The 131,742-nt window shown below is 49.2% G+C and overlaps 1 protein-coding gene across 1 annotated transcript; it reads left to right on the top strand.

The window, feature by feature from the left end:
* Positions 1-17,248: 17,248 nt before the first annotated feature.
* LOC147122784 (axonemal central pair apparatus protein HYDIN-like) lies at positions 17,249-101,146 on the top strand. Its single transcript, XM_085963947.1, has 7 exons — positions 17,249-17,387; positions 30,087-30,285; positions 31,833-31,991; positions 33,523-33,803; positions 37,244-37,463; positions 76,855-77,067; positions 100,979-101,146. Exons 1-7 carry the CDS (start codon positions 17,332-17,334, stop codon positions 101,144-101,146), a joined length of 1,296 nt encoding a protein of 431 aa, XP_085820073.1. The 5' UTR covers positions 17,249-17,331.
* Positions 101,147-131,742: the final 30,596 nt, after the last annotated feature.

A 131,742-nucleotide genomic window follows, 5' to 3' on the forward strand; every position in this document is an offset into this window, starting at 1 on the left:
GTGTGAGGGAGGGGGGGAGTGTGTGTGTGAGGGAGGGGGGAGTGTGTGTGTGAGGGAGGGGGGAGTGTGTGTGTGAGGGAGGGAGGGAGTGTGTGTGTGAGGGAGGGAGGGAGTGTGTGTGTGAGGGAGGGGGGGAGTGTGTGTGTGAGGGAGGGGGGAGTGTGTGTGTGAGGGAGGGGGGAGTGTGTGTGTGAGGGAGGGAGGGGGGGAGTGTGTGTGTGAGGGAGGGGGAGTGTGTGTGAGGGAGGGAGGGGGCGAGTGTGTGTGTGAGGGAGGGAGGGGGGGAGTGTGTGTGTGAGGGAGGGGGGAGTGTGTGAGGGAGGGAGGGGGGGAGTGTGTGTGTGAGGGAGGGAGGGGGGGAGTGTGTGTGTGAGGGAGGGAGGGGGGGAGTGTGTGTGTGTGTGAGGGAGGGGGGGAGTGTGTGTGTGAGGGAGGGGGGAGTGTGTGTGTGAGGGAGGGAGGGGGGGAGTGTGTGTGTGAGGGAGGGGGAGTGTGTGTGTGAGGGAGGGGGGAGTGTGTGTGTGAGGGAGGGGGGAGTGTGTGTGTGAGGGAGGGGGGGAGTGTGTGTGTGAGGGAGGGGGGGAGTGTGTGTGTGAGGGAGGGGGGAGTGTGTGTGCGAGGGACGGAGTGGGGGGAGTGTGTGTGTGAGGGAGGGAGGGGGGAGTGTGTGTGTGAGGGAGGGGGGAGTGTGTGTGAGAGGGAGGGGGGGAGTGTGTGTGTGAGGGAGGGAGGGGGGAGTGTGTGTGTGAGGGACGGAGTGGGGGGAGTGTGTGTGTGAGGGAGGGAGGGGGGAGTGTGTGTGTGAGGGAGGGAGGGGTGAGTGTGTGTGTTGGGGGTGGAGTGTGTGTGAGGGGGGGAGTGTGTGTGAGGGAGGGGGTTTGAGTGTGTGTGTGAGGGAGGGGGGGGTTGAGTGTGTGTGTGAGGGGGGGAGTGTGTGAGGGAGGCGGTGGGGAGTGTGTGAGGGAGGGGTTGGGGACCCAGAATAAATTTCACACTAGGAACAACTAAAATCGAACAAACCACTAACTACACATACTTGGGCATAAAAATCAGCTCTACGGGAAATTTTCATCTGGCTGTGAATGAACTGAAAGAGAAAGCTAGAAGGGCTTTCTATGCCATTAAAAGATCAATCCAAATAGAAATCCCAATTAGCATTTGGCTCAAAATTTTTAAATCAGTAATTGAACCAATTGCACTTTATGGCAGTGAGGTGTGGGGACCGCTAACACAACAAGAATTTGCAAAATGGGACAAACACCCAATTGAGATCCTACATGCAGAATTTGTAAAAGTATCCTCCGGACTCAAAGGAAAACCGTAAACAATGCATGCAGGGCAGAACTAGGCCAATATCCACTAATAATTACTATCCAAAAAAGAGCCACCAAATTTTGGAAAACACCTAAAAATAAGCAACCCCCACTGCTATCATTACGAAGCCTTGAAATGCCAAGAGAGGACCATAAAGAAGAATACCCTCAGTCAACTAGTCCTGGGACTCAGTGAAGCAACCACTAGCACTACTAACAATAACCAGCCCCAGGACAGTGACATTGTAGCACAGAGAATTCGACCCAACACAATTGTCAGTAAGCAAAAGGAAAAATACCTGTCATATTGGGCAGAAACAACAAAAACCCAAAACAAACTCGATTGCTACTTGGCCCAAAACAGACAATACAACATGGCTGAATACCTGACCATGGTAAAGGATAGCAAACTGAGAAAAACCTTGACAAGGTACAGACTTAGTGAACATAGCCTGGCGATTGAAAAAAGCAGACACAGACAGACCCGGCTGCCAAGAGAGGACAGGATATGCTCTCACTGCAGTCAGGGAGTGGTGGAGACAGAGATGCACTTCCTCACAGCTTGTGGAAAATATCAGGGCATCAGGGAGAATTTCTACCAAAATTCTCACAAATATGCCCTGAATTCAGAAATTTGAATGACGACCAAAAACTCCCATTCCTACTGGGGGAACAGAGAAACTGTGTAACCTTAGCGGCACACTATGTTACAGCTTGCCATAAACAGAGGGACAACCAGTAAACATAAGAAAAGAGTATATACAAATTATACGAATGTAGATTTATACACTCAGGGATATATCTGTTTATACACTGTATGAATAGATCTGCGTTTATGTGTTCGACCATAAATGTTTTTCGATGCTTTGGCAACATAAGATGTACCTTATCATGCCAATAAAGCGATTTGAATTGAATTGAATTGAATTGTGTGAGGGAGGGGGGGGGAGTGCGTGGGGGGGGGGAGTGCGTGAGGGGGGGAGTGCGTGAGGGAGGGGGGGAGTGCGTGGGGGAGGGGGGGAGTGCGTGGGGGGGGAGTGCGTGAGGGAGGGGGGAGTGTGTGAGGGAGGGAGGGAGTGTGTGACGGAGGGGGGGAGTGAGTGCGTGAGGGGGGGAAGTGCGTGAGGGAGGCGGGGAGTGCGTGAGGGGGGGGGAGTGCGTGGGGGGGAGTGCGTGAGGAGGGGGGGAGTGCGTGGGGGGGGAGTGCGTGAGGGAGGGAGGGGGCGGTGCGTGAGGGGGGGAGTGCGTGAGGGAGGGGGGAGTGTGTGAGGGAGGGGGGGAGTGTGTGAGGGAGGGGGTGGGAGTGAGTGTGTGAGGGGGGAGTGTGTGAGGGAGGGGGTGGAGTGTGTGTGACGGAGGGGGGGAGTGTGTGTGTGAGGGAGGGGGGAAGTGTGTGTGTGAGGGAGGGGGGAAGTGTGTGTGTGAGGGAGGGGGGGAGTGTGTGTGTGAGGGAGGGGGGGAGAGTGTGTGTGAGGGAGGGGGGAAGTGTGTGTGTGAGGGAGGGGGGGTGAGGGAGGGGGGAGAGTGTGTGTGTGAGGGAGGGGGGAGTGTGTGTGAGGGAGGGGGGGAGTGTGTGTGTAGGGGGGAGTGCGTGGGGGGGGGAGTGCGTGAGGGGGGGAGTGCGTGAGGGAGGCGGGGAGTGCGTGAGGGAGGGGGGGGAGTGTGTGTGGGGGGGGAGTGCGTGAGGGAGGGAGGGGGCGGTGCGTGAGGGGGGGAGTGCGTGAGGGAGGGGGGAGTGTGTGAGGGAGGGGGGGAGTGTGTGTGGGGGGAGTGCGTGAGGGAGGCGGGGAGTGCGTGAGGGAGGCGGGGAGTGCGTGAGGGAGGGGGGGAGTGTGTGTGGGGGGGGAGTGCGTGAGGGAGGGGGGAGTGTGTGAGGGAGGGGGGAGTGTGTGAGGGAGGGGGTGGGAGTGAGTGTGTGAGGGGGGGAGTGTGTGAGGAGGGGGGTGGAGTGTGTGTGACGGAGGGGGGGGAGTGTGTGTGTGAGGGAGGGGGGAAGTGTGTGTGTGAGGGAGGGGGGGGTGAGGGAGCGGGGAGAGTGTGTGTGTGAGGGAGGGGGGAGTGTGTGTGTGAGGGAGGGGGGAGTGTGTGTGTGAGGGAGGGGGGGAGTGTGTGTGTGAGGGAGCGGGGAGAGTGTGTGTGTGAGGGAGGGGGGAGTGTGTGTGTGAGGGAGGGGGGGGAGTGTGTGTGTAGGGGGGAGTGTGTGTGGGGGGGGAGTGTGTGTGTGGGGGGGGGGAGTGAGTGTGTGAGGGGGGAGTGAGTGTGTGGGGGGGGAGTGTGTGTGAGGGAGGGGGGGTGTGAGGGGAGGGGGGAAGTGTGTGTGTGGGGGGGGGAGTGGTTATAGGCATGTTTAGTTTTTAAAATGTTGAAAAAAACTGACTAAATAACCTCATTAGCCTCTCTTCCCCCTCCAGTCGCTCTCTCTCTTCCCCCAGTCGCTCTCTCTTCCCCACCAGTCGCTCTCTCTCTTCCCCCCCAGTCGCTCTCTCTCTTCCCCCCAGTCGCTCTCTCTCGTCCCCCCCAGTCGCTCTCTCTCTTCCCCCCAGTCGCTCTCTCTCTTCCCCCCCAGTCGCTCTCTCTCTTCCCCCCCAGTCGCTCTCTCTCTTCCCCCCCAGTCGCTCTCTCTCTTCCCCCCAGTCGCTCTCTCTCTTCCCCCCCAGTCGCTCTCTCTCTGCCTCCCCAGTCGCTCTCTCTCTGCCTCCCCAGTCGCTCTCTCTCTTCCCCCCCAGTCGCTCTCTCTCTTCCCCCCAGTCGCTCTCTCTCTTCCCCCCCAGTCGCTCTCTCTCTTCCCCCCCAGTCGCTCTCTCTCTTCCCCCCCAGTCGCTCTCTCTCTTCACCCCAGTCGCTCTCTCTCTTCCCCCCCAGTCGCTCTCTCTCTTCACCCCCAGTCGCTCTCTCTCTTCCCCCCCAGTCGCTCTCTCTCTTCCCCCCCAGTCGCTCTCTCTCTTCACCCCCCAGTCGCTCTCTCTCTTCCCCCCCCAGTCGCTCTCTCTCTTCCCCCCCAGTCGCTCTCTCTCTTCCCCCCCAGTCGCTCTCTCTCTTCCCCCCCAGTCGCTCTCTCTCTTCCCCCCCAGTCGCTCTCTCTCTTCCCCCCCAGTCGCTCTCTCTCTTCCCCCGTCGCTCTCTCTCTTCCCCCCCAGTCGCTCTCTCTCTTCCCCCCCAGCCACTCTCTCCCTTCCCCGCAGTCACTCTCTCTCTTCCCCCCAGTCGCTCTTCCCCCCAGTCGCTCTCTCTCTTCCCCCCCAGTCGCTCTCTCTCTTCCCCCCAATCGCTCTCTCTCTTCTCCCCAGTCGCTCTCTCCCCCCCCCAGTCGCTCTCTCTCTCTCTCTTCCAACAACAACATGCCCTCAAAAAAGCCTCGGCACCGCCGGGCACTTCAGCTAGTAAAATAATAAAGCAGCGGAGACTGAGAGTAACTTCAAGTGATCTTTACTGGTTAACTGGAACTTCGGCACTGACTATACAAATCGATACGCGTCTGTTATATACGCTCGCAACTAAGGATGTACATCCGTAAAACAAAGTAATCCCTTCAATGTTGTATACATTACACTTCCTCCCCCTTTAGTTTAATACTATATTAATGCAAAATTTCTATAATGAACATACAGAGCCTGTCTTTACAGTAACCTTTTTGTTTTCTTAAAGTAACAAAATTCAAATTCCAACATAACATTTTATATTGTCAACAGCCCTTTTACAAGTCAAGTCTCTGGGGAGGCCTCCTCTGCCTCTCTGGGTAACATCTCTCCAGACTGTTTTGCTTTGGGGAATGAGACTGTACAGGTACAGGTGCATCAGGTGAGCTATCAGCACAGGTAGAGCTCTCAGCTGTGGATGAGGCTGGTGCTGATGCTGATGAAATCAGGAGTGTCTGTTTCCATGTCAGGTGAGTCTGGGTGAGGTATAGGGGTGTTTTCCACCTGAACATCCAGAATTTGGTCCACATGACGTCTCAAAATGTTCTCTCCCACATCCACAGTATACATCAGTGGTCCCTCTCTTGTGGATATTATCCCTGGTTGCCACTTTTCCGTCCGGAAATCACGAGCAAGAACTGACTGTCCCACACTGAAGCTTCTTGTTGGCTTAGCATTCAAATGTTTGAACTGTTTGTTCTCTACATCACGACGTACATTCGGTTTAAGAAGGTCCATGCGAGATCTCAGGTTCCTGTTTAGAAACATCATCGCTGGAGTCTGATTAGTGGCTGCGTGTATTGCGTTCCGATAAGCAAAGAGGAAATTGTCTATCTTGTGTTGCAGTGGTAGATTCTCGCTGTACATTGCTTTGATGGCCTTCTTGAAAGTCTGTACGAATCTTTCTGCCAAGCCATTTGTAGCTGGATGGTACGGGGCAGATGTGTAGTGCTTGATTCCATTTTTCCTCATGAAACCTTGGAATTCGTCAGAGACAAATTGTCGTCCATTGTCTGTGCAGATTTGTTCTGGTAGGCCATTTCTAGTGAACATGGTCCTCAGAACTGAAATGGTCTTTTCAGATGTGGTTAATTTCATTTTAATGACCTCGGGCCATTTGGAAAGTGCATCGACTGCAATCAAGAACATGGAGTCCATGAACGGTCCAGCAAAGTTGATGTGCACACGTTGCCATGGTGATGAGGGCCATTCCCATGGATGGAGAGGGGCTTGTGGTGGTGCATTCTGGACCTTTTGACATCCTGAGCAGCTCTTTGTCAGGTCCTCGATCTGTTTGTCAATTCCCGGCCACCACACGTATCCACGGGCAAGGCTTTTCATCTTTACCGTACCTAAGTGGCCTTCATGGAGAATGCTGGAAACAATGAGTCACCATGCGCTGGCCATCCCTTCACAGTGATGTCATAAACTTTTGACAATGTAGGGTCATTGCGTGTTTCTCTTTCAATGAGGGAGTTTGTCACTGGTAGCTGCTCAACTATTGTTGTGTGAAATACCTCTGCTGAGTCAACTGTTGTAGTTCTCTCTGAGGTCGGCAGTGGTAAACGTGACAAACCATTGGCGTTGCCATGTTGCTTGGTCCCCTTGTATTCAATGTCATACAGGTGAGCCCCTAGGAAGAGTGACCATCGCTGCAGCCGTTGTGCCGTCATCACTGGAACGCCCTTCCTTGGGTTGAAGATTGAAACGAGAGGCTGGTGGTCAGTTAACAGTGTAAACTGTTGACCATACAAGTAGTGGTTGAATTTCTTGACTCCCCACACAAGGCTGAGGGCCTCTCGGTCAATCTGTGCATAATTGCGTTCAGCTGTAGTCAATGATCTTGAGGCAAAGGCTATTGGTCTTTCTGAGCCGTCTGGGAACTTATGTGACAACACGGCACCAATGCCATGGGGTGAAGCATCACATGCCAGTCAAATAGGTAAGGATGTGTCAAAGTGAGCTAGCACCTCTTCTGAAGTAATGAGTCTTTTACTCTCTTGAAAAGCTTGTTCACAGCTGTCACTCCACTTCCATTGTGACCCTGTCTGTAGCAGTGCATTTAGTGCATGTAACACTGTGGATAGGTTGGGCAAGAACTTGTGATAGTAGTTCACCAGTCCAAGATATGATCTCAACTGAGACACATTTTCAGGTGTTGGTGCATTAATCACAGCTTCAATCTTGTCTGGAGACTTGTGTAAACCGTCCTTGTCAATCACACGTCCACAGTATGAGATTTCCTTTTTGAAAAACTCACACTTGTCTCGGTTCGCTCGGAGCCCATACTCCCGTAACCTGATGAGCACCTGTTCGAGGTTGGAAAGGTGGTCATTGTCATTCTTGCGAGTAATGATGATGTCATCAAGATAACACTGCGTACCTGGGATCCCCTGCAGGACTTGGTCCATTGCCCTTTGCCAGATTGCAGGAGCTGATGCTATTCCGAATACCAGCCAATTGTACTGGTAAAGGCCTTTGTGCGCATTTATTGTCAGGTACTTCTTTGATGCATCATCAATTTCCATTTGGAGATAGGCCTGGGCCAAGTCAATCTTTGTGAAGCGTTCCCCTCTTGACAGGGAAGCAAAGATGTCCTCAATGCGAGGCAATGGGTACTGTACTGTGTGGAGGACTGGGTTAACAGTCACTTTAAAGTGTCCGCAGATGCGCACTTTTCTTGGCTTTCCTGGTTTTGTGCTGGAGGTTTTCTTCATTACTGGAACTATAGGTGTGGCCCATTCACTCCAATCCACCTTGGACAGGACCCCTAACTGCTCCAAGTTCTTCAGCTCTACTTCTACTGAAGGGCGAATTGCATAAGGCACTGGTCTGGCCTTGTGGAACTTTGGATTTGCGTTCTCCTCAATCTTAATTTTTGCTTTCATGCCCTTAAGTGTTCTTATTCCCTTCTTGAACACTTCCTGAGAGTCAGAGAGTATTTGTGACAGTCTCTCAGGAGTGGCGTTGCTGTCCTCCTTTGCTGACGCAAACAGTGCTTGGATGGTGTGCCAATCCAACTGTATTTTCCTGAGCCATTCGCGTCCCAGCAATGGTGGTCCTCCATTTTTCAGTACATAGAGGTTCAATTGCGGTATTTTTTTTACTTTGTATGTCACTGTCACTTTTATTTTACCTTTGGGGCACACTCTTTGTCCTGTGTATGTCTTTAACAGTACTTTAGTTGGCCTTAGCGGTATGTGTGAAAACAGTCGTTTGTAGTCATGTACAGAGATCACTGTTAAAGCTGAGCCTGTGTCCAACTCCATCTTCAGCCTAACTCCTGCCACTTCTGGAGTAATCCATATTATTCTGTGATCCTCTGTCACTTTCACACTGTGTAGTTTCAGACAAGCCAAATCCTCTTCCTGTGAGTCTGTGTCACTTTTTTATCTGAACTGTTTCAAGTCACGTGGTGTACCACCTTGTATCTTTCTTTGAAAGGTTTCTTGTTTTCAGTCACTTGATGTACCTTCTTGTTACTCTGTATTGTATCAGTTTTCTGCTTCTTATTTGCTTTGCAGACTCTTTCAATGTGCCCTTGTCTGCCACATTGTCTGCAGTCTTTGGCCTGGAAATTCAGTTGCGTGCGCCAGCCGTTAGCGCCTTAAGAGGAGTAGACTTCGAGCGCTAGGCACTTAGCGGCCGGGCGCAGCGCGATCTGCGCCTACGCCCAACTTCAGTAGACATTTAGCGTCGGCGCAAAGTGTTTGCGCGCGCTCAGCTGCGCGCGCAGCTTATGACGTCATTTCTTCGTGCAACGCCCTTTGTGCGCCCCAAACCGGAACTTCAGTCGCGCCCGCCCAATGTGGGCGTGGCGGTGCTAAGAACTGTGAAGTGGAACGCAGCAGAGGCCCTGCGGGCCTCGGGGAGCGCTAATTAAAGGGCACTTACACTGAACTATAAAGGCCAGCCATTTTGCTGCAATGACTTTTGTGCAACGGATTTCTGGACAGAGACCAAGGAAGAGACCTTACTGATTTGGCCCAACATAGGAGAGGTATTTTTGGCTTCTGGCCAGAGCTTGGAAATTTGCCTCATTGTGATTTCATTGTTTGCCAGTATATTATGGGGGCTGCATGGGGTGCCAACCCTCAGTTCCAGCATTATGTGCGAAGGGCTCGCAGACGCTGTGTGAGAGGGGCAGCCATGCCTAGACGCAGAGGGGGCATCAGGCGTCGGCAACGTAGGCCTTACCCACTCAGGGAATACCGCCAGCAGGCGTCCTATCTCACCATGACTGCCGCGCAGTGTGTTAAGAGGCTGCGCTTCAGAAGGGAGGTGGTTGCAGAGATCTGCCAGCTGCTTCACAGAGATCTGCATCCACAGCTGATGTGCAGGACGTCTCTGTCGGTGGAAGTGAAGGTCACGGTGGCTCTGAACTTTTATGCAAGTGGCTCCTTCCAAGCCGCTGCTGGGGACATAGCTAACATATCCCTGTTCGCCATGCATCGCTGCATCCGGCAGGTCACCGATGCCCTTTTCACAAGGAGACACCAATTCATCTCCTTCCCCATGACCCTGGAGAGGCAGGAGCAGCGTGCAGTCGGATTTGCGAGGATCGCGGACTTCCCCATGGTGCAGGGCGCCATTGACTGCACGCATGTGGCTTTGCGGGCACCTATCGACAACGCCGAGGATTACCGCAACCGGAAGGGCTACCATTCCCTCAATGTACAGCTGGTGTGTGACAACAGGCAGCGCATCCTAGCTGTCAATGCCCGCTTTCCAGGCAGCAGCCACGATGCATTTATCCTGCGCTAGACTACTGTGGCTGACATGTTCCAGGCACAGCCTCCCCCAAGAGGATGGCTTATCGGGGACAAAGGCTATCCTTTGTGTACATGGCTCGTGACACCGCTCCGCGCGCCCAGGACCCCTGCTGAGGAGGCATACAACGAAAGCCATCAAGCCACAAGGAACATCATAGAGCAAACGATTGGCGTCCTCAAGCAACGGTTCCGCTGCCTGGATCGCTCCGGCGGATCTCTACAGTATTCGCCGGATAGAGTCTCCCAGTTCGTCGTCGTTTGCTGCATGCTGCACAACCTGGCTATCCGCAGGACTCAGGCACTGCCACCTCACGTTGGACCACCACCTCAGGAGGAGGAGCAGGAGGACCATGAGGAGGAGGAGGGGGAGGAGGAGGAGGAGTACCAGCCCAGGAGGGAGCCACAAGGTCCAAGGGCCGTCCGTCGGCGGCTTATTGAACGACACTTCTAGGCCCCCTGTCAGGGAATGGCTTGTGGCAATGAAGGGACATGAATGCAGCCGCTCCGCAAGCCCTCAGCCGGTTAACGCAACAACCACTTCAAACATCAAACATGGACAAGCTGAATAAAGAAAAAGCTTTATTGAACAAACTCAGGGCCCTTCCCACATGAAACCCAAAAACAGACAACACCCCCAAAAAACAGTCAAACACATGACTCACTCCCACAACCTGGGGAGGAATAACAAAACTTTTCCATCCAAATGGCCTTCATCCTCGGCCTTACCAAAACAACCCCCCCCATAGACAACACAACCACCCCCATATAATAAAACATTTGGCAACACCCTCTACTTTGTGTGCCGAGAGGGCGAGTCCTTGTCCAGCCTTTTCCGGCCCCTGGCCGACCTGCTGCTCCGCCTCAACCTGAGCCCTGTGCGTGCTGCAAGGCTGGGGGAAGGCTCCTGAGGGGCACATGGCGTGACGGCAGATGCCCTTGGGGGTCGGCCTAGACGAGCTCTAGCCCTCGAGGGGCCGGCTGCTGACTGCTGCAGCTGCGGCTGGGCAGCATCAGTCTCTCCAGCAGCTCGTGGCAGCTTCACTGGGGGAGTGGCAGTGGCGGCTGCAGCAATGGGGGCAAGCTGGCTGATGCCAGGCGCTCGCTGCTCGCCTGAGACACTGGCACTCGGCCGGGCTGGCACTGCAGCAAGCGCAGCAATCTGCTGAAGGCCAGACCGCTGTGCTGCTGCAGCGCGGCGGGTGCCCTGGCGATGCCTGGCTGACACAGCGAGTGTGGCAGCAGTGAGTGCCCGTACTGCCCTGGTCTGTGCCCGCATCAGACCAGCCAGTGACTGCACGGCACCACTGATCAACTGGCCACTCGCTGCCTGTGCTGCCCTGAAGTCGTCCCGACTCGCGTCCTGTGCTGCCCTGAATTCGGCCCGACTCGCGTCCTATGCTGCCCCGAATTGTTCGAAACCCCTGGCCTGTGCTGCCCCGAGTTGCTCGAAACCCCTGGCCTGTGAGGCCCTGAAATCGGACACACTATGAGCCAGGGACTCGATGGCCTCAGGCAACCGTGCCACAACCCCCATGAACTCGGTGTGCCGGCGATCCGAGTCCGCGGACATTTGATCGAGGAGGCGCACCTCCTGGGCGAGGACCGTCTCCGGACTGGAGGCCGGACTCTCCCTCTGGGGAGAAGGCCGCCGAGCTGCCCGACCCTTCCCGCGTGGCTGGACGCCACTGGGCCCAGCAACTACACTCCCCTGCAACACTTCCCCCCTCTGGGGAGAAGGCCGCCGAGCTGCCCGACCCTTCCCGCGTGGCTGGACGCCACTGGGCACAGGAGCTACACTCCCCTGCAACACTTCCCCCCTCTGGGGAGAAGGCCGCCGAGCTGCCCGACCCTTCCCGCGTGGCTGGACACCACTGGGCACAGGAGCTACACTCCCCTGCAACACTTCCCCCCTCTGGGGAGAAGGCCGCCGAGCTGCCCGACCCTTCCCGCGTGGCTGGACGCCACTGGGCACAGGAGCTACACCCCCCTGCAACACTTCCCCCTGGCTCTCCTCCAGGGAAGACGTGTCCCCTCCATTGCCATCCCCTGGCGCGGATGAGGGTTCCCCCGATGGGCCGCCTCCCTCTTGCTCCTCCTCGTCCTCCTCTTCCGAGGGACTGTCACTGGCAGCTTCAGGGACCTCCTCCTCACCAGCTGAAAGCAGGAAGGCACAAGAGTAGCTTTAGAGTGAGGACAGGGCATCAGCGAGGGAGGCATGAGTGGTGGCATTCAGCGCATTGGTCGGACAGTGGCAAAGGATGTAGATCTGAAGCGCAAGGGGAACGAGAGAGGTCCAAAAGGTCATGTCCTTACCATTGGGGCCCAGCACAGGGTCGGCATCTCCGCATGCAACGGGGCCAATCAGCCGGCCACCCATGAGTCGACCCACGCGCTCCTCCAGGTCACTGAGCTGCTGGAACTGGGGACGGCCTCCCTCCGTGTCAGTCTGGCTCCTCAGATTCTGGGCCAGCTTGGCCTGCAAGAGAAAGGACGGCCTCTAAGTACAGTGTGGTGCCCTGTTGTTGTGTGCACTGCCTCTCATGGTCGAATAGCTTGGCCAGTGTGGTGCCCTGTTGTTGTATGCACTGCCTCCCATGGTCGAATAGCTTGGCCAGTGTGGTGCCCTGTTGCTGTATGCACTGCCTCCCATGGTCGAATAGCTTGGCCAGTGTGTAAAGTGCAGAAAGTGCAATTGATGTTCATGCCAGTGCCATAGCTGCTGGATGAGGGCTGGCCATTAGGGCCCTTTGCCCATAATGTGAGGTGCACATGCAAGGATGAGGAGGACACTGGAAAGGGTACTCACCCTAACAATCCGAGTGAGGTCGTTAAACTTTTTCCGGCATTGGACACCAGTCCTGGGGACATCGCAGGTGGCTGTGACCCTCTGGGCGATATCCCTCCAGGCTCTCCTGTACACCCTGGTGGCAGGCTTCTTGCCACTGTCCGGGAACAAGATATGGCGTCTCCTCTCCAAAGCCCTAACCAGCACCTTTAAATCATGGGCAGAGAAGCACTGCGCTCGCTCACGGGCCCTCTGCATCCTTCCTGGCGCTATTTCTCTCCAGCAGCAGTGTTTAGGCCTAGCTGGAGGGCTGCAGTATCCAGGGCGTGGCAGCAGACCAAGTCGACCCTTCCCCCTTTAAGAGCTGGCCGGCGCCAGGGTGTCTGCTGTCAATCAAGAAATGACCGCACCTGCGCTGCGCCCGGCCTCGGCGGTATCACTCTGCACCGCCGGCTTAGCGCCTAAAGATAGCCGTGCATCGCCAGTTTTAGCGCTCGAGCAAACTCCTTGGCCAAAGCTATTGAATATCGGCGAAGTGGCCTCCACTTTGCGCCGGGCGCAAACTTTAGCGGCCGCCCGACTTTACCGCCCCAAAAGTGGCTATACTGAATTTCTAGGCCTTTGTCTTTAAACCAAGAGTCATTGTGGTCATGTGACATTTTGCCACAGCGATAACACTTCTTTTCTTGTTTCAGTGACATTTTATTAGTTGAATATTCCAGGGATTTTTGTTGAATTTCTAAAGCGAAATGGTCTTGGAGTGTGTCCACTATTTGTTTGAATGTTTTGTTTGCTGGCTTTTCTGGGGTTAATAAACTACGTATCAGCCCATATGTCTTTGCACCCATAACAGTCAGCAAAACAGTGGCTTTCTTTTCTACCTCCACTCCGTTAGCCTCACAGTACAACTCCACTCTTTCAATGTAAGTTGCCCAGTCTTCAATGCTGCTATCAAATGCTGCAATAGTGCCAATCGTCGCTATTTTTTTTTTCCAAACCCATTTTTCTTTCTTTACTAGTTAGCTAGCGTCATGCAAGTCACTGTGCACTTTTCACTTGACTTACGTATCCCCTGCCTAGCTTAGCAAGCGTACTCCGTTTTCTCTGCCTTCTCGCTCTTTTCTTCCAAGTTTCGGTGTCCTCTGGATGCGATGCCAGAATAGGAAGACGTAGGTTCATAATTCTCATTGCCAATTTGTTGTGTTTGTACCGCTATACACAACTACATAAAATAATAAAGCAGCAGAGACTGAGAGTAACTTCAAGTGATCTTTACTGGTTAACTGGAACTTCGGCACTGACTATACAAATCGATACGCGTCTGTTATATACGCTCGCAACTAAGGATGTACATCCGTAAAACAAAGTAGTCCCTTCAATGTTGTATACATTACAGGCTCCAAGCAGCCTTTGTTTCATTTTCAGCTATACGCTTGTGATTGCTTCTGTTCATAATAGTTTTTGGAGCGAGTGGAATGTCGACTTCAAGGCCCAAGGTCTCGCCACGCTTTAATGATGACTCACTCCATGCTCTGGTGGAGGGAGCCAGAGCACGAAAGGAGGTGCTGTTTCCATTCTGTGGGAGGAATAAACTTCCCCAGCAGACCAAAGCTTCCCCGCAGGAGGAGCAGACTGTTGGCGAGCCCTCAGGCTCGCAACCCCAGAGGACGCCCGCCCAAGGTGTTGAAGCAGGAGCAGCATGAGAGTGAGCACAGGGCCTCCACATCTGCTGAAGCCACAAGGGAAGCACCACGTAGGAGCACATGTAAAAGGAAGATAAAGCACAAGTAGTCACAAGGGTAGTCACTTGGGTGTTCTGTTGTGTTTAATTGTTAAATGCCATCCTTTAGTCGATGTATTGAAATGAAGTGATGGCAAACTGTTCAAGTTCTGGACTCTGTCATTTCGGAAATGGAAGTTCCACATTGAGGGCTCAGGGCAAATTGTATTTGCCTATGGTGTGGCAAGAAGGTGCCAGGCACATGTGTTTGAATGGGCAACTTAAGCAAATCTGGCCAAGATGAGTGTATCCCTTGCATCCCGGGCAGCAATGTGCTCGCGCGCTATTGCATCTGGGTGATGCGCATCCGCAAGGTCTTCGTTCTCGTTCTCCTCCTCCTCCTCCTCCTCCTCCTCATCTGAGGAGGCTATACGCTGAGCCACTTGTTCCTCAGGCAGCTGCAAGCCACGATGCTGTGCAATGTTGTGCACTGCACAACAGACCATGACGATTCTGGAGACCCTGTCTGCTGAGTACTGCAGGGCTCCACCAGACCTGTCAAGGCACCTAAATCGCATCTTCAGTAAGATGGTATGCTCGATGATGGCTCTGGTGGAAATGTGACTGGCATTGTAGCGCTCCTCAGCTTCGTTGGATGGCCTCCTGAACGGTGTCATTAGCCATGTCTTCAGAGGATAGTCCTTGTCTCTAAGTAACCATCCCAAAAGTTGGTTTGGCGGATTGAAGAGCGGAGGCACACTTGACTGCCGCAGGATGAACGAGTCCTGGCAACTGCCAAGGTAACTTGGCACAAACATGCAAAATGTCCTTCTTGTGGTTGCACACCAGCTGCACTTTGAGGGAGTGGAAGACCTTGCAGTTGACAAAAAGAGCTGGGTTGTGATGGAGTGCTTTAAGGGCCACGTGTGCAGTCTACAATGCCCTGCACCCTTTGCAAGCCTGCCATATTTGCAAAGCCAACCACACACGCGGTTATACTTGCTTGATCCGTGGAGAAGTGTATGTAATTGTGCGCCTTTGCAAAGAGGGCATCGATAACCTGCATGATGCAAGTGTGTGCGGCCGACTGGGAGATGCCGCTGATGATCCCTGGAAGGAGCCTGAAGCAAAAAAGTTGAGTGCGGTGGTGACTTTGACAGCCACTGGTAAGGGGTGTCCATCCACTCCTCTGGGCTCCAGGTGTTGGTGCAGCATTGTGCAGATGTCACCGACTACTTCTCACGAAAGTCTCAGGGGGAGAAATTCGGTGGGCTGCGCCACCAGTTAGCGCCTAAAGAGGGCACTCAGTGGCTTTAGCGCCACTGGCCACGCCTCCCGCGATATTTAGCTGGGGCGCTAATGGCGGCGTTAGCCTGTTGCGCTGCGCCGCCACCGATGACGTCATTGGTGTGCGCAGCGCCCCGCTACTGCCCCGATCGCGATATTTGGCAACAACCGCCTCTGTAGCGCCGCTCTCTAATTGCGTCCGGTTCACAGGGCCTACCTGCGGCGGCAGTGGTGCAAATTAAGGTGGAGGTGCGGGGCGGATGTTTTTTTCGGCAGACGCCTGCCAGCACCTCCGTCCCTGGCCTCCTGTTCTCCCCCCGCGGCATCGCCGGCTGTTTTCCGAGAGCCCGGCACTTCTCCTCGGTGCCGGGCTCTTTTGCCGGCACTCGCGATCGCTCATCGCGCTGGTGCAGGCCCCTCCCTCTTAAGAATGGGAGGAAGGCCTGCAGTACCGCAGCGCGCCGTGCCGCAGCGTGTGGCGCTGCGGCACGTTGCACTGCAATATTCAGTTTCAGCGCCCTAAGAGGGACGCGGAGCGCCTCGAGCCTCGCCCCGTGTCCCTCTTGGGGTGCTCAAGCTGAATTTCCGGCGATCGCTGCTGCTCCGATCGCAGCGCAAAATCTGGCGCCCAGGCGAGCTTGGCGCCCCGTTTGCGGCTCCACCCAATTTCTCCCCCTCAGTCTCCTTTGGCACTGCTGCTCAGTCATGTTGAGGAAGCTCATCCTCAGCCTGTAAACCCTTTTTTGGGGGGTATCTCCTGCGGCGACATGCTTCCCTGCGCTGGTGCCTTCTGCCCTGTGCAGCTTCAGGTGGGTGAGCAGCAGGTTGGCGTTCCTGTCATTGCTGCTGTTGTTCCTGGTTTTGTTGCTGCCGCGGCTGCTCTTCGTCTGAATCTGAAAGGAAATAAATGGTTCCCATGCTGCTGGTAGATAACTCAGTTGAGGAGGCGCTCAGTCAATGTGGGGAGCGGGCTTTCCCAGGAGGTCACAGTGGAGATGGATCTCTGCTTCACCACATCCAAAATCAGTGGACCTACAAAAAGTTCTCCAAGACCTGAAAAAACAAAGTTCTGCCACCTGCAACTGATCCTTGTTGAGAGCTCCGTTTTTATGGTGGAGCTGCAGCTGTTTGGAAGCCAGCCACTTGTCAACCCGACAGGATTAGTTGGCGCGTTTCAGGAGAGACATGCAGCATGTTGGAAATGTGGCAAAATTTGAAAGGCCTCTCAAAATGGGATTATCGAGGTACTTAAGTGGTAGTTAAGGGCCTTAAGGGCCTATTCCACCGCCTGGAGGCGCAACCGAAACGGACTTTGCAAGCCCGCCTCTGGCAAAGTTGCGCAGAGGCAGTTTGATGGCGGGATCGGAACCCGCCGTCATTTTTTCAAATTTTCCCACCAGTCCCGCCTCCAAACCCGCCTCCTCAGGGCTGATAAAATCCAGCCCTTTGTTACCCAATTGGATTAATCTTGACTGTTAGTGAAACAATCTTTTTTCCCCATCTCCAATATTTTTATAATAACTAATTAATTAAAGTGTTCAAAGAAAATTAAAAAAAAAAAATTTTGTTTAATGCCTCTATGATTTTTCTCCTGGATTGCTCGCAGCAGTGTCCTGGAGATTAATCTTCAATTCCTGGAGACTCCAGGATCGGCTTCTGTACAAAGCTTAGAGGAGCGAGTGAAACATGCAGATACGGGCGTTATAGGAGATCCATCGCAGATCCTTGTAGAGTTCCGTGCCTCTGTATACAGGTTCACAACTGCTTACAGGGCCTGGGTCAACTGTTAATGACCAGGGTGAACTATATAGCATAAAATGGCCAACGGATTGAGCAGCCAACCTGCTACATGTCCAAGTTATTCTTCATGTTAATGTAAAGCTGCTGTGTACACTTCAGTCATGAACCCTGTTGTTGTCCACAGATCCAGAACGGTCCTCTTTTTGCCTGTGTCCTCACTGGGTACACAGTGACTCCAAGCATCCATTTGTCTTTTACAAGCTTTGACTTTGGGCCGTGTTTCATCTATAACGCTGGCATGACACCTTGCAAAACGTCTCTGCTCATCACTAATAAAGAGGACCAAGCAATCAGGTAAGACAGTCCTGGCTCTGAGCCCTGTTAAAGTCTCATTGCCACTCGTGTTTCACCTCATTTGTTTCTCAGTGTTTGATCTGCTCTGGGTTATTTTCTCCACTTTGTCCCCAGCTAGTTGCCCCCATGCCGTGCCCAGCAGAATGTTCTTTTTGTGGAGCATTGTCGGAGCATGGAATACTTTTTCACAAGGAGTAAATTGGTTAATATTTGAAGCAGAGGAAGAGACGACTATACGGAGAGCGGGATTAGGTTTGGGTTGCTCTAGCAATGAGCCAGCTAAATGGTCTCGGGTCTGTGCTGTAAACCTTTAAGGTTTCTGTTTGTGCTGCTCTGATGTTGTGAGGTTGTTTTAGAGGCGACTGTCCCTCAGTGTAAGGAAAGACCTGGACTGAGACTGGGCGAGCAACATTGTGCTAACTGTGATCTGATCTGTACACTGACACAGCTCGCTGATATTAAAATCAAACCAACTGAAAGTTAGAGGTTGTCAACTCCAACAGCATCTACCCCAGCCGCTAGTTTTTGAAAGAGTCCTCGGGGCCGACCAAGCACTTTGTGTATTAAGGAATAGGACAATCGGAGGGATGTGGCTGGTGCAGTAGTCAAACTTTCCCCACTGGGACCTGGGTTCAAATAAAACCCAGGCTGTTGGGATGAAAGTCTTCCCTCTCTGACTGGATGTGAGAGTTTGACCCAGACTGAGTCTGGGTGGTCACAATCCTTCTGCTCGTGAGTATGGACCCACAGCACAAAATTCTCCCTAATTGGCAGTTTCACTCAGAGACCAAAGCTGGCTAGTGTGGAGACTCTGACGTTGGTGTAGTAGGTGCTGTATTTCTGACGTTGGGATGAAGTTCATCGTTAGAACAGTGTCGAGGAAGCTTTACCCTAACTGTACTGTATCAGGGAGGCCCCGCTTTTAACCTAACCAGCGGGTTCAGGTCGGGCGTCTGATTTTATGAGCCGAAGCCACTCCATTCTGTAGTGGTGAGCAGTGCCCCTTGTTTCTTCACCTTCGAGCACCCAGTGTGGCAGCAAAAGGCACGGGTACAGCCCGAGCTTCAGTACTTACAGTGAATCTTGGTGCACAATGCGGTGAGGGAGGGTGTTGGTGCAAGAGAGTGGAGCATTTCCCACTTTAACAGAGGGTTCCATTGTCAGCAGCAAGAACTCCCAGCTCAGGTATGGCTGGCTGGTTTTGCCATATTATTTCAGCACAAGTTAGAAAGATGGAGACAAGATGAATAACTGCAACTCTGGCTTTGAGGTGAAAAATAAAGCAGCTGTCCAGCTTGTGAGTAACATAGAATCTAGAATTGTACAGCACAGAAAGAGGCCATTCAGACCATCGAGTCTACGCCGGCTCTATCGAAGAGCAATCCAGTTAGTCTCACTCCCCCGCTCTTTCCCCATATCCCTGTAATTTGTTTTCCTTCAAGTATTTATCCAATTCCCTTTTGAAGGCTACTATTGAATTTGTATCCACCACCCTCTCAGACAGTGTATTTCAAATCCTAACCACTTGTGTGAAAAAGTTTTTCCTCGTGTTGCCTCTGGTTCTTTTGCCAATCACCTTAAATCTGTGCCCTGTGGTTATCGACCCTTCAGTCACTGGAAACAGTTTCTCTTTATTTACTCTAAACCCTTCATGATTTTAAACACCTCTATCAAATCTCCTCTTAGCTTTCTCTGCTCCAAGGAGAACAACCCCAGCTTCTCCAGTCTATCCACGTAACTGTATTCCCTCATACCTGGAACCATTCTAGTAAATCTCTTCTGTAGCCTCTCCAAAGTCTTCACATCTTTCCTAAAGTGTGGTGCTCAGAATTGGACACAATACTCCAGGTGGTGCCAAACTAATGTTTTATATCGGTTTAGCATAACTTCCTGGCTTTTGTACTCTATGGCCCCGATTTTCTGGCCGCCGTTGGGCGGCTTTTCATGCGGCCGGGGGCCGAAAATCGGCGAGAAAGCAGGTCGGGACCCCCCCGCCTGATTCCCCGCCCCGTCTGACTTTCAGACCGCCGTTTCCCCGCTCCCTGCTTCAGTCCCGGCCGCCGCTGGGGGGACTGGTCGTCGGCACACTAATTACCAATAATTAGCTCGTTGAGGTAGATTTTCCGGGGCCGTTGCGACTTTGGGGCTTTCCCCACATGAAACCCGCCTGCGGAGAACCCCGCTGCTGAGAGCTAGCGTGAAGCTTGCTGGCTTGCTGGCTTGCTAGCTGTCAGCTGCAGGTCAATGGAGAAGCTGCGATTTAAAGGGACAGCACTTGTATGTTGAAGGACCTTGTTGCTGAAGGCTTGGGGCTACTTCTTCAAGGCTTAGGCACAGCTGTGGAAGGTTGGAGCCTCACACACTTCTCCAATGTGATCTCCTGGGAAGCCCCTCTCGCCACCCTCACTCAGCGCTTCCTCAGCGGAGGCATCTACGAGAAGCATGGGACGCCTTTTTTTCCTTCCCTTCTTGCCATTAGAGGATCTCCAGCGGCAGAGGCGGCAGCAGCAGAACCAGGAACAGCATGATGAGCACCAGGCTGCTGCTCACTCACCTGAAGCTGCACAGGCCAGAAGGGGCCAGCGCTTGGAAGTGGCTTGAGAGCACCTTGCTGCGCTTAAGGGGGCCATGGGGACCCATTTCTGTACTGGCAGTCCTACTCAGAAGGACTTCCATGAAGATCTGGTTTCTCTGTTCAACTGATGGCCAACGCTCCTCAAGAGATGTCATTCTCTTATGAGCACTCACCATGTTTTCCGTACCCTGGCGAGTTATCTCCTCCATGGAGGTTGCCAACCTTTACATGGTGATGCGTTCATGCGCCAATGACTCCACAAAGGCTCTGCTCATGGTCGCTATGGACTCCTCCATTCGCTCCATACTCGCAGCGACCCTGGAGACAAAACCTGCCAGAGACTCCTGCATCTGTGCATGGAGATCCATCACCTCTTCTCTTGCGGATGGACCCAGAGGCAGAGGGTCGACATGCAGCACAGCTGAGCTGAGCTGGCAGAGTCCTGCGCCCTCCGATGAGGACTCTCCACTGCTGTCCCTGTCTCCAGAATCTGCTGAGGCTCACTTGTGAGCTATGAAACACCAGGTGGCAACACTACTCTATGTCCCGAAGGTCCCCCCGAGGTGTGAGTGTCTGCACTGGTGCTGGGTGCGCTTACTTCTGCTGACGCTGCGCCCTCAGAGGTTGGATCTTCCTCTGAGGAGTCTGGCTGCACAGCCTCTTCCTCCTCCACAGTGAAGACGGGGGCTCTGGATGGTACTGTAGGGGAGTTAAGGAATGAGTTAGAGATGTAATGCCAAGGCTCTTCTGGTGACTCCCAGCGAGTTGGCATCTGCCGACACCTGCATCCATGCAGCATTGGTCTGAGTGGGAGGCCTCTTCCTCCCTGACCTAGGGAAGAGGACCTCCCTGTGGGTCCTAACCCCATCCAATAATGCCTGCAGTGAAGCCTCGTCGAATTTGGAGGCAGCTCGGGGTCTGGCACTGCCCACAGCTGCTGCAGGCTCCTCTGCCATCCTGTATGGTTCGTTTGGAAGCCTTCAGAGGATGCAGTGCTTGCTATGGACCTTGAAAGCACCACGAATGATGACATCATACTGTGGGGATTTCTGACTCGAATTGGACAATTAGCAAGGCTTCCCACATGCCGGGAATTAATTGGCCACTTGAGGGAAAATTGCGTGGAGCTGGCTGATACTTTTTTATGTGTGTCAGAAACCCCACATTCGGGGAAATCCGACCATTCCCCACATAAGCTGAAAATCGGGGCCTATGACTCTATAAAGCCCAGGATCCCATATGCTTTATTAACTGCTTTGTTAACCTGTGCTGCCACCTTCAAAGATTTGTGCACAAACACCCCAGGTCACTCTGTTCTTGCACAACCTTTAAAATTGTACCATTTAGTGTATATGGTCTCTCCTCATTTTTCCTGCCAAAATGTATCACCTCACACGTCCCTGCGTAGAATTTCATCTACCATGTGTCCGCCCATTCCACATGCCTGTCTATGTCCTTTTGAAGTCTATTACTATCTTCCTCACTGTTTACCACACTTCCAAGTTTCATGTCATCTGCAAATTTCAAAATTCTGCCCTGTACCACCCAGTCCAAGTCATGATTGTATGCAGGGTGCTGAGTGGCAGCTTGGCGCTGTTGCTCCCTGCACCCACTTCTACTGTGAGCAACAAGCAAAGCCGATCCAGTGATTGCAGGTAGGACTCCCCTCTGTGCACCCCCCCCCACCTCCACAGAATCCCACTCTGTCCCGTATGTAGATCCCCAGCCTGACATCAGCCAGCACAGCCCCTCCACATGGCCCAGCGTTTGCAGGGAGAAGTCAATGAAACAATGATCTGCCACCAGGGACCAAGCAGCAGGTTGGTCAGCTTTAGAGAGCGAGAGAAACCTGAGCTAATGGATAGCCCTGAAAATCCACAACAGTTCTCGTCATCTCGCACGGCAACTTCAGCGGGAGACTGGCAGAACCTTCAGGGGAGCAACCACTTACTATACATTTATGCTGTTTCCCTGGTGGATCTGCCAGTCTCCTGTCAGGAGGAGTCCTATGGAATTTCAGGGTCGATGTTTCCAGTGGGACTGACTTCACTGACTGTGACTGTGGGATAAGGAATGTTCTGTCTTAGTAGAACAGGACTGAATGTGAGAAAAAGGGGAAGATTGTAGAATTGTTACAAAACCCCTAAGAAGGGATACAGGAAGGACTCAATGTGCAGGCTGATCAAACCACAAATTGCTTACCTTCTCCATAATCAGCAGGCCACTGTCTCTTGGTTAGGTGTTTGCTTGTGAAACTTTAGTGTGCTTTATTTCCCTTCTCACATTCACTTTTGATTTTCAAGCATTAAGGCACCTTTGGCTGGGATCTTACCTTTCGGGGACACTTTGGGGGCGGGACAGCTGCCTTCCGGGTTCTAGTCCCGCCCCAGCGACGTCTGACGCACAGACGCGATTTTGCGTTAATTGGCCTTGTTAAGCCCGCCTTGGATCTTTCACACCACTTCTGCAACTGCCATCAATACACAAACATTACAGTAGACCCACAGCACACCACACTTACCCTGTTGGGGTTTCCCAACGTCAGGAAGCCCGCAGTAGAACTGTCAAAATTGGAAAAAGCCTCTTAATTGCCTGTTAACTACCTGTTAACAAGCAGTTAAGTGGCTATAATCCTTTTCCTGCCACTAGGAGTTGGGTCCCTGTGCAAATCGGGGACCTGACTCCCGGGAAGATTGATTGGTGGCGGGTTGGCAGCGGGTTCGGGACCCACTGTAGTGTATGTAACGTTCCACCTTTAAGAGAACTATTTTAAGGGTTGCACTACTTTATCTTGGCTACTGTATACTGTAATACCGGTGGTGACCACACCGGTATATAAGTGCTGTGTAAGGATTTATTGGGCAGATTCGCCCTGACCTTCGAATAGTAAAGTCCTGTTAAAGTTACTCTTGTAGTCTGTGTATTAATTCACCATATAACCCACAGACTTTACAGTGGCGACGAGTTCGATCTTACCCTGCGGCAGCAATACATCCGAAGCAGTTAACGAGCGTCGAGAGGAGGCACCCGCCCTCGTCATTCTGCTGAGAGAAGACTCGAGTCTGCAGAGCAAGGAAGAAGGAAGAATTCAGACATGAAGCCTTCCATCAGCAACAGGCAGTGATCGTCCCTTCTGCCACGGTGATGAGTGAGCCGATCAGCCACGAGAAGCAAGTCGGCCACGTTGACTGCGAGTAGGGGGAAAATTTTAAAAAAAGAACGGAGGAAGGGCGGTGAACTCGACCACGGTCGGGGGGGAAAGGAGCCGGACAGAAGTCGGGCCCAGAGGCGCTGAGACTGGGGCAGCGTGGGGCACGGAAGCCGCGGTGCAAGCGGGAACGCAGCCGGGGTGAGAGACCAGGCTACCAGCGGGAACGCAGCCGGTGTGAGAGACCGGGCTACAAGCGGGCTGGGAGACGCAACAGCGTCGTGAGACAGCTCGACCGCGACCGGCGAAAGGCCGGGCAGCTACCGAGGCTGCGAGGCGCTGCGACCGGGATCGTAAGGCGCGGGAAGAAATAAAAATAAGAAACCGCGGAGAACTCAGCCGCAGCCGGGGGAGGAAAGGACCGGACTGCGAGAGGGCTGGGAGGCGCGATTGGAAGCCGCTGAGGGAGAGACAGAGCCCGAGCGAGCGGGAGAGACAGAGCCGAGCGAGGGAGACCGAGGAGATTCAGCCAGCGGCTGGAACTGTTCGCCGTCAACGGGTTGTCCCCAGCGCCGGTTGCCCTGCCAAGAAAAGGGAACAAAGAACGCACTGAAGCCGGCGCGTAGGCTGCGAACCCCGAAAGCCAGCGGTCGTCGCCCGAGGGAAAAGCTTACCCCTCCCGCCAGTAGGCGGAGAAGAAGACAGGAGCGGGAAACCGCCATTTTGAAAGTGGGCGGGGAAGAAGACAAGCGCGGGAAACCGCCATTTTTGGAAAAAAAAAGTTAAAGAAAAATTTCGTTGTTGTTTCTCAGGAAGATTGTGAAGATGCCTAAGTGTGGCAACATCAACGAATTCGATTCTGATGTGGAAGATTGGACCACGTATGTAGAACGCATCGAGATATATTGTAAGGTCAATAAGATAGCAAATTATGATAAAGCTCTAACCTTACTAAACTCAATGGGTGCGAAGACATACGGGTTATTGAAGCATCTTCTATCACCAGCTAAACCGGCGGATCAGTCTTTCGCTAATATTGTTGCTGTCCTGAAGGATCATGTGAACCCCACACCGCTGATGTTAGCGGAACGAGCTAAATTTTACGGGAGAACGCAACTAAAGGAGGAAAGCAACGCGGAGTACCTGGTTGAGCTGCGTAGGCTAGCAAAATACTGTCAGTTTGGGGTAAATCTAACAGAGGCACTGAGAGACAAGTTCGTGTGCGGGATGTCGAAGGAAGGAACACAAAAGCGACTGCTCGAAGAGAACGATCTTACACTTGATAAGGCTGTCCTTATTGCAGCATCGCACGAAGCCGCAGCGAGAGGCACGGCAGAAATGCAGCTGAAGACAGCGGTACTCAGTGTGGATCAAATGACTTCGGGTGCAACGAAATGTTACCGTTGTGGGAAGACAACACACGACCAGAACCAATGCTGGTTTAAAAACCAGGAATGTAGAAAATGTGGCAAACTTGGTCACATAGCTAATGTATGCCGGTCAGGAAAGAAGACCAGCAACAATAAGTCACCGCAGAAGAAGTACAGAAAGGTACATAACGTGACTGTGAAGAGTCCAGATGAACTGAATTCGGATTCAGACCCCAACAGCAAGGAACTGGGTAGTCTGAGGATTCACAATGTGAGCAAAGAAGCTGACCGACAAACTATCTGGGTCACACTGCAGATTGCAAAAGTCCAAGTGAAGATGGAAGTGGACACTGGATCGGCGTTGACGGTCATGAATAAACAAGATTACAAAAAGTTATTCAAACATATTCCCCTACGGGATACGGAGATAGTATTGCAGACATACACGGGGCATAAAGTATACCCCATCGGAAAGATGATAGTCAAGGTGAGACACAAGGGCAAAGATCACCAAGGAATGGACTTATATGTACTACCCAAGGGAGGTCCACCACTTCTGGGACGGGAGTGGATCAGGAAAATAAAGATAGACTGGCACTCACTAAACACAATGACGGTAGATTTCGGAAAGAAAGATGTCAAACCTGAACGGTTGTCCAGAATATTGGACGAGGCTAAAGAGGTATTCCAGCAGGGACTGGGAACACTGAGAGGAATTAAGGCAAAAATCAAGATTGCAGAACATGCAAGCCCAAAATTTTTCAAAGCCAGATCGGTACCTTACGCGATACGACCTGCTGTGGAGGCAGAACTGGAAGAGCTTGAACGTGCAGGGGTACTGTCGAAGGTGGACTGGAGTGAGTGGGCCACGCCCATTGTTCCCGTCATGAAGTCTTCATCAAGTAACAAGCCAGGGGGACCGGGGAAGGTCCGCATCTGTGGAGACTTCAAGATCACAGTTAATCCGGTGCTTCACACGGTACAATACCCGCTTCCGCGGATTGAGGATATCTTTGCTTCATTGTCTGGCGGGAAACACTTCACCAAGATAGACCTGGCACAAGCATATTTACAGATGGAGGTCGAGGAAGAGTCACGCCAGTATCTCACAATCAACACGCACAGAGGCTTGTATCGATATAATAGACTGGTTTTTGGAGTAGCTTCGGCTCCAGCAATTTGGCAGAGGGCCATGGAGCAGGTCTTACAGGGTATTCCAAGCACTCAGTGTTACTTGGACGATATCCTGATTATGGGAGAAGACGAGGAGGAACACCTCACAAATTTGAAACTGGTGCTCACCAGGTTGAAGGAATATGGCCTTCGAGTTAATTGCCAGAAATGTGAGTTCTTCCAGAAACGGATCTCGTACTGCGGTCATGTCATTGACCAAGAGGGGCTGCACAAGTCACCTGACAAGATCGAAGCGGTCGTGAAGGCCCCCGCTCCGGAAAATGTATCACAGTTGAGGTCGTTTCTGGGGTTGATTAATTATTACCATAAGTTTCTGCCAAATCTATCCACGGTGCTGCATCCGCTGAATGCTCTGTTGCGGAAAGAAGTACCATGGAAGTGGAGCGAGGACTGTAAGAAGGCTTTTCGCAGAAGCAAGGCGTTGATTACCTCTGAGGAAGTGTTGGCTCACTTCAACCCAACGCTACCTCTTCGTCTAGCTTGTGATGCTTCCCCTTATGGTATTGGAGCTGTACTCTCACACAAGTTACCAAATGGCTCGGAAAGGCCAGTCGCATTTGCGTCCCGATCATTGACCTCCGCTGAGCGAAATTATGCTCAGATAGATAGGGAGGCTCTCAGCCTTGTGTGGGGAGTAAAGAAATTCAATCATTACCTGCAGGGCAAGAAGTTTACATTGCTGACAGACCACCAGCCGTTGGTGTCCATATTCAACCCTAACAAGGCCGTTTCCACTATGACAGCACAAAGGCTACAGAGGTGGTCCATTCTACTAGGGGCACACCAATATGACATCGAATACAAAAGGTCCAAACAGCATGGAAATGCTGATGGGTTATCGCGCCTACCGTTGCCAGTGGAAGAAGAGGCAACTACAGTGGACCCAGTGGAGATGTTCCACTCAACCATAATGGAATGTCTACCAGTAACAAATTCCATGATCGAAAAGGAAACAAGAAATGACCCGACTCTCTCACGAGTCTACGATTTAACGGTGGAGGGATGGCCAGTACATGGCGAATCAATGCTGCCAGCATTTTCGCACAGAAGAGAACAGCTGTCAGTGTGCCGAGGAACCTTGATGTGTGGATCTAGAGTGGTGATTCCACCCAAACTCCAGCAGAAAGTACTAAAGGAGCTTCACGAGGGGCATCTGGGTGGAGTGAAAATGAAGAACCTAGCCAGAGCGTTTGTGTGGTGGCCAGGTATTGATGGAGACATCGAAGAAATAACCAAGAGCTGTCTAGGATGCCAGAAGGTCCAAAACGCGCCACCACAAGCTCCTCTGCATCCATGGGAGTGGCCCTCATCGGGTACATATCGACTTTGCTGGTCCATTTATGGACTCAATGTTTTTAATCGCGGTGGCTGCACACTCCAAGTGGCCGGAGGTAATAAAAATGTCCTCCACCACCACGGAAAAAACCATCACAGTATTAAGGACCATATTTGCCAGGAATGGGCTGCCGGAACAGATCTGTTCTGATAATGGACCGCAATTTGTGTCCGAAGAATTCAGGAAGTTCTTAAAAAGCAATGGGATCAAGCACTATACGTCCGCCCCATACCATCCCGCCACCAATGGATTAGCTGAAAGGTTTGTCCAGACCTTCAAGAAGGCCATAAAGGCCATGGGTAATGAAGACATAAATCTACAACATAAGGTAGATAATTTCTTGTTGGCGTACAGGAATGCAACACATGCGGTCACAAACCAAACTCCCGCCATGATGTTTTTCAATAGAAGAATAAGATGCCGGCTGGATTTGATTAAGCCAAACGTCAGAAGGGACGTAGAGAACCGGCAATTTCAAGGCATGAATGAAAGGCCAACTAGATCCTTTCAGATAGGTCAACAAGTTTTGGCCTGGGACTACCGTACCGAGAAATGGCAGCCGGGAACTATTGGAAAAAGGCTAGGACCGTTGATGTATACCGTGGACATTGGTGAAAGCATAATAAGGCGCCATGTTGACCAGATCATAGAATCATCCACAAAGGCCCAACCTACTCCACAACTCTATACGTCTAATGTTGAAGCAGAGATACCCAGAGCATCTACCTCCGATCCGGTAATACTGGAATCCGATGAACCTGAAACGGTCCTTCAAGCCGAATCGACCTTGCCAGAAGAACCTACTACACCACCGAAAACGACTACACCACCGAGGCGTTATCCGGACAGAGTCCGGAAGCCTCCAGAGAGACTGAATCTGTGAACTGTTTCACATAAAGTTGTATATATGTTAAGATGTTATATTAATGGGAATATGTATATATATTGTTAACCTAAAAAGGGAGGATTGTAGTGTATGTAACGTTCCACCTTTAAGAGAACTATTTTAAGGGTTGCACTACTTTATCTTGGCTACTGTATACTGTAATACCGGTGGTGACCACACCGGTATATAAGTGCTGTGTAAGGATTTATTGGGCAGATTCGCCCTGACCTTCGAATAGTAAAGTCCTGTTAAAGTTACTCTTGTAGTCTGTGTATTAATTCACCATATAACCCACAGACTTTACACCCACTGCCAATCTTTTTGATTTTGCCAGCAGTGCCGCCTCCAAACCCGACCCCTGAGCGCCAGCAAAATCCAGCCCAAATTGTATTTAAAATTGCAGCCAGTGCCAAACACTCTTCTCTCTTGTCATAGTTTGAATTAAGAGCCCCAAAATTCCTCCCTTCTGGTATTTGAGTCCTCGCCCCTATTTTGTGCCTCACAAACTCTTGTGGATTTCGTGTCAGATGCATAATCCACACGCACACATGTATTACGACACCATGCAAATGAGGGAAGTGCATCATCCAGTGTATTTCTCTCCATTTGCGCCCCAATAATACTGGGTGCCTTTGTGTCTCTGGCATCCAACATTGCTGAGGGCCCGTGTAGGGGGAAAGGGTTAAATTTTAAAGTGTTATTTCCTGAAAGCAATTGATTGTAGAGCGATCAATTGTTTTTAACCTCCAGCGAAAGCAATACCATAATTCAATTTCAGCATCTTCTGAGGTCAGCAGTGCAGTTACCAGGCTGCGTTGCTAAACCCCTCACCCTCCTCCCACCCCATGCCCAGCAGAGGCTCAGTGAAAAGCCAGAAGGCCCACCACCGGCTTCTAAGGGCAACTAGGGATGGGCAACAAATGGCCAAATGGTCTTGCCAGTTACATCCACATCCTGAGAATGAATGAATAAATAAAGAGTAGCCGAGGGTGACTTGTCTCCACACAGTTCCACAGTTGAGTTTGAAGCCTCATCATACGCGGAAACTCAATTCCAGACCCTGCCTGTGCTGCAGTGATCGAGCTTGGTTGTTGAGATATATACTGTGTAGAGCATACACAGAAAAGGTTATTTCAGACTGTTTTACCAACAAGATAGGAACAGGAGGAGACCATTCAGCCCCTCGAGCCTGTTCTGCCATTCAGTTAGATTGTGGCTGATCTGTATCTTGACTCCATTTACCCACCTTGGTTCCGTAATCCTTAATACCCTTACCTAACAAAAGTCTATCAATCTCAGTTTTGAAATGTTCCAATTGACCCCCAGCCTCAACAGCTTTTTGGGGGAGAGGGTTACAGATTTCCACTGCCCTTTGTGTGAAGAAGTGCTTCCTGACATCACCCCTGAATGGCCTGGCTCTAATTTTAAGGTTCTGCCCCCTTTGTTCTGGACTCTCCTGCCAAAGGAAATCGTTTCTCACTATCTACCCTATCAAATCCTATAATCATGTTAAACAACTCAATTATATCATCCCTTAATCTTCTACACTGGAGGGAAGTACAAGCCTAGTCTATGCAACCTGTCCTCATAATTTATCTCTCTGAGCCCCTGTGTCACTCTGGTAAATCGGCGCTGCTCCCCTCCAAGGCCAATATGTCCTCCCTGAGGTGCAGTGCCACAAATGGAACACAGTGCTCCAGGTGCAGTCTAACCAGAGCTCTGTACAACTGTAGCAATAACTTTGTATTCCAGCTCCCTTGAAATAAAGGCTAACATCCCATTAGCCTTTTTGATTAGTTTTTGTACCTGTCCACTAGTTTTTAGTGAATTCTGTACTTGAACCTGAGCAGAACCTTCACAAAGGGAGAAAATTGAAGGGAAAACCCTATGCAATACCATCAGATCAATTAATTCAGTGGCCGGGATTCAGGTAGAATCATAGAATGATACAGCACAGAAAGAGTCTATTCTGCCCATCGTGCCTGTGAATAGGCTCTTTGAAAGAGCTCTCCAATTAGTCCCATTCCCCTGCCCTTTCTCCATAGCCCTGCAAAGATCAGCAAAGAAATTGGTTAGACAGAATTTCCTGTAATTAGGTAGAGCAGTAATGCCTGAAAATATGATATTGTTTAACTTGTCACCTTGTGAATATCCTGTGTGTAACCTTTGATTTTTGTTTCTTACTGCAAGCCTGGATTGCTTGTTCCCCAAGACCTCTTATCTAGATGTAAAATTCCAACCTTGCACCCTGATGCCGAAGAAAACAGTGGAAGCCATCATTGTATTCTACCCGAGGGAACCAATCAAATACCAAGAAGAGATCACCTTTGCGATCAATGGACACATCCGACAGAGCGCCACGATCTTTGGCCAAGGCACGGAGATGAAGGTAGCGTTGCATCCAAATAATTGGTGGGGACTTCCTGGGGGCAGCCTAGGTCTCGTGTTGCAGATATTTCCAATCCAGGCTTCATGATCAGAGAAGTTTCAACTTCCATACTGTCAGTCACTCAGCTGTTATTAAGTGGAGAAATACAGTGTCGTTTTTGTAGGACGGCCACTTTGTACCAAGTCTAGAGTCACGGGAGAGAAAGATGAGGTGAGGTGAGGTGGGGCTGGGATTGTGACTTGGATTTCATGGGTTCCTTTGCTGATAATGAAAATTGACAGATAACCTCAATATGTAATGTCTCCACATCATGAGGCACAGTAATAAGTAGCAACATTGGGTTTTGTTTTAAAAAAAACTTCTGGTGCCCAGTTTGATGTCCAGAACTTTCCAGATAGCCCTCTCAAAAAACAGACTGCTTGGTCTAAACTGGAATTGGAGGCGACCCTGAGTTCTAACAATCTAGTGCAGGGCTACTCTATGGAAGAGAGGCCCTGCCCCGCCTCCTCAGCCATAGCTCTCATATCAAACATCGTTACACTCTAGTGTCAAGGGAAATGGAGCAGCTGGTACTGATAGTGGAGTGGAATTCTGCAGCAAGGTCCATCCTAACTCACGGTTCATCTCCCTTTTGGGCTGTAAAAGAGTTATGTGAATCAAGGAGGTGCAAGCATGGGAATGGGGTTGTTGACAATGGGGATGTAAAATCAGAGCGGTGATTGCTCAGGAATGACTGGATGGAGCAGTGGGATAAAGCAACTTTAGGATCCATGTTTGATTCTAGCCCAGACTGCTGGGATGAAATTATTTTCTCTGAGTTTGCTGTAAGGTCCAATGTGACAGCAGTTGGGGAAGGTTCAACCAATTCTCTGTACATGGGAGTCCTCAGCACAGAAATGGCCCACAATGCTGTCCCAGTTATCACTAAATGACAGTACCTCTCAATGTGAAGCCATGGATGTGAGGCACTGGGGGACTGAGGACCAGTGTTGGTCAGTGAGGACAGGGATAAGAGGCAAGCAGGACTTGGTGAGAGATACGATTCAGGCAGCAGAGTATAGGGCAAGCTGAAGTTTATGGATTATGTAGGGTAATAAAGGGATATGGGAACAGAGTGGATATAGAATCATAGAATGATACAGCACTGATGGAGGCCATTTGGCCCATCATGTCTGTGCTGGCTGTTTGGTAGAGCTATCTAATTAATCCCACTCCCCTGCTCTTTCTGCATAGCCCTGGAAATGTTTTTCCTTTCTGAAGTGTAGCCACTGTTGTAATGTAGGGAAACGCAGCAGGCAATTTGCGCACAGCAAGGTTTCACAAACAGCAATGAGATAATGACCAGATAATCTGTTTTAGTGATGTTGGTTGAGGGATAAATATTGGCCAGGTCACTGGGGAGGGCTGCTCTGTAACTTTGAGTAGAGCAGTGTAGGTATCTGCTAATGTCTCTGTGTAATTTTCTATTCATTTATCTGCATTTGTTTTAACATGATTAGTTATAGTGACTGGTTAATTACAGTGCTTTCTCCTTTCTCCCCTTTCAGATTGAAGTTGTCAATCCCAAGAACAAGGTGGTTAATTTCCAAGCTCTCAGGGTTGGACAGACTGTAAAGAAAGTGGTGCCGATAGTCAACAGAAGCTGCGCACCCCTGACATTCATTCTCGCTACAACTCCCAACCAACAACTTCTTCAGCAGACAGAGGTAAAAACCACTAATACCCGCCTACTCTTACAGTGCAATCTACCCTGAACAGCTGCTGCGATAAGATCTTTTATCAGCAACAACAGATCTGCAGCAAAATTCAGCAGTTACCAAGGTGACAGATTTCCTCTGATCACAGTGTGTTAGCCTGGGCCAATCAGGGAATAGTCAGCCTAGGCCAATTAGGGTCAGTCAGCCTGGGCCAATTAGGGTCAGTCAGCCTGGGCCAATCAGGGACAGTCAGCCTGGGCCAATTAGGGTCAGTCAGCCTGGGCCAATCAGGGGACAGTCAGCCTGGGCCAATCAGGGGACAGTCAGCCTGGGCCAATCGGGGGACAGTGCGCCTGGGCCAATCGGGGGACAGTGCGCCTGGGCCAATCGGGGGACAGTGCGCCTGGGCCAATCGGGGGACAGTGCGCCTGGGCCAATCGGGGGACAGTGCGCCTGGGCCAATCGGGGGACAGTGCGCCTGGGCCAATCGGGGGACAGTGCGCCTGGGCCAATCGGGGGACAGTGCGCCTGGGCCAATCGGGGGACAGTGCGCCTGGGCCAATCGGGGGACAGTGCGCCTGGGCCAATCGGGGGACAGTGCGCCTGGGCCAATCGGGGGACAGTCAGCCTGGGCCAATCGGGGGTCAGTCAGCCTGGGCCAATCGGGGGTCAGTCAGCCTGGGCCAATCGCGGGCAGTCAGTACGTTGGTCACTCAGCACCATAATCACTGCACTGACGTGCTCCGTAACAGAACAGCACTTATGCTGCAAATGAAAACGGCGGTGCCAAGGCTGCCACCATATCCTCACTGAAGGAGGAATGGGATTGAAATAACAACAGAAAATGCTGGAAATACTCAGCAGGCCAGGCAGCATCCGTGGAGAGAGAAACAGAGTTAACGTTTCAGGTCTGGGACCCTTCATCAGAACTGGAAAAAGCTGGAGATGTAACAGATATTAAGCAGGTGCAGAGACGGGGGGTGGGGTTTAGGAGGGGAGGAAGGAATTGAAAGAACATCCTGTACTTTTGTAAGAGGCAGAAAAGATAAAATGTTGCAAATGGGCGTGGCAAAAATCATACTGCATGCCCCCATTTTTCATGCTGTATGATTTTTGCCACTCCCATTTGCAACATTTTATATTTCCTGCCTCTTACAAAAGTACAGGATGTTCTTTCAATTCCTTCCTCCCCTCATAACGCCCCCCCCCGCCCCCCCCCGTTTCTGCACCTGCTTAATATCTGTTACATCTCCAGCTTTTTCCAGTTCTGATGAAGGGTCCCAGACCTGAAACGTTAACTCTGTTTCTCTCTCCACAGATGCTGCCTGGCCTGCTGAGTATTTCCAGCATTTTCTGTTGTTATTTCAGATTTCCAGCATCCGCAGTATTTTGTTATCGAGGAATGGGATTGGTTAGGTGGCAGTAACTGGAAGAGTGAAACAGTGAAACTGTTTCTAAACTGTTTGAACTCACATTTAGCATTTCGGGGGTACTTTTAACTTGCACTCGCTATCCGCTAGCTTCGATTTATCTTTTTCAGGTTCTAAGTCTCTTGCCGAGCAGTAAGATCACGCTGGATGCGCGGGGAGGCACTTGCGATGTGGTGGTGACTTTCTCCCCAATTTGCCGGATTCCCCAGTTTGCAGAGGAAGTGAGGATAGAGTGCAAGGGCGTGTCTAAAGCTCTCTTTGTGATACGAGGATGCTGCCAGGGAATCGTGATCACGCTGGACCAGGACTGCATCGCCTTTGGAGCGGTCGTTCACCGCAGCCTGGCCACTCGGCTGGTCATGATGCAGAATGTTGGAGACATTGGTGCAGGGTACTTAGTTCATTATTAGCGTGTACGATTCTGCCTAAACAGTGGGCTGTACCCATCTGGGAATCTCACAGTCTGGCTGCACCCGTGCAGTCAGTACACTGCACACATGTTCACGGTCACTCTCTCTTTAGGTGTCAGCTGTGGCTCAGTGGGTCGCACTCTCGCTTCTGAGTCAGAAGGACTTGGGTTCAAGTCCCACTCCAGAAACTTCAGCATAAAATTCAGGCTGACACTGCAGTGCTAAGCGAGTGCTGCACCGTCGGGGGTGCCGTCTTTCGGATAAATGTTAAACCGATGTCCGCCCTCTCAGGTGGATGTAAAAGATTCCACGGCACTATTCTGAAGAAGAGTAGAGGATTTCTTCATGGTGTCCTGACCAATACTTATCCCTCAACCAACATCACAAAAAAAACCCAGATGATCTGGACATTATCTCATTGCTGTTTGTGGGAGCTTGCTGTGCGCAAACTGGCTGCTGTGTTTCCTACATTACAGCAGTGATTACACTTTAAAAGTACTTCATTGGCTGTAAAACGCTATATTAATGGGAGTTGGTTCTTCTCTTTTCCCTCCTCAACTCCACCTATGCTGACACACAGGTTTCCCCTCCTCCCCGCATCCTCACCATGTTGGAGTCAAGACTCATCCCATTGTTTTCATGCCACAACTCCTTCATTCCAAGCATCACAACACTGGCACCCCTGACCTCCTGCAGTCTACACCTACCTTTCCCAACCCAAGTGGTACCCTGTCTTTCTCTTCTAATGCTGACTGGCCGGCACCGGTTTGCTGTTGTTATTTCAGATTACTATCTCTGAGGCTTTCCGAAACTCAGGAGGGCCGTTTTTTTTCCCAGTGTGCAGCAAGGGCACCAACCCCTGGCCTTGAATCCAGCCGCTGCAAAGATAAGGTTCAAACCCAGGCGATCAATCCATTCGCCTATCAATGGCGTTGGAAAAGAAGTGTTCGTCAATCCCCCTTAAGTACATAGATGACTGTATTCAGCACCCTGCCTGTGCCAGTCTAAGTCAGCTGGCATGTTGTGTATGACCCCAGACACAGCGTGGTGCCTCCTTCGGTTCTCCCTCCTTTACAGTGGCAGGTACACACCTCTGCTCTGCTTTTGTGCATTCCGATGATGACCTAGGAAGATCGGAAAATCAGCGTGTGTAGGCACCCTGCATTAAATCGATTTGGCCAGCCTTCATCCAGTTTCCAATGAGCTGGAGCAAGAATCATAGAATTATATAGCACAGAAGGAGGCCATTTGGCACATTGTGCCTGTGCCAGCCCTTTGGTAGAGCTGTCCAATTAGTCCCACTCCCCTGCTCTTTTCCCATAGCCCTGCAATTTTCTCCTTTTCAAGTATTTATCTAATTCCCTTTCGAAAGTTATTATTGAATCTGCTTCCACCACCCTTTCAGGCAGTGCATTCCAGATCATAACATACTGAGTAAATATCTCTCCTCATCTCTCCCCTGGATTTTTTGCCAATCTGTGTCCTTTGGTTACTGACCCTCCTGCAAGTGGAAACAGTTTCACTCTATCTACTCTGTCAAAACCCCTTGTGATTTTGAACACCGCGATTAAATCGCTCAACTTTTTCTGCTCTATGGAGAAAACCTCAGCTTCTCCAGTCTCTCCACATAACTGAAGTCCCTCATCCCTGGTAGCATTCTAGTAAATCTCCTCTGTGACCTCCCCAAGACCTTGACATCCTTCCTAAAGTGTGGTGCCCAGAATTTAACACAATACTCCAGCTGGGGCCTAACCAGTGATTTAGAAAGGTTTAGCATAACTTCCTTGCTTTTGTACTCTACGCCTCTGATTGTAAAGCCAAGGATCCAATTTTTTTTAAAAATAGCTGAGGCATGTTGTTGGGGCAGAGTTGAGGAAGCTTTGCTCTGCGTCTCATCATGCTACAACTGGCTGGGTAGTGTTTGATACTGATACGGACTGCCTGAATTGGGAAATGTTCCATTTCCCAGCATTAACACTCCTCACTGTTGCTGAGAATCGAAAATGTATGGAGGGTAGGTCTTCTGCGTCTTGCATGCGGCAAAGCATCTTCCATACTGGCATGTTCATGTTGGAGATTTGCTTTACTGGGTGTGAGGACCCTCACTGTGCCCAGGGGGATGGCGCTTGCGGGGCACAAAGGGCTTATCGCCGGGGGGAGGGAAAAACGCCCCCCGAGAAATTCGGCGGGGCGTTGCTGAGGCACTACCCAATAGCACTGGGCCACTGCGCCGCCAGGGATGACATCATTGCCATGCGCCTTAGCGACCCGCTGCGGCCCCTTACCACCTTGCAGCAGAAATTCAGCTGCGCCCCGCGAGGCTACAATGGGTGATGTCAGCGCCAGCCTCGTGGGTCGTGAACCGTGCCGACCTCCGCTCGCGGGGCGGTATTTAAAGGGGAGGTGCGGCCACGACCCGCGCCACCATTTTCTTTTTTTGGCCGACCACCAGGCCGGCCCTTCATTGTGGGCCGTGACCACCATCACGCAGCCCGGTACCACATCTTGGTGCCGGGCTGCGGCTGCGGCACCACGCTGCCCTGGTGGCCTAGTGTGAGCCATCGGAGGCTCTGCAGAGTGCACAGCGGCCCTCCCTTTTAACTGAAGGGGAGGGGTGTTGAAACGTGGCGGCGCTCTGCCGAGCCTCCGCCGGGCACTGCCGATCACACCCCGACATCACCTCGGTTACCGCCCCACCAGGAAGTGTAGCGCCCGAGATTGCGCTCCACTTCCTGTATGGGGCGATAAGCCGAATTTAGCGGCCGGGGCGGTACTACCGCATGGGGAGCTAAATGTCCGGCCTTAACTTGGTTACCGCCCCCAAATGGGGCATAACCGAATTTCGCACCCCCTAATTTTGGTTTAACAAAGCGGCTCACTGTGTTAAGAAACAAAAAGACCGACCTGCGAAAGGATGTGAATTACAAACTCTATTATAAACAGTTAAGTGAAGTAAAACTGGAAAGGTTTATGTTCTGACACAGCACTACAGGAACCAAACTCGTGAGCCATCACTGTTGCTGAACTAAATTGTGTTCACTACTTCCTCCAGCCCTACAACACTCCGAGATCTCTCCACTCATTCAATTCTAGCCTCTTGCACATCCCCGATTTCCTTTAGTCCAACATTGACAGCCGTGTCTTCAACTATCTGGGCACTAAGCTCTGGAATTCGCTCCTTAAACCTCTCCGCCTCGCTACCTCTCTCTCTTCCTTTAAGACGCGCCTTAAAACCTACCTGTTTGACCAAGCTTTTGGTCACCTGTCCTAATATCTCTTTATGTGGCCCAGTGTCAAATTCTGTGCCTTGGGAAGTTTTACACGTTAAAGGTGCTATATAAATACAAGTTGTTGTGGTTGTTGTTGTTGCATTGCACCTTCCAGAAATTAAACTTTCTCCTCCACCACTTTCATGTTGCAGCTTTAGGTGGGACATTGAGAAGTTTAAGCTGAACTTTTCGATCACCCCTGTGGAGGGCTATATCTCCCCAGGAATGGAAATGTCCTTGGAGGTGGCATTCCATCCTGCTGCAATTAACGCAGACATTTGTCTGGAAAATCTGAACTGCTTCATTGAGGGAGCCAAACCTCTCCAGATCTACCTGACCGGATCGTGTGTGGCAGCAACAGCCATGAAAGAGGTACTGCATTACAACAGTGACTACACTTCAGAAGTACTTCATTGGCTGTAAAAGGACATTAAAGGTGCTATATAAATGCAAGTTCTTTCTTTCTTACTTTCTCCCTTTCTCTTTTTCTCCCTTTCTTCCTTTCTCCCTCTCTCCCTCTTTTTTCTTTTTATCTCTTTCTTTCTCTCTTTCGTTCTCTCTCCTTTCTCTCCTTTCACTGTTTTTCTCCTTTCTCTGTTTCTTTCTTTATTTCTCTCTTTTTCTCTCTCTCTTTTTTTCTCTCTCCTTGTTTCTTTCTTTCTCTTTCTTTCTTTCTCGCTTTCTTTCTTCAGGCAGGGTGTGAATTCAGCATTGTACCCAATCCCATCAGTTTCCCAACTGGGTTAAAATTGCCCTCTTGGAAACTGGTTTACATCTTAGAAATTCCTTATCAGTCTGAAGCTGCACCGATGGTAATCTATTGGCAATAAAGGTATCATGGGCACGAACATGAACGTTACCGCTCCAGAGGGGTCCAACACACTTGGCTGAAGATCCCAAAATATCTGCGAGGTCACAGGTGAGCCCAGAGTGTGTCTGGGCCAGGTGGAGCAGTGACGCAAGGTACCGCTCGCTTTCTACAGTCGAGTGAGTTAAGATAGTGTGTGGCTGGGCCCACATACTGGATAGATCTCCAGACTGCTCAAAGTCAGCTGGTCTCATTCAGGACAGCAGCAGGGCATGGGGCTCCACAATCCCCCTGGGCCTCAGTCTGCCAGGCTCGGGTAGGGGAAATCCTGCCCGGTAACCTCTGCTGAAAAGCAAGCATGTGTGGATCAAACGGCACTTCAGTACAACTTGCCTCACTGGCGGAGTATAAACTGAGAGTGAAGCTTTGCTCGCAAGCATTAAATCGCACCAGAAGGATGTGAGCTGCAACTTTATTTTGTGCATCTTTTCGATTGTGGTGAAGCTGCTTTATACCCATCTCTGACCTATAGTTCATGTACATTGCAAACACCGCATTTAACATTCACAGAGCTCAAACATGACCATTGTAATTCTCCCAAGTTATAGAGCCCAGAAGAACTTTATTTCACATGTGTAGCCCTGGGGTGAATTCCCCTCGAGGGTGCCACTTCCTGGGGTCTATCTTGGTGCTGTGCATAGATCGGGTGGTCGATAGATGGGGCAGCAGCTGCCCAGAGGGGTCAGCAGGATCCCCAATCCACGGGATCGGGGTCCTCATGATAATGCAGTCGGCAAGCTGCCAGTGTGGAATGCGCTCACTCACAGGCATCTGGCCGATGTGCAGGTGGGAATCTGGGTGGGATGGTGGAACCTGAAGCTTCACCTTAAATGGGAGGGTGGAATCATCAGGAGTGACAGTGGGCAGCACTTCAGAGCGGCAGGTGACAGTTTTGCAAATGCATTAAATGTGAGAGCGTTCATAGCTCAAAACTCAAACCCGCAGAGACACAAGAATCACCCCTTGTTCCCCCCTCCATTTCTAAGGTATCTTCTCCCCCTTTTACTGGTCCCTCTGTGCTTTGCACCATCCCAGTCAAGAAGGTCAGCAGGTGCTCTGTCCCTAGTCTTCTGCAGCTTGCTGCTTGGAAATGTGTGTGGGGGAGAGGTTGTAGTCCAGTGGGATATTCCATCTCTCTCAGTGGAAAGACTCCCTACACCACAGGGCTGAGATCAGGGTTTTTTTCTAAATTGCAGTAAGTGGTTAAAGAAGGTCGGATCAACAGAGTTAAAAGTGACCCTTTTAACCCAGAAGTTATCCCACACTGAGCAGGTCCTTGCTAAAATATGACTGGTACTTTGTGAGGACAGGAAAAATAAGTGGAAGAATGGGCTCCATGTTTTTTCTCTTTCTCTAAATCGTTCTTCTTTCCTGCCCCTTCCCCAAGGCCTAGGCCTTTCCGGGATCAGGGAGGGTGGAAGAAGGACCCGGGTCCGGCGGGGTGGGGGGGTTGGGAGGCAGGACCCAGTTCTCCGTTCTAGTTTTGGAATTCTGCTGGGGCGGGTTGGTGCAAGGGGTGCCTGCCCTCTTATGTCCTGATCTCACCAAAAGAGGTGGGACTGGCAGGGTAATGAATCCATCCCACCCGCCCCCCCCAACAGAAATCCCGCTAGTTCCACCTTTACTGCCGTCAACTTAAAGCATGCGTGGCGGTGACGGGCCTATTGCTGTTAGGAAAGCAGCTGCTGAAGAGTGGATTGCATCCTCATGGAATACCGGCCTCTCGCCCCAAGGTGCCGCTCCAAGTTTCCTGGTCCCTGACAGGGCGAGCGCCAGGGGGTGCCGTAATTGGTACCGCATAAGAGATTAGCGTGTAAAGTTAAGGCATATGGGATTGGGGGCAAGGTATTGACTTGGATGGAGAACTGGTTGGCGGACAGAAAGCAGAGAGTAGGAATTAACGGGTCTTTTTCCGAGTGGCAGGCAGTGACTAGTGGGGTACCGCAGGGATCGGTCCTTGGACCCCAGCTATTCACAATATACATTAATGATCTAGATAAGGGAACTAGATGTAATATCTCCAAGTTTGCAGACAACACAAAGCTGGGTGGGCGTGTGTGCTGCGAGGAGGATACCGAGAAACTCCAGGATGATTTGGACAGGTTGGGTGATTGGGCAGAAGCGTGGCAGATGCAATATAACGTGGATAAATGCGAGGTTATCCACTTTGGTGTCAAAAACAGAAAGGCAGACTATTATCTGAATGGCAATAGATTGGGAGAAGGGGAAGTGCAACGAGACCTGGGTGTCCTTGTGCACCAGTCGCTGAAGGTAAGCATGCAGGTGCAGCAGGTGGTGAAGAAGGCAAATGGTATGTTGGCCTTCATAGCAAAAGGGTTTGAGTACAGGAGCAAGGATGTCCTGCTGCAGTTGTACAGGGCCTTGGTGTGACCACACCTTGAGTACTGTGTGCAGTTTTGATCACCTTAACTGAGGAAGGATGTTCTTGCCATGGAAGGAGTTCAGCGAAGATTCACAAGGCTGATCCCTGGGATGGCAGGAATGACGTATGAGGAGAGATTGGGTCGATTGGGCTTATACTCGCTGGAGTTTAGAAGAATGAGAGGGGATCTCATCGAAACTTATAAAATTCTGACAGGTCTGGACAAACTAGATGCAGGTAGAATGTTCCCGATGGTTGGAGAGTCCAGAACCAGGGGTCATAGTCTAAGGATAAGTGGTAAGCCATTTAGGACAGAGATGAGGAAGAATTTCTTCACCCAGGGAGTGGTGAACCTGTGGAATTCTCTACCACAGAAGGCGGTTGAGGCCAAGTCTTTAAATATATTCAAGAAGGAGTTAGATATATTTCTTAGAGCTAAAGGTATCAAGGGATATGGGGAGAAGGCAGGTACGGGGTACTGAGTTTGGATGATCAACCATGATCTCATCGAAAGGCGGAGCAGGCTCGAGGGGCCGAATGGCCTATCTTCTATGTTTCTATGTTTCTATGAGTGCCCAGCACCTTTGTGCGAGTGAGCCTGTTTCCCGGATTCGGAATGGGGTGAAGGCCAGAGTGCAAGCCGGAGGGCCTGCGCCCCCCCTGACCCCCCAATAATTCTGGGAGCAAAGTGGGGCACGGGTACAGATCCACAGATATCAGTCACCCCTGGTACCTAGCCCAAGTGACCATTCTTCATGTGGGAGCCTAAACACTGGGGCTATTTGACCAACAGTCACACACACTCACCTGACAATTTCCTGGCTGATTTCCTTCCTCCATGGGCCAGGGCACTTAGACCTATTATACCAGCTCTACTACTGCTTGGCTGTAATTAGCCAGCTCAGCTCAGACCAGGGATCACATCTTGGACCTTCTGGTCTGTGCAGCTTGACTACTTGTTGCTTTTGTCAGTGAACGATTAATGAGCTGACACTTTACTTCCAACACTGTGTAACAGATAGGCCATGAGGGAGATCCGTTGCTGCGCATTATCCGAGCTCATTGCTCCATTACAATGTTTACACACAGCATTCCCTTGTGGAGCCCTGAAATGAACAAGTTTGTTAAACATGAAAAAAATGAAGAAAACAGCAGATTGTTGAATGCTCATCACAACACTAAAGTGTACCTTCAACCAACATGAAATGAGATCTGCCCAATACACTACTCACAGTATCCCTCAGAACATGCACCACTTGTAAAGTGAACTACAAGGGACCCCAGAGCAGATTAGTTGACCCAGGCTCTCAGTTGGGCAGCAATTGCTGGTTGTTACTAACTTACAAGATGGAGAGAAATGTGTGTCCAGTTGTGCGTCAAAACGAAAGATCATCTGACGTGGAACGGAGCAAAGTAAAACTGCACACTACTCTCTACATAAATTCATCAACCTCAGGGAATAGGGAGTCACCACAAAAAACAAAGGGAGGCTCGGATACCCTCCTGAAACAGTTAAAGACCTTGGGCTAGAAATTGGGTACCTTAGCGCCTCCGGGGGCAGGGGTGGGGGGCGCGCTAACAACTTTTCACCCGGGAGCGGCGCCGCTAATGATTCCTGCTAAATTCAGTGGGAGTTTAGCGGCGGCAGTAACCGGTAGCATCCCGCTGTACAGCGTAGGCCATGACGACGTCATCACCGTGCGCAGCGCCCCGTTTTCGCCCCGCCTGCAAAATTGGCCCGCGCCCCCTGAATCTGCGCCGGGCGGTGACAGCGACTGATTCAGGGGGTGGGAATGGAGCGGCAGGAGGCTCGCGGGGCAATAAGTAAACGGGAAGCGGCGGGCGAGGAATCGGCCAACTTGTCGCGGCTCGTTGCGTCTTTGAACACGGGGTTCGTGACTCCTCTTGTATGCCGGGCTGCTGGCACAGCACTCCGCTCCCCGGTGGTCCAGGTAGGGCCCCGCAGAGTTGTGGGCTTGGGCCCTCCCCTTTAATGAGGGGAAGAGCCCTTCCATGCGGCAGTGCTACATGGCCCAGTGCATAACGCTGCAGAACGCATCACCCTGATATTCGGGGTTAGCATGCTAAGAAGGAAGTGGAGCACTTGAATTAGCACTCCACCTCCCTCTTGGGGAGCTAAAACTGAATTTTGCAGTCGCCAGCGCTAATTAGCGTCGGGCGCTAAAGTTAGCACCCTGGCGATGTTAGCGACCCAAAATGGTCGATACTGAATTTTCCCCCCTTGAGTTTGTGGGACTGGGTCCAGAGAGCTCAGTATAAGGGGAGGGGAGTGTCCCAGCCCAGCCCAGCCCACGTGGAAACCGTGAGGTACCACTTCAAAAATATACTGCTTCCCTGATAAAGAATACTTGCAACATGGAGAGAAAAGCACTGAAAAGTAATTTGTCAAATCTACATTGCTACCAGCAAACTATAAACCCGGTTGAAGTAATGAATTCCTTCTTCAAATTATAACATAGATCAGATTTGCCTTAAATCTTTGCCAGATGTAAACATCCCTCCCCTAGTTTGTACAGGTGATGTCATAGGCTGATCCCCGGCCCGAATGGAGGGGGGACTTCCCTGTCCTTTAGGTTCTCTGATCATCCTTACCTATTGGACCAATTCTGCATTTTGGCTGCTACCACACCGTGTCTTTCATTCAACTAGAGATGTGAGTTGGATGGATAGGATATGGTGCTCTGCAGTACTGCTTATGACTTGCTTAGCGTAATACACCAGGATTTCTTGGACTTCTGACTGTGTGCCAGTGAGAGATAGCAGCCTCTTGCTTGTTGTCCAAACGTTTATATTGTCAGACCTTGTGCATGATATTTCTTTTGAGATATGTTCAGAGGTGCCAACTACTGCTTTGTTGAGTGCTTGCAGGAGATGAGGAATCAGTTTATGCTGAGTAGAGGAGATCTAGTTTGAGAGCAAAGCAGCTGGTGAGACCATTAATTATTGTGAGGTACAGTGCAACACAGTCGTTAGTGGTAAATAATCAGGGGTAATCCAGGACCAGGCCATTCTGACAATGACATTTGACGGATGTATGAAAATGGAGCTTCTTGGGAACTGTGAGCAGTAAATTATAGTTCAGGATCTGGTTCTCCTTCGGAAGGACTTGAAAAACACATGGCTCCAAACACAACCTCAGGAGTTTGCTAACCAGTGCTTGGAACTTAGAGGGACTCCAGCATTGACCCCTGGAGGAGATTTTCAGCCACACTGTCACCATTATAACATATACACATAAAGACGACCATTATTTTCTTTATAGGTGTATTGACCTCTCCCCTTCCCCCACCTCTTGGATCCCTCGTTATTATTCAAAGTAGTTCCTGGATAGAGTAACCCACACTTCTAATTAAAGGGGAGTTGATGATCCAATTACAATCCTCAAATTTCTTTTGATAAACGCGCCACATAATTTAATGTGTATTTCATCATGGGGGACCAAGACCATAACAACATCCTTTTTTACACAGGTGTCACCATGCGAATAATGGGTTGACTATTTTAAGTCCGTTTCTGTACAAATGTCAATATTTTGTGATGCAACTAATAGCTGGCATGTTGCCATAGAGAAAAGGCAACACCCACCCATCTCTCCATGTGATGACAGTTTTCATTTTGACTATGGAGTTTGATCCTGTCCACACACCAACTTTGGAATTGGAAATCCTGGCCGATCTCCCTGCACTCACCACTTCTAACCGTTCTCTCATGATATTATTCAAGTTGGTTAGTGGATCAAATTACCCATAATTCTAGTTAAAGCTAGTGGGCAAGGGGAGTTGTTGTGCCAGTTACATTTTTAGGAAAATGTTTTACATAGGATTACATAGGATATACAGCACAGAAACAAGCCATTCAGCCCAACCAGTCCATGCCGGCGTTTATGCTCCACCTGAGCCTCCTCCCATCTTTCCTCATCTAAATCTATCAGCAAAACCCTCTATTCCCTTCTCCCTCATATGTTTGTCCAGCCTCCCCTTAAATGCATCCATACTATTTGCTTCAACCACTCCCTGTGGTAGCGAGTTCCACATTCTCACTACTCTTTGGGTAAAGAAGTTTCTTCTGAATTCCCTATTGGATTTCTTGGTGACTGCCTTATGTTGATGGCCTCTAGTTATGCTCTTCCCCACAAGTGGAAACATTCTCTCTGTATCCACTCTATCAAAACCTTCCATAATTTTAAAGTCCTATATTAGGTCACCCCTCAGCCTTTTTTCAAGAGAAAAGAGACCCAGCCTGTTCATCCTTTCCTGATATGTACACCCCCGCATTTCTGGTGACTTTCTTATCGCATTTCTTGTTTCTTCTAATTGACAGTGTGGTTGATAATCACCCTTGGGATGATGGTTTTGTTATGGAGTTCTTCCAAAAACTCCTTTAACCGTCCAACAGGATGACACAGCTTCCTGATGTTTTCTCCTTCTCCTCTGTTATTGTTTCCTTCCTTCCTGGAAGCTCCTACACCTCCACCATTGGAATTGTGCTAGAATAATCTTCTCCAATTTTCTCTCCCTCCTTGGTAGAGAACTCATCATTTCCCCACTTTGTACCTCCTTTTGCTGTCCCATGCTGACTTTGGGAGCTCACAAGAGGACACTTGGGTCTTGCCACCTGCTCACCTCTTGAATTGTTCTCAGCCAGCACCATAGTCAATTTATAGCCCCTCCCACCACCACCTGCGATTCGGTGCCAATCTGCACTTTGTCTCTTTTTATAAACTGTTAAGAAAAATACTGCCACCATTTGAAAGGCACGTTGAACCCAAGACGTGTATGGGATTAATAATTAGCCCTTTGATTACTAAATGTCCTGTCCTCCTGTCATTTCCTGCATCTTTTCTGTCACACATCTTCTGCCAAAGCAACCTTCTGTAAATTCTGACAGGCTGGATGTTTTAAATTAGAACAACATAAACATGCTGAACCACACAACATGTTTTCATTTCCATTTGAGAACTTGTTATGTTTTTACTTTGGATGGAAAAAGATGTCCCCAGTGGGCTAAGATCATTTCCAGGCAGATGTGTGCTCCTGCAACCAGGTGCTCGGGTGAATACACTAATCATGCCCACCAGGGCAGCTTACACAAGCACTTTTATCCTCCAGAGGCTCGTTGGCTAAGCTGATGGAGTTTTGCACAATCTACAATGCTGTCCTTGGGATGGGGAACTGGTGCAGGGCCGCATGCCAGTTTGTAGAATGGGAATTATGACTCTTAAGTACATAACTGCTGACTGTAGCTGAAGCTTAGAAATTCTGGTACAAATTAGTACACCAATATTTATCCCTCAGCCAACATTATTCAAACAGATGATCTGGTCATTAGCACATTGCTGTTTGTGGGATCATGCTGTGTGCAAATTGGCTACTGCATTTCCTGCATTTAAACTTCAAAAATGTACTTCATTAGCTGTATAGCACTTTGGGATGTTTTGATGTTGTGAAAGGCACCATGTTACATAGAATTACAGAGAATACACAGCACAGAAAAAGGCCATTCAGCCCAACCAGTCCATGCCGGCGTTTATGCTCCACTTGAATCTTCGTCAATCCTTCCTCATCTAACATTCAACGGCATTACCACCGCCGAATCCCCCACTATCAACATCCTGGGGGTCACCATTAACCAGAAACTTAACTGGACCAGCCACATAAATACTGTGGCAACAAGAGCAGGTCAGAGGCTGGGTATTCTGCGGCGAGTGTCCCATCTCCTGACTCCCCAAAGCCTTTCTACCATCTTCAAGGCACAAGTAAGGAGTGTGGTGGAATAGTCTCCACTTGCCTGGATGAGTGCAGCTCCAACAACACTCAAGAAGCTTGACACCATCCAGGACAAAGTAGCCTGCTTGATTGGCACCCCATCCACCACCTTAAACATTCACTCCCTCCACCACCGGCGCACTGTGGCTGCAGTGTGTACCATCTACAAGATGCACTGCAGCAACTCGCCAAGGCTTCTTTGGTAGCATCTCCCAAACTCACAATCTCTTCTGTAATGTATATACCTTTAAGAGGGGAATTATCTTTTACAGCTCATGTACACTGCAGTACCGGCAGTGACCACACCTGTATATAGCACTGAGTAGTAATCTGTACAGATCAGTTCCACTGTGAGCCACTTGAGTAAACACCTGTTATACCGTTCTCCTGCAGTCTGTGTCTTATTATACCCAGACACAACATTGGCGACAAGGCAAGTTCGAACCTACCTGCAACTCTGCATCACCTCCCGGGGATTCGTTCCTGGAGAGCAGTGGATTGGAGGTCAAGGCCAGAGACTCGGGCGTCGACCACGGGCAACCGCCCAGTCATCCAGCAGAGACTCGAGAATTGCGGGGGAGGCTGTCGAGAGCCAGGCTTGGCTTTCCAGTCGAGGTGGTCCAGCGAAATGGGCTGGCAACAGGTAGTGCGCAGACCCCTCCCGGACAGCGGCGGGCTAGAGCCCGACCGAGCGGCACAGTAAAGGGCCGAGCATCGTCAACGGGGGAGAGAGAGAGAGTGCAGAGCGCACAGGGCGCAGCCGGTGTTCAGGGGCCGAGCAGCGTCGAAGAGAGGGAGAGAGAGACGCGCAGAAACCCGCGAGGCGCCGCCATTGCCACGAGGACCGCCGAGAGCGGCGTTGGCAGCAGTGCAGGAGAAGCGATCGAAACCTACAGGGTGCCGCCATTGCCACGAGAACCGCCGGGAGCGGCATTGGCAGCAGCGCAGGAGAAGTGCGCAAAACCTACAGGGCGCTGCCATTGCCACGAGATCCGCTGGGAGCGGTGTTGGCAGCAGCGTGGGAGGAAGGAAAGCGCGGGAGACGCCATTTTAAGACATTGGGAGACGCCATTTTAAACCACACCCAAAATGCCGAAGAGTGGCAGTATCACCGCATTTGACAATGAAGTCGAAGATTGGACTACATATGTCGAACGAATAGAGGTGTACTGCAAGGCAAATGAGGTGTCAGATGACAAGAAAGCGTCGGTATTGTTAAATTTAATGGGTGCAAAGACGTATGGTTTATTACGAAATCTAGTAACCCCAACGAAGCCAATGGAAAAGAGTTTTGAAGACATAGTAACAATACTACAGGAACATTTAAACCCCACACCGCTGCTGATAGCAGAAAGATTCAAGTTTCACAAACGGAACCAGCATAAGGATGAAAGCAATGCTGATTATTTAACAGAACTGCACAAACTATCGAAACACTGCCAGTTTGGAGCGGGACTGGCAGATACCTTAAGGGACAAGTTTGTGTGTGGGCTTCAAAGTGAAGGAACCCAGAAACGGCTTTTATCTGAAAAGGACCTTGCGCTGGAAAAGGCTTTCAGCACTGCGGTATCATATGAAGCAGCAGCACGGGGCGCTGCAGAGATACAACAGAGACCGCAAGAATATGGCACAAACGAAATGTCATATGGAACAGAGAAGTGCTATCGCTGCGGCAGAACAACACACGACCAGAATGATTGCTGGTTCAAAGACAAAGTGTGCAGACAGTGTGGAAAAGTAGGACACATAGCACGAGTCTGCAGGTTGGGAAAGAAAACCAGCAATAAGAAACCTACCAAAGGAATGTACAAGAAGGTACATAAGATGATGGAGAATAGTTCAGACGAAGAAAAGAGTGATAACGACTCCGAAAGCAGGGAACTGAGTTGTCTGAAACTACATAATGTGATCACAACGGAGGATCACCGAACCATTTGGGTCACTCTCAAGATAGCAGGAGTCCAGGTAAAGATGGAATTGGACACAGGATCAGCCCTAACAGTCATAAACCGACGGGACTACGAGCGGCTATTCTCACACATACCCTTGAGAGACACAAAAATTATTTTGACGACATACACGGGGCAAAAAGTCTACCCCAAAGGAAAAATAAGGGTGACCGTCATATATAACGGTAAGGAAACACCAAAACTAGACCTGTATGTATTGCAAGATGGAGAACCACCGTTACTGGGACGTGAATGGATCCGGAAAATACAACTGGATTGGCATTCCATACAGGCACTGACTCTGGCTGACAAAAAGGATGATGACGTCACACCTGGGCGACTGTCAAATATCCTAACTGACGCGAAAGAAGTGTTCCAGCAAGGACTCGGAACACTAAAAGGCATTACAGCGACGATTAAAATTGAAGAAAACGCAAGCCCAAAATTTTTTAAGGCCAGACCGGTACCTTATGCGATCCGCCCAGCCGTCGAAGCAGAGCTGGAGAGTCTGGAACGTTCAGGTGTACTGTTCAAGGTAGACTGGAGCGAGTGGGCTACACCCATCGTCCCTGTGATGAAAAAGTCGTTGAGCAGCACGCCTGGGGAACCAAGGAAGGTTCGCATCTGTGGGGACTTTAAGGTAACAGCGAACCCGGTCCTTCACACCGTACAATATCCACTTCCGCGGATTGAAGATATTTTCGCCTCGCTATCTGGAGGGAAACGCTTCACTAAGATTGATCTGGCCCAGGCGTATCTGCAAATGCAGGTGGAAGAAGCATCAAAATAATACCTCACAATCAACACCCATAAAGGTCTCTACCAATACAACCGGCTGGTATTCGGGGTAGCATTAGCTCCAGCTATTTGGCAGAGGGCAATGGAACAAGTCCTGCAAGGGATCCCAGGGACCCAGTGTTATTTGGACGACATCCTGGTCACGGGCAAAAATGACAGTGATCACCTTGCCAACCTGGAGCAGGTGCTCACTAGATTGCAGGAATATGGGCTCCAAGCTAACCGCCCCAAATGCGAGTTTTTTAGAAAACAGATCTCGTATTGTGGCCATGTTATCGATAAAGAGGGGTTACATAAGTCCCCAGAGAAGATTGAGGCAGTAGTCAAGGCTCCAGCACCGGAAAATGTGTCACAACTGAGGTCGTTCCTCAGGCTGGTAAACTACCACCATAAGTTCTTGCCAAATTTGTCTACAATACTACACCCACTGAACACCCTACTGCAAACTGGGGTGCCATGGAAATGGAGTGACGAATGTAGACGAGCTTTCCAGAAGAGCAAAACACTAATCACATCGAAAGAGGTATTGGCCCATTACAACCCAGCATTACCAATTCGGTTGGCATGTGATGCGTCACCCTACGGCATTGGAGCGGTGCTGTCGCACAAATTCTCGGACGGCTCAGAGAGGCCAATAGCCTTTGCGTCACAATCACTAACCTCAGCCGAGCGTAACTAGGCCCAGATTGACAGGGAGGCCCTCAGCCTAGTGTGGGGAGTGAAAAAGTTCAATCACTATCTGCACGGGCAGAAATTCACCTTGCTGACTGACCACCAACCTCTTGTCTCCATTTTTAATCCGAAGAAGGGCGTTCCGGTGATGACTGCGCAACGACTACAAAGATGGTCTTTTTTTCTAGGGGCGCACCACTATGAGATTGAATATAAGGGCACGAAACAGCATGGAAATGCTGATGGGCTATCACGCCTGCCACTGCCTACTGCGGAGGAAGCACCAGCAGTGGATCCTGTCGAAATATTCCATTCGACTATAGTTGAATACCTACCGGTAACTAACGCTTGTATCGAAAAGGAAACCCGAAATGACCCGACACTGTCTCGGGTATATGATTTGACGGTGAAGGGATGGCCAGCACATGGCGACTCACTGTTGCCAGCATTCTCGACAAGGAGAGAACAGCTGTCAGTGTGCCGGGGGACCTTGATGTATGGATCCCGAGTGGTAATTCCACCCAAGTTAAGGGATAGAGTGCTCAATGAGCTTCATGAGGGTCATCTGGGAGGGGTAAAAATGAAAAGCCTAGCCAGGGCTTATGTGTGGTGGCCGGGAATCGATAAACAAATCGAGGACCTGACCAACAGCTGCTCAGGATGCCAGAAAGTCCAAAATGCACCACCACAGGCCCCTCTACACCCATGGGAGTGGCCCTCATCTCCATGGCAACGGGTGCATATTGATTTTGCTGGTCCATTCATGCACTCAATGTTTTTAATAGCCGTGGATGCGCACTGGAAATGGCCTGAGGTCATCAAGATGTCCTCCACCACCACGGAGAAAACTATTGCAGTCCTACGGACCATTTTTGCCAGGAATGGCTTGCCAGAACAGATTTGCTCCGACAACGGACCACAGTTTATGTCCGAAGAGTTCTGGAGGTTCTTGAAAAAGAATGGGGTAAGGCATTACACATCCGTCCCGTATCATCCAGCCACAAATGGATTGGCTGAGAGGTTCGTACAAACCTTTAAGAAGGCAATAAAGGCTATGTACAATGACAACATTCCGCTGCAGCACAAGGTGGACAATTTCCTGTTCGCCTACCGGATTGCGACACATGCAGTCACCAACCAGGTCCCAGCCATGATGTTCTTTAACCAAAGGTTAAGATCTTGCCTGGATTTGCTCAGACCAAACGTACGAAGAGATGTTGAGAGTAAGCAATTCCAGCACATCCATGAGAAGCCAACAAGGAGCTTCAATGCAGGGCAACCAGTCTTGGCCCGCGACTACCGAACAGAAAAATGGCAGCCAGGAATGATATGCACATGGCAGGGCCCACTAATGTACACAGTGGATGTTGGGGAGAGCATCGTGAGACGCCATACTGACCAGAACCTAGAGTCACAGGAACAAGTCAACCCCATGCCTCGCCCATACGTACCTGGTGATGAACCTGACGTACAGGTCGCATCTACCCCAGAAACAGTAGCATCGGAAGCTGATGAACCAACCGACGACAGGGGGCCAGAATCGCCTCCGCACCAAGAGCAAGACACTCGGGAAAGGCGCGATCCAGAAAGGATCAGGAAGCCTCCCCAAAGACTGAATATATAAATAGACTATTTTCAGCTAATGTTGCATGTTAAAAGTGTTAATTGTAATTAGTTTGATATTTAATTGTTAAATGAGTGTTATGGTACTGTTAATCTAAAAGGGGAGGAATTGTAATGTATATACCTTAAAGAGGGGAACTATCTTTTACAGCTCATGTATGCTGCAGTACCGGCAGTGACCACACCTGTATATCGCACTGAGTAGTAAACTGTACAGATCAGTTCCACTGTGAGCCACTTGAGTAAACACCTGTTATACCGTTCTCCTGCAGTCTGTGTCTTATTATACCCAGACACAACATCTTCCACCTAGAAGGACAAGGGCAGCAGGCGCATGGGAACACCACCACCTCCAAGTTCCCCTCCAAGTCACTCACCATCCTGACTTAGAAGTATATCACCGATCCTTCATCGTCGCTGGGTCAAAATCCTGGAACTCCATACCTAACAGCACTGTGGGAGTACCTTCACGACACGGACTGCAGTGGTTCAAGAAGGCGGCTCACCACCACCTTCTCAAGGGCAACTAAGGATGAGCAATAAATGCTGGCATTGCCAGCGACGCCCTGATCCCATAAACGAATTAAAAAAAAAAATCTATCAGCATAACCTTCTATTCCTTTCTCCCTCATATGCTTATCTAGCCTACCCCTAAATGCATCTGTACTACTCACCTCATTCACTCCCTGTGGAAACGAGTTCCACATTCTCACCATTCTCTGGGTAAAGAAGTTTCTTCTGAATTACCTGTTGGATTTCTTGGTGACTATCATATATTGATGGCTTCTAGTTTTCCTCTTCCCCACAAGTGGAAACACTCTCTCTGTCTACTCTATCAAAACCTTCCATAATTTTAAAGACCTCTATCAGGTCACCCCTTAGCCATCTCTTTTTAAGAGAAAAGAAACTCGCTGTTCATCCTTTCCTGATAGGTGTAACCTTGCAGTTCTGGGATCATTCTAGTAAATCTTTTTTGCACCCTCTCCAGTGCCTCGATATCCTTTATATAATATAGCAACCAGAACTGCACACAGTACTCCAAGTGAGGTCTAACCAAGGTTCGATACAAGCTTAGCATAACTTCTCTACTATTCAATTCTATCCCTCCAGAAATAAACCCTAGTGCTTGGTTTGTATTTGTTATGGTTTTATTGACCTGCCTCGCAACTTTCAGTGATTTGTACTCCCAAATCCCTTTGCTCCTGTACCCCATTTAGATTCTTAATTGCCAAGTAATTTGAATGCAAGTCTTTCTTTTTTCTATTTTACCAGCCCTTAATGGGTTTGTATTAATAAGTTTGTAAACCATATTAGCAGAAACATTGACCCATGTTGACCTAATGTGTTAATGTCTCAATAAAACCATCACAGTAGGAAGGCATTAAGTGTTGTTACACTAATAGCTTAATTTCAAGGCTGTAGAGTATTAACTCAGGTCAAATATATACCTAAAAGGTGAGTTGTGTTATTCCAGTTTTATTGACCCTAGCCGTGCTGAATAACAAAAGGTTTTAAACCCCGAAAAAAGAACAATTTGCATTTATATAGTGCCTTTCATGTCTTCAGGACATCTCAAAGTGCTTCTCAGTCAATTAAGTCCAACAAATAATGTAACCAATGCTGTAACCCACATTGTACTTAATAGAAAGGAATTCATACAACTTACATGACCCACTGCTGTGACAGACACTTTAACCTTCCCTGGATAGGATGGCAACATATAAAGACATATTTACTGATGATATCTGAAATCCACGGACAATACTGAAGGTGCAATCAAAATTTCACAACCCGATTAGCTGAATCAAAGTCAGGAACAAGCTATTTAAAAAGTTCCTTCAAAAGCTTGACCCTGAAAAGGCTATGCCCCGAATTGTTAGGGTGCTCAGTTTGTCAAAGTATACGTGCCAACCTAGACAGACAGAAAAGCTGACCAACAGCTTCAAAAAGAACTGACCAACTGGAGGACTGTCCTGATTATAAGCCCTTCCACTGTAAATCACCACCCCACCACCCCCACCCCCACCCCCATTCACTCATCGCAGGCTGATGAGCACAGAACGGAAACACTGGCCGTGAAAGCAAGTGGTTCCAGGGCTTTGTAAGTTCAGCTGTAGGTATACACAACATTCCTTGCCTAGTATTAGAGGAATAGGCATGTCAGCGGATGAAGAGACCAATACAAATGTTGAAGGCACAAAATCACATTCTGGTTCATTTTAAGCACTTTTATACTTCATTCGAGTTAATAGATTTTTAATCTATACAAGAAAGATGCCAGAACTGAGAGGTTATACTATCGGGAAAGATTGAACAGGCTGGGGCTCTCTCTAGATAATAGAAGACTGAGGGGTGACCTGATAGAGGTCTTTAATATTATGAAAGGGTTCGATAGGATAAATGTAAGAAGTCACACAACACCAGGTTATAGTCCAACAGTTTTATTTGAAATCACAAGCTTTCGGAGCGCTGCTCCTTCGTCAGGTGAAGTGGAGAGATGCATAAAGACACAGCTTATATAGTCAGAGAATAATGCCAGATGATTGCAGGTAATCTTTCTAACTGCCATTTATCACACCTCGGCAGAGAGATAATCACAGCAATCAAAGGTGTGAATGGTGTCCAAACAGATCAAATGTTGCAGATACTGGGGTCTGTATGAAAAACAAAAAACAGACAAACAAACAATTTTTTGCTGGAAATCACAGCAGGTCCAGCCGCATCAGTGTAGAGAGAACAAGCCAACGACGACTCGAGTCTGGATGACCCTACGTCAGGTGGGGTTACATGTAGCGTGACATGAACCCAAGATCCCGGTTGAGGCCGTCCTCATTAGTGCGGAACTTGGCTATCAGTTTCTGCTCTACGATTTGCTCTGCAACATTTGACCCCTTGTGACCCCACCTCATTGTTCTTTGATGTCATGTTTTCCTGGCTGACCTGTTTGGACACCATTCACACCTTTGATTGCTGTGATTATCTCTCTGCCACGGTGTGATAAATGGCAGTTAGAAAGATTACCTGTAATCATCTGGCATTATTCTCTGACTATATAAGCTGTGTCTTTATGCATCTCTCCACTTCACCTGACGAAGGAGCAGCGCTCCGAAAGCTTGTGATTTCAAATAAAACAGTTGGACTATAACCTGGTGTTGTGTGACTTCTTACATTTGTCCACCCCAGTCCAACACCGGCATCTCCACACCATCGATAGGATAGAGATAGAGAAGATGTTTCCACTCATGGGGGAGACCAAAACTAGGGGCCATAAATATAAGATAATCACTAATAAATCCAATGAGGAATTCAGGAGAAACTTCTTTACTCAGAGAGTGGTGAGAATGTGGAACTCGCTACCACAAGGATTAGTTGAGGCGAATAGCATAGATGCATTTGAGGGGAAGCTAGATAAGCACATTTTAGGGAAATAAATAGGATATGCAGATAGGTTTAGATCAGTGGTTGTCAAACCTTTTTTGGTTGAAGGACCCCTTTTCAAATCAATTCATGAACATGGACTCCCTGATATACCTATCAATTCGTCTAATAAAAAGCGACGAGTTAGGAACGTAACTAAAGGTTTTTATTGACTAAATAACAGAGCCCACCCTCGTGGGTAATCGGGTCCAACAAGGAGGAATACCAGCCAGTCGACTACCTTTATACCTGGGCAGGTAGGTGGAGCCATGGGCGGAGTCGGAGGTGGTCAGCCCAGGTATAACAGCGCGACAAGAGGCGACCTCGTATAGTGATACAACAGTGATAACGGTGATAACAATACAACAGTGATAACTATAGTGTAACGATAGTGAACGATAAAAGTGGTTTACCACATTCACCCCTTGTTTAGATTTGAGTCCGGCGGGGTGAAGTGTACTACCAGTTCTGGTATGTCAGTCTGTCCGGAGGCCTCGTAAGCCTCTCCGATCGTCGCAGCGGCGGTGCTGCATTATCCGGTGTTAGTGCTGGTGTCTGCGTGGTCGGCGAAGGCTCGTGGGGTTCCGGCATGCCGTCTACCTGGGCTGGAATTGGGGGGGTGGTGGGGGGGGGTAAAGGTGGTGTCTCCGGAGTGCCCGAGGGTGCGAGGTCTCGTAAGGAGACAGTGTCCTCCCGCCCGTCTGGGTAAGCCACGTAGGCGTACTGGGGGTTGGCGTGCAGGAGGTTCACCCTCTCGACCAGGGGGTCTGTTTTATGGGCCCTCACGTGCTTTCGCAGCAAGACGGGCCCCAGAGAGGTCAGCCAGGTTGGTAGAGTGGTTCCCGTAGTCGACTTCCTGGGGAAAACAAACATTCGTTCATGGGGGGTGGCGTTAACGGCAGGGAAAAGTAGTGACCGGATGGAGTGCAGCGCTGTCGGGAGGACTTCCTGCCAGCGGGAGGTTGGGAGGCCCTTAGACTTTAAGGCTAAGAGGACGGCCTTCCATACCGTCGCGTTCTCTCTTTCCACCTGGCCGTTCCCTCGGGGGTTGTAGCTGGTGGTCCTACTTGCTGCAATACCTCTCGCTAGTAGGAACTGACGGAGTTCCTCACTCATGAAGGAGGAGCCCCGGTCACTATGTATATAGTTCGGGAACCCGAACAAGGCGAAGAGGTCGTTCAGGCACTTGATGACCGTGGTACTGGTCATGTCTGGGCAGGGGAAGGCAAAAGGGAAACGGGAGTACTCATCAACGATGTTGAGGAAGTACACATTGCGGTCAGATGACGGTAGAGGCCCCTTAAAGTCGATGCTCAGGCGCTCGAAGGGGCGGGTGGCCTTGATCAGGCTTGCTCTGTCTGGCCTATAGAAGTGCGGTTTGCACTCGGCGCAGGTCTGGCAGTCCCTGGTCATGGTCCTGACCTCCTCGATGGAGTAGGTCAGGTTGCGGGCCTTAATGAAATGGTAAAGTCTGGTGACCCCTGGGTGGCAGAGGTCGTTGTGGAGGGTCTGAAGTCTATCAATATGCACGCTGGCGCATGTAATTCGTGAAAGAGCATCAGGGGGTTCGTTCAGCTTACCTGGCCGGTACAAGATATCATAATCGTAGGTGGATAGCTCAATTCTCCACCTCAAGATCTTGTCATTCTTGATTTTGCCCCTCAGCTTGTTATTAAACATGAAAGCAACCGAACGTTGGTCGGTGAGGAGGGTAAATCGTTTGCCTGCCAGGTAATGCCTCCAGCGCCGTACCGCCTCCACAATTGCCTGGGCTTCCTTCTCGACCGACGAGTGTCGGATCTCGGGGCCCTGTAGGGTCCTCGAGAAGAAGGCCACCGGCCTCCCCTCCTGGTTAAGGGTAGCGGCTAGGGCGAAGTCGGATGCATCGCTCTCCACTTGGAAGGGGATGGACTCATCCACGGCGTGCATTGTGGCCTTGGCTATGTCTCCCTTGATGAGGGAGAAGGCCGCGCACGCTTCCTCCGTGAGGGGGAAGGATGTGGACTTCATGAGGGGTCTGGCTTTGTCCACATAATTGGGCACCCATTGGGCATAGTAGGCGAAGAGCCCCAGGGTTCTCTTAAGTGCCTTAGGGCAGTGGGGGAGGGGTAGCTCCATGAGGGGACGCATTCTTTCGGGGTCGGGGCCGATGAGTCCGTTCTCTACTACACAGCCAAGGATGGCAAGGCGCGAGGTGTTAAACACACATTTCTCCTTATTGTAGGTGAGGTTCAGCCGTTGGGCTGTACGGAGGAATTTCTCCAGATTCACGTCGTGGTCCTGCCGGTCGCGGCCACAGATGGTGACGTTATCTAGATAGGGGAATGTGGCCTGCAGTCCGTTCTGGTCAACCATCCGGTCCATTTCCCTTTGGAAGACCGAGACCCCGTTGGTGACACCGAAGGGGACCCTAAGGAAGTGGTATAGGCGCCCATTCGCCTCGAAGGCGGTGTACTGGCGGTCCTCGGGGTGGATAGGGAGCTGGTGGTAGGCCGACTTAAGGTCGATGGTCGAGAATACGCGGTATTGTGCAATCTGATTGACCATGTCAGATATGCGGGGAAGGGGGTATGCGTCCAGCTGGGTGTATCTGTTTATGGTCTGGCTGTAGTCGATGACCAGGCGATTTTTATCGCCGGTCTTAACGACCACGACCTGGGCACGCCAGGGGCTGTTGCTCCCCTCGATGATGCCCTCCTTCAGGAGACGCTGCACCTCAGAGCTAATGAAAGCTCTGTCCCCAGCGCTGTACCGCCTGCTCTTGGTAGCGACGGGTTTGCAGTCGGGGGTGAGGTTAGCGAACAGGGAAGGTGGCGGCACCTTGAGGGTGGATAGGCTGCAGGTGTTACGCGGTGGGCGGTTTAACATTCGCTGGTTGTCGACTGTGAGAGGGGGGAGGGGTCCACCGTATGCTAGGGTTACACTTTGGAGGTGGGATTGGAAGTCCAGCCCTAGTAGGACGGCAGCGCAGAGCTGGGGGAGGACGAGGAGTTTAAAATTTTTATACTCTGTGCCCTTAACCGACAAGGTCACAGCACAGTAGCCGCTAATGTCCGTGGCGTGGGACCTCGATGCCATCGAGATTCGGTTGCGCGTTGGCAGGACAGGGAGGGAGTAGTGGCTCACCGTGTCTGGGTGGATGAAGCTCTCCGTGCTTCCGCTGTCGAACAGGCAGGTCGTGGCGTGGCCGTTTACTTTGATGTCCATCATCGACTTGGACAGGTGGTGTGGGCGGACTTGATCCAGAGTGACGGAGGCTAGTGTGTAGGTAAGCGAGTCGTTGTCGTCTGCGGGCGAGGCGGTCGTCAGGTCCGGGGGCTCGGTGGCAGTCGGGCGTGGTGGGTAAAATGGCGTCTCCCACGAGGTAGGACAAAATGGCGGAGAAGATGGCTGCCCCCATAACTCACATGAGGCACTGTTGGGGTTGGTTGCCTTGATCAAAGATGGCCACCCCCATGACTCACGTGTGGGGATGCTGGCCTCAGTTGCCGTGAAAGAAGATGGCCACCCCCACAGTTCGCATGAGGCACTGCTGGCCTCTGAAGATCCGCTCCTGCAGGCCTTAGAGAAGTGGCCTTTCTTCCTGCAGGTTGAGCAGGTAGAGTTCCTGGCTGGGCAGCGCGACCTCGGGTGCTTCTCCTGGCCGCAAAAGAAGCAGCCGGCGGCCCGATCGCGGGTGCCCGATGTCGGGGCCGGTACCGGGGGTGGCGGGCCCGGTCGGGTCCGGGACGCCGACGCTGAGGTAGGTACCGGGGGCGGCGCTGCGAAGGGTATTGCGGTAGGGGTCGGGCCCGAGTCCCAGGGTCGCGAGCAGTACCTGGAAAACGCCTCCTGGTCCTGATGGGCCACCTCTAGGGAGAGAGCGAGGGCTTCAGCTTTGTCCAGGTCGAGGTCTTTAGCTTGAAGCAGTCTTTGCCGTGAGTAGTCGGACCGTAGGCCTTTCACAAAGGCATCGCGGATATTATCTTCCATATTTTCAACAGCCGTCACCGCTTTAAAGTCACAGTTCCTGCCGAGTGCTCTTAGCGCCCGTAAAAATTCAGCTACAGACTCTCCTGGCTGTTGCGGGCGGGATCTTAGGAGGTGCCTGGTGTACGTGTAATTTATCGGGCTCCGGTACTGCTGTTTCAGTAGGTTGATAGCGGCCTCGTATGTAGTCATGTCCTGGATGAGTGCGTATACTCTCGGGCTCGCTTGGGCGTTCAGAAGTCTTAGTTTGGATCTCTGCGGGACGCCGGATTCTTCCAGGTAGGATTCGAAGCAGTCCAGCCAGTGTTTGAAGTTGAGGGCTGAGTTTGCTGCCTGTGGGTTTAGATCCAGGTACGGTGGTTTGAGGGCTTGCAGCCAAGCCGGCTGGCGTGGCTGGTGTAGCCCGGTGTCTGAAGGCTGCTGTGGCTGTGCTTCTGGGAGGGCTTCTGGCTGGTCAGTAGCAAACATCTTTAAAATTTAGTCAATAAAATTGATATACCTATCAATTCGTCCAATAAAAAGCGACGAGTTAGGAACGTAACTAAAGGTTTTTATTGACTCAATAACAGAGCCCACCCTCGTGGGTGATCGGGTCCAACAAGGAGGAATACCAGCCAGTCGACTACCTTTATACCTGGGCAGGTAGGTGGAGCCATGGGCGGAGTCGGAGGTGGTCAGCCCAGGTATAACAGCGCGACAAGAGGCGACCTCGTATAGTGATACAACAGTGAGAACGGTGATAACAATACAACAGTGATAACTATAGTGTAACGATAGTGAACGATAAAAGTGGTTTACCACACTCCCCATCTAAATTCTAATACACATAATATGAAAGTGCTGCATGTAAAGAGTGTTTTAATAATGTTTTTAAGAAAACAGGTATTTACTTATGTTGTGTCTGTGTATAATAAGACACAGACTGCAGGAGAAACAGTACAACAGGTGTTTACTGAATGAGGGTTACTGTAGAACTAACTGTACAGATCACTACTCAGGGTTTATATACAGGTGTGGTCACTGCCGGTACTACAGTATAAAGGAGCTGTAAAAAGTAGTTCTCTCCCTTAAAGGTACATACATTACAATTCCTCCCCTTTTAGATTAACAGTACCATAATACTCATTTAACAATTAAATATCAAACTAATTACAATTAACACTTTTAACATGCAACATTAGCTGAAAATAGTCTATTTATAAATTCAGTCTTTGGGGAGGCTTCCTGATTCTTTCTGGATAACGCCTTTCCCGAGTGTCTCGCTCTTGGTGCGGAGGCGATTCTAGCAACCTGTCATCAGTTGATTCATCAGCTTCCAATGCTATTGTTTCTGAGGTAGATGCGACCTGTACGTCCGGTTCCTCACCAGGTACGTATATCCGAGGCATGGGGTTGACTCGTTCCTGTGACTCTAGGATCTGGTCAGCATGGCGTCTCACAATGTTCTCCCCAACATCCACTGTGTACATTAGTGGCCCCTGCCGTGTGCATATTGTTCCTGGTTGCCATTTCTCTGTTCGGTAGTCGCGGGCCAAGACTGGCTGCCCTACATTGAAGCTCCTTGTCGGCTTCTCATTCATGTGCTGGAATTGCTTACTCTCAACATCTCTTCGTACATTTCGCCTGAGCAAATCCAGACGAGATCTCAACCTTCGGTTAAAGAACATCATGGCCGGGGCCTGGTTGGCGACTGCATGTGTCGCATTTCTGTAGGCTAACAGGAAATTGTCCACCTTATGCTGCAGTGGAAAGTCGTCATCGCACATGGCCTTTACTGCTTTTTTAAAGGTTTGTACGAACCTCTCAGCCAATCCATTTGTGGCTGGATGATACGGGGCGGATGTGTAATGCCTTACCCCATTCCTTTTCACAAATCTTCGAAACTCTTCAGACACAAACTGTGGTCCGTTATCAGAGCAAATCTGCTCTGGCAAGCCGTTCCTGGCAAAAATGGTCCGTAGGACTGCAATAGTTTTTATCCGTGGTGGTGGAGGACATTTTGATGACCTCAGGCCATTTCCAGTGCGCATCCACAGCTATTAAAAACATTGAGTTTATGAATGGACCAGCAAAATCAATATGCACCCGTTGCCATGGAGATGAGGGCCAGTCCCATGGGTGTAGAGGGGCATGTGGTGGTGCATTTTGGACCTTCTGGCATCCTGAGCAGCTCTTTGTCAGGTCCTCGATTTGCTGATTGATCCCCAGCCACCACACATAAGCCCTAGCAAGGCTTTTCATTTTCACCCCTCCCAGATGACCTTCGTGAAGCTCATTGAGCATTCTCTCCCTTAACTTGGGTGGAATTACCACTCGGGATCCACACATCAAGGTCCCCTGGCATACTGACAGCTGTTCTCTTCTGGATGAGAATGCTGGCAACAGTGAGTCGCCATGTGCTGGCCATCCCTTCACCGTCAAATCATATACCCGAGACAGTGTCGGGTCATTTCGGGTCTCCTTCTCTATACCAGTGTTAGTTACTGGCAAGCATTCAATTATAGTCAAATGAAATATTTCGACAGGATCCACTGCTGGTGCTTCCTCCGCAGTAGGCAGTGGCAGGCGTGATAGCCCATCAGCGTTTCCATGCTGTTTCATGCCGTTATACTCGATTTCATATTGGTGCGCCCCTAGAAAAAGGGACCATCTTTGTAGCCGTTGCGCAGTCATCACCGGAACGCCCTTCTTTGGATTAAAGATGGAGACAAGTGGTTGGTGGTCAGTCAGCAAGGTGAACTTCTGCCCGTGCAGATAGTGATTGAACTTTTTCACTCCCCACACTAGGCTGAGGGCCTCCCTGTCAATCTGGGCGTAGTTACGCTCGGCTGAGGTTAGTGACCGAGACGCAAAGGCTACTGGCCTCTCCGAGCCGTCCGGGAATTTGTGCGACAGCACCGCTCCAATGCCATAGGGTGATGCATCATACGCCAACCAAATTGGTAGTGCTGGGTTGAAATGAGCCAACACCTCTTTTGATGTGATCAATGCTTTGCTCTTCTGGAAAGCTCGTTTACATTCGTCACTCCACTTCCATGGTACCCCCGTTTGCAGTAGGGTGTTCAGTGGGTGTAGTACGGTAGACAAATTCGGCAAGAACTTATGGTAGTAGTTCACCAGCCCGAGGAACGACCTCAGTTGTGACACATTTTCCGGTGCTGGAGCCTTGACTACTGCCTCAATCTTCTCTGGGGACTTATGTAACCCCTCTTTATCAATAACATGGCCACAATACGAGATCTGCTTCTGGAAAAACTCGCATTTGTGGCGATTAGCTCGGAGCCCATATTCCTTCAATCTAGTGAGCACCTGCTCCAGGTTGGCGAGGTGATCACTGTCATTTTCGCCCGTGACCAGGATGTCGTCCAAATAACACTGGGTCCCTGGAATCCCTTGCAGGACTTGTTCCATTGCCCTTTGCCAAATAGCCGGAGCTGATGCTACCCCAAACACCAGCCGGTTGTATTGGTAGAGACCTTTATGAGTGTTGATCGTGAGGTACTGTTTCGAGGCTTCTTCTACCTCCATTTGCAGGTACGCCTGTGCCAGATCAATCTTAGTGAAGCGTTTCCCTCCAGATAGCGAGGCGAAAATATCTTCAATCCGCGGAAGCGGATATTGTACAGTGTGAAGGACTGTGTTCACTGTCACCTTAAAGTCCCCACAGATGCGAACCTTCTTTGGTTCCCCAGGCGTATTACTCAACGACCTCTTCATTACAGGAATGATGGGTGTAGCCCACTCGCTCCAGTCCACTTTGGACCATACTCCTGAACGTTCCAAACATTCCAGCTCTGCTTCGACGGCTGGGCGGATCGCATAAGGTACCGGTCTGGCCTTAAAAAACTCTGGGCTTGCATTTTCCTCTATTTTGATCATCGCTGTTATGCCTTTTAGTGTTCCGAGTCCCTGCTGGAACACTTCTTGTGCGTCAGTTAGCATTTTTGACAGTCGTCCAGGTGTGACGTTGTCATCCTTTTTGGCATCTACAGTCAGTGCTTGTATGGAATGCCAATCTAGCTGTATCTTCCGGATCCATTCACGTCCTAGTAGTGGTGTTCCTCCATGTGGCAATACATATAGGTCCATTTTTGGTGTTTCCTTGCCGTTATATATAACGTTCACCCTTCTTTTTCCTTTGGGGTAGACTTTTTGCCCCGTGTACGTCTTCAAGACAATCTTTGTATCTCTCAAGGGTATATGTGAGAATAGCCGCTTGTAGTCCCTTCGGTTTATGACTGTTAGGGCTGATCCTGTGTCCAATTCCATTTTCACTTGGACTCCTGCTATCTTGAGCGTGACCCAGATAGTTTGGTGATCCTCCATTTTGATCACATTATGTAGTTTCAGACAACCCAGCTCCTTGCTTCCGGAGCCTGTATCACTTTTCTGTTCGTCTGAACTACTCTCTGTCACCTTATGTACCTTCTTATACTTCTCCTGTGGAGATTTCTTGCTGCTGGTTTTACTTTCCTGACCTGCAGACTCTCGCTATGTGTCCTACTTTTCCACACTGTCTGCACACTTTGTCCTTGAACCAGCAATCATTATGGTTGTGTGTTGTTCTGCCGCAGCGATAGCACTTCACTGTTCCGTATGACATTTCATTTGTGCCATATTCTTGCGGTCTCCATTGTATCTCTGCAGCGCCCCGTGCTGCTGCTTCATGTGATACTGCAATGCTGAAAGCCTTGTCCAGCGTAAGATCCTTTTCTGATAGAAGCCGTTTCTGGGTTCCTTCACTTTGAAGCCCACACACAAACTTGTCCCTTAAAGTATCTGCTAGTCCCGTTCCAAACTGGCAGTGTTTCGATAGTTTGCGCAGTTCCGTTAAATACTCAGCATTACTTTCATCTTTATGCTGGTTCCTTTTGTGAAACTTAAATCTTTCTGCTATCAGCAGCGGTGTGGGGTTTAGGTGGTCCTGTAGGATTGACACTATGTTTTCAAAATCCTTTTCTACTGGCTTCTCTGGGGTTACTAGGTTTCATAGTAAGCCAAACATTTTTGCACCCGTTGAATTCAACAATACCAGCGCTTTCTTGTCATCTGGCACTTCATTCGCCTTGCAGTATACTTCTATGCGTTCGACATATGTCGTCCAATCTTCGACTTCATTGTCGAACACTGTGATACTGCCACTCTTCGGCATTTTTGGGTGTGGTTAGACTGGCTTAAAATGGCGTCTCCCGCGCTGCTGCCAACACCGCTCTCGGCGGTCCTTGTGGCAAATGGCGATGCCCTGTGGGTTTCGTGCGCTGCTCCTGTGCTGCTGCCAATGCCGCTCTCTGCGGTCCTCGTGGCAATGGCAGCACCTCGCGTTTTCCTGCGCGCCTCTCTCCCCCGTTGACGCTGCTCGGCCCTTGAACACCGGCTGCGCTCTGCTCTCTCTCATCTCTCTCCCCATTGACGCCGCTCAGTCCTGAACACCGGCTGTGCCCTGTGCGCTCTGACCTCTCTCTCTGCCCCGTCGACGCTGCTCGTACTTTTTCTGTGCCGCTCGGTCGGCTCTAGCCACCGCTGTCCGGGAAGGGTCCGCGCAGTACCTGTTGCCAGCCCGTTTCGCTGGACCACCGTGACTGGAAAGCCAAGCCTGGCTCTCGGCAGCTTCCCCTGCGATGCTCAAATCTCCACTGGATGACTGGGCGGTTGCCCATGGTCAACGCCCGTGCTTCGGGACTCGACCTCCTTCCACTGTTCTCCAGGAGTGAATCCCTGGGAGGTGATGCAGAGTTGCAGGTAGGTTCGAATCTGCTCATCGCCAATGTTGTGTCTGTGTATAATAAGACACAGACTGCAGGAGAAACGGTACAACAGGTGTTTACTGAATGAGGGTTACTCTAGAACTAATTGTACAGATCACTACTCAGGATTTATATACAGGTGTGATCACTGCCGGTACTACAGTATACAGGAGCTGTAAAAAGTAGTTCTCTCCCTTAAAGGTACATACATTACAACTTACAGATATCAGTGAGATGGGTGTGCCTGCTTCTCAAGTCTGCCTATCCTTGGTACAGTATGACGTTTGACAATTTATTTCTACGCCTCCAATTACTTCATGGTTAAATACACTCAAGTGTGACACTCTTCACAGACCAGGAAGGTCTCAGGTTAGATCCCTGGTCTCCAGTGACTTGGCTGGTGTCAAAGAGTGCAGAGGATCATTACAATTGGTGTCAGCACCCTACCATAAGAAGAGAAAACTAAAAGGGGCCAAATTTCCCAATCCTGATTGGTACCCAAAGATTCCTGCTGGAAGTGTACTTGTGTGGACACTGGTGAGGACAAGATCAGCTCAGCTATCATAGCATGCCAATACTTAGTATCCAGGTTCACACGAGGAATGGACATAGGAACAAGGTGCCACAGGGTAGCTAGCACCTATACCAAGACTTGATAGCTTCAGATCAGGAAGGGAGAAATTTAGGTGAAAAACGAAATCCACCCAGTTATTCCTTCATTTCAGTAGGCCCCCATTTACGACTCCATGTCTAGTTGGAAAGATATGTTCATTTATGTCCCCTATCCCTATGATCATTCCTTTTGGTTCAATTTAGCTTGGTCCCCTCTAAATGTTTGGATTCGTCCCCCCCCCAAAATGTAGTTCAATTTTTGAAAAAAGTCATTCCAGCAAATCGAAAATATCAATTCACATACATAAAATTTCATTCTACGGTTTGTCTATTTCTGCTTGCTCAACTTGAAATGGAAATAACTGATTCACCAATCTGAGCAGGCTGCTCCTCAATTAATTGTGTCAATTTCATCCAGGACTCAGTGAGGCGGGTTGGTTCAGAATCAGGTCTGGATGCTCGGGGTGATCCAAATTTTATTTAATGCGACCTGAAGGCTGATCCATGCTGCATTTACCAGCCAAGTTTAAGCTCACACGTTACACAGTGTGTGTGTGTGTATAAGATCTACGCTTTCGTGCCAAGTTACTTCCCCTCAACCTACCTTCACACGGGGGAAGTCCCGCTGATTGGATGACTGTTAGTCACGTTCCAAACAAACCACTGACAATGACGCTGATTGGATAACAGAACCATCAATCAGCCCCCGACATCAGGGAATTTCTGTTTATAAAGTTTAGTTGGTGTCAATAGTAAATGCCTCAATTGGTAAGTGAGGTACGAGTAGGGGCAAAAATACTGAAACCCAACCACTGAGCAGAGTGTTTGCTTTCAGAAGCCAAACTGGTATGCAATCTGTAAGCAAACCACTTTGCATTAACCATTAAAAGTGGGGAGGGAGATAGAAGGACAATTGGTCAATATTTCACAGACCCCTGGAACGCCTGACCCCAGTTTGAGAACCACTGGTTTAGATAATGAGGGGTGGGAGGAGGCTCATGTGGAGCATAAACACCAGTGTAGACTACTTGGGCCAAATGGCCTGTTTCTGTGCTGTAAATTCTGTGTAATTCTATGTAATCAAAAAGCGGGTAATTTTCAGACTTTACACTTCTCATGTGGAACTTTGCCCAGTGGGAGCGTTTATCAAAAGTTCAGGTGCACAGTGCCTATGATTTTCCAATTGTTTAAACAGTTAGAAAATGTGTGCATTGTGTGCACACATTTGATATGCACATTCGGCAGGAGAAGTCCCTCACTGGTGGAAAAAACATAGGAACATAAGAAATAGGAGCAGGAGTCGGCCATTCATCCCCTCGAGCCTGCTCCGCCATTGAATAAGATCATGTCTGATCTTCTACCTCAACTCCACTTTCCCGTACTATCCCCATATCCCGTGGTTCCCTTAGTATCCAAAAAATCTATCGATCTCTCTCTTGAATGTACTCAACGACTGAGCCTCCACAGCCCTCTAGGGTAGAGAATTCCAAAGATTCACCAGCCTCTGAGTGAAGACATTTCTCCTCTTCTCAATCCTAACGTCCAAAAGTTACCCTCATGTGGATTTTCAGTAGAACAATCAGACCCCCAAAAGTCACTCTCCCCCACTCCATTTTACACAGCCACTCACTCTATCCTCCACTACCCTGCCCCCACACTCCTGCCATTGGTCACCCGACACGTCCAGCCACAGGGTGCGCCGTCTTCCTATGCCAATTGGGAATCACAAAGACTTTAACAGCACAAAAGTAGGCCATTTGGCCCGTTGCCCCTATGCTGGTTCACTGAAAGAATTATCCAATTAGTCCCATTCTGCCTGCTCTTTCACCATTGCTTTAAATTTTCTTTTTCAAATATTTATCTACTTCCCTTTTAAAAGCTGTTACGGATTCTGCTTCCCGCACTGTTTCTGATCAGGAATTCCATGTCCTAACAACCCTAAAAAATTGGATGATTCTTGACTGTTAGTCAAACAGGCCTTTTTTTCCATCGCCAATATGTTGTAACTAATAAAGGAAAGTGTTCAGCGAAAATGAAAAATATACCTTTTTTTTAATGCCCCTATGATTTTTCTCCCTGGTTATTGGAATCTATAATTAAGGACAGAATGACTGAGCAATTAGAGAAATTTGAGCTGATTAGATAGAGCCAACATGAATTTGTAAAGGGTAGGTCATGTCTAATCTAATCTAATTGAATTTTTTGAGGAAATAACTAAAGCAGTAGACAGGGGAATGTCTATGGACTTCCTGAAGGCATTCGATAAGGTTCCATATAAGAGACTGTTAGCTAAAATTAAAGCTCATTGAATTGAAGGAAAATTATTGACCTGGTTACGTGATTGGTTAGGCGGTAGAAGACAGAGAGTAGGGATAATGGGTATGTACTCGAATTGGAAGGAAATGACTAGTGGAGTCCCACAAGGATCTGTGCTGGGGCCTTGACTATTCACTATATTTATTAATTACATAGATAACACAATAGAGAGCCATATATCCAAGTTTGCCGATGACAAAGCTTGGTAGCATCGTAGATGGCAGCATAAAATTACAAAGAGACATTGATAGATTAAGTGAGTGGACAAAACTGTGGCAGATGGATTTCAACGTAGGTAAGTGTGAGGTCATTCATTTTGGACCAAAAAAGGATAGATCCAAGTAGTATTTAAATGATGAAAAGCTAGGAACGGTGGAGGTTCAAAGAGATTTAGGGGTCCATGTACACTGATCACTAAAATGTAGTAGTCAGGTTAGTGCGATGTGCCGGCTGGGATCAGGTGAGCACTGTACAACCAATCAGGGGAGGGGAATGTTCATTCATGAGTTTGAGAGTAATAGCTGTCAAACTCATGAAAACTACAGGGGCCCAAAACACTATTTAAACTTTAAATAAAAATTTAAAAAACATCCCAATCATTAAATTAAGTGTAAATAAGTTAAAAAAAATAATTTAAACAATAATTTTTTTGAAAAACATAAATTTTTAATAAAAAGGGTCTAAAACTAAACTTACCTTATTGTAGATTCTTTAAAATAATAAACCTGTGGAAATAAAATTTCTAAATTGCACTAAAACACCACTTACCTGTAAAAATAAATACTTACGTGTGCTTTTTACAAGCGTAAAGACTGGAGGCCTTTACACATGCGCAAATCCCCCAAAACAGAGGAAATCCAAGACGCACGCGCTGCCCCCTACAGCGCACGCGCTAGCTTCTTCACCTCTTGGGTTAGAGGAGAGGAAATGCCGGTTTTCAGCGCATGCGCTGTGCATGCTGAAAACCGGCATTTCCTCTGGCCAGACGCGTGAGTACCCCTTCCGTACTCATGCGTTTGGGGAGGAATTACTGCCCCATTGGCCTTGGAAGGAGTGCAGTGCAGAGTCACCTGAATGTTACCAGGGCTCCAAGGGTTAGATTATGAGGAGAGATTACATAAACTAGGCTTGTATGCCCTGGAATATAGAAGATTAAAGGTGATTTGATTGCGATTTTTAGGATTTTGAAAGGAATTGTTGGGTAGATAGCGAGAAACTTGTTTCTGCTGGTGAGGGAATCTAGGACAAATGGACATAACCTTAAAATCAGGGCCAGGCCATTCAGGAGATAAGTTAGGAAACACTTCTGCACACAAAGGGTGGTAGAACTGTGGAACACTCTCTCACAAAAAGCAGTAGATGGAATTCAGATACTGATCAGTCATGATCTCATTCAATGGCGGAACAGGCTTGAGGGGCTGAATGGCCTACTCCTGTTTCTATGTTCCCATGTTGCTTGGAGAAGTGTTCTGCAGATTAATCTTTAATTCCTGGAGGGCTAGCAATCATTTGCAACCCCTGCCTGAGAATAGTACATCAATGCACATTTCCTGGGGAGTACATATGATGCTTCTATTCTGAAGCAATCAATTGTGAAACAGCTCTTTGAAAGAAGAGAGATGTAAAGCTAACTCCTCAGAGATATGGACGAACAGCTGATGACACCTCTGTACTAGCCCCAGACTGTTCGAGGAGGGCTTCTTATTTATAATTTATTCCTCAAATCAAATCAATATGGTTCTAAACATTGAAAATCAGATGTCACAGATTCATTAAGTATGTACATGTAACAGTACTTAACCATACACTTAAAAAGCAGTACTTACAACAAAACCCGATAATTTGGTTGGGTAATCAAGCGTGATACAGTGATGAACTCAGTATCTTAGGCCTTTACGAATACAAACAGCCAATTTTTATACATTCTTCTTATTTCCTCCGCATGACAATCCACACAATTCTGCATAAAATAGTAAAGCGGCTGTCCAGCTTGTGAGTAACATAGAATCGAGTCGGTGCTAGCTCTTCCGAAGAGCAATCCAGTTAGTTCCACTCCCTGCTCTTTTCCCATATCCCTGCAATTTTTTCTCTATGCATTTATCCAGTTCCCTTTTGAAGGCTACTATTGAATCTGCATCCACCACCCTATCAGGCAGTGCATTCCAAATCCTGACCACTCATTGCATAAAATTGTTTTTTCTCCTGTCGCCTCCGGTTCTTTTGCCAATCACCTTAAATCTGTGCCCACTCGTTATCGACCCTTCAGCCATTGGAAACAGTTTCTCTATTTATTCTATCTAAACCCTTCATGATTTTAAAGCATACGATAGGGTAGTGGTTATGTTACTGGACTAGAGGCCCCGACTAATGATCCAATAGAAGCGAGTTCAAATCCCACCAGGGCAGTTGGGGAATTTAAATTCAATTAATTAGATAAATCTGGAATAAAAAGCTAGTATTAATCAGTAATGGTGACCATGAAACTACCGGATTGTTATAAAAACTCATCTGGTTCACTAATGTCCTTTAGGGAAGGAAATCTGCCGTCCTGACCTGGTCTGGCCTATATGTGACTCCAGACCTACAGCACTGTGGTTGACTCTGAAATGGCCTCAGTTGTATTCAAGAATTTTAAAGGATGATGTATATCCAGATGTTTTCCTTTGCAGAACAAACTGTTTTCCGCACTGTTAGCAAATTATTCAATGGTAGTCTTTAATTAAGCCTCATTACTTCATCCTGGAACTGACCATTGCTGCACGGTCAGCTCTGGCTCAATATCCCAGCCTTACTTTAAATTGACTTAAACTCCCCTGTTTAACAGGCAAAGGCTAAATGTTCTCTACAATATAAAGATAAATTAGTGATATTATAACATTAGTAGATTTCAGGACAGTCTGATTAACCTTTTCCTTACAATAACTCAGGAGAGATCAGGTACAAGAATTCAAACATGAACCAGGGCCCTCATTTGGGGTGCTAAGCCAAAGCTTTAGTTGCTTGAACTGGCCAGAGGCGGGAGGTGGAATATGCCCCTAGAAAGCGGGGAAAATTGTAAGCGAATGCAACATGTCATGGGAAGAGGCCTCACCATAAACAGGGTTAAAGAGCAGCAGGAAGCTGTGGCACGTAGGAGGATGCAGTTGTGTCTGAACTACCAAAGGCAGATATGCCACTGCAGCCAGGAAGGTAAGTATGGGAGCGGTCATTGGCCAGAGCTCCCAATGAGCTCTGACATTAACCACTATAACTTCCTATCGGATATAATTACAACCAAGGAAACCACTGGCTCCTTTACCCATTTAGATTTGGCCAAGAACTGCATAAAGGATTTTAGAAATCTGTCATTCATCTGCTGTGAAATGTTTTCAAAACGGCAAAGCAACCAAAATGAACATGCTTCAGTAACTGGAGCATGAAGACCATGATTAACAGCTGGCGGGTTTATCACAGACGGGTAACTTAAGGGGGGCGCGGGGCAAGCATTTTGCGAACAAAGGCTTAACAGTATGCCAACTGCTGCAGTATTACTTATTTTAATCGAGGCCTTAACCAGATTGACCTAACTTCAAAATAGCAGACACAAACATTTAAAGGGGGTGAATTTCCTTGGGGTTCTGCCATAACTTTGGCGAAAACCCTGTTTACACTGAACTTCAGCCAAAATTATGGTAGCAGCATGGAAGAAACCCTAAGGAAATTTACCTCCACGTGTTGCTACGTTAAAATCGGCAACAGCAACTGCCAGCCTTAGCCCTCCAATTATTTTTTGCACTGTTTACTACTTGTGATTTGTATTTTGCTGGTGCCTGCATCCTATTTCTAAGCGCTCCCCTAATTGAGGGAGCAGCCGTGGTGGGTCGCGGAGCAAACTGGCGAGCTGCTTGTGATTTGGAGGGAATGCGGCCTGCATCTGCAAACAACGCTGATGCACCTTCCGCAGCCACCTGCTGGCATTGCTCGTTGCAGGCCTGCTCTGTCATAATTGCTACTGATCCACTCCTGTGCTTATTTACAAATATCACTGCGGGAGACCGTCTCCTCACCTGGTCCAATGATCGGCTTGAGCAGAGAACTTTGAATCCTTGCCTAATGATTGTGTGGGTCAAGGTGAGTGGAGCCCAGCTGACACTGCTTCTTGGAATCAGTGACAGATATATCCGCTACTGTGTCTGTGGCCTGCCCTGCAGTCGTCATTAATGTTGCCCCCTCCCTTGACAGACTGCAGTGCAGACAACAGCAACTGTTGTGTATGTAACCTGTTCCACCTTAAGAGAGCTTAAGCCTGTTCCACCTTAAGAGATGTACTACTTTCTCAGGCTGCTGTAGACGTAATACCGGGGGTGAACACACCGGTATATAAGCACTGTGCAGTAATCTTGTATTCAGTATAGTCCCTACCTCCAACCAGTAAAGACCTGTTTTTATTGTTACTCATTAGTCTGTGTTTTAATTAACTAAATAATTCACAGACTTAACACTGGTGACGAGTCAGGTTCTTACCCTGCGGCAGTTATTCCACGGCGGTTGAAGAGAGGTTTCAAACCTCACCACTCACCACCCCACTGGAAGCGACAGGCATTAGGACCCTGAAGCCTCCATCAGCTTGTGAACCGGAGTAGAAGACAGGACTGGGGAAGAGAGAGGTACAGGGCGATAGCGATCGGCAGATAAGGGCCGGGCCGCTTTCAAGTGCGAGGCGCAGCCGGGCCATCGATCGCATCCGCTGATAAGGGCCGCACTCGGGGGCTGAAGGGAGACGGCGTCGGGGGACGGGTGAAGACCGCCAAGCACGGGAAAACCGCCATTTTGTGGGCGGAGGACGACGGCAAGAGCGGGAAGCCGCCATCTTTGATAACAAGTAAAGAAAATAAAATCTGAGAAATTGCAAATCTACAATGCCTAAACACGGGAATATTAGCGCCTTTGATAGTGACCTCGAAGATTGGGCCATATATGTTGAAAGAGTAAAAAATTATTGTAAGGCCAATAAAATTCGTGACCAAGATAAAGCTCTAACATTATTAAATTTAATGGGTGCGAAGACATACGGGCAATTGAAACACCTGTTATCACCAGATGAACCGGCGGATAAGACGTTCGATGAGATTGTTACTGTCCTGAAAGATCATCTAAACCCCACGCCGCTGATGCTAGCGGAACGATTTAAATTTTACGACAGAAGGCAGCTACAGCATGAAAGCAATGCTGAATATTTGCTGGAATTGCGTAAATTAGCGAAATATTGCCAGTTTGGAACGGGACTGACAGAGGCACTTCGAGACAAATTTGTGTGTGGTTTATTTAAACAGGATACACAAAAGCGACTGCTCGAGGAGAATGAGCTGACGCTTGAGAAGGCGGTCACTATGGCAGCAGCACACGAAGCCGCAGCGAGAGGCACGGCAGTAATGCAGCTACGGTCACCGGAGCTCAGTGCACACAAATTGGGTGTGAGTTCTGGCAAATGTTATCGTTGTGGAAAGACAACACATGATCAGAACCAGTGTTGGTTTAAAAACCAAGAATGTAGAACTTGTGGTAGGCTTGGACATATAGCTAGAGTATGCAGGTCAGCGAAGAAGACCAGCAACAAGAAGTCACCGCAAGGGAAATACGCAAAGGTACACAAGGTGGCCGAACAGGAGTCCGATTCAGACGCAAGCAGTATTGAACTGGCTAGCTTAAGGGTACTCAACGTTGGTAAGGGTGCAGACCTCCAGACAATTTGGGTTACTCTTCAGATAGAAGGAGTCCAAGTAAAAATGGAATTGGACACTGGATCGGCATTGTCGGTCATGAATAAGAAAGATTACAGGAGGTTATTCCAACATATTCCCCTACAGGATACGGAGATTATATTGACAACCTACACGGGGCAGAGAGTGTACCCCATCGGGACAATAAAGGTTGCAGTGGCCAACAAGGGCGAAGGAAGTCAAATAATGGACTTATATGTGCTACCGGAGGGAGGTCCACCACTACTAGGCCGGGAGTGGTTTAGAAACATAAATATGGACTGGCATTCGCTAAAAGCCATAAAGAGTGAGAACTCGGTGCAGATAATCAGCCCAGACTCTAGAACTGATGATGGTAAGACCAACCCATGTGCAAAAGACAAAGTTTCAGCACAGAATTCCACTGAGCAACAACAACATAGTTTAACAGAGAATTCTGAGTCTGTCAAGTCTACTGATATGCACATTTTTGAGGGACACTGGGCTCGAACTCAACTCCATTTCAAACTACAACAGCAATTAGAACAAATGATTTGCCGTTTTGAGCAAGAGATGAATGAAATAAAAAAGTTCTTTGTTACAGAGTGGGAGAATCTGGAAAGGCAACAGAAGCAACTGATGGAGAAAATGGAGCAGGAGCACACCAACCATCTGCGCGAGGAGGCCGAACGAATCAAAGCTGATTCAGGTTCTGAAGGTGCGTGCCATAATCTGGTGTCAGAAGAGTTAACGGTCAGCCAACTCCTTCATATGCTGAGGGACAAGACTCTGAAATGGGAAAAACTTGAACACGAGCTGCGATCTTCAAAGGAAAAGGGTTCGGAGCTCTCAAAAGTCATTGAGATGGCTGATGTGACGACACAGACTGAAACGACTGCAACAGAGCAGCCATTGGATGCCAAAAGTACGCTGACTCACGTCAATGTAGAACAACAGACCGCTGAAACAGCTGCTCCGGTAGAGGGATTGCATAGTCCGATCAATCAATCTCCAAAGGAAGTTGAAGTATTAAAATCACAAATGAGGTCACTAGTAAACGACTTGCTGAAAGCCCAGAAAAAGCTGGATGCAGAGGTACACATGAAGAAGTCTCTTCAGGAAAGATGTCTGGATTTGGAACAAGAGCTGGCTAACGTCCAGCTGGGTATGGAGGAAATAGACGACCCTCTCACTGGTCCAGCTCAGGACGACACCGAATATTACCATGACCTGGTGGACGACACCGAATATTACGATGTCCTGTCCTGCCCAGCTTGTAACTTCGACTCCCAAAGTGCAGAAATCATGGAGGAGCACCAAAAGTCTACAGAACATCGGGAGAAGCTGGCTCTACGACGGAAACAGGAGGAAGAGAAGGAGGAACTGCGCATGCAGCTGGCAGCTGTGGCAGCTGACAATGGAGCCCAGAGAGTCTCCAAGAAGCAGAAAAGGAAAAGTAAAAACAGAAGATGACCCATCTGAACCATTATCACCTCTACCAGATCACACACGTGGTCCCTCCGAACGGAGCCAAATCAGTTCGGAAGTTCAAGCTGTTAAATCCATGAAAGGACTATTGAATGAGTAACGTGAACCGACTACACCACAGAGATTGAATCTGTGAACTGTTTTCCGCAGAGACTGAATCTGTGATATGTTACGTTAAACATGAAGTTATATATGTATATATGTTATTACGTTATGTTAAATGGGGGGGATGACTATAAAGCTAAGAAGGGAGGAGTGTTGTGTATGTAACCTGTTCCACCTTAAGAGAGCTTAAGCCTGTTCCACCTTAAGAGATGTACTACTTTCTCAGGCTGCTGTAGACGTAATACCGGGGGTGAACACACCGGTATATAAGCACTGTGCAGTAATCTTCTATTCAGTATAGTCCCTACCTCCAACCAGTAAAGACCTGTTTTTATTGTTACTCATTAGTCTGTGTTTTAATTAACGAAATAATTCACAGACTTAACAGCAACAACTTGCATTTATATAGCGCCTTTAATATAGTAAAACGTCCCAAGGCACTTCACAGGAACGTTACCAAACAAAATTGGACACCGAACCATATAGAGATATTAGGACAGGTGACCACTAGCTTGGTCAAAGAGGTAGGTTTTAAGGAGCGTCTTAAAGGAGGAGAGAGAGGTAGAGAGATTTAGGGAGATAATTCCAGAGCTTAGGGCCTAAGCAGCTGGAGGCATGGACGCCAGTGGTGGATTGAAGGAAATCAGGGATGCGCAAGAGGCCAGAATTGGAGGAGTGCAGAGATCTCGGAGGGTTGGACTGGAGAACATTACATAGATAGGGAGGGGCGAGGCCATGGAGGGATTTGAACACGAGGCTGATAATTTTAAAATCGTTGTGTTGCCAGACAGGGAGCCAGTGTACGTCAGCAAGTACAGCGATGGGTGAACGGGACTTAGTTCAAGTTAAGTTATGGGCAGCAGAATTTTGGATGAGCTCAAGTTTACGGAGGGTGGAAGATGGGATGCTGGCCTGGAGAGCATTTGTCCATCCAGTGGGTATGAGGTTAAATTCCATACTCACCATTGATCACGTGTTGTAACACCCTCTGCTGGAAAATAGGTCCACCAGAATCTGTGCATGAGGCAAACCAGGTCTCTGCTCTGTACCTCCAGGTCCCGCTGGAGCCACCAGCTCTGCTGAATCAGGAGCACCAGCAACCTGTGCTGCCTCATTCTCATCATGAATCAGTGCCTCTGGGCTGCTGCTTGATGTAAGCTTGGGTGATGACAATTGGTGCTGATGTACCTGTTCCTCCGCAGCTGTGCCCCAATGACCATGCTCTGTGAAGAGCACAGTATTAATACCCGGGCACAGTTCTCTATCCCGGTATTGTATTTTCATTACGTAAATCATGAATCACTTGTACACATTCAGTATGTATGAAGACAGTGATGTAACATGGTACAAGTTATACGATATGACCCTTGCCAAGTGTTGCAGCACCTCTCCATTCTCCCAAGGACAAGCACCTTCTAGAGCTTCCCTCACTATTATTTCCACCACTCGCCCTTTTGTAGGCAGCTAGAGGCTGCTGCGAGGGACGGAAAGGAGAACAGTAGAGCCAAATCTTATTGGAATGTGAGTGACGGGTCGGGTCACATCTACTCCCCACAACCAGTTACCCTGAGAACATGATGGTGGCCTTCTTCCAACTGAGTAGCTCGCTAGGCCACTTCAGGGGGCATTCAGAGCCAACCATGTTGTCTGGAATGGAGTCACGTACAGACCAGACCAGGCAGGTTCCCCTCCCTGAAGGACATTAGTGAACCAGTTGGATTTTTACAATAATTCAGCTTTGATTTTTTCTAGTGGTAGACCACGGATTTATTGATTTCAACTCAACAACCTTAAACTCACAACCTCGCAATACCTGGTTCTGTACCATAACCACATTGCCCATGCAATAGTGAGTATTGGCAGCACTGTTAACCCTGGTTGTGCGCACAAACAGGGTTTTCACTGAAGTTATGGTGAAGGAGCGGAACAGGTCCCGAGGAAATTCATGGCGTCTATGTAATCCCACCTTGAGGTGAAGGATACAAATATGAGGTCTGCTAATATTAGCAGGAAGCAAATCAAGTAATCTTATTCCCCTGAATGAAGCCTTGCCATAATCAAATGAAGTCTGGATACAGCCAATGTTCCTGTTAAGCTGTGTGCCTGCACGGCACTCTGGAGGTCCTGCACAGGCCGTTCAGCAGCTTTTCAATGGAAAAAACGTGCATTCGCGGAAATTTGAATGGGCCACGCAGCCTGTTAAAAGGGCGGCGCATCCAAAAAAGATTAGCCGGAACATTGGATACAGCATAGATGGTGCTAAAAGTTGCACAAATCAGGCTCAAACCTAACATCACATTTTCACGTTACTTACAGATGATCAATTTCAGTTGCCAAGTTCGGGCTAAACAGGTCCATGGCATCATACTGGCCAACCGTACCAACCAGGTCTGGAAACTGCAGCCCTTGATTGAAGGAGAATATTGGACTGGGCACAAGACTATTACTGTGCAACCTCATTCGCAGAACCAGTCCTATGATATAGCGTACAGGCCACTCACCATGACATTCGATGGAAAAAAGCATCAGGTAAAAAAATATCACTTATCACAGAGAGATTTATAAACTGTTCACAGCACTGCCATTTGGGACTGAAGGTGGCTGTTAGACATCAGTGAGTGTAGCATGATCCCTCTGTTCCCTCTTTCCATCCATTCATTCACCATCCAGCTCTCTCTCAAAACTATCTCTCTCCACACATCAGCAGAAGTGACAAATTATTCTAAATAAGATAATTTAATAAGTTCATTCACAAATGCAGTATCGCATAGTAAGCACAAAGTCATCAGGATTTCTCTGTCTTAGAATCAATGAATGTTACAGCATTAACCCCTTAAACCTGCAGTGGTGTTTAGGTAACACCCAAATCATAACAATGGGCATTAGCTCAGGATTAGTACACAAAGGGATACTAGGGCATGGGTATTAGAAGCCGATTGAATCACAATTTTTAAGTTAGCATTTGAAGAATAAAAATATTAAATGGTACATGGTAAGAACAGGGAAATGGGATTGGAGTAGATAGTTCCAGTAGACGAGCTGGGATTGGCACAGGCATGGCTGGGATTGGCACAGGCATGGCTGGGATTGGCACAGGCATGGCTGGGATTGGCACAGGCATGGCTGGGATTGGCACAGACATGGCTGGGATTGGCACAGGCATGGCTGGGATTGGCACAGGCATGGCTGGGATTGGCACAGGCATCGCTGGGATTGGCACAGGCATGGCTGGGATTGGCACAGGCATCACTGGGATTGGCACAGGCATGGCTGGGATTGGCACAGGCATCACTGGGATTGGCACAGGCATGGCTGGGATTGGCACAGGCATCACTGGGATTGGCACAGGCATGGCTGGGATTGGCACAGGCATGGCTGGGATTGGCACAGGCATCACTGGGATTGGCACAGGCATGGCTGGGATTGGCACAGGCATCACTGGGATTGGCACAGGCATGGCTGGGATTGGCACAGGCATCACTGGGATTGGCACAGGCATGGCTGGGATTGGCACAGGCATCACTGGGATTGGCACAGGCATGGCTGGGATTGGCACAGGCATCACTGGGATTGGCACAGGCATGGCTGGGATTGGCACAGGCATCACTGGGATTGGCACAGGCATGGCTGGGATTGGCACAGGCATCACTGGGATTGGCACAGGCATGGCTGGGATTGGCACAGGCATCACTGGGATTGGCACAGGCATCACTGGAATTGGCACAGGCATGGTTGGGATTGGCACAGGCATGGCTGGGATTGGCACAGGCATGGCTGGGATTGGCACAGGCATGACTGGGATTGGCACAGACATGGCTGGGATTGGCACAGACATGGCTGGGATTGGCACAGACATGGCTGGGATTGGCACAGGCATGGCTGGGATCGGCACAGGCATCACTGGGATTGGCACAGGCATCACTGGGATTGGCACAGGTATGGTGAGACAAAAGGCCTCCTTCTGTGCTGAAATCCCTATGATTCTAAAAGCATATGAAAAAAGGACGTGTCTATTCACAACACCAAAGTTCTGATTGATCCCCTTGGATGACAAGACCTGATGTTGATTGGTTCCCTTTGAGGACAGGATGCACCCAGCAGTTTCTCTGGAATGTGTAATTAGATCCTCCCTGCCTACATAATCAGTTACTTTGCCAAGTGTAATTCGAGCCATTCTGACTGCCTACTCCAGACAGAACAGAGCTCACTTGGAACAGACAAGCCTCACCCTCGCGGGTTAAGACCTTCTCCCATCCCCCAAACAAGTTCCTGCCCCCACCGCCCAAGTTCTTGACCTCCCCCAAGTTTCTGGCATTCTCCCCTTGCCCAAGTGTCTGACCACCCCACACCGCCCCCCCCGCCCCGCCCAAGTTCCTGACCTCTCCCCCAGCCCCAAGTTTCTGACCTCCCTCCAATGCCGAGCCCCCGCCCAAGTTCCTGACTTACCTCCGCCCCAAGTTTCTGACCTTGCCCCCACCCCCGGATTTCTGACCTCCCCCTGCCCAAGCTCCTCCCCCAATGGGTTCTTGACCTTCTCCCCCCAGCAAGTTCCTGACCTTCCCCACCACCCCCCTACCCCAACATAGATGGAACATTGTGCGTGGGTCATGGATTGTTAACAGGTTTATTGGGCTTGAAGTGAGTAGGGACAGCTTTTTGAGAAATCAATCAGGTCTAGGGGGAGGAGAGGGAGAATGTGGTGCAGGAGTAAAGGGGGTGGGCTTGGAAGAACGTGATCAGTCTTACCATCTAGATCACATTCTCGCCCTCATCCCCCCCACCCCCTTTTAGACCAGGATCACGTTCTTCCCCCATCCCCAATGTGCCCTCCATGCTCTTTACCCCCACCCCCGCCAAGTTCCTGACCTTCTCTCCCTGAGTTCCTGACCTCCTCTGCCCTCCTCTCCTTTCTCTCTCTCCCCTGCTCACTCTCTCTCCCCCCTCTGATCCTCTCTCTCCCCCTCCCCCAATCCTATCTCTCCCCCCCACCGATTTCCTGTCTCTCTCCCCCTCTGATACCCTCTCTCTCTTCCACCTCCGATCCTCTCTCCCCCCTCCAATTCCCTCTCTCTCCCTCTGATCCCCTCACTTCCCCCCTCCGATTTCCTCTCTCTCCACACTCTGAGCCCCTCTCTCTCTCTCCCTCTCTCTCTCCCTCTCTCCCCTCGCACGCTTCCCCCCTTTCTCTCTCTCTCCCCTCTCTCTCTCCCCCTCTCTCTTTCTCTCTCCCCTCTCTCTCTCACCCCTCTCTCTCCCTCCGCTCTCTCTCTCTTTCTCCCCATTCGATTCCCTCTCTCTCCCTCCGATCCCCTCTCCCCCCTCTGAACCCTCTCTCCCTCTCTCTCCCCCCATCTGATTCCCTCTCTCTCTCTCCCTCCTCCGATTCCCTCTCTCCCTACCCCTCTCTCACTCTCCCTCTCTCTCCCCCCCTCTGATCCACTCCCTCTCTCTCCCCCCTCTTCTCTCTCCCCCCTCCGATCCCCTCTCTCCCTCCCACTCCAATCGCCTGTCTCTCTCCCCCTCTCCCCCTCCGATTTCCCCTCTCCCCCTCCGACCCCCTATCTTTCTCTCTCCCTCTCCCCCTCTCACCACTCCAATTCCCTCTCTCCCCCCTCCGATCCCCTCTCTCGCTCCCCCCTCCGATCCCCTCTCTCTCCCCCTCTCTCTCCCCCTCTCTCTCCCCCTCTCTCTCCCCCTCTCTCTGTCCCCCTCTCTCTCTCCCTTCTCTCTCTCTCTCTCTCCACCCCTCCGATCCTCTCTCTTGCACCCCCCTCCGATCCCCTCTCTCTCCCCCTCTCTCTCCCCCTCTCTCTCTCCCTTCTCTCTCTCTCTCCCCCCTCTGATCCACTCTCTCTCGCCCCCCTCTGATCCCTTCTCTCTCTCCCTCTCCCCCTTTTTCACCACTGATTCCCTCTCTCGTTCGCCCTGCCGATCCCCTCTCTCTCTCTCCCTTTTCTCTCTCTCTCTCCCCCCTCCGATCCCCTCTCTCCCTTCTCTCTCCCTTCTCTCTCTCTCCCCCCTCTGATCCCTTCTCTCTCTCCCTCTCCCCTCTCTCTTTTCTCCCCCCCTCCCCTCTCCTCTCTCTCCCTCTCCCTAATTGGAGGCGGCATCAGAATAAGGGGTCGCCCATTTAACACGGAGATGAGGAGGAATTTCTTTTCTCAGAGGGTCGTGGATCTTTGGAATTGGCTACCCCAGAGAGCTGTGGAGGCTGAGTCATTGAATATATTCAAGGCGGAGATAGACAGATTTTTGAACTACAAGGGAGTCAAGGGTTATGGGGAACAGGCAGAAAAGTGGAGTTGAGGCCAAGATCAGATCAGCCATGATCTTATTGAATGGCGGAGCAGACTCGAGGGGCCAAATGGTCTACTCCTGCTCCTGTTTCGTATGTTCTTATAACATCCCAAAAGCATGTTTAATATCAAAGTATCTAAGTGCATTACAGATATAGTGGGGTGCACAACGCGATCCATGGTGCTTGTAGCTGAGAGGTCCGAGGCCTGTGACACTCCCAATGAATTCAGTGCTTGCCAATGTGGTGGGCTAGTGGATTTGAAGCCTGCACCACAGCTGCTGAACACCTGCCTCGAAGGAGAAGCTTTGGGGAAGGCCACTTCAAAAATGTTACTTTTCAGTTTTGGGTGCTCTCTCCTTGCTTTGCTGGCTACCATGGAGGCCTTCAATAGCCCTTTCTTCAACAGGGAATTAATGGGCCAGAAATGGGACTGGTTCCTGGGATGGGGGGATTGTCCTATGAGGAGAGATTGAGTAGACTAGGCCTATATTCTCTCGAGTTTAGAAAAATGAGAGGTGATCTCATTGAAACATACAAAATTCTTACAGGGCTAGACAGACTGATGCAGGGAGGATGTTTTCCCTGGCTGGGAAGTCTAGAACCAAGGGTCACAGTCTCAGAATAAGGAGTCGGCCATTTAGGACTGAGATGAGGAGAAATTTCTTCACTCAGAAGGTGGTGAGACTTTGGAATTCTCTACCCCAGAGGGCTGTGGAGGCTCAATCGTTGAGTATATTCAAGACAGAGATCGATAGATTTTTGAACATTAGTGGAATCAAGGGATATGGGGATAGTGCAGGAAAGTGGAGATGAGGTAGAAGATCAGCCATGATCTTATTGAATAGAGCAGGCTCGAGGGGTTAAATGGCCTACTCCTGCTCCTATTTCTTATATTCTTATGTAAGTTGCTGCAATGGCGCGTTTGACGGTGAACAACGTTAATTGGACTTTTATACTCACCGTTGACATCGCACTATATTTGCACCATAAATTACTGGAACCTCGATCTGATAATGACACAGTCGATGTCGCATCTGGGACTTCGTGAATGTTGTGCCCAATAGCTTATCTCCTGCACCAATAAAAGAAATGGATAGAGAAAAAAAGAGAGCGCAAGACAGAGAAGGAACTAGGCAGAATTAGAGTTAAATGAAATAGAGACAGAAAGAGGAATAGTGAGAGGGTAAAAAGTGTTGTGTCTGTGTATAATAAGACACAGACTGCAGGAGAATGGTACAACAGGTGTTTACTCAACGTGGCTCACACTGAAACTGATCTGTACAGATTACTACTCAGTGCTATATACAGGTGTCGTCACTGCCGGTACTACAGTATACATGAGCTGTAAAATATAGTTCCCCCCTTAAAGGTATATACATTACAATTCCTCCCCTTTTAGATTAACAGTACCATAACACTCATTTAACAATTAAATATCAAACTAATTACAATTAACACTTTTAACATGCAACATTAGCTGAAGATAATCTATTTATATATTCAGTCTTTGGGGAGGCTTCCTGATCCTTTCTGGATAGCGCCTTTCCCGAGTGTCTTGCTCTTGGTGCGGAGGCGATTCTGGCCCCCTGTTGTCGGTTGGTTCATCAGCTTCCGATGCTACTGTTTCTGGGGTAGATGCGACCTGTACGTCGGGTTCATCACCAGGTACGTATGGGCGAGGCATGGGGTTGACTTGTTCCTGTGACTCTAGGATCTGGTCAGCATGGCATCTCACGATGCTCTCCCCAACGTCCACTGTGTACATTAGTGGGCCCTGCCATGTGCATATCGTTCCTGGCTGCCATTTTTCTGTTCGGTAGTCGCGGGCCAAGACTGGTTGCCCTACATTGAAGCTCCTTGTTGGCTTCTCATGGATGTGCTGGAATTGCTTACTCTCAACATCTCTTCGTACGTTTGGTCTGAGCAAATCCAGGCGAGATCTCAACCTTCGGTTAAAGAACATCATGGCTGGGGCCTGGTTGGTGACTGCATGTGTCGCATTCCGGTAGGCGAACAGGAAATTGTCCACCTTGTGCTGCAGCGGAATGTTGTCATTGTACATAGCCTTTATTGCCTTCTTAAAGGTTTGTACGAACCTCTCAGCCAATCCATTAGTGGCTGGGTGATACGGGGTGGATGTGTAATGCCTTACCCCATTCTTTTTCAAGAACCTCCAGAACTCTTCGGACACAAACTGTAGTGTCCGCGTATAACTAACACACGGACTGCAGGAGAACGGTAATAACAGGTGTTTACTGAACAGAGGGTATGCTGGAACTAACTGTACAAATTACTACACGGTGTTATATACAGGTGTGGTCACTACTGGTACTGCAGTATACAGGGGCTGTAAAAGATAGTTCCTCTCTTAAAGGTACATACATTACAATTCCTCCCCTTTTAGATAAACAGTACATAATTCATTTAACAATTAAATAATAACTAATTACAATTACAATTTTCTTTGTACTACATACATCAGCTGAAAGTAATCATTTATAAATTCAGTCTTTGAGGAGGCTTCCTGATCCTGTCTGGATAGCGCCTTTCTCAAGTATTCTGTTCTTGCGGCGGAGTCGCTTCTGGCTCATTGTCATTGGTTGGTTCGTCAGCTTCCAATACCACTGATTCTGAGGTAGACGCAATCTGTACTTCGGGTTCATCACCAGGTGCGTATGATCGTGGCATGGGTTTGACTTGTTCCTGTGACTCTAGAATCTGGTCAGCATGGCATCTCACAATGCTCTCTCCAATGTCCACTGTGTACATTAGTGGTCCCTGCAGTGTGCATATCGTTCCTGGCTGCCATTTTTCTGTTCAGTAGTTGCGGGCCAAGACTGGTTGCCCTATCTTGAAGCTCCTGGTTGGCTTCTCATTGATGTGCTGGAATTGCTTATTCTCAACATCTCGTCTTATGTTTGGTTTGAGCAAATCCAGGCGACATCTTAACCTTCGGTTAAAGAACATCATGGCTGGAGCTTGGTTGGTGACTGCATGTGTCGCATTCCGGTAAGCAAACAAGAAATTATCCACCTTGTGTTGCAGTGGTATGTTGTCATTATACATCGCCTTTATTGCTTTTTTAAAGGTTTGAACAAACCTCTCTGCCAATCCATTTGTGGCTGGATGATATGGGGCGGATGTGTAATGCTTTACCCCATTATTCCTCAAAAACCTCCGGAAATCCTCAGACACAAACTGTGGTCCATTGTCGGAGCAAATCTGTTCTGGCAAGCCATTCCTGGCGAAGATGGTCCGTAGGACTGCAATAGTTTTCTCCGTGGTGGTGGAGGACATTTTGATGACCTCTGGCCATTTCGAATGTGCATCCACGCGATTAAAAACATTGAGTCCATAAATGGACCAGCAAAATCAATGTGTACCCGTTGCCATGGAGATGAGGGCCACTCCCATGGGTGTAGAGGGGTCTGTGGTGGAGCGTTTTGGACTTTCTGGCATCCTGTGCAGCTGTTGGTCATTTCCTCGATTTCTTTATCGATTCCCGGCCACCACACAAATGCCCTGGCTAGGCTCTTCATTTTTACCCCTCCCAGATGACCCTCATGAAGCTCATTGAGCGCTCTATCTCTCAACTTGGGTGGAATTACCACTCGGGATCCACACATCAAGGTCCCCCGGCACACTGACAGCTGTTCTCTCCTTGGCGAAAATGCTGGCAACAGTGAGTCACCATGTGCTGGCCATCCCTTCACCATCAAATCATAGACCAGAGAGAGTGTCGGGTCATTTCGTGTTTCCTTCTCTATACTTGAGTTTGTAACAGGTAGACATTCGACTATGGTCGAATGGAATATCTCAACAGGGTCCACTGCAGGTGCTTCCTCCACCGTAGGCAGCGGCAGGCGCGACAGCCCATCAGCGTTTCCATGCTGTTTCGTGCCCTTGTACTCTATTTTGTATTGATGTGCCCCTAGAAAAAGGGACCATCTTTGCAACCGTTGCGCCGTCATCACTGGAATGCCCTTCTTTGGGTTAAAAATGGAGACAAGAGGCTGGTGATCAGTCAGTAAGGTGAATTTCTGCCCGTGCAGATAGTGATTGAACTTCTTCACCCCCCACACCAGGCTGAGGGCCTCCCTGTCAATCTGGGCGTAGTTACGCTCGGCTGAGGTTAACGAGCGTGACGCAAAGGCTATTGGCCTCTCTGAACCGTCAAGGAATTTGTGCGACAGCACCACTCCAATGCCGTAGGGAGATGCATCACATGCCAACCAAATCGGTAGTGTTGGATTGTAGTGGGCCAATACTTCTTTTGAAGAGATTAGGCATTTACATTTCTGAAAGGCACGCTTACACTCATCACTCCATTTCCATGCTACTCCAGTTTGCAGCAGGGCGTTCAGTGGGTGCAGAATTGTAGACAAATTTGGCAAGAACTTATGGTAGCAGTTCACCAACCCGAGGAACGACCTCAGTTGCGACACATTTTCCGGTGCTGGATCCTTGACTACTGCCTCAATCTTGTCTGGGGACTTATGTAACCCCTCTTCATCAATCACGTGGCCACAATACGAGATTTGTTTCCTGAAAAACTCGCATTTGGGGCGGTTGGCTCGTAGCCCATATTCTTGTAATCTAGTGAGCACCTGCTCCAGGTTGGCAAGGTGTTCACTGTCATTTTCGCCCGTAACCAGGATGTCGTCCAAATAACACTGGGTCCCCAGGATCCCTTGCAGGACTTGTTCCATCGCCCTCTGCCAAACAGCCAGAGCTGATGCTACCACGAATACCAGTCGGTTGTACTGGTAAAGACCTTTGTGAGTGTTTATCGTGAGGTATTTTCTAGATGCTTCTTCTACCTCCATTTGTAGATACGCTTGGGCCAGATCAATCTTCGTAAAGCGTTTCCCTCCAGATAGTGAGGCAAAAATATCTTCTATCCGCGGAAGTGGATATTGTACTGTGTGAAGGACTGGGTTCACAGTTACCTTGAAGTCCCCACAGATGCGAACCTTCTTCGGCTCCCCAGGCGTGCTGCTCAATGATTTCTTCATTACAGGAATGATGGGTGTGGCCCACTCGCTCCAGTCCACCTTGGACAGCACACCCGAACGCTCCAGACTCTCCAGCTCTGCTTTGACGGCTGGGCGGATCGCGTACGGTACCGGTCTGGCCTTAAAAAATTTTGGATTTGCGTTATCTTCAATTTTTATCATTGCCATTACGCCTTTTAGAGTCCCAAGTCCTTGCTGGAACACTTCTTTCGCGTCAGTTAGAATTTCTGACAGTCGTCCAGGTGTGACGTCGTCATCCTTTTTGTCAGCCACAGTTAGCGCCTGAATGGAATGCCAATCCAATTGTATTTTTCGGATCCATTCACGTCCCAATAATGGTGGTCCTCCATCTTGTAGTATATATAGATACAGTTTCTGTGTTTCCGTGCCGTTGTATTTAACGGGCACCCTTATTTTTCCTCTGGGGTAGACTTTTTGCCCCGTATATGTCTTCAAGACAATGGACGTGTCCTTCAAGGGTATGTGTGAGAATAGCTGCTCGTAGTCTCGTCGATTCATGACTGTTAGGGCTGATCCTGTGTCCAATTCCATCTTTACTTGGGACCCTGCTATCATGAGGGTGACCCAAATGGTTCGGTGATCCTCCTTTGCGATCACGTTGTGTAACTTTAGACAACTTAGTCTCCTGCTCCCGGAGTCATTATCACTCTTCTGATCTTCTGAACTACTGTCCGTCATCTTTTGTACTTTCTTGTACTTTTCCTTAGTAGTTCTTTTAGTGTTGGTTTTCTTTCCCGACCTGCAGACTCGTGCTATGTGTCCCAATTTTCCACATTGCCTGCATACTTTGTCCTTAAACCAGCAATCCTCTGGTCATGGGTTGTTCTGCCGCAGCGATAGCACTTTTCTGCTCCATATGCCATTTCATTGGTGCTATATTCTTGCGGTTTCTGTTGTATTTCCGCAGCTCCCCGTGCTGCTGCTTCGTAGGATACTGCAACGCTGAAAGCCTTTTCTAGCGTAAGGTCCTTTTCCGAAAGTAGTCGTTTCTGGGTTCCTTCACTCTGGAGCCCGCAGACAAACTTATCTCTTAAGGTATCTGCCAGTCCTGCTCCGAACTGGCAGTGTTTCGATAACTTGCGTAGTTCCGTAAGATAGTCAGCATTACTTTCGTCTTTGTGCTGGTTTCTTTTATGGAACTTGAATCTTTCTGCTATCAGCAGCGGTGTAGGGTTTAGATGTTCCTGTAAGATATTGACAATCTCTTCAAAGCTTTTCTCCATTGGTTTAGCTGGGGTAATTAAATTCCGCAATAGGCCGTACGTTCTCGCGCCCATCAAATTCAATAATACCGACGCCTTCTTTTCATCGGCCACCTCATTTGCCTTGCAGTACACTTCAATTCTTTCCACATACGTGGTCCAGTCTTCTATTTCGTTGTCGAAAGCAGTGATGCTGCCACTCTTCGGCATCTTGGGTGGTTTAAAATGGCGCCTCCCGCGCTTTTCCTTCTTCCCCAATGGATTAAAATGGTGCCTCCCGCGCTTTTCCTTCTTCCCCCACTGCTGCCAACGCTGCTCCAAGCGTTCTAAATAGTAATGGCGGCGCCTCGCGGCTTTCTGCGCGTCTCTCTTTTGTTAATTAATTTTCTTAGTTTTATTCTTCTTCGACGCTGTCCACTGCGCGTCTCTTTTCCTTCCCCCTTTTTTTATTTTCTTTAACGCTGCCCAGCTCTTGAGCACTGGCCGCGCCCTGTGCGCTCCACCCTCTCTCTCTCTTTTTCTTCCTGACGACGCTGCTCGGCCTCCTTGCAGAGCCGCTCGATCGAGCTCTAGCCCGCCGCAGTCCGGGAAGGGTCAGCGCGCTACCTGCTACCAGCCCGATTTGCTGGAACACCTTGACTGGAGAACCAAGCCCAGCTCTCCACAGCCTCCCCTGCGATTCTCTGAACTCCGATGGATCACTGGGCGGTTGCCCGCGGTCGACGCCCGTTGCTCTGGCTTCGACCTCCAAGAAGCTTCTTTTCAGGGATGGATCCCTGTGAGGTGATGCAGTACTGCAGGTGAGTTCGAACCTGCTGGTCGCCACTGTAGTGTCCGCGTATAAATAACACACGGACTGCAGGAGAACGGTAATAACAGGTGTTTACTGAACAGAGGGTATGCTGGAACTAACTGTACAAATTACTACACGGTGTTATATACAGGTGTGGTCACTACTGGTACTGCAGTATACAGGGTCTGTAAAAGATAGTTCCTCTCTTAAAGGTGCATACATTACACAAACTGTGGTCCGTTGTCGGAGCAAATCTGTTCTGGCAAGCCATTCCTGGCAAAAATGGTCCGTAGGACTGCAATAGTTTTCTCCGTGGTGGTGGAGGACATCTTGATGACCTCAGGCCATTTTGAGTGCGCATCCACGGCTATTAAAAACATTGAGTCCATGAATGGACCAGCGAAATCAATATGCACCCGTTGCCATGGAGATGAGGGCCACTCCCATGGGTGTAGAGGGGCCTGTGGTGGTGCATTTTGGACTTTCTGGCATCCTGAGCAGCTGTTGGTCAGGTCCTCGATTTGTTTATCGATTCCCGGCCACCACACATAAGCCCTGGCTAGGCTTTTCATTTTTACCCCTCCCAGATGACCCTCATGAAGCTCATTGAGCACTCTATCCCTTAACTTGGGTGGAATTACCACTCGGGATCCACACATCAAGGTCCCCCGGCACACTGACAGCTGTTCTCTCCTTGTCGAGAATGCTGGCAACAATGAGTCGCCATGTGTTGGCCATCCCTTCACCGTCAAATCATATACCCGAGACAGTGTCGGGTCATTTCGGGTTTCCTTTTCGATACAAGCGTTAGTTACCGGTAGGTATTCAACTATAGTCGAATGGAATATTTCGACAGGATCCACTGCTGGTGCTTCCTCCGCAGTAGGCAGTGGCAGGCGTGATAGCCCATCAGCATTTCCATACTGTTTCGTGCCCTTATATTCAATCTCATAGTGGTGCGCCCCTAGAAAAAGTGACCATCTTTGTAGTCGTTGCGCAGTCATCACCGGAACGCCCTTCATCGGATTAAAAATGGAGACAAGAGGCTGGTGATCAGTCAGCAAGGTGAATTTCTGCCCGTGCAGATAGTGACTGAACTTTTTCACTCCCCACACTAGGCTGAGGGCCTCCCTGTCAATCTGGGCGTAGTTACGCTCGGCTGAGGTTAGTGATCGTGACGCAAAGGCTATTGGCCTCTCTGAGCCGTCCGAGAATTTGTGCGACAGCACCGCTCCAATGCTGTAGGGTGACACATCACATGCCAACCGAATTTGTAATGCCGGGTTGTAATGGGCCAATACCTCTTTCGATGTGATTAGTGTTTTGCTCTTCTGGAAAGCTCGTTTACATTCATCACTCAACTTCCATGGCACCCCAGTTTGCAGTAGGGTGTTCAGTGGGTGTAGTATTGTAGACAAATTTGGCAAGAACTTATGGTAGTAGTTTACCAGCCCAAGGAACAACCTCAGTTGTGACACATTTTCCGGTGCTGGAGCCTTGACTACTGCCTCAATCTTCTCTGGGGACTTATGTAACCCCTCTTTATCGATAACGTGGCCACAATACGAGATCTGTTTTCTAAAAAACTCACATTTGGGGCGGTTAGCTCGGGGCCCATATTCCTGCAATCTAGTGAGCACCTGCTCCAGGTTGGCAAGGTGATCACTGTCATTTTCGCCCTTGACCAGGATGTTGTCCAAATAACACTGGGTCCCTGGGATCCCTTGCAGGACTTGTTCCATTGCCCTCTGCCAAATCGCCGGAGCTGATGCTACCCCGAATACCAACCGGTTGTATTGGTAGTGACTGTAATGATATCAGCAAATAGTGATGATATTTGTCTGTGTTTGATTACTTATGCCTTACAGCATATTTGTCTGTGTTTTTGATTACTTGTGCCTGACCAGCAGAGGTCATGTGAGAGACAAGCAGTCCAGAGGAGTTTTACTTTCAGTTTCATTCTAGATGCATCACAGCATAGTGTGTTCTGTAAAAAGCTGTAGAAAGTCTTGAACAAGACTTTAGATGAAACAACATTCTCTTTCAGAAATGAGTCTTTATTGAACCCACAAAGAAAACAAAACATGATGTCAGAAGTGGCTGAAAGAGAAAAAACCTGAAGTTAGCAACTTGATGGGACAGTGAAAGCAGTTGTGGCAAGTAAGCGAAATCAGCTCTCCACATATTAGCAAGCCAGAAGAGAACATCGTTGCTTACCATTAGAGAATAGCTAACGAAGTGAAAAAATGGAAGGTTTACTCCCACCGGCGACGCTTCAATTGACAGGTAATGTGGCTGAAAATTGGAGAAGGTTCAAACAACGTTTAGAGTTGTATTTAGCGGCAATCGGAGCTGACGAGAAAAGTGATGAGCAAAAATCGTCCGTGTTCTTACATGTCGTGGGTGATGCAGCGCTGGAGGTATATAATAATTTCATATTTGCTGTTGATGGAGACAAAATGAAGCTAGATAAAATAATGGAACAGTTTGAGGCCTACTGCATACCTAAATGCAACGTGACCTTTGAGAGGCACAAATTTTTCACATGTGTACAGAAAATCGGCGAGACTATTGATCAGTATGTGACTGAACTGAGAAACCGGAGCAAATCGTGTGAATTTGGGGGACTCACAGACTCGCTGATAAAAGACAGACTGGTGTGTGGTATTCCAGATAATGGTCTAAGGGAAAGGCAGCTAAGAGAGCAAGATCTAGACCTGGGAAAAGCCATAGCATTGTGTAGGGCTACAGAGACTGTGAAGTTGCAGGCAAAGGAGCTGTTCAGTGACAGTAGCTGCAACGTGGATGCAGTGAGAAAGAACGGATACAAACCATTTAACAAAGAGAGCGCCAATGTGAAAAAAGAGACGTGGCTAGCAAACGAAAATGAAAGAGACAATTGGAAGTCATGTAGTCGATGCGGTACACAGCATCCACCAAGAAAGTGTCCAGCATATGGTAAAACATGCAATAGATGCAACAAAAACAACCATTATGCCCGTTGCTGTAAGAACCAAGCGCAACAAAGCAAGGTCCATACAGTAGATGAAAGCGAGATAGAGGAATTCAATGTAGATGTTCTGTCTGAAAACAAAAAAGAACAAAAAGAGACTGGATGTTGACACTAAAAGTGAATGACATACATATTCCATTTAAATTGGATACTGGAGCACAAGTTAATGTGATATCAGAGACTGATTTTAAGAGAATTAGACCCAGACCAAAGTTACATGGAATACAAGTGAAAGTGACCGGATACTCAGGTACTGATATACCAGTGAAAGGAAAATGCATTGTCAAAGTAACACACAAGGACAGAGAGCACACGCTAGCATTAATCGTGGTGCCAAAGGATGTGCAAGCCATACTAGGGTTAAAAGCCTGTGAGAAACTGAACCTGGTAAAGAGAGTCCTCGTTGTGGAAAGCGAAGGAGAGACAGTCTATGATGAACTCATGAAAGAGTACAAAGACCTATTTAAGGGTCTAGGCTGCATTCCAGGAGAACACACGATCAGAGTAGATAAAAGTATGACACCGGTCATACATCCATGCAGAAAAGTTCCGTTTGCTCTTCAAAAGCAACTGAAGGCAGAGTTGGACAGGATGGAAAGCCTGAACGTGATTCAGAAGATAGATGAGCCAACTGAGTGGGTGAGTTCCCTCATCGTAGTGGACAAAGAGAATGGAAAGCTCAGAATTTGCCTGGACCCAAGAGATCTAAACAGAGCAATAAAGAGAGAGCACTTCAAGCTTCCTACACGTGAGGAAATCATGGCACAGTTTGCAAATGCAAAATATTTCAGCAAGTTAGATGCGTCCTCAGGATTTTGGCAGATGAAGCTGGACGAAGCAAGTTCAAGACTGTGCACGTTCAACACTCCATTTGGCAGATACAGATTCCTAAGGTTACCATTTGGCATTGCCTCAGCTCCTGAAGTGTATCACAAGACTATCCATATCATCTATGAGCACCTGGAGGGAGTTGATACATCAATGGATGACATCATAGTATGGGGAACCACGAGAACTGAGCATGACGAGAGACTGAAAAAAGTGCTGGAAGCAACAAGGAAAACAAACCTGAAGCTGAATAGAGAGAAATGCCAGCTCGGGGTGACAGAACTGACATTCGTGGGAGATATCCTTAGCAGTGAGGGCATCAGACCAGATCCCAGAAAGGTGTCCGCCATTGAGAATATGCCAAGGCCACAATGCAAAAAGGACGTGCAGAGGTTTAATGGAATGATCAACTACATGGGTAAATTCATATCCAACCTCTCAGAAAAAATAGCGCCACTGAGAAGACTAATTGAAAAGAACATAGAATGGGAATGGAATCATGAGCATGAGAAGTCATGGAGCGATCTAAAGAAACTGCTCACAGAGGAACCAGTTCTGAGGTTTTATGACCCAGCGAGACCCATCAAGATATCATCAGATGCATCACAGAGTGGGCTCGGTGCCGTTCTTCTGCAACAATATGACTACTGGCAACCTATTGCATATGCATCGCGCTCAATGACAGACGCAGAGACGCGATATGCTCAAATAGAAAAGGAGCTGCTCAGCATCACATACGCCTGTGAAAGATTTCACCAGTTTGTGGCAGGACAAGCAATCAGTGTAGAGACTGACCATAAGCCCTTGATTGCATTGTTCCAAAAGCCACTGAATAGCTGTCCGCTTAGAATACAAAGAATGATGATCAGGCTGCAACGCTATACACTGAATGTTGCGTACACACCGGGTAAGCTGATGTATACAGCAGACACGTTGTCCAGAGCTGTTGACCCAAGTGAGCCCGCAAACACCACAATGGATGAAAAAGTGAACGCCTACGTGGACATGATCACAAGTGCACTGCCCATAGCAGATGCAAAAATGGAGCTCATAAAGACTGAGACAAACAAAGATGAAACAATGAGACGACTGAGAAAAAGCATCTTGGATGGATGGCCCAACATGAAGCAAGACTGCTCACCTGATATAGCAGAGTACTGGAACTGCAGGGCGGAACTATCAGTGGTCGAAGACATCATCTACAAAGGAAGTAAAATAGTTATCCCAAAGAGTCTGAGAAGAGAGATGCTAAAAAAGATCCATGGAGGACATCTGGGAATCGAAAAGTGTAAGAAAAGAGCACGAGAGGTGATGTACTGGCCACGAATCAACCAAGATGTGACAAATGAGGTGTCAAACTGCACAATATGCCTGAAATATCGAGCAAGCAATCCGGTAGAACCACTAAAGCCACACCCAGCACCAGACAGACCTTACCAGAAGGTAGGCGCTGACCTATTCGTATGTCAAGAGACTGATACTGGTGAACAACCTGATCACACAGCTGAGAACCAATCATCTGAGGCAACAATTCAGATTCAAGGACAATCAATCAGAAAATCCTCAAGACACGTGAAGCCTCCTGAGAGACCCATTGAGCAAATTTAAGGACTATTGTTAAAGAAGGAAGTAATGTTATCTTATTCTTTCTTCAAGTTCTAGTGTATTGACATATTTCATGTGAACACACAAAGCAAGGGTAAAAAACCTTGATCATGATAATGATAATGTAAGTTCATTAAATGTTGTTAGTTAAAAGTAAAATACTTTTGTTTTAAGAAAGGGAGATGTAATGATATCAGCAAATAGTGATGATATTTGTCTGTGTTTGATTACTTATGCCTTACAGCATATTTGTCTGTGTTTTTGATTACTTGTGCCTGACCAGCAGAGGTCATGTGAGAGACAAGCAGTCCAGAGGAGTTTTACTTTCAGTTTCATTCTAGATGCATCACAGCATAGTGTGTTCTGTAAAAAGCTGTAGAAAGTCTTGAACAAGACTTTAGATTAAACAACATTCTCTTTCAGAAATGAGTCTTTATTGAACCCAAAAAGAAAACAAAACAGTGACCTTTATGGGTGTTGATTGTGAGGTATTTTTTTGATGCTTTGTCTACCTCCATTTGCAGATACGCCTGGGCCAGATCAATCTTAGTGAAGCGTTTCCCTCCAGATAGCGAGGCAAAAATATCTTCAATCCGCGGAAGTGGATATTGTACGGTGTGAAGGATCGGGTGCACTGTTACCTTAAAGTCCCCACAGATGCGAACCTTCCTTGGTTCCCCAGGCGTGCTGCTCAACGACTTTTTCATCACAGGGACGATGGGTGTAGCCCACTCGCTCCAGTCTACCTTGGACAGTACACCTGAACGTTCCAGACTCTCCAGCTCTGCTTCGACGGCTGGGCGGATTGCATAAGGTACCGGTCTGGCCTTAAAAAATTTTGGGCTTGCGTTTTCTTCATTTTTAATCATCGCTGTCATGCCTTTTAGTGTTCCGAGTCCTTACTGGAACACTTCTTTCGCGTCAGTTAGGATCTTTGACAGTCGCCCAGGTGTGACGTCGTCATCCTTTTTGTCAGCCACAGTAAGTGCCTGTATGGAATGCCAATCCAGTTGTATTTTCTGGATCCATTCACGTCCCAGTAATGGTGGTCCTCCATCTTGCAATACATACAGGTCTAGTTTTGGTGTTTCCTTACCGTTATATATAACGGTCACCCTTATTTTTCCTTTGGGGTAGACTTTTTGCCCCGTGTACGTCTTCAAAATAATTTTTGTGTCTCTCAAGGGTATGTGTGAGAATAGCCGCTCGTTGTCCCGTCGGTTTATGACTGTTAGGGCTGATCCTGTGTCCAATTCCATCTTTACCTGGACTCCTGCTATCTTGAGAGTGACCCAAATGGTTCGGTGATCCTCCATTGTGATCACATTATGTAGTTTCAGACAACTCAGGTCCCTGCTTTTGGAGTCGTTATCACTCTTTTGTTCGTCTGAACTATTCCCCGTCATCTTATGTACCTTCTTGTACTTTTCTTTGGTAGGTTTCTTATTGCTGGTTTTCTTTCCCGACCTGCAGACTCGTGCTATGTGTCCTACTTTTCCACACTGTCTGCACACTTTGTCTTTGAACCAGCAATCATTCTGGTCGTGTGTTGTTCTGCCGCAGCGATAGCACTTCTCTGTTCTATATGACATTTCGTTTGTGCCATATTCTTGCGGTCTCTGTTGTATCTCTGCAGCGCCCCGTGCTGCTGCTTCATATGATACCGCAATGCTGAAAGCCTTTCCCAGCGTAAGGTCCTTTTCAGATAAAAGCCGTTTCTGGGTTCCTTCACTTTGAAGCCCACACACAAACTTGTCCCTTAAGGTATCTGCCAGTCCCGCTCCAAACTGGCAGTGTTTCAATAGTTTGCGCAGTTCTGTTAAATAATCAGCATTGCTTTCATCCTTATGCTGGTTCCGTTTGTGAAACTTGAATCTTTCTGCTATCAGCAGTGGTGTGGGGTTGAAATGTTCCTGTAGTATCGTTACTATGTCTTCAAAACTCTTTTCCATTGGCTTCGTTGGGGTTACTAGATTTCGTAATAAACCATACGTCTTTGCACCCATTAAATTTAACAATACCGACGCTTTCTTGTCACCTGACACCTCATTTGCCTTGCAGTATACCTCTATTCGTTCGACGTATGCAGTCCAATCTTTGACTTCATTGTCAAATGCGGTGATACTGCCACTCTTCGGCATTTTGGGTGTGGTTTAAAATGGCATCTCCCAATGGCTTAAAATGGCATCTCCCGCGCTTTCCTTCCTCCCCCGCTGCTGCCAACGCCGCTCCCGGCGGTTCTCGTGGCAATGGCGGCACCCTGTAGGTTTCGCGCGCTTCTCCTGCGCTGCTGCCAACGCTGCTCTCGGCGGTCCTCGTGGCAATGGCGGCGCCTCGCGGGTTTCTGCGCGTCTCTCCCTCTCTTCGACACTGCTCGGCCCCTGAACACCGGCTGCGCCCTGTGTGCTCTGCCCTCTCTCTCCCCCGTCGATGCTGCTCGCCCCTTTGCTGTGCCGCTTGGTCGGGCTCTAGCCCGCCGCTGTCCGGGAAGGGTCTGCGCACTACCTGTTGCCAGCCCGTTTCGCTGGACCACCTCGACTGGAAAGCCAAGCCTGGCTCTCGACAGCCTCCCCCGTAATTCTCGAGTCTCTGCTGGATGACTGGGCGGTTGCCCGTGGTCGACGCCCGAGTCTCTGGCCTTGACCTCCAATCCACTGAACTCCAGGAACGAATCCCCGGGAGGTGATGCAGAGTTGCAGGTAGGTTCGAACTTGCCTTGTCGCCAATGTTGTGTCCGTGTATAATAAGACACAGACTGCAGGAGAACGGTACAACAGGTGTTTACTCAACGTGGCTCACACTGGAACTGATCTGTACAGATTACTACTCAGTGCTATATACAGGTGTGGTCACTGCCAGTACTGCAGTATACATGAGCTGTAAAAGATAGTTCCCCCCTTAAAGGTATATACATTACAACAAGGGAGAGGGAGAAAAAAAGAAAAGTAAGATTTAAAAAAAAGCAACAAGCTGAAGAAGAGGACATTGTAACCCAATTGTGTTTGGGAATTGCTGTATTGGTTTTTCATACAGACCCCAGCATCAGCAACATTTGACCCCTTGTGACCCCACCTCATTGCTCTTTGATGTAATGTTTTCCTGACTGACCTGTTTGGACACCATTTACACCTTTGATTGCTGTGATTATCTCTCTGCCGAGGTGTGATAAATGGCAGTTAGAAAGATTACCTTTAAACATCTGACATTATTCTCTGACTATATAAGCTGTGTTTTTATGCATCTCTCCACTTCACCTGACGAAGGAGCAGTGCTCCGAAAGCTTGTGATTTCAAATAAAGCTGTTGGACTATAACCTGGTGTTGTGTGATTTCTTACATTGGTCCTTGAGAAGTTAGAGTGAATAGCAGGCTAGGTACAAATATTCTTGACCCATGAAGTATAGAATCAGTGGCCCCATCCATCATGATCAGGGACAGTGGAACACCCAGTGGGTATGTCATTGCACTGCTTTCATAGCAACATAGCAATTGCTAGACAAGACAAACCAAGGTCCATCTAGTTCACCTTCTGCCATCCTCGCAGTCGAATTCTCCAACAATAATGAAGTTGTTGACTAATCATAGCAATCAATCTCTATCAATTCGTCCACCACAGACCCAGACATGACGCAAGGAAAACCCCAGTGATGGAGAGCTTTGGGAACCATAGGTCCTGAGTTCAGTATTGATCAGTACATGTCTGTTTCCCCAGGGTTCAGTATTGATCAGTACGTGTCTGTTTTCCCTGAGTTCAGTATTGATCAGTATGTGTCTGTTTCCCCAGGGTTCTGTACTTATCAGTACGTGTCTGTTTCCCCAGGGTTCTGTATTGATCAGTACGTGTCTGATTCCCCAGTGTTCAGTATTGATCAGTACGTGTCTGATTCCCCTGAGCTCAGGATTGATCAGTACGTGTCTGTTTCCCCTGAGTTCAGTATTGATCAGTACGTGTCTGATTCCCCAGTGTTCAGTATTGATCAGTACGTATCTGTTTCCCCATGGTTCGGTATTGATCAGTACGTATCTGTTTCCCCAGAGTTCAGTATTGATCAGTACGTGTCTGTTTCCCCAGGGTTCAGTATTGATCAGTACGTGTCTGTTTCCCCAGGGTTCAGTATTGATCAGTACGTGTCTGTTTCCCCAGGGTTCAGTATTGATCAGTACATGTCTGTTTCCCCAGGGTTCAGTATTGATCAGTACGTGTCTGCTTCCCCTGAGTTCAGTATTGATCAGTACGTGTCTGATTCCCCAGAGTTCAGTATTGATCAGTACGTGTCTGTTTCCCCTGAGTTCAGTATTGATCAGTACGTGTCTGTTTCCCCAGGGTTCAGTATTGATCAGTACGTGTCTGTTTCCCCAGGGTTCGGTATTGATCAGTACATGTCTGTTTCCCCAGGGTTCAGTATTGATCAGTACGTGTCTGTTTCCCCAGAGTTCAGTATTGATCAGTACGTGTCTGTTTCCCCAGGGTTCAGTATTGATCAGTACGTGTCTGTTTCCCCTGAGTTCAGTATTGATCAGTACGTGTCTGTTTCCCCAGGGTTCAGTATTGATCAGTACGTGTCTGATTCCCCAGGGTTCAGTATTGATCAGTACGTGTCTGTTTCCCCAGGGTTCAGTATTGATCAGTACGTGTCTGTTTCCCCAGGGTTCAGTATTGATCAGTACATGTCTGTTTCCCCAGGGTTCAGTATTGATCAGTACGTGTCTGTTTCCCCAGGGTTCATATTGATCAGTACGTGTCTGTTTCCCCAGGGTTCAGTATTGATCAGTACGTGTCTGCTTCCCCTGAGTTCAGTATTGATCAGTACGTGTCTGTTTCCCCTGAGTTCAGTATTGATCAGTACGTGTCTGTTTCCCCAGGGTTCAGTATTGATCAGTACGTGTCTGTTTCCCCAGGGTTCAGTATTGATCAGTACGTGTCTGTTTCCCCAGGGTTCATATTGATCAGTACGTGTCTGTTTCCCCAGGGTTCAGTATTGATCAGTACGTGTCTGCTTCCCCTGAGTTCAGTATTGATCAGTACGTGTCTGATTCCCCAGAGTTCAGTATTGATCAGTACGTGTCTGTTTCCCCAGGGTTCAGTATTGATCAGTACGTGTCTGTTTTCCCAGGGTTCTGTATTGATCAGTACGTGTCTGTTTCCCCTGAGTTCAGTATTGATCAGTACGTGTCTGTTTCCCCTGAGTTCAGTATTGATCAGTACGTGTCTGTTTCCCCAGAGTTCAGTATTGATCAGTACGTGTCTGATTCCCCAGGGTTCAGTATTGATCAGTACGTGTCTGTTTCCCCAGGGTTCAGTATTGATCAGCACGTGTCTGTTTCCCCTGAGTTCAGTATTGATCAGTACGTGTCTGTTTCCCCAGGGTGCAGTATTGATCAGTACGTGTCTGTTTCCCCAGAGTTCAGTATTGATCAGTACGTGTCTGTTTCCCCAGGGTTCAGTATTGATCAGTACATGCCTGTTTCCCCTGAGTTCAGTATTGATCAGTACGTGCCTGTTTCCCCTGAGTTCAGTATTGATCAGTACGTGTCTGTTTCCCCAGGGTTCAGTATTGATCAGTACGTGTCTGTTTCCCCAGGGTTCAGTATTGATCAGTACGTGTCTGTTTCCCCTGAGTTCAGCATTGATCAGTACGTGTCTGATTCCCCAGGGTTCAGTATTGATCAGTACGTGTCTGTTTCCCCTGAGTTCAGTATTGATCAGTACGTGTCTGTTTCCCCTGAGTTCAGTAATGATCAGTACGTGTCTGATTCCCCAGGGTTCAGTATTGATCAGTACGTGTCTGTTTCCCCAGGGTTCAGTATTGATCAGTACGTGTCTGTTTCCCCTGAGTTCAGTATTGATCAGTACGTGTCTGTTTCCCCAGGGTTCAGTATTGATCAGTACGTGTCTGTTTCCCCAGGGTTCAGTATTGATCAGTACGTGTCTGTTTCCCCAGGGTTCAGTATTGATCAGTACGTGTCTGTTTCCCCAGGGTTCAGTATTGATCAGTACGTGTCTGTTTCCCCAGGGTTCAGTATTGATCAGTACGTTTCTGATTCCCCAGGGTTCAGTATTGATCAGTACGTGTCTGTTTCCCCAGGGTTCAGTATTGATCAGTACGTGTCTGTTTCCCCAGGGTTCAGTATTGATCAGTACGTGTCTGTTTCCCCAGGGTTCAGTATTGATCAGTACGTGTCTGTTTCCCTAGGGTTCAGTATTGATCAGTACGTGTCTGATTCCCCAGGGTTCAGTATTGATCAGTACGTGTCTGTTTCCCCAGGGTTCAGTATTGATCAGTACGTGTCTGTTTCCCCTGAGTTCAGTATTGATCAGTACGTGTCTGTTTCCCCAGGGTTCAGTATTGATCAGTACGTGTCTGATTCCCCAGGGTTCAGTATTGATCAGTACGTGTCTGTTTCCCCTGAGTTCAGTATTGATCAGTACGTGTCTGTTTCCCCAGGGTTCAGTATTGATCAGTACGTGTCTGATTCCCCAGGGTTCAGTATTGATCAGTACGTGTCTGGTTCCCCAGGGTTCAGTATTGATCAGTACCTGTCTGATTCCCCAGGGTTCAGTGTTGTTCAGTACATGTCTGATTCCCCAGGGTTCAGTATTGATCAGTACGTGTCTGTTTCCCTAGGGTTCAGTATTGATCAGTACATGTCTGTTTCCCCAGAGTTCAGTATTGATCAGTACGTGTCTGTTTCCCCAGGGTTCAGTATTGATCAGTACGTGTCTGTTTCCCCAGGGTTCAATATTGATCAGTACGTGTCTGTTTCCCCAGAGTTCAGTATTGATCAGTACGTGTCTGATTCTCTGAGCTCAGTATTGATCAATACGTGTCTGTTTCTCTGAGCTCAGTATTGATCAATACGTGTCTGTTTCCCCTGAGTTCAGTATTGATCAGTACGTGTCTGTTTCCCCAGTGTTCAGTATTGATCAGTACGTGTCTGTTTCCCCAGGGTTCAGTATTGATCAGTACGTGTCTGTTTCCCCAGGGTTCAGTATTGATCAGTACGTGTCTGATTCCCCAGGGTTCAGTATTGATCTGTACGTGTCTGTTTCCCCAGGGTTCAGTATTGATCAGTACGTGTCTGTTTCCCCAGGGTTCAGTATTGATCAGTACGTGTCTGTTTCCCCTGAGTTCAGTATTGATCAGTACGTGTCTGTTTCCCCAGGGTTCAGTATTGATCAGTACGTGTCTGATTCCCCAGGGTTCAGTATTGATCAGTACGTGTCTGTTTCCCCAGGGTTCAGTATTGATCAGTACGTGTCTGATTCCCCAGGGTTCAGTATTGATCAGTACGTGTCTGTTTCCCCAGGGTTCAGTATTGATCAGTACGTATCTGATTCCCCAGTGTTCAGTATTGATCAGTACGTGTCTGTTTCCCTAGGGTTCAGTATTGATCAGTACGTGTCTGTTTCCCCAGAGTTCAGTATTGATCAGTACGTGTCTGATTCCCCAGGGTTCAGTATTGATCAGTACGTATCTGATTCCCCAGTGTTCAGTATTGATCAGTACGTGTCTGTTTCCCTAGGGTTCAGTATTGATCAGTACGTGTCTGTTTCCCCAGAGTTCAGTATTGATCAGTACGTGTCTGTTTCCCCATGGTTCTGTATTGATGTGTACGTGTCTTTCCCCAGGGTTCAGTATTGATCAGTATGTATCTGTTTCCCCAGGGTTCTGTCTTTTTCCCGTTGCCTGATGGTACAGGATTGCTCTACATGTTACAAGGAGTTGCTGAGCATCCGAAGGCTGTAGCAGTCATAAGTCGTGATGTGCCTTCCAGGACCCCGCACACGTTGCTGTTGTCAATCAGCAACTGGCTCCACAAACCACAACGGTAGGAACAAAACAATACAATAGTGGCTTGAAGGAATAAATGCTGCATGGAATGCATTATCGATTTGCGCTGTATGGCCACGTGTTTTATACCTCCACGTGTGAGACTGAACAAATAACTCGAATGAACTCTAGTGGATAAAGTTATCTCTTGATGCCGATCTACAGACTAGAGGTACCAGGTTTGATCCAGGTCTGTGCTGTGTTTGTGACCGTGGTAGTGGCACTATAATTGGCCTCAGCTTCCCTGGGCTGATGAGTAGAAAGGTTCTTGCTGATGATTGGTTCACAGTGAGCCATTCTGGAAAGTCAGGTCAGCACAGGATCTGGCTTGTGTGATGCTCCCTCCCAAAGTTAAATGGTTTGCGGACGATCACTGTTTACTTGCAGAATGGCAGTGGCAATGTACTTTGGGGAACCAGTGCTAGTGGTACTGTACCCAACAAGTGTCAGCGCCTCCTCAGGTGGAGGGTTGGAACCTGTTGGTGGGGGGCTGGGGGGTGTGGTGTGTGGGGGTGGTTGAGGGACGGAGGGGCTCCCTCACATGTGGAGATATTTATCCTGTCACGCTGCAGACCATCACATATTCTGTAGCACATCTACAGCTGATACAGGCTCTACTTAAATATGTTTTGTTTTAGCCCCAACTATTATATCGTTGAAATGACAGCTTGACTTTCAGTTGATCCTCACATCTTTGAATCAGAAATTGTGATTCCAAGCCCCACTCCCAGACCTGAGCAAACAGTTTGAGCTGTCACTCCTAATCAGTGCTGAGGTATTGGTTCAAGAGGAAGTTGAAGATCCCATGGCACTATATGAAGAGCCAGTGTCCCGGCCAATATTCATCCCTCAACCAACACCACCAAACGCAGAATCTCTAGTCATCCACTTCATTTGCTGTCCTAGGATCTTGCAGTATGCAAATTGTTCTCCGATTTTGTCTATGCAACCATAGTGACTGTAAATAGATCGGGTGGATGGGTTAAATGTGGGTGAGCACCTTGGGACTAGTGACCATAATATAAGGTTCAAGGTCCAAATAGAAAGGGAAGAGTGAGTACCAGAACAAGGGCACCTGCTTGGAATAGGATGAGGAGTGAGCTGGCTGAGGTGAGGTGAAAAGAGAAATTGGCACACGGAACTGTCGATCAACAATGGGTATTTTTTAAAGTGGAGATTGCAAAATTGCAGAATGAATGTATACTGTTAAAAAATTAACAGAGATTAAGGGGGGGGGGTAAAATTCAACTTTGGTAGGGACACAAATCAGGCAGTAGCATATGGGCTGCCCATTACACACCCCGCCAGATTTGCCTTTCCATTGACGTAAATGAAAAGAAAAAACGGGCAGGATATATAATGGGATCCACAACTGCCCGTTTTGTGCCCCTGCTGAAGTTGAATTGTACCCCCTACTTCAAGAGGTTAGGAACAAGCTAAGATTGAAGAAGGGGGCATATGGGGCCTAAATGTATGAGACAATAATGAGTTAAGAAAGGGAATAGGAAAGCAAGGAAGGAGTAAGAGGAGAGAATCTCAAACATATTAAAAGAACTATAATGTATTCCACAAATATATAGTTAAAAGAAAATTGATAAATGTGTGGTGGGACTCCTGAGTGAAGAGGATAGTGATTTAGGATAGGGTAAGTGGAAATCGGCAGGGTTAAAAGTGTGATGAGAGATATTATAATAAAGAAAAAGAAAGTATTAGAGAAGTGAATTAAGTTAGAGGAGGGCAAGGTGCCAGGACCTGACAGAACACATCCAAGGATCCTAAGGTAAATGGGTGAGGAATTAGCGGAGGCTCTGAAAATCCCATTTCAAGGTTCTTTTGAGATTGGATGTGTGTTGGAGTACTGGAGAGTGACCAGTGTAATATCCATTCTCAAAAAGGGAGACAGAGCTAACCCAGGTAATTACGGTCAGTTAGCTTAACATCTGTGGTAGAGGAAATTTTAGAATCTTTAATTAAGGGTGAAATTAATAAATATCTAGATGAAGAAAAAATAATTCGAAGCAACCAACACGGGTTTCTGAAGGGAAGACCGTGCTTTATAAGCCTGATCGAGTTCCTGAAGGAGGTGACAGATGTGTTGGATGGAGGAAATGTAATGGATGTAGTGCACATTGATTTCTAGAAAGTCTTCGACAAGATACCATACGTGAGACTATTGGAGAAGATTAAGGGGCATAGAATTAGAAGAGGGAAAATTGGATGAAAAACTGGCTAGAGGGGAAGAGACAGAGTTAAGAACTATTTCTCAGAATACTTGGAGGTGGGTCGTGTTGTCCCACTGGGTTCCATTCTGGGACCACTTCTGTTCACTGTATGCATCAATGATTTGATTTTATTTGTTCCTGGGATGTGGACGTCGCTGGCAAGGCCAGCAGTTATTGCCAAACTCTAATTGCCCTTGAGAAGGTGGTGGTGAGCCGCTGCAGTCTGTGTGGTGATGGTACTCCCACAGTGCTGTTAGAGAGGTCGTTCCAGGATTGTGACCCAGTGACGATGAAGAAACGGCGATATATTTACAAGTCAGGATGGTCTGCAGCTTGGAAAGGAACTTGCAGGTGATGGTGTTCCATGCACCTGCTGCCCTTGTCCTTCTAGGTGGTAGAGGTCGCGGGTTTTGGAGGTGCTGTCGAAGAAGCCTTGGCGAGTTGCTGCAGTGCATCTTGTAGATGGTACACACTGCAGCCACGGTACGCCGGTGGTGGAGGGAGTGAATGTTTAAGGTGGTGGATGGGGTGCCAATCAAGCGGGCTGCTTTGTCCTGGATGGTGCCGAGCTTCTTGAGTGTTGTGTTGTTGGAGCTGCACTCATCCAAGCAAGTGGAGACTATTCCATTACACCCCTAACTTGTGCCTTGTAGATGGTGGAAAGGCTTTGGGGAGTCAGGAGGTGAGTTACTCGCCACAGAATACCTAGCCTCTGACCTGCTCTTGTAGCCACAGTATTATGTGGCTGGTCCAGTTAAACTACTGGTCAATGGTGACGCCCCACCCCAGGATGTTAATGTTGGGGGATTCGATGATGGTAATGTCTTTGAATGTCAAGGGGTGGTGGTTAGACTCTCGCTTGTTGGAGATAGTCATTGCCTGGCATTTGTGTGACGCGAATATCACTTGCCACTTATCAGCCCAAGCCTGAATGTCATCCAGGTCTTGCTGCATGCGGTCACGGACTGCTCCATTATCTGAGGAGTGGCAAATGGAACTGAGCACTGTGCAATCATCAGTGAAGATCCCCACTTCTGACCTTATGATGGAGAGAAGGTCATTGATGAAGCAGCTGAAGATGGTTGGGCCATGGACACTGCCCTGAGGAACTCCTGCAGCGATGTCCTGGGGCTGAGATGATTGACCTCCAACAACCACAGCCATCTTTGGATATAGGGCTAGAGGGAGTGTCCAAATATGCAGACGATAGTAAGCATAGAAACATAGAAGATAGGAGCAGGAGTAGGCCATTCAGCCCCTCGAGCCTGCACCGCCATTCAATGCGATCATGGCTGATCATCCAAATTCAGTACCCTGTCCCTGCTTTCTCCCCATATCCCTTGATCCCTTTAGCCTTAAGAAATATATCCAACTCCTTCTTGAATATATTTAATGAATTGGCCTCTACTGCCTTCTGTGGTAGAGAATTCCACAGGTTCACCACTCTCTGGGTGAAGAAATTCCTCCTCATTTCTGTCCTAAATGGCCTACCCCTTATCCTTAGACTGTGACCCCTGGTTCTGGACTCCCCGACCATCGGGGACATCCTTCCTGCATCTAGTCTGTCCAGTCCTGTCAGAATTTTTAAAGTTTCAATGAGATCCCCTCTCATTCTTCTAAACTCCAGCGAGTACAAGCACAATCGACCCAATCTCTCCTCATACGTCATTCCTGCCATCCCAGGTATCAGCCTGGTGAACCTTCGCTGAACTCCTTCCATGGCAAGAACATCCTTCCTCAGATAAGGCGACCAAAACGGCACACAATACTCAAGGTGTGGTCTCACCAAGGCCCTGGACAACTGCAGCAAGACATCCTTGCTCCTGTACTCGAATCCTTTCGCTATGAAGGCCAACATACCATTTGCCTTCTTAACCGCCTGCTGCACCTGCATGCTTACCTTCAGCGACTGGTGCAGAAGGACATCCAGGTCTCATTGCACTTCCCCTTCTCCCAATCTATTGCCGTTCAGATAATAATCTGCCTTCCTGTTTTTGCCACCGAAGTGGATAACCTCACATTTATCCACATTATACTGCATTTGCCATGCATCTGCCCAATCACCCAACCTGTCCAAATCATCCTGGAGTTTCTCGGCATCCTCCTCACAGCACACACGCCCACCCAGCTTTGTGTCGTCTGCAAATTTGGAGATATTACATCTAGTTCCCTTGTCTAGATCATTAATATATATTGTGAATAGCTGGGGTCCAAGGACCGATCCCTGCGGTACCCCACTAGTCACTGCCTGCCACTCGGAAAAAGACCCGTTTATTCCAACTCTTTGCTTTCTGTCTGCCAACCAGTTCTCTATCCAAGTCAATACCTTGCCCCCAATCCCATAAGAACATCATGGGCCAGAAATTCCAGGCCAGAAGCGTGAGTACGGTCGGCTTACTCACGCTTCTGGCCGTTGGAAATGCCGGCGTTCAGCATGAACAGCGCATGCGGGGAATGCTGGCATTTCCAGACCTCGAGCGCGTGCGACTGCACAGGCAGCGCTTGCGCAGTGAACTTCGTGGATTTCATTCATGAAATCCGTGAGGTTAAGTCCTTAGAAGTTACACTGAAAAAAAGCAAGTGTAAAGTGGTTCATTGGCTGCGGAGGAAGATATATTTTATCGTGGAGCTTTTGAAATGCAATATTTTTGTTTGGGAAAGGGAGGGAAGTTATTTTAAGAAATTTTAAGTAAGTTTTAAAGTTAAAATTTTTTTTTTTTTAAAGGGTTTTCAGAACGGTAGGTAGAAGGAGCAATTGTGGCTGTGTGAATGGAATGTGAGAATGAGTTATGTATGTATGTCCACATATATTCCTTTACGTATATGTATGTATGTTTTATATTCCTTTACTATGAATGTATGTTTTTAATTATGATTTTCCAATAAGTTACTTTCTCTGAAAGTCATAATTAAATAATACATTCATACACATAAGTAAAGGAATATATACATAACACGCAAAGGAATATATACAGACATACATACTTTCAGAAGCTCCACGATAAGAAATATCTTCCTCCGCAGCCTCTGGAGCAACTGTACCCATGCTGTTTTCATGTGTAAGTTGTAATGACTGGACCTCACTGAAAGCATTAATGAAAGCGGCGAATTATACTGCGCACGCGCTGCATGTGCAGTCGCACGCGTTCTGCCTCTGAACCCCTTCGTTCAGAGGACAGGAAATGCCGGTTTTCCCCACATGCACTGTGCATGATGAAAACCGGCATTTCATCCAGCCAGATGCGTAAGTACCCCGACCGTACTAGCGCATTTGGAAGGGAATTATTGGGCCAACATTTTACATGTCAATAAAATAAAAAATTTAACACTTGCACGACTTGCCCCCTCGCATCTGCGACTGAGGGTCCAAGGAGGTGCATTGCGCAAGAGGTCATCATCGGACGTATCCTCACACTGTTCCCTTTGGGGAACTGTATGAAGTGGTGGAAGGATTTATGGCCGTGATTAACGCTCATTCCGTGACCGTAACCATCTTTGAACCAGCCATTAGGGTGGTTAGTCCTATGGCGGGAGGGTTTTACGGGCTCCCACAACCCATCTGAGGGGGGGGGGGCCACCAACACCCACGGACGCAAGTATCCCACTGGATGTCCACCCAGAATTTAAAGTTGGAGCTCCGACTCCACTTGCCGGGACTGTCTGGAGTGGGGTTCAAAACCCTACTCCTTCTGGCCCAGCGGCGGGGATGCTTACTGCTACGCAAAAGGCCCACTCCGCACAAAAGGTGACACCCATACGTTTCCTGCGCCTTTTCCCTCCCCGTGACTGGAGCCCTATGCTGCCATTTCACGTTGCTAATCGGATTGGGCGTTTGTCATAGCGGTAGGATCCCCGCCGCTGGGCCAGATCAGGGTAGGGTTTCGAACCCCGCTCCAGACAGTCCCGGCAAGTGGAGTCGGAGCTCCGGCTCTAAATTCTGGGTTGACATCCAGTGGGATATTTGCGTCCGTGGGTGTGGGTGGCCCCCCCTCCTTGTATAGCTTGTGGGAGCCCGTAAAACCCTCCCGCCATAGGACTAACCGCCCTAATGGCTGGTTCAAAGATGGTTACGGTCACGGAATGAGCGTTAATCACGGCCATAAATCCTTCCACCACTTCATACAGTTCCCCAAAGGGAACAGTGTGAAGACACGTATGACGACGACATTGCTAAATAAATAAATGGAATTTAAAAAATTCTTTTAGGGCTTTTAAAAGTCTTTAAATTGCTTTAATTCTCTTTAAAACTATTTCAGATTACTCAAAATAATGTAAACATTTTAAAAAGTTTATAAAAGTTACCAAAATCTTCAAAAAACTTCCAAAAACCTATTTAAACTGCTGCTTTGCATGTAAAAAAGCAAAGTAGCTTGACAGAAACATTGGGGGCGTGTCCAGTGAAACTGAGACCTCAAGGGGCGTGTCTCACTTACACTGCACGCTCCTGGGTCCGCGCTGGCTGCACTCCTGGGCGGCGTGACGTCATACGCTGCCCGGGAATGTGCTTTCTATTTCTCCAAGTTCAGGCGTCCCAGAAGCTGATCGGCAGGAGCGCGGGGTAAGTGCAAATACGGGGCTTGCACGCGCTGCAAGCCCCGTTCTGGAATTTCTGGCCCAATAAGAAGTAGGAGCAGGATTAGGCCATACGGCCCTTCGGACCTGCTCCGCCATTCAATAGGATCATGGCTGATCCGAAACTAGACTCACGTCCACTTCCCTGCCCTCTCCCCGTAACCCCTAATTCCCTTATCTGCTAGGAAACTGTCTATCTGTTTTAAATCTATTTAATGTTGCAGCTTCCACAGCTCTCTGGGGTAGCAAATTCCATAGATTCACCACCCTCTGAGTTAAGAAGTTTCTCCTCATCTCAGTTTTGAAAGGGCAGCCCCTTATTCTAAGATTATGCCCCCTAGTTCTAGTCTCACCCATCAGTGGAAACATCCTCACCGCATCCACCGATCAATCCCCCTCACAATCTTATATGTTTTGATAAGATTGCCTCTCATTCTTCTGAACTCCAATGAGTAGAGGCCCAACCTACTCAACCTTTCCTCATACGTCAACCCCCTCATCTCCGAAATCAACCGAGTGAACCTTCTCTGAACCGCCTCGAGAGCAAGTATATCTTTTCTTAAATATGGAAACCAAAACTGCACGCAGTATTCCAGGTGTGGCCTCACCAATACCCTGTATAACTGCAGCACGACTTCCCTGTTTTTATACTCCATCCCCCTTGCAATAAAAGCCAAGATTCCAATGGCCTTCCTGATCACCTGCTGCACTTGCATACTAACTTTTTGTGTTTCATGCACCAGGACCCCAGATCCCTTTGTACTGTAGCACTTTGCAGTTTCTCTCGATTTAGATAATAACTTGCTTTTTGATTTTTTCTGCCAAAGTGCATAACCTCACACTTTCCAATATTATATTCCATCTGCCAAATCTCTGCCCACTCACTTAGCCTGTCTAAGTCCTTTTGCAGGTTTTTTATGTCCTCCTCACTCACTGCTTTCCCTCCCATCTTTGTATCGTTGGCCAACTTGGATATGCTGCACTCGGTCCCTTCCTCCAAATCATTAATATAGATTGTAAAGAGTTGGGGTCCCAGCACTGACCCCTGCGGAACACCACTGGTTACTGATTGCCAGCCCGAGAATGAACCATTTATCCCAACTCTTTGTTTTCTGTTAGACAGCCAATCTTCCACCCATGCCAGTATATTACCCCCAATCCCGTGATTTTTTATCTTGATCAGTAATCTTTTGTGTGGCACCTTGTCAAATGCCTTTTGGAAGTCCTTAGACACTACATCCACTGGTTCCCCTTTATCCACCCTGTATGTTACGTCCTCAAAGAATTCAAGCAAATTTGTCAAACATGACTTCCCCTTCATAAAACCATGCTGACTCTGTCCTATTAAATTATGTTTATCCAAATGCTCTGTTACTATTTCCTTAATAATGGACTCCAACATTTTACCAACCACAGGTGTTAGGCTAACTGGTCTGTAGTTTCCAGCTTTTTGTCTACTTCCCTTCTTAAATAAGGGTGTTACATTAGCAGTTTTCCAATCTGCCGGGACCTTTCCTGAGTCCAGGGAGTTTTGGAAAATAATCACTAATGCATCCACAATCCCTACCGCTACTTCTCTCAAGACCCTAGGATGTAGGCCATCAGGTCCGGGGGATTTATCCGCCTTAAGTCCCATTATTTTACCGAGTACCACCTCCTTAGTGATTTTAATTGTGTTTAGCTCTTCCCCCCCCCACCAAATTGCCCCTTGTTTGTCCAGTGTTGGGATATTTTTAGTGTCCTCTACTGTAAAGACTGATACAAAATATTTGTTCAGCGTCTTTGCCATCTCCATGTTCCCCACCACTAGTTTCCCGGTCTCATCCTCTAAGGGACCAACGTTCACTTTAGCCACCCTTTTTCTTTTTATGGAGCTGTAGAAACTCTTGCTATCTGTTTTTATATTTTTTGCTAGTTTACTTTCATAATCTATCTTCCCCTTCTTAATTAATCTTTTAGTTATCTTTGCCTTAACTTTACATGCTAATCTCTTATGCGGGACCTTATCGAAAGCTTTCTTAAAGTCCAAATACACCACATCCACTGGTTCTCCCTTATCTATTTTACCAGTTACATCCTCAAAAAATTCCAGTAGATTAGTCAAACACGATTTACCTTTTGTAAATCCATGTTGACTTTGTCCGATCCTGTCACTGTTTTCCAAGTGCTCTGCTATTACATCTTTTATAATGGACTCTAGCATTTTCCCCACTACCGATGTCAGGCTTACCGGTCTGTAATTCCCTGTTTTCTTTCTACCACCTTTTTTGAATAGTGGGGTAACATTAGCTACCATCCAATCCATGGGTACTGTGCCAGATTCCATCGAATGTTGGAAGATGATCAGCAATGCATCTACTATTTCTAGGGCCACTTCCTTAAGTACCCTAGGATGTAGATTATCAAGGCCCTGGGGATTTATCGGCCTTCAATCCCATCAATTAAGTGTGGATAAAAAATATATATATGATAGGGGCCGAGGTTATGATCTGAAATTATTGAACTCTGTGTTGAGTTCAGAGGGCTGTAAAGTGCCTAATCAAAAGATGAGGTGCTGTTCCTTGAGCTTACGCTGAGCTTTCGTGGAACAATGCAAGAGGCTGAGGACGGTGAGGTCTGAGTGGGAGTGGTGCGAAGAATTAAAATGACAAGCAATTGGAAGCTTGGGGTCCCCCTTACGGACTGAACGGAGGTGTTCCGCAAAGCGGTCACCCAATCTGCGTTTGGTCTCCCCAATGTAGAGGAGACCACATCGTGAGCAGCGAATACAGTATACTAAATTACAAGAAGTACAAGTAAATGGCGGAGGATGATCCGTTGAATGTGGAGGCTGGTGGGGTGAAAGGTGAGGACAAGGGGAACTCTATCATGGTTCCGGGAGGGAGGGGCAGGGGTGAGGGCAGAAGTGCGGGAGATAGAACGGACACGGTCGAGGGTCATGTCAGCCACTGTAGAGGGGAATCCTCGGTTGAGGAAAAAGGAAGACATGTCAGAAGCACTGGTATGGAAGGTGGCATCGTCAGAGCAGATGCAGCGGAAAAGGAGAAACTGGGAGAATGAAATAGAGTCCTTACAGGAGGCGGGGTTGGAGGAAGTGTAGTCCAGGTAGCTGTGGGAGTCGGTGGGCTTGTAGTGAATGTTGGTCAATAACCTCTCCCCAGAGATGGAGACGGAGAAGTCGAGGAAGGGAAGGGAAGAGTCGGAGATGGACCATGTGAAGGTGAGAGAAGGGTGGAAATTGGAAGCAAAGTGAATTAAATTATCTAGTTCAGGGCGAGAGTGGGAAACAGCACCGATACAGTCATCAATGTACCGGAAAAAGAGGTGAGGGAGGGGACCCAAGTAGGACTGGAATAAAGAGTGTTCCACATAGCCCACGAAAAGGCAGGCATAGCTAGGACCCATGCGGGGTCCCATAGCAACACCTTTGATTTGGAGGAAATGGGTGGAGTCAAAGGAGAAGTTGTTCAATGTGAGAACAAGTTCAGCCAGGCAGAGGAGGGTGGTGGTGGATGGGCCTCTGTTCAAGGAAGAAGCAGAGCGACCTCAGGCCATCCTGGTGGGGGATGGAGGTGTAGAGGGATTGTACGTCCATAATGAAAAGGAGGCGGTTGCGGCCAGGAAACTGGAAACTGTTAAAGTGGCGGAGGGCGTCGGAAGAGTCGCGGATATAGGTGGGAAGCGACTGGACAAGGGGAGAAAAATTAGAGTCGAGATAGGAAGAGATAAGTTCCGTGGGGCAAGAACAGGCTGAAATGATGGGTCTACCAGGGCACTCCTGTTTGTGGATCTTGGGAAGGAGGTAGAAGCGGGCTGTGCGGGGTTGGGGAACTATGAGGTTGGCGGCCGTGGGGAGAAGATCTCCAGAGGAGATGAGGTCAGTGACAGTCTTGGAAACAGTGGCTTGATGTTCGGTAGTGGGGTCATGGTCCAGGTGGAGCTAGGAGGAGATGTCGGAGAGTTGGCATTCAGCTTCCGCTGGTGATGTGCCAAATAACTGCCTGAATCCAAGAGGTTAAAGCTTAAAACTAAAGGCTTTTATTAAGTAAGAACATGGCATCGAGTTAACACAAGGCAGCCATCATTCATCACCGACCCAGCCCTTATGAGTAAGACTCACACCAATCCAGAGGGATCCAGAGGGGCGGGGCTAGGGAGGAGCATTAGTGGTTACATCTGTAGAACATTCCAGACATTAGCAAGTACAACAACAACAGACAATACAAATGCCAGAATACAAAGTTATTTCATCACATTCACCCCCTGCTATAGATTCAGTCTGTCAGGCGGTCTGATAGTCCTCTGGGAATGACGTAACTCTTGCTGAGGCTCCTCCCGGAGTACTAACTCCGGTTCATTCGAATTCCCAGAATCATCAGTGTTTTCCACGCTGAGGATTTGTGTCTCTGAAGGTCCAATACCACGATTGAAAACTCTACTCTCAGAGTCGAACTCTTTTCGAGCTCCAGCAGGTACAAGATCTTTAGTAGAGACCGTATCCTCTCGCACATCCGGATATTGAATGTACGTATACTTGGGATTAGCATGGAGGAGTTGTACTTCCTCCACCAGTGGATCAGTCTTGTGGCCTCTCACATGTCTGCGCAACAGCATAGGGCCCGTGGTCGTCAACCATGTGGGTAACGATACTCCATTAGTAGCTTTTCTTGGAAAGCTAAACATCCTTTCATGAGGGGTGGCATTCGTCGCTGTACACAAAAGAGACCTTATGGAATGCAGCACGTCTGGCAGGACATCCTGCCAGCGAGAGGTCGGCAGGCCTCGCGACTTCAGAAACAGTACGATAGCCTTCCACACTGTTGCATTTTCTTTCTCGACCTGCCCATTACCACGAGGGTTATAGCTGGTAGTTCTACTCGTTGCAATCCCTTTCGATAGCAAAAACTGTCGCAATTCTTCGCTCATAAAGGAAGAACCCCTATCACTATGTATATAGTTAGGCATGCCAAACAAGGAAAACAGTTGGCAGAGGCATTTAATTACAACAGCACTGGTCACATCCGGACAGAGGATAACAAAAGGGAACCGAGAGTACTCGTCTATAAGATTAAGAAAATAGACATTACTGTCGCTCGATGGAAGGGGACCTTTAAAATCGAGACTCAAACGCTCAAATGGTCGAGTTGCTTTAATAAGATGAGCTGGCTCGGACGGCTTATAGAAGCGGGGTTTGCATTCAGCACAAACACGACAGGTTCTGGTCATTGTCCGGACCTCCTCAATAGAGTAGGGTAGATTGTGGGACTTAATGAAGTGGTTCATTCTGGTAACCCCAGGGTGGCAGAGTGTGTCGTGGAGATTTTGAAGCTTATCTATACCTAGACTAGCACATACTCCTCGTGACAAAGCATCTGATGGCTCATTAAATACTCCAGGCCTGTACTGAATATCATAGCCATATGTTGACAGTTCTATTCGCCATCTTAAAATCTTATCATTTTTGATCTTGCCTCTCTGCTTAGTATTGAACATAAAGGCCACAGATCGCTGGTCCGTAATAAGCGTAAAACGTTGGCCAGCGAGATAATGTCTCCAATACCTGACTGCTTCGATAATCGCCTGTGCCTCCTTTTCCTCTGAAGAATGTCGAACCTCTGGTCCTTGCAATGTATGAGAGAAGAAAGCTACTGGTCTACCAGCTTGGTTAAGAGTTGTTGCCAACGCAAAATCAGATGCATCACTTTCCACTTGAAAAGGGATCTTCTAATCCACGGCACATACCACTGCCTTCTCAATGTCCCGTTTGATATTAAAGAAAGCCTCCTGAGCTTCTGCCGATAGCGGAAAAGACGTCGACTTAATAAGAGGTCAGACTTTATCTGAGTAGCTAGCCACCCACTGGGCATAGTACGAGAATAATCCCAGACACCTTCTTAAAGCTTTTACAGTGTGAGGTAAAGGTAATTCCTTAAGTGGGCGTAATCTTTCAGGATCTGGCCCGATTACCCCATTCTCCACAACGCAACCAAGAATACACAAACGTGTAGTATTGAAGGTACACTTGTTTTCGTTGTAGGTCAGGTTTAACCTCTTTGCAGTCTCTAGGAATTTCGCGAGATTTTGATCATGCTCCCGTTGGTCGCGCCCACAGATAGTAACATTGTCCAGGTATGGGAATGTTGCTTCCAACGCGTATTCATCCACCATACGATCCATCTCCCGTTGGAAGACGGATACCCTATTCGTCACTCCAAAGGGCACCCTAAGGAATTGGTACAGGCGCCCATTAGCTTCGAAGGCCGTATAAGGTCGGTCTACTATTTTGATGGGGAGTTGGTGGTAGGCAGACTTTAAATCAATGGTGGAGAACACGCGGTACTGAGCTATCTGGTTCACCATCTCAGAAATACGAGGCAAAGGATAGGCGTCCAATTGGGTATACAAGTTTATAGTCTGGCTATAATCGACCACAAGTCTTTTCTTTTCATTAGTTTCAACCACCACCACCTGGGCACGCCACGGGCTATTACTGTGTTCGATGATTCCCTCCCGTTGAAGTCTTTCCACTCCCTCTTTTATAAATGTTTTATCTTCTGAACTATACCGTCGACTCTTAGTCACTCTAGGTCTACAATTAGGAGCAAGGTTCACGAACAAAGAAGGCGGACTTACTTTTAAAGTAGAAAGGCCACAGACTGTGAGTGGAGGCTGAGATCCACCATACTTAAGGGTAACGCTCTCATGCCTAAAATCCAAGCCTAAAATTAAGTTCACACACAACTGAGGTAATATGAGGAGTTTAAAGTCCTTATACTCCATATCCTTAACAGTCAATGTGACTTTACAATATCCAGTTACCTCCGAAGTAAGGGACTTGGACGCCATCACAATTTCACTTCGAGTAGGATACACCTTCAATGAACAGGAGTTAACAAGGTTGGGGTGTATAAAACTTTCAGTACTGCCACAGCCTATCAAACACCCAGTAGGACGACCATTAATCTTGATGTCCATCATAGATTTCGACAAGGAACACGGTATGGTCTGGTCAACCGCAGCCAAGGCTAGAGTAAAACGATAGGCGGCAGCAGAGAAGACATCGGGTACAGGATTACCCTTACACACTTTACTAAAATGTCCCCGTTTCTTACATTTAAAACAGGTAGCCTCTCTGGCTGGGCATCTTTGCCTGGGGTGTTTAGATTGGCCACAAAAATAACACTTAGACCCATGGGGTACAGCCGCAACAATAGGATTAAGTGGAAGCTCCATTGGTGTTATGAATGCCTCCATACTCGGAACACACGAGGCTGAGAGAGACGCATGGGCTGATGCATACACTTCTAAATTCTTCTGGGCTAAATCTAACGATCGAGCAGTAGCGACGACCGTTTTTAAAACTAACGAGTCGTTCTCGAGGAGTCTGTCTAATATAATTAGATCAGAGGCCAGATATGAAAGAATCGCGGATGGCTTCTTCCTGATACACTATGGCAGAGACAGCCTTGTAGTTGCAATCCTTAGCCAAAGCCTTAAGGTCCTGCAGGAAATCGTCCAGGGATTCCTCGGGTAATTGCCTGCGAGTAGACAAAAGATACCTGGCGTATACTTCATTAACCGACTTAAGGTACTGGGCCTTAAGAGCTGCGAGGGCCTCTTCATATGTAGTAAAATTTTCAATTATCGAGTAAGTTTGATGACTTACCAAGTTGGTTAGAAGACCCAACTTGTTAACCATCGGATCGATCGATGCGATGAAGTGTTCAAAACATCGAAGCCAATGCGTAAATTTCTTCGACGCATCTGCCGAATGGGGATCAATATCCAGACGCTCTGGTTTCAAAAATCGATCCATCTTCCAAAAGTTGTTACTTAATAAAATTGATGTGCCAAATAACTGCCTGAATCCAAGAGGTTAAAGCTTAAAACTAAAGGCTTTTATTAAGTAAGAACATGGCATCGAGTTAACACAAGGCAGCCATCATTCATCACCGACCCAGCCCTTATGAGTAAGACTCACACCAATCCGGAGGATCCAGAGGGGCGGGGCTAGGGAGGAGCATTAGTGGTTACATCGGTGGAACATTCCAGACATTAGCAAGTACAACAACAACAGACAATACAAATGCCAGAACACAGAGTTATTTCATCACAGCTAGGTAGAGGTCGGTTCGCCAAACAACAACAGCACCACCCTTGTCAGCAGGTTTAATGACAATGTCGGGGTTGGATCTGAGAGAATGGAGTGCTGCAAGTTCAGAGGGAGGTAGGTTGGAGTGAGTGAGGGGAGCAGAGAAATGGAGACGGCCGATGTCACAACAGCAGTTTGCAATGAAAAGATCTAGAGAGGGTAAGAGGCCAGAGGGAAGGGTCCAGGTAGAACAAGAATTCTGAAAGCGGGAGAAAGGGTCAGCCATGCGGGGGGAAGACTCCTGGCCAAAGAACTAGGCATGGAGACGAAGGCGGCGGAAAAAGAGCTTAGCATCGTGCCGAGCTCAAAATTCATTGAGGTGGGGGCGTAAGGGGATGAAGCTCAGGTCTTTGCTAAGGACTGATTGTTCAGGGTCAGAGAGGGGAATGTCAGAGGGGATAGTGAAAACGCGGCAGGGGGTGAGAATGGGAGAAGGGATGGGGTCAGAGGAAAGTGAAGTGGAAGAAGGTTGCGGAGGGGAGTTGGTGTCCAAGAGTTGTTGAAGCTTGCGATCTTTGACACCTGAAAGGAAGAAAAAAAGTTTTTTGTTAAAGCGCTGGATGAGGCAAAGGATGAAATGGAACTGCGGACCAGGACAGCTTTGAGATAGAGTGAGTCGGTGCTGCTGAAGAGAGAGATCGAGAGTGTTCATGTGGCACTGCATGGCATTCAGCGTGGATCTCAGGATACGGCGAGAGCAGTGGTTTGAGGAACGCTGAATATCTTGGAGATATCTAGTCCTGGGTGGATCCAAAACACGAAGGGTACAATTTCATTTGGAATTCATCGCATGGCATTCAGCGTGGATCTCAGGATACGATCAGATAGAAAGAAAGGAGATACTAGATAAACTTAAGAATGACAAGATGGATTGTACCTACGGATACTCAAAGGAACTAATGAAGAGATAGCAGAGGCACTAGTATCCATACATAAAAGTTCAATAGAAAAAATAATAGTGCAAGAGGATTGGCAGACAGCAAATTTAATTTCTATCTCTTTGCTAAAAGATGAAATTTTGAATAGGAAGGTCATGTTCAACCAACCTTATTGAATTCTTTGATGAAGTTGTAGGAATGTCTAGTTCCTATCCAAAGACTGAGGTCCACTCAGGTGCTTAAACAAAACGAAGTTTAATGGAAACTAACAGGTTTAAACAAGTAACTGCAGGAGAACATCGAGTGTAGGTCTATTCAGTTCGGAGGCTCCACGAGGACTGCTCGCTGGTTCCGTGGTTGACGTCATGACATCATCACGTTCTTCCCGCCAGTGGGGGATCACGTGATGTACGGCGTGACGTCATCGCGTTTACCTGCGCTGTTAAAGTAATCATGCTCTATACAAGTAAATAGTATACATAAAGATACAGACTCAGGCTGTAGCTAACATGTTGTTAAAGGGAATTATATACAAACGGTCTGAGTCCTTTCGGGGCTCTGCCACATGCGCCCCCCCCAGAATTGTCTTTAACAGCAAAAGTGAGACAGCGAGGAGGCCTGACAAGCCTGTCCGAGCGACTTCTGTAACCCTGAAGTGGAAGCTGATGGCCGGTGGTCGGGCTGTCGGGTGGTTGTGGTGGAGCTGGCACAGCGACTGTGGGCGGTCGGCCCCGTTTGGGCAGTTGAGCGATTTCAACTGGGCTGTCCAGGTCTAAATGGGCCGGCTTCAGCCGGTCAACCGATATGTAGTCCGGTTTACCTCCGATATCGACCAAAAAGGATTTGTCTCCCGGCTCTATGACGCGGAAGGGACCAGTGTAAGGAGGCTTGAGCGGGTCCCGGTGAGCGTCGTGGTGGATAAACACGTACTTGGCGATTTTCAGCTCAGTTGGGACGTGGGAGCTCTGTAAGCCGTGATGCGACGTAGGCACTGGAGCGAAACATCTGGCCGCTTCCTGGTGGCTGACGAGTGGCTGGGATGCGGACCATGGCTCTGTTGGAGACGGGAAGAAATCCCCTGGTACTCGTAGTGGTTGGCCATATACGAGTTCCACCGAGGAGGATTGTAAATCTTCTTTGGGTGCCGTACGAAGACCCAAAAGGACCCAGGGAAGTCTGTCCACCCATCCCGCGCCTTGAAGACTGGCCCGCAGAGCGGCTTTGAGTGACCTGTGGAATCGCTCGCACAGACCTTTCGCCTGTGGATGATAGGCGGTGGTGCGATGTAGTTTGGTGCCGAGCCCCTGAGCCACAGCGTTCCAGAGCTCAGAGGAAAACTGCGGTCCACGATCGGAAGAGATGTCCGCCGGTACGCCGAAATGAGCAACCCAAGAGGAGATGAAAGCTCTGGCCACGTCTGCTAAAGTGGTGGAAACCAAAGGAACTGCCTCTGGCCATCTAATGGTGCGATCTACCATTGTGAGGATGTGTGTAAAATCTTGAGAAGGTGGAAGCGGCCCCACGAGGTCCACATTCACGTGGTCGAATCGACGCTCCGGAACAGCGAAGGTGGCCAATGGAGCTTTTACATGACGCTGCACCTTGGCCTTTTGGCAGACCACGCAGGTGTTGGCCCAGTCGCGGACATCCAGGTGCATACCCCTTGTGGTAAACCACTGTTATACCTGTCTGTATGTGTATGTGTATTCCACTAGGTACAGGTCTGGACATGCCTCGGCTGACTCCTCCCACTATTCCAGGTATATAAGTGACTACCTCCCAGTCCCTTAGTATTCTGGATGGGTCGACCACTCGAGACTAGACCTTCATTCTTTAGTTAATAAAAGCCTGGTTGTTACTCGCTTAACCTCAGTCTTTTGAGTAATTGATGGCGCATCAATTTTATTAACTAAATTTTTTATAATGGAGAAGATCCTCACACCAGCATGCCTGGACCTGGACAGTCGGGAAGCGGACGCTTCCACCAAGTTTGCTCACTGGCTCATGTGCTTCGAGGCATTCCGGACTGCCTCCACTGCAGTCGTAACGGATGCGAACAAACTGTCTGTCCTGATCTCCAAGGTGAACCACCGAGTGTACTCAGTCATCCGGGACGCGACCTCGTACACAGCCGCCCTCCAGCTCCTCAAGACCCAGTAGACGCGCCCTGTGAACGAAGTTTACGCCAGGCACCTCCTGGGGAGTTGCAAGCAACAACCTGGGGAATCGACTGAGGAATACCTCTAAGCACTGGCCGTGCTTGGCCGGGCCTGTGGGTGTAAGGGGGTAACGCCCACTAAGTACACGGAGGAACTGATCCGGGATGCCTTCGTAGCGGGCCACAGGTCCAACTACACCCGACAGCGACTGCTGGAGCAGAGTGACCTCACCCTCGACAAAGCCTCCGAAATCGCACTAACGCTGGACGCAGCCTACCGGGGCATGGTTGCCTACTCCTCTGCACCGTGGACGCCGCGGGGAACGACAACCTGGGACACGGTAGGACAGCCCCATAGCACCGTGCCACCCCAGCCACAGCCCAACAACGGCCCAACCACCGCAGCAGTGTCCCAAAGCCAGACAGCAGCATCCCAAGGCCAGAAATGCTACTTCTGTGGCCAGGCCAAACACCCCAGAGTGCGCTGCCCGGCGAAGAATGCGACCTGCTCGGGCTGCGGGAAAAAGGGACACTACGCTAGCGTCTGCAAGGCCAAAGCCACCCCGAACGCCAGCAGTGCCGCGTGTGGGCCGTGCGAGCCGCCATCTTGGGCCCCCAACAGCGCCGCGTGTGGGCCGTGCGGGCCGCCATCTTGGGCCTCCCCAGCCATGTGCGAACCACCGCAGCAGCAGCCATCTTGGACGACTCCAGCCACATGGGAATCATGGACGCCGCCATCTTGGACACCAGCTGGGACGCAGCAGGCCGCCAACCCCCCCCCCCATCTGATATCCACAGCGACACACCGACCCCTATGCTGGCCTCTGTTACGCTGGACCAAACGAGACCGCACCAACTAGCTCGGTCCAAAATGGACGTTAAGGTAAACGGCCATGCAATAAACTGCCTTTTTGACTCCGGGAGCACAGAGAGCTTCATCCACCCGACACGTTGCGGCGTTGCTCTCTCCCAGTCCTGCCTGTGCACCAGCGGATTTCTATGGCCTCCGAGTCCCAGTCAGCGGACATTGGCGGCTACTGCGTGGTGACACTAGTAGTAGACGGGACTGTGTTCAATAATTTTAAACTCCTGGTCCTGCCCGACCTCTGCGCTGCCGTTCTACTGGGGTTGGATTTCCAGTGCCACCTCAAAAGCGTTACGATGGCGTACGGTGGCCCCCTCCCCCCACTCACAGTCCGCAGCCAGCAGCCTCCAAATTGCCCGCCGCGCACCAGATGCAACCTCTCCACACTCAGAGTCCCACCCCCCCCACTGTTTGCTAACCTCACCCCCGACTGTAAGCCCATCGCCACAAAGAGCAGGCGATACAGTGCCGGGGACAGGGTTTTCATCAAAACCGAAGTGGAGCGGCTCCTGAAGGAGGGGATTATTGAGGGCAGCTCCAGCCCCTGGCGAGCCCAGGTTGTGGTCATTAAGACCGGCGAGAAACAACGCCTGGTCACCGACTACAGCCAAACAATAAACCGCTACACCCTGCTGGACGCCTACCCACTCCCCCGCATAGCTGACATGGTCAACCAGATCGCGCAGTACCGCGTCTTTTCGACCATTGACCTGAAATCAGCGTACCACCAGCTCCCCATCTGCCCCGAAGACCGCCAGTATACTGCTTTTGAGGCAAACGGCCGCCTCTATCACTTCCTTAGGTTTCCCTTTGGCGTTACCAACGGGGTCTCCGTCTTCCAAAGGGAGATGGACCGGATGGTCGATCAAAACGCGCTGCAGACCACTTTCCCTTACCTAGACAATGTGACCATCTGCGGCCATGACTTGCAGGACCATGACGCAAACCACGAGAAATTCCTCCGCACCGCCCAACTCCTGAACCTGACATATAACAAGGAGAAGTGCATATTCCACACAGACCGCCTCGCCATCCTTGGCTGTGTTGTGGAACACGGGGTCATCGGTCCCGACCCGGACCGGATGCGTCCCCTTATGGAACTCCCACTGCCCCACTGCCTAAAAGCTCTGAAGAGGTGCCTAGGGTTTTTTTCCTACTACGCCCAGTGGGTCCCCTACTATGCAGACAAAGCCCATCCGCTGATCAAATCCACCTCTTTTCCCCTGATGGCAGAGGCCTGCTCGGCCTTCCACCGTATCAACGAGGACATTGCCAAAGCCACCATGCACGCAGTGGACGAATCCATCCCCTTCCAGGTGGAAAGCGATGCGTCCGACTTCGCTCTGGCCGCCACCCTTAATCAGGCGGGGAGACCTGTGGCATTCTTCTCACGAACCCTCCAGGGCCCAGAGACCAGACACTCCGCGGTCGAGAAGGAGGCCCAGGCTATTGTGGAGGCTGTGCGTCATTGGAGGCACTACCTGGCCGGAAAACGATTTACCCTGCTCACTGACCAGCGTTCAGTTGCTTTTATGTTCAACAACAAGCAGAGGGGCAAAATCAAAAATGACAAGATCTTGAGGTGGAGAATCGAACTTTCCACCTACAATTACGAGATCTTGTACCGGCCTGGGAAGCTCAATGAACCCCCAGATGCCCTATCGCGTGGCACCTGCGCCAGCGCGCAGATCGATAGGCTGAGGGCCCTCCACAATGACCTCTGCCACCCGGGGGTCACCAGGTTCTTCCACTTCATCAAGGCCCGCAACCTGCCTTACTCCATTGAGGAGGTCAGGACCATGACCAAGAACTGCCAAGTCTGCGCTGAGTGCAAACCGCACTTTTATAGACCAGACAGAGCCCACCTGATAAAAGCCACTCGCCCTTTCGAACGCCTGAGCGTCGATTTTAAAGGGCCTCTCCCCTCCTCCGACTGCAATGTGTACTTCCTCAACATCATTGACGAGTACTCCCGTTTCCCGTTCGCTATCCCCTGCCCGGACATGACCAGTGCCACGGTCATTAAATGTCTGAACAGCCTCTTCACCCTGTTCGGTTTCCCCAGCTATATCCATAGCGACCGGGGCTCATCGTTTATGAGCGACGAACTCCGCCAGTACCTGCTAGCTAGGGGTATAGCCACAAGCAGGACCACCAGTTACAACCCCCGGGGGAACGGACAGGTGGAAAGAGAGAATGCAACAGTTTGGAAGGCCGCCCTACTAGCCTTAAAGTCTAGGGGCCTTCCGACCTCCCGCTGGCAGGAGGTGCTCCCCGATGCGCTCCACTCGATTCGGTCACTGCTCTGCACTGCCACCAATGCCACCCCTCACGAGAAAATGTTTGTCTTCCCAAGGAAGTCCACATCGGGGACAGCGTTACCGCCATGGCTGATGTCCCCAGGGCCGGTACTACTGAGAAGACACGTGAGGACCAATAAAACGGACCCCCTGGTCGAGAGGGTCGACCTCCTCCACGCCAACCCCCAGTACGCTTACATTGCGTACCCGGACGGGCGGGAGGACACAGTCTCCATACGAGACCTCGCACCCTCGGGGACCGCTGTAACCCACTACCCATTACCACCCCCCCCACGACACCCTCGGGGACCGCTGTAACCCACTACCCATTACCACCCCCCCCACGACCCGATATCCAACCCCAGCAGCCGGCTCGCCTTGGACCGTCACCCACGAGGACTACACTCCAGTGCCCCAGCCTACACGGGACGCGACGCCGGAAGCTGCACCACCCCTGCCGTCGCCACGTCGATCACAGTGGCAGACAAGACCTCCGGAGAGACTCCAATACACGAACTTTTAAATACACTTCACCCCACCGGACTCATTTTTAAACAAGGGGTGAATGTGGTAAACCACTGTTATACCTGTCTGTATGTGTATGTGTATTCCACTAGGTACAGGTCTGGACATGCCTCGGCTGACTCCTCCCACTATTCCAGGTATATAAGTGACTACCTCCCAGTCCCTTAGTATTCTGGACAGGTCGACCACTCGAGACTAGACCTTCATTCTTTAGTTAATAAAAGCCTGGTTGTTACTCGCTTAACCTCAGTCTTTTGAGTAATTGATGGCGCATCACCCCTCCAGATGAATTTTGATGACATCAGCCTTTGCGAGGCCCTCATGCCAGGGTGTATGGCGTCGAACACTTTTCTGCACCAGGCGACTGGAACTATAAGGCGGGGAACTCCCATGGAGACGTCGCAAAGTAGCGTGGTGCCTGCGGCATGGAATTTGACGTCAGCCGCTTGGAAGCTAGAGGGGCTGGTCCTGTATGCTTGGACCTCCGGGTCTGAGGCTTGATTTGCAGCCATGAGGGCATAGTCGATTCCGAGTTGGACTGCGTGCACAGTCGTGCGGTAGAGACAATCCGCCACCAGGTTGTCTTTGCCGGACACATGCTGAATGTCCGTGGTGAATTCTGAAATGAACGTCAGGTGATGTTGTTGCCGAGCTGACCACGGTTCGGCGGTCTTGGCCATAGCGTATGTTAGTGGCTTGTGGTCCACGTAAGCCGTGAACGGACGTCCCTCTAGTAAGAACCGGAAATGGTGGATGGCTAGGAAGAGGGCCAGCAACTCCCAGTCGAAAGTGCTGTACTGTCTTTCATTTCGCCGTAGTTGACGGCTGAAAACCGCAAGTGGTTGCCACGTCCCATTCACCCACTGTTCCTGCACTGCGCCGATTGCGTAGTCCGGCGCGTCGGTGGTAAGGGCAATGGTGGCACCTGGAAGCGGGTGCGCCATCATGGTTGCGTTGGCCAAGGCACCTTTGGTGTCGACGAATGCCCAGTCAATCTCGGCCGTCCAGCTGATCAGATCCTTACCGGACTTGGCCTTGAGGGCCTCGTACAAGGGCTGCATAAGCAGAGCCGCCTTAGGGACGAACCGATGATAAAAATTTACCATCCCGAGGAACTCCTGTAGGGTCTTGACGGTCTGCTGGCGCGGGAAAGATCTAACCGCCTCGACCTTCGTCTGTAAGGGAATTGCGCCGTCTGATGTAATGCGATGGCCCAAGAAATCAATCCGCTGCAGGCCGAACTGGCACTTGGCCGGGTTGATAATCAAACCGTGTTGACTGAGGCGTGTGAAGAGGGTACGCAAATGGCAGATGTGCTCTTCTTTTCTAGGGCTGGCAATGAGGATGTCGTCGAGGTAGACGAAGAGGAATTTTAGGTCCCGAAGCACGGAGTCCATTAAGCGCTGGAAAGCCTGTGCAACATTCTTTAAGCCAAACGGCATCCGCAGAAACTCGAACAGGTTGAATGGAGTGATGACTGCAGTTTTCGGGACGTCTTGCGGGTGCACGGGGACCTGGTGGTAACCGCGGACGAGGTCGACTTTCAAAAAAAAAAGTATTTCCCGCCAAATGGGCCAAGAAATCTTGGATCTGCAGGATCGGGTACCGATCAGGAGTAGTGGCGTCATTCAGGCGTCGGTAGTCGCCGCATGGCCGCCATCTGCCGCCGGGTTTCGGAGCAATGTGGAGAGGCGAAGACCAGGGACTATTCGACTGGCAAATAATCCCCAACCGCTCCATCGTGTCGAACTCCACTTTCGCAGCCGTGAGCTTGCCGGGTTCGAGTCGTCGGGCCCGTGCGTAAACCAAGGGGCCGGTGGTGGTGATGTGATGTTCCACACCATGTTTAGTAGCCGAGGAGGAGAAAGTGGGCCTGGTCAGATCCGGGAACTCTCCGAGTAGCCGAGTGAAGTCGTCTGGAGGTGGGACCGCACAGAAGACAGTGCGCAGCACGGCGTTACTGCGGTGGCATGGGATGGAGTGGAACGTGGCCGCATTGATCAACCGGCGGTGCCTGACATCGACCAGGAGGCCGTTGGCGCACAAAAAATCCGCCCCAAGGATTGCCTGTGTGACTTTGGCCGTGATGAATTCCCAGTGGAAACGCTGGCCGCCAAAACACACCTGGACCCGCCGCCTTCCGAAGGTCCGAACGGCCGCGCCATTAACCGCCGCGAGGGCGGGGCCGTGGCCCCCAGCTAGTATATCGAGATTTGACGCAGGTAGGATGCTACACTGCGCCCCGGTGTCGCAAAGGAAACGTCGACCAGAAAGGGAGTTGGTGATGAAGAGAAGCTTCCCTGAGTCTCTGATGGCCATCGCGGCCGCGGGGCGCTAGTTATACCCGGTCCTCTTTCGCCAGGGTGTCTGTAGATGTTTTTTTTTTGTGCGAGAAACTGCAGGGAGTGCGGCAGCATCTTGCTTTCGCACCAAAACGGGCGTGGTAAAAGCACAACCCAGCTGATTGAGGAGCTGGAGCAGCGTCTGTGGGGGAGTGGGCGCCTCGTGGCCGCACAGTGATGTTGTGTCACCGCGAAGATCTTGTCCGCTTCAGCAGAAAGCTCCGCGCAGTCTGTGACTTTGGACCTGGCTAGGGCAGCCTGAACTTGCTCCGGGAGTAGGCTGAGGAATAGTTCCCTGAAGAGGAAGCATTCCGGCTCGGACCCGAGGAGCATGAGCATCTGGCTCATGAGCTCGGACGGCTTGGAGTCCCCGAGGCCGGGCATAGCGAGCAGCCGGCGAGCGCGCTCCGACTTCGTGAGCCTGAAAACCTGCAGCAACCGCGCCTTTAAGGTGGCATACTTGCGATCAGTAGGCGGACTATCGAGTAGGCTGATGATCCGCGAGGCTGTGGCACTGTCGAGGGCGGAGAGCACGTAATAATAACGGGTCTGATCCGCAACGATGTCCCTGATGGCGAACTGGGCTTCAGCCTGGATGAACCACGCGGCTGGTTGTTGCTCCCAGAACTGCGGCAGCTTCAAGGTAACGGCGTTCGTTTCCATGTTGATTATCTTCTGCGAAAACCGTTCGCAAAAGTCGGGGTCACCAATGTAGGAATGTCTAGTTCCTATCCAAAGACTGAGGTCCACTCAGGCGCTTAAACAAAATGAAGTTTAATGGAAACTAACAGGTTTATACAAGTAACTGCAGGAGAACATCGAGTGTAGGTCTATTCAGTTCGGCGGCTCCACGAGGACTGCTCGCTGGTCCCGTGGTTGACGTCATGACGTCATCACGTTCTTCCCGCCAGTGGGGGATCACGTGATGTACGGCGTGATGTTATCGCGTTTACCCGCGCTGTTAAAGTAATCATGCTCTATACAAGTAAACAGTATACATAAAGATACAGACTCAGGCTGTAGTTAACATGTTGTTAAAGGGAATTATATACAAACGGTCTGAGTCCTTTAGTGGCTCCGCCACAAAGTAACAGAAAGAGTAGACAAGGGCAATGCACTGGATGTGGTATACATGGACTTTCAGAAGATAAGGTGCCACATAAGAGACTCATGGGAAAGGTCAAGGTGTGTGGAGCCAGGGGCCAGGTAGCAGAATGGATTGAAGGAAAGCGACAAAACAGAAAACAGAGGGTAGGATTTAAGGGAAGTTTCTTGGACTGGCAGAAAGTGGGAAGTGATGTCCCACAGGGATCCATGCTGGGTCTACTGTTATTCACCATATACATCATTGATTTAGACTCAGAAATTAGAGGTATCGTGACAAAACTTGCAGATAATACCAAATTGGGGGATTTAGCTACAGTTTGACTATCCCTTATCCGAAAACCTTGGGACCAGCTGTGTTTCGGTTTTCGGAAATTTTCGGATTTCAGAAGGTATTATTTCAGACTGGGAAACTCTGAACATTAAATTAATTTGGTCATTAGTATTTGTATTTAATATAAATTTTAAAAGTTCAGGCTACCTCTTGCGACTGTTCCGTGTCTCATTCCCCTTCCTGCTTCTCTGTGCTGCTGCTCCCAGTCTGTTTACAGCTCCCCCTGCTCCGTATCTGAATTCCTTTACTTAGCGGGGGGTCTGGGGCTCGACTGCCGCCGTCAGTTGTGGGAAAGCCGGATATCGGCTGACTCCTACGCTAAGCTGGCCCGCAAATCAAGTCGGGGGGGTGGGTGGGGGGAGGAAAGAATATCGGACGGGCCGCTGCAGCTATCGGACAGGCCGCTGTATTGTTGGGTTCACTCTCCCGGTACCTCCTTTACACTGCCCGGCTCGGCCTGCAATCTCCTACCCAGGAGGGAACTCTGTGACCCTCTGCCCTGCTCACAGGGAAAGGCAGAGCTCCCTCAGTCACACTTAACATCGAGAGCAAAGGCTGGCGTGTCGACAGTCTGCAGGAATTCTTGTTCTGGGCCCCGGAGGACAACTCCTGTCATGTTTTGCGCCACTCGGGTCATGTCGTGCGCACGACTTATGCTGAACGAAAAAACTTTCGGTTTTCGGAAGTTCGGATAAAGGATAGTCTACCTGTAATAATGTGGAGGACTGAACCAAAACTCAGGAAGACATGAAGAGGTTGCAGAGTGGGCGGGTAAATGAAATTCAATATCAGTTCAGTGTGAGGTGGTTCATTTTGGTAGGAGGAATAAGGAGGCCACTAATTCCTTGGAATGCCTGAAACTAAATGGGGTAAGGAGCAAAGAGATCTGGGAATACAGATACATTAATCACTAAAAGTAGCAACACAAGTTGATAAGGCCATAAAGAGTGCGAACAAAGTACTCAGGTTCATTTAAAGCGGAATAGAATACAAAAGCAGGGAGCTAATGTATATCTTCTTCTTAGGCAGTCCCTCAGAACCGAGGATGACTTGCTTCCACATTAAAAATGAGTTTTCAGGTGACTGATGAGTCCAATACGGGACCTACAGTCTCTGTCACAGGTGGGGCAGACGGTGGTTGAAGGGGCGGATGGGGTATATAGAACCTTGGTTAGACCACACTTGGAGTACTGTGTGCAGTTCTGGTCTCCATACTACAAAAAGCACATTAAAGCACTGGAGAAAGTACAGAAAAGATTTTAAAAGATGTTACCAGAATTGAGAGAATGCAACTACAGTATCAGGAAGATTGAGCCAGCTGGGCCTCTTTTCTCTGGAAAAGAGAAAACTAAGAGGAGACCGATCGAAATTTTCAGAATGATGAAGGGGTTCGATAGGATGATGTGGATAAACTGTTATCACTTTTGGGCAAGTCCGGAACAAGGGGGCATAAATGGAAGATAGCCATTAGCAGATCAATGGAGTTGTTGACTCATCATAGCAATCAATCTCTATCAATCAGTCTACAATAAACCCAGAAATGTCACCAGGAATAAAATTCAGTGATGGAGAGCTTTAGGAACTATAGGCACAAAGTGACCTTTTTCCTCCCAAGTATGCAACAATTACCACATCATGTCTCAAATTACTCAAATATCCCAAAATTTACACAAGAGTGGTGCGAATGTGGAACTCGCTACCCCATGGAGTGGTTGAAGCAGATATCATTGATCCTTTTAAGGGGAGGCTTGGTGTACACATGAGGCAGAAGAGAATAGAAGGTTATGCTGATAGGGTGAGATGAAGTAAATAGAGTGGGAAGAGACTCGTGTGGAACATAAACACGGGTTTATGGCTAACTGGCATAGACCAAGCCAATAGCCCGACTGGCCTGTTTCTGAGCTGTATCTATCTTCTATCTATCTATCTATATCTATATAAGACCTCTTCTGTCTGTCTGTCTGTCTGTCTGTCCGTTCTCTATACGTTCGAAAGTTATAGAGCGTACCTACACGCGCGTCACATCAAAAGAAAGCTTACGATTACGGACCGGTCATAGGCGTATTTTCTTTTCTGTCAGACAAAAATCGTGCCCACGGTATCCCAAAAACGTTCAAAATTCCGCTCATTAAATGGGAAAAGTTCCGCTCATTTGCTCATTAACATTGAGTGACGTGAAGGTTGACCAATCGTGCGGTCGAGCGACCTGACAGTTGACCGACGGTTGACCAATCGCTGCGTCTCGGGGGCGGGTTCACTGCGCGTGCGGGCGGGCCATCCTACAGTTGAGTGTTGAGTGACAGGACGATTGACCAATCCTACAGTTCAGTGACCTGATGGTTGACCAATCGGTGCGTGTGTGGGCGGGCCTTATCATTCTGAACCAAGGTGAGTGGCCGCCATCTTGATTCTTCTTTCTGTGTGTTAGGGAACTAAGGTAAATATTTGAATTATGTGTTAGGGAATTAAATAACAATTTATTTGAGTAGGAAATGAAGTGATCCCCTGCCCTTCGCCCGGAGGCTCGCCTACTTTGACGGCCGTTTCGAGCGGCTGTGCCGGCGCCGGGCGCGGCCTAGCAGCCCGGGAAGCCTGGGCCTCGAGTTCAGCGCTCCGCTCTAACCGCCACCGTCCCCGTCCCCCCCCTCCTCCTTACCCTCGTGCAGGAGGGACTCGGGGCTGCTCTCCGCCCGCTGCAGGCAGGCCTGAAGCTCCAAAAATTTCTCTCTCTCTTTCTCTCCTCTTCCCTCTCCTTCTCTTCCCTCTCTCCCTCCCCTTCTCTCTCTGCTCTTCCCTCTCTCTCTCCTTCTCTCTCTCTACTTCCCCCTCTCTACTTCCCCCTCTCTCTCTACTTCCCCCTCCCTCTCTTGCCGTGAGTGCGGGACCGGCAAAACCGGCGCTTTTGAAACAGCTGTCCCCGATCGCAATCAGACACGGGAGTCTGCAGCCCGGCCAACCGGGTCCAAAGGCCCGCCGTGTTCACCAGCAGGAACCCCGGGCTCGCTTCGGAGCGCTGGGCACCTGGCCTCCCGTTGTCGGACTGACTCCGTTCTGCTACCGAGGTGAGTCCGGCCGGGCCTGAGGCGCTAGCGAGGGAGAGGGGAGGCAGGGAAAGAAAGGAAAGGAGGGAGAGGAGAGGGGGAGAGGGAAAGTGTGTGAGGGAGAGGGGGGGAGTGTGTGTGTGTGTGAGGGAGAGGCGGGGGGTGTGTGTGAGGGAGAGGGGGGGTGTGTGAGGGAGAGGGGGGGAGTGTGTGAGTGTGAGGGAGAGGGGGGGAGTGTGTGTGTGTGAGGGAGAGGGGGGTGTGTGTGAGGGAGAGGGGGGAGTGTGTGTGTGTGAGGGAGAGGGGGTGTGTGTGTGAGGGAGAGGGGGAGTGTGTGTGTGAGGGAGAGGGGGGAGTGTGTGAGGGAGGGGGGAGTGTGTGTGTGAGGGAGAGGGGGTGTGTGTGTGAGGGAGAGGGGGGCAGTGTGTGTGTGAGGGAGGGGGGAGTGTGTGTGTGAGGGAGAGGGGGGGAGTGTGTGAGGGAGAGGGGGGGAGTGTGTGTGTGAGGGGTGGGGGGGAGTGTGTGTAAGGGAGAGGGGTGGGGGGGAGTGTGTGTGAGGGAGAGGGGTGAGGGGAGTGTGTGTGAGGGGGAGGGGAGTGTGTGTGTGAGGGAGGGGGGGAGTGTGTGTGAGGGAGAGGGGGGAGTGTGTGTGAGGGAGAGGGGGGAGTGTGTGTGAGGGAGAGGGGGGGAGTGTGTGAGGGAGGGGGGGGAGTGTGTGAGGGAGGGGGGAGTGTGTGAGGGAGAGGGGGGTAGTGTGTGTGAGGGAGGGGGGTTAGTGTGTGTGTGTGAGGGAGAGGGGGGGAGTGTGTGTGTGAGGGAGAGGGGGCCATTTTTTTAATGCCGACAGCAACAGCACCAGCACAACAAACCCCCACAGTACGGCTCCGGCACAGTATCCCGCTCCCAGCCCGCCGGAGCGGGTGGTGAGTTGGGGTCACTCGGGCCGGGCCTCACAACCGCTTGGCCCGAGACACAGAGCGCGGGAGCGGCAGCAGCCGGCCGTAAATCGCGCGGCCCTGTAAACTGCCGTTTTACAAAAAAGCCTTGGCACCGCCGGGCTCCCCCCCCCCCAGCTAGTCTATATATATAAAAGACCTCTTCTGTCTGTCTGTCTGTCTGTTCTCTATACGTTCAAAAGTTATAGAGCGTACCTACACGCGCGTCACGTCAAAAGAAAGCTTACGATTACGGACCGGTCATAGGCGTATTTAGGTTTTGGCCTGACAAAAATTGCGCCCGCGGTATCCAAAAAACGTTCAACATTCCGCTCATTAGCATCTCATTAGCGATAGAGTGACATCGAGGTCGACCAATCGTACGGCGGGTTCCTGGCGCGTGCGGCCGGGCCCTCCTATGGTCGAGTGATGGGACGATTGACCAATCCTACGCTTCGGTGACCTGACGGTGTGGGCGGGCCTTATCGTTCTGAACCAAGGTGAGTGTCAGCCATCTTGATTCTATTCTTTTTCCCGCTTTCTGCTTTTTTCTTTTCAAACCTACATTTCCAGCAAAAAAAAAGTTGCTTTTATTAAATTGTTTTAAAAAAAACTTAATTCATTTGTAAACCTGAAGATTCTTTTTCCTACCTTTCCCCGTTTTTGTAAGGCCTCATAACCTAGGCCTCAAAGCCTGGGCATCTCCTGCCCAGCCACGCCCGAGCTAGGTAATTGTCACACGGCTTCTGCTAAGCTCCCCCCCGTCGTCACGTTACCCGGGCAACGGCGTCAGCCACGAGGGTCACAGGACATAAACAGGACGCTGCGTCTCTCTCTATTCCCCGCTCGGCTCGGGCGGGGGGGGCGGGGGTCTCGGGAGTGCGGATCTCGGGCGGGGCTTGGGAGGGCGGGAGTCAGCGCGTGCGTCAATGTCGGCCCGGACCACAGCTAAGGTGAGTCCGGCCGGGACTCGCGCTAGCTCGCGCACCGGCCGGCCCTGAGGCGCTGGTCCACGGGGGCGGGGCGGGGGAGAGGAGAGAGGGGGCGAGGGAGAGGGGAGAGGAGGGATGAGGAGGGGGGGGAGAGAGGGGGGGAGAGGGGGGAGGGAGAAGAGAGAGGGGAGAGGAGGGAGGAAAGGGAGAGAGGGGGAGGGAGAGGAGAGGAGAGGGG

This window comes from Somniosus microcephalus, chromosome 2, assembly GCF_052327205.1.
Source record: "Somniosus microcephalus isolate GS21.2 chromosome 2, FLI_Smic_1.0, whole genome shotgun sequence".
NCBI lineage: Eukaryota > Metazoa > Chordata > Chondrichthyes > Squaliformes > Somniosidae > Somniosus > Somniosus microcephalus.

Excerpts from the sequence above, each read along its gene's own strand:
- LOC147122784 (XM_085963947.1), top strand. The coding sequence starts at position 17,332 with ATGACACCTTGCAAAACGTCTCTGCTCATCACTAATAAAGAGGACCAA. Across the intron at positions 31,992-33,522 it reads AACTTCTTCAGCAGACAGAG|GTTCTAAGTCTCTTGCCGAG; the intron begins GTAAAAACCACT and ends TATCTTTTTCAG. Across the intron at positions 77,068-100,978 it reads TCGATGGAAAAAAGCATCAG|GGTTCTGTCTTTTTCCCGTT; the intron begins GTAAAAAAATAT and ends CTGTTTCCCCAG.